Source organism: Jaculus jaculus, chromosome 8 (assembly GCF_020740685.1).
Source record: "Jaculus jaculus isolate mJacJac1 chromosome 8, mJacJac1.mat.Y.cur, whole genome shotgun sequence".
In the NCBI taxonomy this organism is placed as follows: Eukaryota; Metazoa; Chordata; class Mammalia; order Rodentia; family Dipodidae; genus Jaculus; species Jaculus jaculus.
In genome coordinates this window covers 118,323,323-118,465,310 of record NC_059109.1, presented here as the reverse complement: position 1 = coordinate 118,465,310, position 141,988 = coordinate 118,323,323, and the positions used below count along the sequence as shown (strand labels likewise).

At 48.9% G+C, this 141,988-nt stretch overlaps 2 protein-coding genes, 1 long non-coding RNA gene and 1 other non-coding gene across 5 annotated transcripts in view; 2 read left to right on the top strand and 2 right to left on the bottom strand.

Moving 5' to 3' along the window:
- LOC123462693 overlaps positions 1–2,572 on the top strand; it is a 10,451-nt gene extending 7,879 nt beyond the window's left edge. For both annotated transcript variants that reach the window (XR_006638465.1, XR_006638464.1), the window contains exon 6: positions 2,025–2,572. This is a non-coding gene — a long non-coding RNA (uncharacterized LOC123462693). The remainder of the gene's footprint in view (positions 1–2,024) is intronic.
- LOC123463181 lies at positions 121–252 on the top strand. Its single transcript, XR_006638777.1, has one exon. It is a non-coding gene; the product is annotated as a small nucleolar RNA SNORA71 (small nucleolar RNA).
- A 38,463-nt stretch (positions 2,573–41,035) lies between the features above and the next one.
- On the bottom strand, positions 41,036–73,889 carry LOC101601357 (lipopolysaccharide binding protein). The gene is made up of 15 exons (XM_004666634.3): positions 73,753–73,889; positions 70,913–71,027; positions 68,720–68,848; positions 63,141–63,296; positions 62,622–62,685; positions 58,841–58,904; positions 56,257–56,348; positions 55,424–55,600; positions 52,339–52,398; positions 50,093–50,260; positions 47,606–47,673; positions 46,468–46,510; positions 45,785–45,848; positions 43,599–43,675; positions 41,036–41,282 (listed from the first exon to the last, which is right to left on the bottom strand). Exons 1-15 carry the CDS (start codon positions 73,874–73,876, stop codon positions 41,238–41,240), a joined length of 1,446 nt encoding a protein of 481 aa, XP_004666691.3. The 5' UTR covers positions 73,877–73,889; the 3' UTR covers positions 41,036–41,237.
- A 7,654-nt stretch (positions 73,890–81,543) lies between these two features.
- Bpi (bactericidal permeability increasing protein) lies at positions 81,544–128,440 on the bottom strand. The gene is made up of 15 exons (XM_045157319.1): positions 128,299–128,440; positions 124,274–124,388; positions 122,756–122,884; positions 121,483–121,644; positions 120,051–120,114; positions 107,874–107,937; positions 105,900–105,991; positions 103,545–103,721; positions 102,534–102,593; positions 93,663–93,830; positions 92,348–92,415; positions 88,549–88,591; positions 85,693–85,756; positions 84,211–84,287; positions 81,544–81,876 (listed from the first exon to the last, which is right to left on the bottom strand). Exons 1-15 carry the CDS (start codon positions 128,438–128,440, stop codon positions 81,838–81,840), a joined length of 1,464 nt encoding a protein of 487 aa, XP_045013254.1. The 3' UTR covers positions 81,544–81,837.
- Between the last annotated feature and the right edge of the window lie 13,548 nt (positions 128,441–141,988).

Sequence of the window (141,988 nt, the reverse complement as noted above, 5' to 3'; positions counted from 1 at the left end):
GAGAATTGTTAGATTGGGCAGCTGCTAACTTCATTTAGAGGCCAGATCTGGTCCCTGTCTATAGCTTGGCTGTTCCCTAAGCTGCTGGCAAGGACCTTCCTTTCTTGGCCCTGGTACCGCCCCTGTATGCGAAAGTGATCGTGGGCTGTCTGTGCCCTGGTCATTGATACTGCAGGGAGAGGATTCCGAAAGCCTTTCCCCGTGTTTGGAAGGTCCACTCCCGTCCTTGCCAGACCCTGGTGCTTTCCTACATATCTTCACAGCAGCCTGCTGCCTGGTGTGCTGGGCGGTGTTCCTGGAGTCTTGTGGGAGGGAGGTGGAAGCAGGACTTTGCCTCTGAGCTTTTTGGAGTGTTAGTTTTGCAACCACAGTAAAGGTCACCTTCCTTGGTTGCCCTCTGGGAGCTTCTCTGCCACTCCTTCCTGTATCTGAGCTGAGTTGCTGTCTTACTGAGTCCCATCCTTTGATGTGAGGGCAGTGCGCATGCCTCATTTCACAGTGGCCTGGCCCCTGGTGAGGAGCAGCTGTATTAGAAGACACGTCCACAGGCTGTGTGTGTAGTCATTCACAGCTCCCCATGCTGGTCCAGCTTGCTCTCTGATGCTTGTGAGACACCTGGGTGCTTAATCTACCAGAAGCTGACAGGCTTCCTTGTTGCCTGCTGTCCTGTCCTCCAGGTGGGTCCTGTGAGATCAGAGACCCTGCGAACAGTGCCTCGCTGCAGCTGTAGTAGTGTGGCCTGGTGCTGCGGGGGGGGGGTGGGGTGGGGGGGTGGGGTGGGTGGTGAGGTACAGTCAGGGTTTCTGGCCCCATTGTCTTCGCTCTTGGTTCAAGGGCTCCTGGGCACTTCCAGTCCTCTTCTCCCTTCAAGCCTCAGCCTGGCGTCCTTGTTCTGTGTTCTAGTCCTGTGTTGCAATGATTGGAGGTGACGAGGCTGAGACATAGAAATACCTGGTATCTAGTTGCTCTGTATTAAGCCAAACCTTTCCCTTGACCTTCAAGCCTGCCCCTTTGGCATTAGTACTTCCTGCTCCCGGTACTGGAGCTGCTCAGCTCAGTCAGGTGTGGGAAGTAAGTGGACCGCAGAGACCCTTTGGGAAAGACACTTGTTTTCTATACCCCAGACCTGGTCATTGAAAGCTCTGAGTGTGGACTAGAGAGATGGAACAGCCAGTAAAGTCTTGCAAACCCTGACAGCCTGGGCTCAGTCCCCTAATCACATAAAGCCAGGTGCACAAAGTGGCAGGAGGCCCTGGCACACTATTCTCTTACATAGATCAATATTTATAAGTAAGTAAGTAAAAGCTCTGGGTTTGGGGTACTGTGGATCAGTAGGGTTCTCTGGCTGTGAGATCCTCCAGATGGATCCTGAAGTTTTGACTAAATGCTTGCTGGAGGATTGAGCTGCATTTGTGCTTGGCTGGGCAGACAGATGACAGCTGGTGGATTGGGGCTGGGAAGGGTGATGCACACAGGTCCTTTTGATAAAGTTGCTGTGTAGTCTGTCACAGTGGCTGGCAGTAAGCTCCTGCCCCGATTGCAAACTGCTGGGAAGGACTGCACCTGAGGTGTTTGCTTACCTTGCTCCTGGGGTCTCTGATTTGGTATGTATAACCAGCAGCACAAGTTTATTGGTTGGGGCTGTTGGGTGACCCTTTCTCCTGTGGCATCAGCTTGCCAGAAGATGGCACCAGAGACTCAAAATAGGCATTGGCTTCCTCCCCCTCCCAGGTTTACTTGTGGACCCAGAGTTGGTTGAAAGAAGATCTGAGTTTGGAGTCTGCCCCTGTTGGGAAGGCATAGGGTTTGGAATTTCCCCTAACCTGCAGAGCCCATATCCAGTCAACACGCATGGTTCCTAAAGCAGGTTCCCCAACAGCACCTGGGAGCTTGTACTGGGTGCAGGTTCTCAGGCCCGACCTTCCATGTGCTGAGTGAGAAGTTGTGGCAAGAAGCTCAGCCACAGGTTTTGTGTTTCTGCAGGCGGAGCACCAAACACTGATCTCACCCTCCTCTTATTTTAGATTGTCTGGATATCATGGGCACCACGGGACAGAGTGGACAGTGAGGTCACCATGTGAAGCATCGCTGGAGCTGCTGCCTGCCCGGAGCACTCTGTCAAGGAATTGGGGTCCCATGTGGAGACTACCACCTGTTGACACTCCATCTCCCTTCCCCCCAGGCCAAGAGGGCTATGCCCTGGGAGGGGCCCCGTAGTAATAGCAAAAGTGCCCTTGAATTTATACATTTATAGCAGCTTTCCTTACTACCACTTACTCGCTGTGGCCCCGCGACCTCACTGTGGACTAGTTTTGTCTCATGGTAGAGTCTCATGCTCTACCAACTGAGCGAGCCAGGCACTCCTTGTCTGCCTTTTAAACCAGTAGTAGTAACCTACGAGTCCTGGGAAAAGAGTCCTGGGAAAAGAGATTAAGGGTCAAAACTTGTTACTGGGCTGCAGAGATGGCAGATGCAGAGATGGTGTTAAGGTGCTTGCTTGCGAAGCCTAAGGATCCAGGTTCAATCCCCCAGACCCATGTAAGCCAGATAGTGGAGCATGCATCTGCAGTTTCTTGCAGTGGCTAGAAGCCCTGGCGTATCCATTCTCTCTCCTCTCTCCCTCTTTCTAATAAATTAATTAAAAAAAACAAAACTTGTTATACCTTGAGCTTGTCCTGTTAACAACACTCAGAGGCTGGGCCTATTTATTGTTGGGGGTATGGTGAAGACTGGTAATCAGCGCATGTTTGGGACTCTGGATAGTTGAGGGCTTTACCAAATATGCCAGGGCTTTGGGAGGGTGGTGGTTCCAGGAGTATGGAATAAGGTTGGTACAGTATCAGGAAGGCTGAGGAGTTCGCCAGAAAGTGGGAGTCAATGGATAAACTGGGTCTGGTCAGCCATAGCCTTTCTGGGATGTAGCATGCGTGGTGTCTGCTACAATGTGAAGGTTGTAGCCACCATCAGAACTGGAGGTGTCCTCAGTCAGGCTTCCTAATGGTCCAGGCTTGTGTGCATCGTATGAACTTTGTTCCTTGGTGGCATACTCATTTGCAATCTGACCCACTGTTTGGTTTTGTAAATAAGGCCAAATTCAAGCCAGGCGTGTTGGCGCACGCCTTTAATCCCAGCACTCGGGAGGCAGAGGTAGGAGGATCGTGTGAGTTCGAGGCCACCCTGAGACTCCATAGTGAATCCCAGGTCAGCCTGGGCTAGAGTGAGACCCTACCTTGAAAAAACAAAGCAAAAAGCCAAATTCTTGTTATTTATTTTATTTCTAAAGCACGATTCTGAAGTGTCTGGTCATTTTCTGTTGTAATGGCAGAGTAATTTGCAACAAAGACATGGTTCTCACACACATAGATTTGTATGTTCATGTTACTTTCAGGTCCACTAGTCTACCCTATTTGAGTCAGGATTTCTTGCTCTGCTGTTCCTTGCTGTGCTTGCCATCAGCTTCTGGGGGAATTCTCTCATGTTCTCTTCAGTCATCCTGGGACGACAGAAGCCTGTTACAGCTTCTGGCTTTTCATGGGGGCTCTGAGGATCAAGCTCTGGTGCCACATCTTGAGTGGAAAGCATTCTTGTTCTCTGAGCCCTGATTTTTTTTTTTTTTTCCTTGAGTTAGGGTCTTGCTGTAGCCCAGTCTGACCTGGAATTCACTATGTAGTCTCAGGGTGGCCTTGAATTCACAGTGATCCTCCTACTTCTGCTTCTAGAGTTCTGGGATTAAAGTTGTACATGGACTGGAGAGGTGGCTGAGCAGTTAAGGCGCTTGCCTGCCAAGTGCCTAGGTTCAATTCCCTAGTACCACATAAGCTGAATGAACAAAATGGTGCATACATCTGAGTTAGTAGCTAGAGAGTCTGGCACACCCATTTTCTGTATCTTTCTACTTTTTAAGAAAATACCTATTTTTTATTTGAGAGAAAGGTAGAATGGGCACACCAGGTCCTCCAGCCACTGCAAATGAACTCCAGATGCATGCGCCCCTTGTGCATCTGGCTTACATGGGTCATGGAGAATTGAACAGGGATCCTTTGGCGTGGCAGGCAAATCCCTTAACTACTAAGCCCTCTACTTAAAATTAAAAAATAGGGTTGGGGAGATGGCATAGCCGTTAAGGTACTTGTCTGAAGCCCAAGGACCCAGGATCACCTCCCCAGGACCCATATAAACATAGCATGGGCCAGATCCTATTTTGACAATCCTTTTACACTACCTCTTGTCCCCTCTCCCATTTTCCTTCTGAACTGAACTTTCCAACTATTCCCTCTTCTATTTTTTAAGTTTTACTTATTTTACATATACATATTTATGAGTAGAGAGGGAGGGAATAGAAAGTATGTGTACGCCAGGGCCTCTGCTGAAAACAAATTCCAGGTACATGCACCACTTTGTGCATCTGGCTTTACATGCGTACTGGGGAATGAAACATGGACCAGCAGGCTTTGCAAACAAGCACCTTCAACGGCTGAGCTATCCCTCTTCTATTTTGATGTCATGGCAGAGCTTTGATGAGCCCAGTATTACGTAGGTCATGAACAGGTTATAGTAGCCACTGTGAGGTCATGAATGCAGCGATCTTTGCTATGTGTGTGTGTGTGTGTGTGTTTATGTGTGTTTCTCTGAACAAACAGCTTAATGGCTGCAGTCTTCTGTATAGTCCCTCAAGGCAGTTTCTTAACCTCTTTCCCTAGCTGTTGTCCCTTCCTGATACCTGTTCATTCCAACCATCTTTAGGGTCCAGGGCAGACCAGCCTTGCAGCTTTAGCCTGCTCTTGCTTATTCTACTTTGCATGAAGTTTCAACCCAAGATGACATCAAAATGTTTTCCTGCTCACCAGGCTTCTGTCAGACATTTAGCTGGGAGAATGCCCAACGGACTACAGATTAACAATCATACACCCTTGGCCATCAGAGAAAGCCATGTAAACACCTACCTGTCCCATAGTTTTTAAAAAATATTTTTTTATTCACTTATTTGAGAGAAAGAAAAAGGGAGAGAGAATGGGTTCACCAGTGCCTCTAGCCAATGCAAACAAATTCCAGATGCATGTACCACCAAGTGCATCTGGCTTTACATGGGTACTAGGGAATTGAACCTGGGTCCTTTGGCTTTGCAGGCAAGTGCCTTAACAACTAAACCATCTCCCCAGTCTTGTTACATGGTTGAGTGCTGAGAAAGCAGATGAAATAGATGAAGGAAGATGGGCAGGCAGGGGCATGCCCCTTTAGGTCAGGCAGGCAAGTAAGGTCATTGTGGGTAAGGTGATATTCTAGACACTTGAAAGAAATAGTGTAGTATAAATGGCTCATATAGCTAGAGGGAGGTGTTAGGCAGAGGTAACAACGCAAGGTCTTTGAGACAGGTCTCACCACACACTTGGGGCATGGTGGTGGATCATACTGTCAACTTGGCAGGATCTAGAATCAGCTAGGAGACCTACCTCTGGGCATGAAGCATTTTCTAGATCGGATTAGTTGAGATGAGAAGACCCACCCTAACTGCAGGTGGTACTATTTCACGCACTGGAGTTTGAGACTGAATAGAAAGGACAAAGTAGGCTGCAGAGATGGCTTAGCAGTTAAGTACAAGGCAGTTCATGTGTCTGGAGTTCCATTTGTAGTGGCTAGAGGCCCTGGCATGCCCATTCTCTCTAAATATGTATCTGCCTTTTAATTTTTTTTTTAAGGAGAAAGTGGGTCTGAGCAATTAAGTCTCTTGCCTGCAAAGCCTGAGGACCCAGGTTCGATTCTCCAGGTCCCATGTAAGCCAGATGCACATGGTGGCGCATGCATCTGGAGTTCGTTTGCAATGGCTAGAGGCCCTGGCGTGCCCATTCTCGCTCTTCCCCTCTCTCTGTCTCTATAATAAATAAAAGTAAATCTTAAAAAAAAAGTGGCAGGCATGGTGGTGTAACCCTTGAATCCCAGCACCGAGGCTGAGGTAGGATTGCGAGGCCATCCTGAGACTACATAGTGAATCCCAGGTCAGCCTGGGCTAGAGCGAGACCCTAGCTCTAAAAATAAAAGGGAAAAGGAAAGTGAGCCCCAAGTTCTTGCTATAATCATGTGAACTGTATCTCAAGCTCTGAGCTAAATAAGCCCTTGCTCCCTTTAATTGTTTCTTGCTAGCTATTTAGTCACTGCAACAAGAAAAGTAAGTAATACACTTAAATCGAATTTTAAGAACCCTCAGGGGTTCTGAGGAGGTATTGCTCTGTGGGGGAGGAAGGGTGGGCAAGGACGGGGAGGCAGAGAGCATGCTGGGAATGCTGGGAAGTGAAAGTGAAGACAGTCATTACAACTTAACTGAAGTGAGGTTTGCACCTGATCACGTGGAAGGTGTTGGAGTACGGCGGAGCCCAGTGTTTCAGCGTCTGCCCGTGTGGGCTGGGGAGCGAGAGTTCTCATTTCTCCTAAGTTCCCAGATGCAGCTGCGGCTGTTCAGGAACGACAGCGTGAGAACCCTGACCTCCCTCCAAACTGTCTTGGAGATGGCACTTCCCGCTCTGATTGATTATGTCACCCTCCGTGATGACAGGTGGGTCTGCTCCTGTCAGGATAGTCCCTCTCCATCTGCTTGCGTGCACAGTGGCAAGACGTCTGCAGCTCCCCCAGGAAGCTGGTGGGCCACCTGCATCCAGCCTTCCATTATCTGTCAGACGAAAGGCACCCGTGCTCGTTAACAAGCCTCTGGCCCTCCACCAGGACCTTCGGTTTGGCACTGACCTGTCAAGGAACTTATGGCACCAGGCAGAAAGCCTAATGGAGTTCCATTCTCTCAAACAGTGCCCAAGACACCCACTATGGAGGAGCAGTGACGTGGCCTTGCCACTCTCAGAAAGCCATCTTATTTCCATCATGGTGGTATGCGGGACAGCGGAGACTGCACATTGTGCAAAGGACTGGGAGGTGACGGTGACTTCTCGCACCTGTATCCCGTCAGCGTGCTGTAGACCCGTGCGCACCCGGTATCTGGCATTCTAAGTGGGAATGGGGATAGGTGCGGGGGGGGGGGGCGGGAGGGACAGTGACAGATGTGCCCTGTTTCAAGGCTGGGCCCGCTATAGCCGGGGCCATAGTGAAGGCTCGAGACATGTCAGCTGTGATTATTGTGAGGATGATTTAGAAGAGTGTCCCCACCCGGGTCTGGGCTGGAATTCTCTCCTCATACAGTTCACAGCTGCCTCCTCCTGGGAGGATATGTTTAGCATTCCTGGTAAGTGCAGGCGCAATTTTCTGATAAACTTTAACAAGATTAAAACCTCTTTAGGGAAATCAACTACCCAAACACTCAGCCGATTATCAGACGTTCTTTGTCTTGTATTAGGTCTAATAATGATCATCCAACCATCCTCTTTCTCCGAGAGACGTTCTTGACAAAACAAAGCTGTTCGCTTATTTTCATGGCAGGCTTGAAATAAAGCCTGGACATGTGCTCGTAACAAATTTAACCAACAAGAATTTCAAGCAGTCATTCCGGAGATAGGACGTGAGAGTAGTTGCTAACATTAAGTGACTTGCTGCCTGCCAGACATTATATTGGCTGCTTATCAACTCTATCGTAGCTTGGTTTTGCTTCTGAAGTGCTCAGAGAAAACGAAGGGACTTGCCCAAGATCAACACAGCCAGTAGGTGGAAAATCCAACTTTAGAATCAAGGCCTCCCCGTGTCTAGAGGTGGAGCCTGTTATGGAGACACCCTTCTGCCTATCTAGAAGTTGTTTTTTTTTTTTTTTTTTTAATTTTTTTGTTTATTTTTATTTATTTGAGAGCCACAGACAAAGAGGCAGAGAGACAGACAGAATGGGTGCACCAGGGCCTCCAGCCACTGCAAGTGAACTCCACATGTGTGCACCACCTTGTGCATCTATCTGGTTTATGTGGGTACTGGGGAGTTGAGCCTTGAACCAGGGTCCTTAGGCTTCACAAGCAAGTGCTTAACTACTAAGCCATCTTTCCAACCCCTATCCAAAAGTTTTATAGAAAGACAGTTGGACAGTCCATGGGGTGTGTGGGGGGGAATACAGAAGATTTGGGAAGGTGCTATGGGAAGATGGCCTGTCCCAAAAGAGGGGAGGGAGTCATGCAGACTGTGAACAAGGTGTGTTTGGAGGAGGCCGTGGAGAGCCATGTACAGTCAGGAGCACAGACTGCACAGAGCCCTTAGATTTTTTTTTTTTTTTTTTTTTTAGGAAGTGTTTCACTCTAGCTCAGGCTGACTTGGAATTCACTGTGTAGTCTCAAGGTGGCCTTGAACTCATGGTGATCCTCCTACCCCTGCCTCCTGAGTGCTGGGATTAAAGGTATGCGCCACCACTCCCGGCTGGACTTTATTCCTTTGCATTCAAAGACCCTATCCTGGTCCCAGCACTTACTATGGGGTGACCTTGGGCACCCCTCTCTGAAATCAAGGTTTTCTCACTGAAAATGAAGGGTAATAATAGCAACCCATAGTATTGCTGTGAGGATTCAATGAGCTAACCCTTGAAGATCAGTTAGCATCTGTCTGGCACCTACTAAAAGGGCTCCACAAAAGGTAAGGTATTACTGCTCCAGTTGTGACAGAATCTGGGATGGCATTAGACTTTTCTGTTTCAGGTTTGAGAAAAAAATTTTTCCATTTTTGCCTAATTTCAGATTTTTAGAAAAGTTGTAAAATAGGATAAAGAATTTCCATGCAATGATGATATAATCTATCTCTATCTATATACTTGTAAGTTAATTACAGACATGTTGGCTTGAAAAACTTTTAAAAAATATTTTATTTGGGGGTTGGAGAGATGGCTTAGCAGTTAAGGCACTTGCTTGTGAAGCCTAAGAACCCATGTTCGAATCTCCATGTCCCATGTAGGCCAGATGCATAGTAACGGAAGCACACAATGTTGCACACATGCACAAGGGGCGCATGCGTCCAGAGTTCATTTGCAATGGCTGCGGGCCCTGGCATGCCCATTCTCCTTCTCAAATAAATAGAAAACATTTTATTTCTACTTGAGAGAGAGACTCGACATGCTAGGGCCTCTAGTCACTGCAAATGAACTCCAGATATAGGCATTGTCTTGTGCATCTGGCTTTATGTGGGTACTGAGGAATCAAACCTGGGTCCTTAGGCTTTGTAGGCAAGTGCCTTAACCCCTAAGCCATCTCTCCAGCCCCATGTTAGCTTTTAATCCTCAAGTACTTCAGTATGTCCTTCCCTAAAAGAAAGGCATTCTCCTATATAGCCATGGTACAATGATCGGAATCATGACATTAACATTGAAACAATGTGATCATCTATCCAGAAGACCATATTGGGATTTTATCTAATTGTCTCATAACATCCTATACAAGAAATAACTCTGAAGCTGGGTGTGGTGGCACACGCTTTTAATCTCAGTAGTTGGGAGACAGAGGTAGGACGCTTGCTGTGAGTTCAAGGCCAGCCTGGGATGACATAGTGAATTCTAGGCCAGCCTTGGCTAGAGCAAGACCCTACCTCAAAAACAAACAAAAAAACCCAGAAAGAAAAAACTGACCATATATTATCTTCATTTGTCCCAATATTTCAGTCTCCCTGTTTTGTTTATGGTGTTCAGCTTTTCTGTGTCTCACATGATCTTGAGATTTTTTTTTTTTTCAAGGTAGGGTCTCACTCTAGCTCAGGCTAACCTGGAATTCACTATGTACTCTCAGGGTGGCCTTAAATTCATGGTAATTCTCTGCCTCCTGAGTGCTGAGATTAAAGGTGTGCGCCACCATGCCCGGCATGGTCTTGACGTCTCTCTAAAAGTTATTTGTAGTTATTTATAAGCCAGAGAGAGAGGAGGAGGAAGAATAGGCATGTCAGAGCCTCTTGCCACTGAAAATGAACTCTAGACATATGCACTACTTTGTGCATCTGGCTTTAGGTGGGTACTGGGGAATCCAACCTCTGCTGTCAGGCTTTACAAGTAAGTGTCTTTAACGGCTGAGCCATCTCCCCAGCCCTGATCTTGACATTGCTGAAGAGTGCTGACCAGTCACCTTACGGAACATTTCTCTCTTTGGGTATGCCCATGTTTCCTTACGATTAGTTCCCACTTACGTTTGGAGGCAGGAGTACCACCCTACCCAGGGTGTCACAGCCTTGTGAATGTTTTGTTGATAACATTAAAACAGGGTCCCAGAATGGGAAGAGGTGGGGAAACATTGGACCACTTGCAGGAGGGTCATCATAATATGCAGGCTGAGCCGGAACCTCTCTGAAAGTGGCCTGGGAAGCTTGCAGGCTAACCAGCATTCTGTAATCCCTATCTACCATATTCCTTCCAGTGAGGGTATTCCAGGACACTGCCAGCAGATGGCGCTGCAGCCCGTGCTTTCAACTTGTCTCAGTCTGAACGCAGCTACAGTGGGCTTTTGGGAGATTCAAGCAAACATGGTCCAGGAGCCCTGGAAAGAAGGTTTCTCTCTTGTTGACCTCTCCACATGTTCTGAGACTTCACAGGGGTCAGCGCTCACTTGGGGTCTCCTAGGCTAGAGTTGATCCAGTCCTCTTGCCAGTGTTCGGAAAAGCAAGTTGCAGGCTGGTCTAGTGCCCTAGTGCCGCAAGCTAACAATGTACTGGACTCTCCCTGTGTGTCACACAAGATGACACATGTTTCCAGTGCACTTTCTCCTGTCCTGAGGAAGTGACCTGTCCAGGTTCACAGAGCCTTTCAGTGCCACTTCCTTGGCTGGAACTTGCTTGGAATTGAGCAGAGGTGGGGACAATCTGCCTCACTGGTTTGTACTCCGAGGACTCTGGGGAATCTTTAGATCCTTAGATGTGAGGATTCAATGAGCTAACACTTGCAGATCAGTTAGCATCTGTCTGGCAACTACTAAAGGGCTCCACAAAAGGTGAGGTATTGAATGTGGGGCTGGGGTGGCTGTCGGGGACTGGCCGGGGATAGGCAGTGTTACAGTCAGGCTCACATTGCGTGCAGGAAACACCTGGGCAAGAGCAGCTTGTAGGGAAAAAAGGTTTATTTTGGCTTACAGACTTGAGGGAAAGCTCCATGATGGCAGGGGAAAACGAAGGCATGAGCAAAAGGTGGACATCACCCCTTGGCCAACATCAGGTGGACAACAGCAATAGGAAAGTGTGCCAAACACTGGCAAGGGGAAACTGGCTACAACACCCATAAGCCCGCTCCAACAGTGCACCGCCTCCAGGAGGTGTTATTTCCGAAATTGCCGTCAGCTGGGAACTTAGCATTCAGAACACCTAAGTTTACAGGGGACACCTGAATAAAATGACCGCAGACACCGGGCCAGGTTCCCTGTACCAGGGGGGCTCATGTGGTCAGGGAGGCAGCGACAGCATGATGGCAGTGTGCACAGGGAGAACAGGTGGCAGCAACTTCAGAGCCTAGAGGGAGCGGGCAGGGTGGCTGTGGGAGACGGGGCCAGGGTCTGTTGTGGGACCTTCAGCCTGTGCTGACCACAGGGCATCCTTGTTGAGTTTGTTTAAACCTTCCTAGTAGATTACAGATGCTGAGGGGTTTTTCACAGGAAGGGATGGGGTGTCTAGAAAGGTAGCGTGGCATGAGCCTGGAGAAGAGGGATCTTTCATCAGTGGGCTGGGCCAAGAGAAGTTCCCAGAGAACAAGATGCTGAAATTGGATCTGGAATGTTCTTCAATGGTCATGTGTTAAAGGCTTGTTCCCCAGCCTGTGGCCCTGGCTGCCATCCAAGGAGGTGGTGGAATCAGAGGTGTAGGGGGTCAGTGGGAGGGCCCATGAAGGGGACCGTGGGTTCTAGACTCTTTCTTTTTCCTCTCCAGCCTTGAGGTGAACTGGCTGCTCAGCCACCCAACTCCCCTCTGTGATGAGTTGCTACTTCACAGTCCCCAAAGCAACAGAGCCATCACGGACAGAAACCACCAAAACCATGAGCCCAAACAATTAACATTTCTTTTTATAAAATATATTTTATTTTTACTTATTTATTTATATATTTTAATTTTATTTATTTGAGAGAGAGAAGCAGATAGAGACAGAGAAAGAGAATGGGCACACCAGGGCCTCTAGCCACCGCAAACAAACTCCAGATGCATGTGCCACCTTGAGCATCTGTCTTACATGGGTCCTGGGGAATCGAACCTGAGTTCTTTGTCTTTGTAGGCAGAGAGAGGGAGAAAGAGCATGAATGGGTGTGCCAGGGCTTCCAGCCACTGCAAGCGAACTCCAGATGCATGTGCCCCTCCATGCATCTGGTTTATGAGGGTACTGGGGAATCAAACTGAGGTCCAGCCCCTGGCACACTTATTAACTGTAGTGGGGGATTGCAGTAACAGTGATTCCTAGTATGTAGTAAAGTGCTGGGGAGGCGAGATGGCTTAGCAGTGAAGGTGTTTGCCTGCAAAGCCAAAGGACCCCAGTTTGAGTCTCCAGGACCTACATAAGCCAGATGCACAAGGTGGCACATGCATCTGGAGTCCATTTGCAGTGGCTAGAGGCCCTGGTGTGCCATTCTCTCTCTCTCTTCCATCTTCTCTCTCTCAAATGAAAAAGTGCTGAGACAGACCTCTGCTCCAGGGTTCTCTCACCCAGGCCTAAGATCTAGGCTTTGCTGGAGAGAAGGGGAATGGCAGAGAGTAACTGGCCTGTGTGGATGGGATCTGCTGGAATCTGTCTCTGGAACTTGCCCCAGAACTTCCCTCTCTGGTAGCCTGGTTGTAAATGCAGTGGGTTAAAATTTTAAAAAAATCAAAAAAAATATTTTATTTGCACACAGAGAGAGGGAGAGAGAGCATGGGTGCACCAGGGACTCCAGCCACCGCAAATGAACTCCAGATGCATGCGTGTACCAGTTTGTCCATCTGGCTTTACGTGGGTCCTGGGGAATCAAACCTGGGTTATTAGGCCTTGCAGGCAATCGCCTTAACTGCTGAGCCATCTCCCCAGCCCAAATCTTTTCTTCAAAAAACTTTTTTGTTAGCAATTTTCATGATGTAAACAATATCCCATAGTAATACCCTCCCTCCCCCCACTTTCCCCTTTGAAACTCCATTCTCCCTTATATTCCCTCCCCATCTCAATCAGTCTCTCTTATTTTGATGTCATGATCTTTTCCTCCTATTATGATGGTCTTGTGAGGGTAGTGTCAGGCACTGTGAGGTCATGGATACCCAGGATATTTTGTTTCTGGGGGAGCACATTGTAAGGAGTTCTACCCTTTTGCTCTTACATTCTTTCTGCCACCTCTTCTGCAATAGACCCTGAGTCTTGGAAGGTGTAATAGAGATATTGCAGTGCTGAGCACTCCTGTCACTTCTTTCCAGCACCATGATGCCTTCTGAGTCATCCCAAGGTCACTGCCATCTGAAAAGAGAAGGTTCACTACCAAAAGTGAGAGTAGCATTAATATAAGGGTATGAACATTAAGAGAAGTGCTTACTGGGCAGTTTGATAAGCATAATATATACATTTAGGCAGACAGCAGCAGACGTTATACCCGTAGGGCTCATGACTACACCTGTTTTAAGTTTTCAGTATCAGGGATGTATTCCCTCCCATGGAGTGTGCCTCCAGTCCAATTAGAGGGCAGTTGGTTTCCTCCATGACAGATGTGCCACTGTTGCACCTGTTGGCTCATTTGGCCTGGCTGGCAAAATTTAAGACTTGCAGTGTCCTCAGTTGAGTATCTTCACTGGTGATTTCTCTGTCTCCCATTGAACTGCATGCAGAATGGCTTCTTCCAGCTTTCTGTCAGCTGGTCTACATGGAGGAGGTTTTCAGCTCAGTTCCAGCAGGATTTCTCAGTGGCCTTGCAGCCCAAGTGTGTGGAGTCTTCAGCAATAGGGTCTTACCATCTATTCCTGGTGGGAAACCAAGGGCCTCAGTAATGGCCTGTAATGTTTTGGGGGCATCATGTACCTCCCTGGCCAACATCTCAGTGGAAGGTATCCCATCCCTGGCACTGAAAAATTTTCTAGGAACAATCTATGGCTCCTGAGTGTTCCGTTGTCCAAAAAGGTAGGTTTCCATATGATTTATTTATATCCTCTTATATTTTGATTAGCCCTCCCTCTATCTTCCCTTTACTCAATCTCTCTCCTGATCTTACTTGGGTCTTTTCACCTCCATTAATCTATTCTTCTATTTACATATATACAATACCATCCTACTGAGTACCCCCCTCCCTTCCTTTCTCTTCCCTTTATATCTCTTTTCTAGCTTACTGGCCTTTGCTACTGAGTTTTCTTCCTCCTCACACAGAAGTCCAGTCATCTGTAGCTAGGATCCACATATAAGAAAGAACATGGGCTGGAGAGATGGCTTAGCGGTTAAGCGCTTGCCTGTGAAGCCTAAGGACCCCGGTTCGAGGCTCGGTTCCCAAGGTCCCATGTTAGCCAGATGCACAAGGGGGTGCACGCGTCTGGAGTTTGTTTGCAGAGGCTGGAAGCCCTGGCACGCCCATTCTCTCTTCCTCTATCTGTCTTTCTCTCTGTGTCTATCGCTCTCAAATAAATAAATAAGTATTTAAAAAAAAAACGAAAGAAAGAACATCTGAGAGAGAGGATGGGCATGTCAGGGCCTCCAGCTGCTGCAAATGAACTCCAGACACACGCACCACCTTGTGCATCTGGCTTTCGTGGATCCTGGGGAATTGAACAGAGGTCCTTTGGCTTTGCAGGCAAACACCTTAACCACTAAGGCATCTCTCCAGCCCTAAAGTCACTTTTTCTAATATATGTATGTTGACTTTCTTAGGTGACAGGTACATGATGATTACAAGAGTGATAAGTGTTTCTGTGTGGTTGTTTACCTAATATTTTTAAAACATCGTCTAACATATAAAACGCGCTTGTACTTTTGCACAGTTGGAGGACTGTAGATCACAGTAATGTACTGCATATCTTGAAAAGCTACAAGAAAGATGTGGAATATTTTCCCATAAAGAAATGATGGATGTCTGAGAAGACAGACACATCTATCCTGATCTGCATATCACATAATACACACATGTATTACAACAGCTTACAGCACCCTTCAAGTATTTACAATTTTGTGTTTGTGTATCAGTTTAAAAAAAATGTTTAAACTGGACTCGAGTGTAATTGAAAAGGAGGAAGGACATGGGGATCTTTTGTCTAAGGTCAGGAGAACTTCAAAACCGTGTAGGTGAATGGAAGGAGACCAGCTTGGGAAGCTAAGGCCGGACTCAAAAAATATGCAGCAATTTTAGGGCTGAGGAGATAGCCTGTGGATTGAGTGTTAGCCGCAGAAGCCCGGGGACTCCAGCGTCCATGCAAATGTCAAGTAGGCATGTGGCCCATCTATAATCCCTGTGCTGGGGTGGCCAGCTAGACTAGCGGTGAGTCCTGGGTTCACGTGCAAGACAATGCCTCAGTAAATAAAGTGCAGATGGGGCTGGAGAGATGGCTTAGCGGTTAAGCACTTGCCTGTGAAGCCTAAGGACCCCGGTTCGAGGCTCGATTCCCCAGGACCCACATTAGCCGGATGCACAAGGGGGCGCATGTGTCTGGAGTTTGTTTGCAGTGGCTGGAGGCCCTGGTGTGCCCATTCTCTCCTCTCTTTCTCTCTCTCTCTCTATCTGCCCCTTTCTCTCTCCGTCTGTCACTCTCAAATAAATAAATGAAAATAAAGTAAAAACAAAAAAAATTCAAGTGGGGATGATGGAGGAAATCACGTGACATCAACCTCTAGCTCTCACATGCACATGCATGCAGGTGCACATGTACCTGCACACACAGGTAGGCATTCACATTTAAACATGCATTCACACACACACACACACAGGCAAAAAAAAAAAAAAAAAAAAAGGCATCGATCCTAAGTTGTACAGCACAAAGAATTCCCACAAAGTGGACACACACACACACACACACACAGCCATCTGGAAGGAGAACTGAGGCATGATTTGTACTGTGGAAGCCCCCCACCCACCTTAATCTCACCTTCAGTCATCAGGCCCACGAAAGTGCTGTCTTGATTTCTAACCTCGTAGACCGCTTGGTCTGCTTTTGTTTTTTTCTAATATTTTATTTATGAGAGAGGGAGGGAGAGAGAATGGCCATGCCAGGGAATCTAGCCACTGCAAACGAACTCCAGACGCATGTGTCACTTTGTGCATCTGGTTTTATGCGGGTCCTGGGGAAACGAACCCATGTCCTTAGGCTTTGCAGGCAAGTGCCTTAACCATTGAGCTGTTTTTGTAGCCCAGCTTTGTCCATGAACATTACATAAATGGCGTCGTACGGCATGTGGTCTTTGTGTCTGGCTTCTTTCTCTCAACACTGTCTTGGTGAATTCATCTGGTCTTGCTGCCCTGGGACCATTCATACTGATCTCAGATGCCAAAGAGCAGCTGCAGGGAAATGGTGTATGAGAGGGTCAGGCATTGCTTGCCAGCGGTGCATGCTGGGACGGAGCCTAACTGAAAGATGCTCTGGGTGCAGGTGTCATGGCCAGACTGAGTAGCCGCTAGCTTATCACATTCATCAGGAAGCCTGTCTGCAATTCCAACACACAGGAGCCAGGTCCAGGGAGGCAGATGGATGGCTAGGAATCCTCAGACAGCCATCATTTGGACTTGCAGATATCTTCTTTTATTTTTAGAGACAGAGACAGAGAGAGAGAGATAGAGACAGACAGAGAATTGGCACATCAGGGCCTCAGCCACAGCAATGGAACTCCAGACACTTGTGCCACCTAGTGTGCGTGCGTGACCTTGTGCTTGCCTCAGCTTTGTGTGTCTGGCTTATGTGGGATCTGGAGGGTTGAATATGGGTCCTTAGGGTTCGCAGGCAAGCGCTTTAACCAGTAAGCCATCTCTCCAGCCCAAAGACTCACAGATATCTTGAGTCATCTAACAGTCGTTTCCCTGTGTACTTGCCTCCTACTGCTATTGAGTGTCAGACTGTTGGAGCCTCCTTTGGCTTCGGATGGATAGAGCTTAGGGGTTAGAGAACCCTGGACACTCAGTGGTCAATATAAGTCCCCAGGCCAGTTTGTTTCAGGTTTGTTGTCTTGCAAAGAATTGACAAGTGCAGATGCAGCAGAAGGGCAAGCTAAACAAGATTTATTTTAGGAAAGAAAGTAAAGCAGAAATCTCCGAGGTTGGGAGGGGTCCCGGGTGGATAATCCCCACAGTGACTTGAATCAGGGGAGGTTTCTTATAACCTTGGGCATGCAAATTAGACATGAAATTGATGAGTTTAACTGGTCACGTTTACATGGACATAGGGGATCTTGATTGGTGGGTGGGTGTAGACTCAGTATAAGCTCACCTGTGTGTGTGGGGGGAGGGGCGGGGGAGGGCGGAGGGACAAGCCCATGAAAAGATTCCTAGTAGGAGGAAGAACCAGGAAGCTGCCACTTGTTACCACCTTGATGAGTCAGGTTTGGACTGAAGTGGCCTTCTTGTCTCCCCAGAGCAGGCTGATGTCTGTATTCTACAGGACCTGGTCCCTAGCTAACTACCAACAGAAGAAGGCTCCCTGGATCTTAATCTGCATCACTGCTACATACCTTTAAGCCTTAAAGTGCTCACAAACAGGTAGACATCTTTCCTTTAATATTTATATATATATGTATGTATGTATATATAAATATAAATAAATATATATATATATATACATATATATATGTATACATATTTGTTTGTTTGTTTGTTTTTTGAGGTAGGATCTCATTCTAGTTCAGGCTGACCTGGAATTCACTATGTAGTCTTAGGGTGGCCTTGAACTCATGGTGATCCTCCTACCTCTACCACCTGACTGCTGGGATTAAAGGTGTGCGCCACCATGCCTGCCTGTAAAACACACACACACACACATATATTTATTCCTTTTTTTTAGGTAGGGTCTCACTCTGACCCAGGCTGACCTGGAGTTAACTATGTAGTCTCAGGGTGGCCTCGAACTCATGGCGTTCCTCCTACCTGTGCCTCCTGAGTGCTGGGATTAAAGACGTATGCCACCATGCCCAGCTCTAAAATATATTTTTTTAAAGGCCTCCATGAGCCACAAGCCTACAATTTAAACCACTCCAGCAGCTGAGAATGTTTGAGTAAGTCTTTTCTAAATCCTTTTTTTTTTTTTTTTTTTTGGTTTTTCAAGGTAGGGTCTCACTGTAGCCCAGGCTGACCTGGAATTCACTACATAGCCTCAGGCTAGCCTAGAGCTCACAGTGATCCTCCTACCTCTGCCTCCTGAGTGCTGGGATTAAAGGTGTGCGCCACCACACCTGGCTTTATGTCACAACTCTCTTAATCAAACTAACCCGCTCAGTCTCTAAATCCTCCCTCCTAGTGGGAGAATGTGAGGTAGGAACTGCTGCCACCATCCTGTCACCACAATGGAAGAGACTGTTTGAGATGGAAGCCATCCCGGGAGTGTGGGGGTAAAGGCCAAGGGGACTTCCTCTGAACTGAAGCTGAGCCCGAGGTCTGAGCTGTTCTTGGCCCTCCATGAGCTGCAAGGCCCCTTCCATGCTGCAGCGGTTGTGCTGGCTTTCTGTTGCTTAGGAACCCATCCTCACAGAATGCAATGGGTGAAGAGATCAAGAAATGTAAGAGAAGAGCTGGAGAGACGGCTCAGCAGTTAGGGCACCTGCCTGCAAAGTCTAAGGACCCAGGTTCAGTTCCCCAGTATCCACGTAAGCCAGATACACTAGGTGGTACATGCATCTGGAGTTGGTTTAAAATATTTTTAAAATCTTTTTTAAAAGCTGGGTATGGTGGTGCACGCCTTTAATCCCAGCACTTGGGAGGCAGAGGTAGGAGGATCGCCATGAGTTGGAGGCCACCCTGAGGCTACGTAGTGAATTCCAGGTCAGCCTGGGCTACAGTGAGACCCTACCTTGAAAAAAAAAAAAAACACAAACAGAAACCTAAGACAAGCATCAACCCCCTAAATTTTAAGGAGCCCCAGATCTGGTCTTGATATCTGACTGGTCTTTTACAAGTAATCATGTCTAGGTCTCATTTGTACTTGTAAAGATCAGCCCCAGTGTGTTAGTTACTTCCCTTGTTGCTGTGACAACATGGCTAACAAGAAACAGCTGAAGGCAGGAAGGGGCTGCTTTGGCTTACAGTTAGCGGGAATACAGTCCATCAAGCTGGGGAGGCGTCAGGCAGGAGCAGAAGGTGATTGGTTCAAATAATGTCCATAGTCGCAAGGCAGAGAGAGGAGAATGCTAACATCTCTCTCTCTCTTGGTTTTTCTTTCTTTTTTTTTCTTTTTTTTCAAATTTTCATTAACAACTTCCATGATTATAAAAAATATTCTATGGTAATACCTTCCCTCCCCCCCCCCCACTTTCCACTTTGAAACTCCATTCTTCATCATATCCCCTCCCCCTTTCAATCAGTCCCTCTTTTATTTTGATGTCATGATCTTTTCCTCCTCTTATGATGGTCTTGTGTAGGTAGTGTCGGGCACTGTGAGGTCATGGATATCCAGGCCATTTTATGTCTTTTGGTTTTTCAAGGGAGGGTCTCACTCTAGCTCAGGCTGACCTGGAAGTCACTATGTAGTCTCAGGGTGGCCTTGAACTCATGGTGATCTTCCTACCTCTGCCTCCTTAGCCATTGCAATTAAACTCCAGATGCTTGTACAACCTAGTGGGCATGTGCAACCTTGTGCTTGCCTCACCTTTTTGCATCTGGCTTATCTGAAGAGTTGAACATGTGTCCTTAGGCTTCGTAGGCAAGTGCCTTAACCACTAAGCCATCTCTCCAGCCCTTCATCTCTCTCTCTTTTTTTTTTAAATATTTTATTTTTTTATTTGACAGAGAAGGGGGGGAGAAAGAATGTGTGCTCCAGGGTTTCCAGCCACTGCAAATGAATGATGCGTGCATCCCCTTGTGCATCTGGCTAACATGGGTCCTGGGGAATCAAACCTGGGTCCTTTGGCTTTGTAGGCAAATGCCTTAACCACTAAGCAATCCCTCCAGCCCCCTCATCTCTCTTTTTAAAAATATTATTTATTTATTTATTTGAGAGAGAAAGCTGCACATAGAGAGAAAGAGAAAAAGAGAGAGCATGGGTGCACAAGGGTCTCCAGCTACCACAAATGAACTCCAGACACATGCACTACTTTGTGTATCTGGCTTTATGTGGGTCCTGGAGAATCAAACCTGGGTCCTTTGGCTTTGCAGGCAAGTACCTTCACCACTAAGCCATTTCTCCAGCCTCATTTCTCTTTTTTAATACTGTATTTTATATATATATAGAAACCTGGGTCTTTAGGCTTCACAGGCAAGCACCTTAACCTCTAAGCCATTTTTCTAGCCCCTCATCTCTCTCTCTCTCTCTTTTAAATATTTATTATTATTATTTTGGTTTTCTGATTTTTCGAGGTAGGGTCTTCACCATGTAGTCTCAGGCTGGCCTCAAACTCACCGCAATCCTAACTCTGCCTCCCAAGTGCTGGGATTAAAGGCATGTGCCACCAAGCCTGGCCTATTTTTTTTATTTTTATTTTTATTTTTGGTTTTTCAAGGTAGGGTTGCACTCTAGCTCAGACTGATCTGAATTCACTATGTAGTCTCAGGGTGGCCTTGAACTCATGCGATCCTCCTACCTCTGCCTCCCAAGTGCTGGGATTAAAGGTGTGTGCCACCACACCCGGCTTATTTATTTATTTATTTATTAAAGATGGAGAGGGAGAGAAAAAGGGAAAGGGAGAGAATGGGTGCACTAGGGTCTCTAGCTTCTGCAAATGAAGTCCAGAGGCATGTGCCACCTTGTGCATCTGACTTACATAGAACCTGGAGGACTGGAACTGGGTCCGTAGGCTTCACAGGCAAATACCTTAGCCACTAAGCCATCTCTCCAGCTGCTCATTTCTCTTTTTGATTACGTCTGGGACCCCAGCCCATAGAATGATGGTACACACAGTTAGGGTGGCTCTTCCCACAGCAATTAACCTAGCCTAGAACCTTCTTCACAGACATACCCAGAGTTTTGTCTCCTAGGTGATTCCAGATCCAGTCAAATTGACAGTAGAGATTTACCACCACATTTAGGACACCCAAGTCAGGGCTGAAATGCTGTGAATTTCACCATAATGCCCAGCCAGTTACAAGGGTCTCATTGGATGAACACAATTGCAAGGAGGGGCTCATACACATACATGTTTGGATGATCAAGGTGTCTGTGCAGCCTTTTCGGAAATGGTTACGAGACACCAGAATAAAGGGATGGGCAGTGACAGGCGGAGGGTGTTGAGACACCAGAGAAAGAGGTGGGCAACTTCAAGATCGCAGAGCATATGATTTATTAGAGACTGTGGACAGGAGCATGTATTGGGTTCTCTCTTCTCCCCAAGGTAGGAAAAAGACTGAGTTTGCATTCTAAAGTAGACAGAGGCCAGCCACAGCCAGCCAGAATGGAGCTGGATTTTCTCAAAAACCATAAATATGGGGCTGGAGAGATGGCTTAGCGTTTAAGGTGCTTGCCTGCAAAGCCTAAGGACCCATGTTTGATTCCCTAGATCCCACGTAAGCCAGATACACAAGGTGGTGCACACATCAGGAGTTTGATTGCAGTGGCTGGAGGCCTTGGTGGCTCCAGTTCTCTTTCTCTTTCTAAAAAAAAAAAGTCATGAATAGATCAAAACATCAGTTAGAAATAGGCAGTGGCTGGCATAAATGTCCCAGCTGACTTACTTAATGACTTTGCTGGTTTTAAGGATTGGGATATGTCCAGGGTTACCTGGCAGGCAAAATGGCAGTTAGGGCCAAGAAGGCCATAGTCATGTCTAGCTGAATTGCTATCACAATACCCCTTTACTTTGAGGACCTGCTCTTCCACAAGTCCATGGACCTCCAGTGAACAACCATTCCAGGGCCTCTTCTGGGGCTTTACTTCAAGGAGAATTGTCATGTCATCTAAGAGAGACCAATCAAGGTATCTCCTATGAATTGGAGTCTTGGTTAAAGTTTTAACCAAAGGGCTGGAGAGATTGCTCAGTGGTTAAGGCACTGGCCTGCAAAGCTTAACGAGCTAAGTTTGATTGCCCAGTACCCATGTAAAGCCAGATGCACAAAGTGGCACATGTATATGCCCATTCTTTGTCTGTCTGTCTCTCTCTCTGCTTGCAAATAAATTATATATATATATTATATATATGTATATTTATTTATATATATGTAGTTTTTATTTTATTATTATTATTATTAGTTTTTTTGAGGTAAGGTCTCACTCTGGCCCAGGCTGACTTGGAATTAGCTATGTAGTCTCAGAGTGTACTTGAACTCACGGTGATCCTCCTATCTCTGCCTCCCAAGTGCTGGGATTAAAGACATGAGCCACTAGCCTACCTAGATTATTTTATTATTGCATTTCTCTTTCTCCTTTTTCTTTCTTTCTCTTTGTCTTTCTTCTTTCTTCTTTCTTTTTTTTTTTTTTTTTCAAGGTAGGGTCTCACTCTAGCCCAGGCTGACCTGAAATTCACTATGTAGTCTCAGGGTGGTCTTGAACTCATAATGATCCTCTTACTTTTGCCTCCCAAATGCTGGGATTAAAGGTCTTCTTTTCTTTTCTTTTCTTTTTTTTTTATGAGAAAGAACAAGAGAGAGAGAGAGAGAGGGAGAATTGACATGCCAGGGTCTCTGGCCACTGCAGTTGAATTCTAGACATGTGTTCCACCTTGTGCCCATGCGTGACCTTGTGCCCATGCGTGACCTTGTGCCCATGCGTGACCTTGTGCCCATGCGTGACCTTGTGCCCATGCGTGGCCTTGCACATGTATCACCTTGCATGTCTGGCTTATGTGGGATCTGGAGAGTTGAACATGGGTCCTAGGGCTTCGCAAGGAAAGTGCCTTAACTGCTAAGCCATCTCTTCAGCCCTATTATTTTATTTTTTATACATTTTTGTGTATATGTGTGTGGTGCATGCAAATGTCTGTACGTATGTGGGTACATGTATTTGCAGGCATGGGTACACATGTGTACTTGTATGTGTAGAGAACAGAGGTCCAAACTCAGGAGTTTTCCTCAACCACTCTCCATCTATTTATTCAGACAGGATCTCTCACTCAGTCCAGAGCTCACTGATTCTGCCTCTTCCTGAGCTCTAGGATCACAGGCAGACACCACCATGCCTGGCATTGACGTAATGCTGGGAAGCTGGACTCAGGTCCTCATGCTTGCCCGGCAAGCGCTTTACCAGCCCAACTGATTATTTAATCTTTAAACTTTTATTTATTTATTTGACAGAGAGAGAGAGGCAAATAGTTGGATAGATAGACAGATATGTGATAGAGTGGGTGCACCAGGGCCTCCAGCCATTGCAAACAATGCGCCACTTTGTGCATCTGGCTTACATGGGTCCTGGGAAATCAAGCCTGGGTCCTCTGGCTTTGCAAGCAAGTTCCTTAACTGCCAAGCCATCTCTCCAGGCCTCCTTTTTAATTTTTATTTATTTATTTATTTGAGAGAGGGCCAGAGAGAGAGAGAGAGAGAGAGAGAATGTATATTATTTAATATTTTATTTATTTGAGAGAGATATAGAGAGAATGGGCATGCCAGGGCCTCTAGCCACTGCAAATGAACTCCAGACGCATGCGCCCCCTTGTGCATCTGGCTTATGTGGGTCCTGGGGAACCGAACCCGGGTCCTTAGGTTCGCAGGCAAATGCCTTAACCACTCAGCCATTTCTCCAGCCCTATATTGGATTTTTGATGTAGGGTTTTGCTCTAGCCCATCTGATCTGGAATTCACTATGTAGTCTCAGACTGGGCTTGAACTCACAGTGATCCTCCTACCTTGGCCTCCTGAGTGCTAGTATTAAAGGCATGCACTACCATGCCCAGCCTTTCCACCTGTTTCTTCTTATTATTTATTTTATGAGAGAGAGAGCAAGAGAGAGTGAGGGAGCGAGTGTGTGCAAGAGAAAATTGGTGTATCAGGGCCTCTAGCCAGTGCAATTGAACTACAGACCACCGTGTGTGAAGACATGGCCTTGTGTGCATGCATCACCTTGTGCACCTGCCTTATGTGGGTTCTGGAGAGTTGAGCCTGAGTCTTTAAGCTTTGCAGGCAAGCGCCTTAACTGTCAAGCCATCTCTCCAGTCTCCACCTGTTTTTTTTTTTTTTTCTTTCTTTCTTTCTTTTTTTTTTTTGAGACAGGGGTTTCTAGCTGGTCTTGGACCTCATCAATAATCTAGCTGGCCAGTGAGCCCTAGGGATCCTCCTTGTGTGGCACCTGTGGTGGTTTGATTCAGGTGTCCCCCATAGACTTAGCTGGTCTGAAGGCTAGGCTCCCAGCTGATGGATATTTGGGAATTAATGCCTCCTGGAGGGAGTGTATTGTCAGGGGCAGGCTTATGGGTGTTATAGCCAGTTTCCCCTTGCCAGTGTTTGTCACACCCTCCTGTTGCTATTGTCCACCTGATGTTGGCCAGGGGGTGATGTCCACCCTCTGCTCATGCCATTGTTTTCCCTGCCATCATGGAGCTTCCCCTCGAGCCTGTAAGCCAAAATAAACCTCTTTTTCCCAGAAGCTGCTCTTGGTTGGGCGATTTCTACCAGCAATGCGAACCTCACTGCAACACCCAACACTGGGTTTGCAGCCGTGAGCCACCAGGCATTCTCAGGTGGGTGTTGGGGATTGAACTCAGGTCCTCAAGCTTGCAAGGAAATTCCCAACTGTGCTATCTCCCTTGCCTTTTTTTGGTGCTTTTTTGAATGTGATACTTCGCTTAAAAACATAGGCTCCCAGGAGAAGGTTTGAAAAAAGGTTATAAGGTCTTGTCCGGAGGAAAGTGTTGTCATAAAACATGAGCCATGAGACATGCCAGTGCTTACACATTTGATTTAGTGTCAGGAGAAATTAAAAACAAACAAAGGGGGAAAGGAAGAGAAATCATTTAAAGCAAGGAAAACGTGTGCCACACAATGTCAAGGATTCCTAGAAGTGGCACAGGAAAACAAAAGGCCTATTGTTAAAAAAAAAAAAAAATTATACGGGGCTGGGAAGATGGCTCAGTGGTTGATGACTTGCTTGCAAAGTCTGCTGGTTCAGGTTCAGTTCTCAAGCTCCCCATGTACCCATGTAAGACAGACACGGGGGGGGGGGGAGGGACAAGCATCTAGTGTTCATTTGTAGCAGAAGGAGGCCCTGGAGTGTCTCCACACACACACACATGAATAAAAATTAAAATGTTTGTGTGTGTGTGTATGGGTGTGCCTGTGCCAACATGCGTGTGGAGGTCCTAGGACAATCTTGAGGCATCTATGTTCCACCTTTTCAGTCTGGGCCTCTTGCTGCTGCAAACAAATGTGCAAATGTCTGTGAGATTCCGATTCTCCTGGCTCCACCTCCTTGCCCAGGTGGGATCACAGGTGCATGTGCCACCTTACACCTGGCTTTTACCTAGGTGCTGGGGAATTGATCCTGGGCCCGAATGCTTGGCAAGGAAGCACTTTTAACTGCCGAGCCATCTCCGCGTAAGCTCCCAAAGGCCCATCTGTAAACTGTAAAGCCGGATGGCAGCTCACTTAGAGTGGCCCATGAGGCTCAGCTGGGAGCCTCTCTCCCTCTCCAGGGGACGTATCACTTGAAGCCACTGTCAGTGACACATCTTACCTGTTCTCATCAGTGACACAACCTTGTGAGGATTCCAGTTTCAGAATGACTTTGAAGGTGTCCCGGGGATAAGATGTAATAGCTTTCATTTTGGTTCAGGCAATTCAACAGTCTCTCAGTTTGGTGAGGATCCAGCTGTCAGCTTCCATAGAACGCGGCAATGGACAGAGGCCGTCAGCATAAGTAGGTATATGCTGAAGACATGAAGGCAACGTAAAGGGCACTGAGCTCTTCCAACACCTTCCACGTGAACAAGCAGTGGTAAAATGATGGAACGACTTCCAAAAGGACAGGCCCTCTGCTATGAATCTGGCAGATGAGAGCAGACGCAGAGATATTTGCAGCAGATTTAAAGATGACCTCAACAGTGGAAACCAACTGCCCTCTGATTGGACTGGAGGCCGGCTCCATGGGAGGGAATACATCCCTGATACTGAAAACCTAAATCAAGGGTAGTCATGAGCCCTAGGGGTGTAACGTCTGCTGCTGCCTGGCTAAATGTACATACTATGCTTATCAAACTGCCCAGTAAGCACTTCTCTTAATGTTCATACCCTTATATTAATGCTACTCTCATTTTTGGTAGAGAACTTTCTCTTTTCAGATGGCAGTGACCTTGGGATGACTCAGAAGGCATCATGGTACTGGAAAAAAGTGACAAGAGTACTCAGCACTGCAATATCTCTATCACACCTTCCAAGGTTCAGGGTCTATTGTAGAAGAGGTGGCAGAAAGAATGTAAGAGCCAAAGGAAGGGTAGGATTCCTTACAATGTGCTCCCCCCAGACACAAAATGGCCTGGATATTCATGACCTCACAGTGCCTGACACTACCTACACAAGACCATCATGATAGGAGGAAAAGATCATGACATCAAAATAAGAGACTGATTGAGATGGGGAGGGGATATGATGGAGAGTGGAGTTTCAAAGGGGAAAGTGGGGGGAGGGAGGGCATTACCATGGGATATTGTTTATAATCATGGAAGGTGCTAATAAAAAAATAAATTAAAACAGATGGCCTCAACAGCCTCTCCCATCCTCCAACCCCCTCCATAAATAAATAAATATATTTGTATTTATTTTTTTCAAGTATCACAATGTTTATTGATAAATCCAAGTATATAAAACAGGGCATGAATATGACTTGATAAATTAGACTTAATTTCAATACTATAATAAGAGTGACCAATTCAAATTCTCACCATTTGTTTCACACCCTATTTGTATTTATTCATTTGTATATATGTGTGTGTGTGTGTGTGTGTGTGTGTGTATCTCCAGATGCATGGACCACTTTGTGCATCTGGCTTCATGTGGGCAGCAGACAGCTCCATGATGCTGGGGTGAAATCCAACCAAACACAGTTTATGGGAGGAACAGCATTTATTTCAGGCTTATTGATCTCAGGGAAGTTCCATCAGTGGCAGAAGAAGCTGTGTCCCTTTCATAGATCCAAGCACAGGGAAAAACCACCCCCCAGCTAGCAAACACCACAAAGCGACAAGCTAGACCTGGCAGCAAGCAGAGCCCCCAGAGCCCAAACCTCTCTGCAGACCTTTGGGCTGGAATTCAGATCGGCCCCCAGTGATACCTTAGGGCTGGATCCCAGGATCTGCCCTCAGTGACACCTCCTCCAGTCAGGTGGCTGGAGACCCAAGTTGCAAGCTTTAACATGACGCCTGAGTGTATGTGGAATATACATTCACATTCAAACACAGGTTTCTTAAAAGTTAGAGACTAACCAATATCTTTACTTGAAAACATGAAGACTCAGGGCAGAGGCGGACTCAGGAGAATTCAGGGTGGTCACTCCAGGGCTGGTCATCAAGACCCAGGATGATGAGAACCTGGGCTGCTGCCAGGACCCCAAAACCCTGCCACCATGCTTTCTCTAGTGCTGACCACCTAACCTGCAACCAGAGAGGGAGCGAGGCGGCTTTGTTAAGTAGTTTAGAGTACTGGGCCCTTTGAAAATAAAAAGCAGGCATGTCTTTGGGTCTCTCCTTGCAGTCTTTGTATCTCATCCCTAGATCTGTTTTTCCACAAACAATCTGAGCCCCTCCTGGGAGAAAGGTGCCCTTTTCTAGAATTTAAATTTAATATTGACATTGTGGTTGGTCAAGATCAGCCTAGACCAATCAACTCTCCCTTTGGCTCACCTGAGCCAGAAGGCGGGCCGCCACCATAAAGTTATAAATACATCTACCAGGGAGGGCAGGCCTCTCTGGGCCAGTTCCTGAACTTCGAGGTAAGCTTACTTCCCCATGAGACCACTCCCTTACTCCCCCATGGGCTCTCTATCCCTTCCTGCCCTCCACATGGAGGTATCTCTCTGTACTTTTTCTCCTTTTCTCTCTAAATCTCTTTTCATATTTCTTTTAGGCCCACATGGGCTCTCAGACCACATAGGTGTATTCATTTTCCTTCCCTTGGTTTTGTACTTTCCTAAATAAATGTAATCTAATAATTATCTTTCTTAGTTTATCCAGTTCTTTGGTTAAAAGTAGGCACCAACTAAGGGTTTGGGGGTTCAAGGACTCTATTCCTGAATTCCTAACACTCTGTATCAAACCCCATGTGAAACAGGGGGGTCAGCGCTGCAATGAAACAAGGCCACCCTTGTGTAAGGCCAGGAGTAGAGATGAATAAGCCTGACTATGCTGAAGAAAGGAGGGGCCAGGTGAGCTGAGAGTCTTAACAGAATAAGTAGCCAGGTATTGCACCTAGTGCTCTGCACACGGAAACCACGCCTTCTGGGCTGGAGAGCCAGCTTAGCACTTAAGGAACTGGCCTGGAAGCCAAGCAACCCAGGTCTGATTCCCCAGGACCCACCTAAGCCAGATGCACAAGGTGCCTCCCAAGCGCTGGGATTGAAGGTGTGTGCCACCAACCCCAGCATAGCTACCCGCTTTATGTAAATACAATAAAATGCCCTGTCCTTGTAGCTAGACCAGCGTACTGTCATAGAAAGCTGGCAGGGCTGTAGGCATGGATTTAGCCTGTGCTCCCTAGAGTGGCACTGAGTCCTCCCTGCGGCTCCCTGACCAGCCCTGTCTGCATGATGAAGGCTTCATGCGCACGCGTATGACGTCACTCTGCACATCCCGGGTCTGGCCGAGGTCACACAGGGGTGTACTCCCCACTCCAGAGGAGGTAGCGGTGGTGGGGTCCTCACCGGCTCTGGGGACTGTCAGGGTTCAAGGCACAGGAAACCTGGTCTGGAGGAGGGCTCAGTCTTGCAAGGGGCGTGTCTCTGGTCATCTGCATGCCTGTGACCCCAGAGCTGAGGGGAGAGGGAGGCAGGAAGATTGCTAGGGCTCCCTGATCAGCCAGGCTAGTGAAAACAAAGCAAAGCAAAAAAAAAAAAAAAAAAAAAAAAGGGAAGGGGGGCGGAGCATTTAGAGTCATTTCTAGGCTAAGGCTTGGACCATGCCATTGCAAAATAAAAATAAGATTAAGGGCTGGAGAACTGGCTCAGTGGTTAAGGTGCTTTCCTGCAAAGCCTAACTACCTGGGTTCGAGTCCCCAGTACGCATGTTAAGCCAGTTGCACAAAGTGGCGCATGCATCTGGAGTTCGTTTGCAATGGCTGGAGGCCCTCGTGCCGTCATACTCTGTCTGTCTCGCCCTCTCTCTCTCTCTCTCTCTCTCTCTGCTTACAAATAAATACATAACATATTAAAAAAAAAAGATGGGGTTATAACACTGCTGTATTTTCTCCTATAATCATTGAACATCTCTACTCTGTAATGGACATTTGTGTCTATTGTCCACACCGAATTATAAAGTTTGTAAAGGAGGGGAATTGGGGGTCTATTTTGATTACTTATATATCCCCAAGCAAGTGCTGCCTTATGCTCTCAACAGCATCTGGCCCACAGTGCCCGCGCAATACAAATTCATGAATGAGCGCATTTCTCTTCCCCCACCAGAACACCAATGTGGGAAATGAATGTTCCAACGGAAACAGTAACTTGTCCAGACCATTGAGCACCAAGCGTCAGCACCGCCACCCTCTGATCCTCTACCCCAGCGCATCTGGGACTTACATGGGTGGGCAGGGAGAGTCCTGGGGGAGCTGAGCAGCCAGGAAACATGCTGTGGTTTTCTTTGTACGAGGATCTTCAGAGCAGCTGCGGTTACCGTGGAAACTCTGAAAAAAGTTGACTTTTGAGTGGCTAGCTGAAACCCAGTGGCTAAAAAAAAAAAAAAAAAATTATTACTATTTCTTAAATCTCAGTGGAAACCTTCCACTCTGTGACGGCGCTATCCTGTGCCTGCTTCTCTAGTGGCTCAGCCACAGAAATACGGGGCTGGGGAGATGGTTCGGTGGGTAAGGATGCCTGCCGCACAAGCATGAAGCCCTGAGAGAGCCAGATTTACTCTAAGTTCAGTTCCCCAGCACCCACCTAAATAGCTGGGGCATGGCAACACCCACCTGTAACCCCAGTCCTGAGTGGGTGCAGAGACAGGAGACTCACTGGCCAGTCCATCTATCTGACAGTGAGACTCAGCTTCTCAAGGAAACTGGGAGAGTGAGACAGGGTCAGCCAGTGTTCTCCTCTGGGCACGTGCACACATAGGCAGGGCCGTGATTTGGGATAATTAACAGCTTGCTGCAAACTGGACGAGTAGCAGCTGAGGGACCAGGGCGCCCCGTTACCAGGAGAGGATGGGAGTGTGGGATTGTTAAACCACGGGAGATTTGAGCCAAGTCATCAACTGAGGAGCCCATCAGTCCTGCACTGAGCTGCAGGTGACACAAAGACACACGGCCTGGGTTTCCTGCCCTTGAGGTCATTCTAATCTATTTAGGAAGGTAAGCCATAAAATGCAGAAGTGAGAGAACAAAATATTTAAATAGCAACTCGCAATCCTATCGCCCGGTTAGTCACGAAATGAACTGGAGAGCCAGTAACAAGGGGCAGTGGAATATTCTGCACAAGGAGAGATTGCTTGGTTATGCATGGTGTAGGTAGCTGCCTGTTTTCCTGGGGGAGGAAAGAAAAAGTCAAGGGAATGTGGAAAATTAGAAGAGCCCTGAGCATGTGAGGTGTGAGTGATTGTAATGGCTCTCATTTGTTGAGTATTTATTTATTTATTTTGGTTTTTTTGAGGTAGGGTCTCACTCTAGCCCAGGCTGACCTGGAATTCACTATGTAGACTCAGGGTGGCCTCGAACTCACAGCGATCCTCCTACGAGACAGAGAGGGAGAGAGAACCAGAGACAGTGGGTGCGCCAGGGCCTATCAGCCGGTGTGAACGAACTCCAGACGCGTGCGCCCCCTTGTGCACATTTGCGATACTGCATGCTTGCATCACTTGGCATACTTGGGGCCTGGAGATTCGAACAAGTGTTCTTAGGCTTCGCAGGCAAGTGCCTTAACTGCTAAGCCATCTCTCCAGCACTTGTTGAGCACTTATGACAGGATGCAGCAATTCACAGAAAATAGGTCTGTCTGTAGTGTCGTAGATGGTGAGTGCTGTCTTCTATATCAGATAAAGCCAGTGCTAGCTCCCATAAGAGATCAGTTCCCACATTTCAGAGGCTAACTATGTCATTTCTGTTTGTTATAATGAAGTCCGAATGATGGTTGGAGTGGAAAAAGCTCTGCGCCACACAGTTGTTCAGAGACCCAGGCTGCTGGGCTCAGCCATCCCTAGTACATCTATTCCTAGTCACCATGGGTCAACATCCAGCAGATGGTGAGAGGGGAGCTGGAGGGTGAGCGTCAAGGGGCTCCTATGCAAAGCTGGAAGTGGAAGTCAGGGAAGAGAGAAGATGTTGGCTGCACACATGGAAGACGGGGAGTGGCTACTGTGAGGGGTACGGCCACCTCTGGGGGCCTGGGAGCCTGGGGACAGGTTCTCCCTCTTCACCTTCTTAGCAGTATTAAAAAATCTTTTCACTGCCAGGCATGGTGGCACACACCTTTAATCCCAGAACTCGGGAGGCAGAGGTAGGAGGAGCACCATGAGTTTGAAGCCACCATGAGACTACATAGTGAATTGCAGTCAGCCTGAGTTAGAGTGAAACCTTACCTCAGGGGAAAAAATATATATTTACAAGAGTGGCCTCCAGCCACTGCAAATGAACTCCAGATGCATGCACCATCTTGTGCATCTTGCTTACATGGGTACTGGGGAATTGAACCTGGGTCCTTTGGCTTCACAGACAAGTGCCTTCACCACTAAGCAACCTCTCCAGCCCCAGTACTAATTTTTATTTATTTACTTGAGAGCGACAGACAGAGAGAGAGAGAGAGAGGCAGATAGATAGAGAATGGGCATGCCAGGGCCTCTAGCCACTGCATAGGAACTCCAGACACGTGTGCCCCTTGGGCATCTGGCTAACGTGGGTCCTGGGGAATTGAGCCTCGAACCGAGGTCCTTAGGCTTGACAGGTGCTGCAGTCTGGTTCGCATTGCTGGTAGAAATCACCCAACCAAGAGCAGCTTTTGGGAAAAAGAGGTTTAGTTTGGCTTACAGGCTCGAGGGGAAGCTCCACAATGGCAGGGGAAAACGATGGCATGAGCAGAGGGTGGACATCACCCCCTGGCCAACATAAGGTGGACCACAGCAACAGGAGGGTGTGCCAAACACTGGCGTGGGGAAACTGGCTATAAAGCCCATAAGCCCGCCCCCAACAATACACTCCCTCCAGGAGGCTGTCCGGAGAGGGGTGGCCAGCTGGTTCTGATGGAGCCTGGGGGATGCCGGTGAGTGACGGCTGTGAGCCTGCTCTTCTCCCCAGGCCGAGGCAGGATGAGGCGAGAGCATCTTGTTGCTGCAGCGCACCTGCGCCTGGGATTTCTGCCGCTGCGGCTATGCCCAGGGCCCCATGAGAGCATCGGAGAGAAGGCAAAGCCTTCTCGAAGGGAAAGAAAGATCGGAGTCCTGGATTCTTTAGAGGCCCCAGGTGGGAAGTCGTCTTCTTCTGGCTCATAAGGCAGCCTTCTGCTGTGCCGTGTTTTACAACCTGCGTCCCTCCGCGGGCTGCAGAGGGAGGCGCGGGCGGACGCTCTGTGGGGATTTGCGCTCCAGGCTCCAGCAGGAATGCCGGGCCAAGTCCGGCCAGCCCTGGGGGACCTCAAGCTGCCAGTCAGGGGACAGATCAGCACCTCAGCATCTTGCCTTGGCTGGGCCAAAACGGTCTTCAGAGTCGGTGACCTCCCCCCCCCCCCACCAAGGGAAGAGGCAGAGGAGGAGAGGGCCCCGGGGTGGGGTCCTGGAGGGACCTCCACGGAGGACAGAAGCACAGAAGCCAGGGGGAGGGCAGGGAGCATGGTGGGACGGCGCGGGGGCAGGGGCAGCTGGGGACTATAGTGGGCAGAGTCTGGGCTGGAGATGTCACTCTGACGGAATTTGTGCTTGCCAGCTGGCGTTCTGACGCTTCCCATTAGCCAGTGGTGAGCAGAGAAGTCAGGTTCCAGGGAAGGTGCAGTAGGGTGCACCCCCGCATCTGGTCGCTGAAAGGCAGCCCAGCCCCGTTATGTAGCGCCGGGGATGTGGCTCAGTTGGCAGAGAGCCTGTCTAACCAGCATGCATTCCCTGAGCTCAGACCAGTGTGTGGCACTGCATGCTGGTAATCCTGACAGTGAGGAAATGAAGGCAGGAGAGTCAGAAGTTCGAGATCATCCTCTGCTTCTGTCACATAGTGAGTTGTAGGGCAGCCTAGGCTACATGAGACCCTACCTTGAAAGAAAGCAAGCAAGCAAGCAAGCAAGCAAGCAAGCAAGAAAGGCAGGCAGGCCTGGAGAGATGGCTTAGCGGCTAAGGCGCTTGCGTGCAAAACCTAAGGATCCAGGTTTGATTCTCCAGGTCCCACATAAGCCAGATGCACAAGGTGACCCATACATCTGGAGTTCGTTTGCAGTGGCTGAAGGCCTTAGTGCACCCATTCTCTCTAATAAATAAAAAAAAAATATTAAAGAAAGAAAGAAAGATGGATGGAGAGATTGCTCAGTGATTAAGATGCTTTCTTGAAAAGCCCAAGGACACAGGTTCAGTTCCCCAGTACCCACATAAAGCCAGAGGCACAAAGAGGCACATACATCTGGAGTTCACTTGCAGAGGCTGGAGGCCCTGGCACACCTATTCTCTTTGTCACTCTCTTCTCTCTGATTATAAATAAATTTTTTTAATTAAAAAAAGAGGAAAGGAGGGAAGATAGGCAACACCCCCCCCCCAATCTCATGTAGATTCTGTTGATTCTGGAGTGGAAAAAACCCAACTGGTCAATCAACTGCCACCCATGGGTGGAGAGCGTGGCTGGAGCTGAACTGCAGCTTCTCCTGTCCACCTGTCCCTCTATCGACAACCGATGGCTTCTGTGACTGCGTGTGCTGCTACTTGGGAAAATTTGTCATTTTTTAAAAATTAAAAGTTTAGTGCCAGGTGTGGTGACTAGCACCATCTCATCTAAGAGCATGGGGCAAGAGGCTTTTTATATTTACAAAAAAAAGATTGAATAATTTTATATTTTAAAAACAAATAAGCTGGGCATGGTGGTGCCTGCCTTTAATCCCAGCACTCAGGAGGTAGAGGTATGAGGATCGCCAATGGTTTGAGGTCACCCTGAAACTACGTAGTGAATTCCAAGTCAGCCTGAGCTAGAGTGAGACTCTCTGCCTTGTGGAGATGGGGCTGGGGCGGGACGGTAGGCACATTTGAAAGAACAAATAATTGTACTGGGTGTGGTGGCTCACACCTTGAATCCCAGCGCTCCAGAGGCTAAGGTGGAAGGATCTCTGTGAGTTTGAGGCCAGCATGGGCCAACAGAGTGAGTTCCAGGTCAGCTTGTGCAAAAGTGAGAGACACTGGCTGGAAAAAGAAAAAAAATAGCCGGGTTTGGTGGCGCATATCTTTAATCCCAGCATCCTCAGGAGGTTGAGGTAAGATGATCGCTGTGAATCTGAGGCCAGCCTGAGACTAATTCCAGGTCAGCCTGGGCTAGAGTAAGGCCCTATTTTGAAAACCTGCGCCCCCCCAAAAAAAATCAGATTTAGGTTCCTTTACAAAAGAAATTTATACCAGGTGTGGTAATGCATGCCTTTAGTCCCAGCACTGGGGAGGCAGAAGTAGATGGACTGCTGTGAGTTCAAGGCCACCCTGAAACTACATGGTGAATTCCAGGTCAGCCTGGGCTAGAGCAAGACCCTATCTCAAAAAACCAAAAACAAAAAAAAACATTTTAAAGATCTCTTTAAAGTATTAAAATAGTTTTAGATTTGAAGTTAGTCTAGTTTCCATATGTTCTGTCTCCAGTTTCTCCTGTTACGTCTTGTGTCAATATTACATCTACTATAACTAATGACTCTAGCTCAGGCTGACCTGGAATTCACCATGTAGTCTCAGGGTAGCGTCGAATTCATGGTGATCTTCCTAACTCTCTGCCTCCCAAGTGCTGGTATTAAAGGTGTGTGCCACCATTGCCAGCCTAAAAAATTTTTAAAAAGACTCATACTGTGAGGCACCTAAAGTTCATGCCCCCTGAAATTTATATGCAGAAACCTAATCCCCAAAATGGAGGCATTGAGAGGTGCGGTTTGTGTCAGGACGGTGGGTCCTTTATGCTGGGATAAGTGACCCTAGAAGAAGACACCAGGGGCTGCCTTTCCCTCCCTGGTCTCCCCTCCGTGAGGTCCTTGGCATGGAAGTTATCAGCTGCATCCCAAAGCGTGCCCTTGCCCTCGCCTGACCTTGCTGGCATCCTAACTTCAGATTTAGCAGCTCCAGAACTGAGGACAACATAAGCATTTTTTTTTTTTGGTTTATTTTTTTATTTATTTATTTGAGAGCAACAGACAGAGAAGGAGGCAGAGAGAGAGAGAGAGAGAGAGAGAGAGAGAGAGAGAGAGACAGACAATGGGCACGCCAGGGCTACCAGCCACTGCAAACGAACTCCAGACGCATGCGCCCCCTTGTGCGTCTGGCTAACGTGGGACCTGGGGAACCGAGCCTCGAACCGGGGTCCTTAGGCTTCACAGGCAAGCGCTTAACCGCTAAGCCATCTCTCCAGCCCAACATAAGCATTTGCTGTGAAAGCCACCTGGTCCATGGTAGCTCATCCCAGCAGCCCGTGCGCGCTAAGCACGGTCTATCAGCATGGCTTCTCGCGCAAGCTGCTGGCTGAGTCAGACCCACCTCCTTCCTCTTACTCTTCAGAAGCAAGTTGGCAGGGAGTGGCACTGTTTGAGGCGAGGTTACTTAACTTGTTTAGAATTCTTTCTAAAAAACATTTTTTAAAAAAATTTTATCTTAAAGAGAGAGAGAGGAGAATCGGCACCCTAGAGCCTCAGTCACTGCAATCGAACTCCAGACGCTTGCGCCACCTAGTGGGCGTGCATGACCTTGCACTTGCCTCACCTTTGTGTGTCTGGATTATGTGGGAACTGGAGAGTGGAACAATGGTCCTTAGGCTTTCCAGGCAAGTGCCTGAACTGCTAAGGCATCTCTCCAGCCCTAGAATTCTTTCATATGAGAGATAATTCATCTGTCTCCAAAGATATTTTCATTGAGACCCTGGCCTAGCAATGCCTCTTAAAACTGACCACGTGGCTAGGAAGATGGCTCAGTGGTTAAAGGTGCTTTTTTTGTGGAAGTGGCACATGCACAAGGCATTCCATTTGCAGTGGCAAGAGGCTCTGGCATGCCCACGCACATGCATGTGCACATACACATGCGCACACACAAATAAATAATATATATTTTTGGAGGTAGGGTCTCACTCTAGCCCAGGCTGACCTGGAACTCATTCTGGAGTCCCAGACTGGCATTGTGCTCACAGGCTCCTACTGATCCTCCTACCTCTGCCTCCAGATTGCTGGGATTAAAGGTATGTGCCACCATGCTGGGCTCAAATAAATAACTTTTTTTTTTTTGTGGTAGGGTTTCATTCTAGCCCAGGCTAACCTGGAATTCACTATGTCATCTCAGGGTGGCCTTGAACTCACAGTGATTCTCCTATGTCTGCTTCCCTCTGCTGGGATTAAAGGCGTCACCATGCTGGACTCAAGTAAATAATTTTTTCTTTTTTTTTTTGAGGTAGGGTTTCACTCTTGTCTAGGCTGACCTGGAATTCACTATGTATTCTCAGGTGGCCTTGAACTCATGGAGATCCTCCTACCTCTGCCTCCTGAGTGCTGGGATTAAAGGCGTGCACCATCACACCCGGCTCTTTAACTAATTTTTAAAAGTATATTTTATTTATTTATTTGCAAGGAGAGAGAGAGAGAGAGAGAGAATGAGAAGAAGAGCAGCAGACAGAAACGGGCACACCAGGGCATCCAGCCACTGCAAACGAACTCCAGATGCATGTGCCACCTTATGCATCTGGCTTATATGGGTTCTGGAGAATTGAATCCAGGTCCTTAGGTTTCACAGACAAATGCCTTAACCGCTAAGCCATCTCTCCAGCCCATAATAATTTTTGTTTTAATAAAACTGGTCACTTAGCTGGGTTTTGTGACATACACCTTTAATCCCAGCACTTGGGAGGCAGAAGTAGGAGGATTGTGGTGAGTTTGAGGCCACCTTGAGACTACATAGTGACTTCCAGGTCAGCCTGGGCTAGAGTGAGACCCTACCTTGAAAAACACAGGGCTGGAGAGATGGCTTAGTGGTTAAGGTGTTTGCCTGCAAAGCCAAAGAACATAGGTTCAATTCCCCAGGACCCACATAAGACAGATGCAAAAGGGGCACAGGTGTCTGGAGTTGGTTTGTAGTGGCTAGAGGCCCTGGGGTGCCCATTCTCTCTATCTGCCTCTTTTTCTCTCTTCCTCTCTCTCTCAAATAAAACAGTAAAAAAAGAAAATATATGTGAGCCTATGAAGGACAGGCATTCATATTCCAACCACCACAGCTGTCATTCTCAGAGCCACAGTTGTCACAGTGAAAAGTCCTGACTAAAAGGCAAAAGATTTATGTGATGTGAAGAGAAACTGGGCTGGAGACATGGCTTAGCAGTTAAGCGCTTGCCCGTGAAGCCTAAGGTCCCCAGTTCGAGGCTCGATTCCCCAGGACCCACGTTAGCCAGACGCACAAGGGGGCGCACGCGTCTGGAGTTCGTTTGCAGTGGCTGGAGGCCCTGGCTCGCCCATTCTCTCTCTCTATCTCTCTATCTGTCTCTTTCTCTCTCTGTCACTCTCAAATAAATAAATAAAAATGAACAACAACAAAAAGTCCTGAGTAAAATCGGCTGAGGGAAGAGATGTAGGTCTGAGCTTAGGAAAGATCCAAATCCCATGGCATCTTGAACGCCGTAGCGTTGAAGCGTGATGCTGCTCATGGAATACAGGCAACCAGAGGAGCTCACTGAGCCTGGTGTTGCATAGACTTTATTAGGGCTTCATTTTGTCAAGCTGACTGGCTGCTCACGTGGCTGGCTTAAGTCCTTGACATGCGCAGAGGCTGAGCTGACATCACGTGACCAAAAGTCCCCACCGCACATCCCGCTGCTGGATTGTCTGGAGTGGTCCAATGTCACCAGGTATGGTGGTTTGATTCAGTGTCAGGGTGGCCTGGAACTCACGGCAATCCTCCTATCTTTGCCTCTTGAATGCTGGGATTAAAGGCGTGAGCCACCACACCCGGCAGTGACTTTTTTTTGTTGTTGTTTGCTTGATTTTCAGACAGGGTCTCACTCTAGCCTTGGTTGACCTAGAATTTGCTCTCTAGCCCAGGTTGGCCTTGAATTTATAGCAATCTTTCTACGTTAGCCTCCCGAATGCTGGGAGTTAAGGCTTGAGCCACCATGCTCAGATTGCTTGCAAGATTTTTTTATTTTTATTTTTATTTTGTGACTCCCGGAAGAAAAAGAAACAGAAAACTAAAGGCCCCTGGGAGGCCGCGCAGCCAAGGCTGATGGGAGCTGGCGTCTGCTACCTCAGCGTGCCGGCCAGTGGAGGGACCTGCTCTACAGGGCTCAGGGTTTTCCCAGGGACGAAAGCCACAGTCACTGTGGAGGGAACGGGCTTCTTCGGGACCTCCGTGCCTGCTCTCTGCTCTTCTTCCTCCCCCTGCCCACTCCCCAGTGTGCCCCCCACCCCAATCTTCCAGATATGCTACCCAGACTCTCCTTTGCTCGGCGTCTGCTTCTGGGGAGCCCAATGTAAAACCGGTGATGACCAGACCTGCCATCTCCAGGACCTAGCTATGCCCTGGACACTCACGGGAACTTGACATGAACCCTTGAGGCCCCTTGTCACCTGCCAGGGGAACACGCTATGTGCAGTGTTACTTGACAGACAAGGACACAGAGGCTCAGAGAAGTTTTGCCCAGGATCCCTGAGCTGGCAGGTTAGAATCAATACGGGCTCTTTCCCACAGACCCGATGCAGCGTGCTCTCAGAAGGAAGGACTGGAGCTGGACTGGTGCTCGCTGATTCTCCCCAGCCAGGACCAGGGACTCCCTCATTGTGGCTAGACAGTCCCTATAATAGGAGACTGTAGGCACTTTTACATTTTAATTTAAAAAAACTTTTTTGAGGGCTGGAGAGATGGCTTAGCGGTTAAGCGCTTGCCTGTGAAGCCTAAGGACCCCGGTTCGAGGCTCGGTTCCCCAGGTCCCACGTTAGCCAGATGCACAAGGGGGCGCACGCGTCTGGAGTTCGTTTGCAGAGGCTGGAAGCCCTGGCACGCCCATTCTCTCTCTCTCCCTCTATCTGTCTTTCTCTCTGTGTCTGTCGCTCTCAAATAAATAAATAAATAATTAAAAAAAAAAAAAAACTTTTTTGAGAGAGAGAGACAGAGAATTGTAGTGCCAGGGCCTCTAGCCCCTGCAATCCAATTCCAGATGTGTGTGTGCCACCTAGTGGGCATGTGTGACCTTGCATACTTGGCATCACCTTGTGTGTCTGGCTTACCTGGGACCTGGAGGGTTGAACATGGGTCCTTAGGCGTCACAGGTAAGTGCCTTAACCACCAAGCTCTCTCTCCAGCCCTACATTTTTATTTTTATTTGTGTGAGAGGGAAAGAAGCACATAGAAAGATAGAGAGAATGGGTGCCCCAGGACCTTCAAATAAACTCCAGACATATGCACCACCTTGTGCATCTGGCTTATGTGGGTCCTGGGGAATGGAACCTGGGTCCTTTGGCTTTGTAGGCAAGCACCTTAATGGCTAAGCGATCTCTCTAACCTCACTTTTACATTGTATAAGGATACATTTGTGCTCTGTATTTAAGAAAGCAATCTTCACATACACGTAGCAAGTAGCTCAAAACTGTTACTGGCTGGGGTGGTGGTTTGAACGTGAAATGTTCCCCATGAACTCATGAGTTTGACACTTTAATTCAACCTCAGTTGCTGGTGCTTTTTGTGGGGAGGCCATGGAACCTTTAGGAGGTATAGCCTTGCTGAAGAAAGTGTGTGATTGAGAGGTGGCCCTTGAGGTGTTACAGGCTGTCCCCTGCCCCTCTTTAAGTCCTCTCTGCAGATGTGATGATAGGACCCAAGTTTCCTCTCCTCCCATGATGGTGGACAGCACCCTCTGTAGTTCAAAGTGGCTTCTGGTCAGGTATTTTGTCCCAGCAGTAAGACAGTAACGGAAGCAGTTTTTATTCTGAGTTAATCCCCGGCCCAGGGGCCACTGGGAGGGGCTGAGCATTGATACGGCAGACACTGACCACACAAAACATCCACAGGAGAGTCCGGACAGCAATGAGGGAGAAGTACAGGAGACATAAGGAGTGGGGCCCTGACACCAGGGCCCTCAGGGACGCTAAGCACCTGGCCGGAGGTGTGAGAATGGTTAAATGCCTTTGCTTCTCCCTTCCCTGCATAACCTCCTGGGGTGGTTTGTTTATACTAGGGTATGAACCTGCCACCTTTTCAGGTCACCAGCCCTCTGAATAAAGAGCCGGTTAAGGATTCAACTTTCGTTGGCCTTTGTAGTGGCAGGCTCTCGTATTCCGGTTACATTTGTACAGGTGTGACCCAATAATGTCCTTACAGCAACCCTACGATGTGACTGGCCTTTCCATCACCCTTATAGCCAAGGACAGTAGGGAGAAGTGACCCATCCTGGGCCACATGGGTGAAGCCTGAGTGGGGTGTAGAGGCCCCAGCTTGGGTCTGAGCAGCCAAAGTCCCCTGAGGGCAGTAAAGAGGTTTAGCCAGAGTACTAGTGACCCGTCATCGTGTCATTCCGTAAATATTTATTAAGGATGTGCTGAACACTAAGCACTCAGCTAGACGTGAGGTTCAGGTGATGAATAAAAACCGCGTCATGTGCTCTTAAAGGCAACAAAGGTCAGTGGGGGTGGGGGTCCATCCTGGACGAGAAAGGCAAGTCCAGGGTCTGGGGGTGCACCTGCTGAAGAGGAGTGTGGGGGAGGGCCCCCAGAGTCGAGACAGAAACACAAAAACATCTTTTCTATTTATTTATTCATGAGAGAGAGAGAGAGAGGGAGAAAGAGGAGAGAATGGGCATGCCAGGGCCTCCAGTCACTGCAAATGAACTAAAGACATCTGGCTTACATGGGTCCTGGGAGTTGAAACCTAGGTTCTTAGGCTTCACAGGCAAGTGCCTTAACTGCTGAGCCATCTCTCCAGCCTGAGACAGAAACGACTTTTCTTCTGAGAAGCTCTGGAGCTATGCTGCACATCTGGAATTTGCGACTGGCAGATCCAGCTGCGGCCGCCATTCTTCTTGTTCTCAAAGTCTCCTGTAGTGGACATTGGCGCCCAAGTACAGGAAGTCCTACGGGAAAAACGAGGTGGGAGGGGATGGGAAACACCTCCCTTCAAGCCTCTAGCCCCAGTGCTTGGGAGGATTTGGGGTTTGAGGACAGCCTAGGGTACCTAATGAGACAGAGAGAGGAAGAAAGGGAGAGAGGAAGGAGGAGAGGAAGAGGGAGAATCCTTTCTTCCAAAAAGATGCATCAGCCATGTGAAGCCTGCCTCACCTCGGGAAACACATTCTCTGCAGGAAACCAGGCCAGTGCATAAATCCCTAGTGTGTCTTGGTCCCCAAGGTCTCCGTAAAGCACAGCTCCCTTCTCCAAGGCGGTGATCTATCTCTCATTTTCCAAACTGCAGCTTCCCAGCAGTCCTCATAAATGTGTTTTGTGTCACCTAAATTTTCTCTCCTTGGCAACCCTGCCCCCCCGAATTTGTGAGCTTCTGGGTTTTTAGTCTCCTTCTTCTTACGTGCCCATCACCCAGAGGGCTGGGAACCTGGACTCAAGGCGCAGCTCAAGTCTTTCTATAGCGATCCAACCCCAGTCTTTGATGCTCAAACAAATGGCCACAGTTAACCCGAAAATTCTGATGACTGTGGTAACATTTAATAAATCTTCCAAGCATTTCCCAGGTGCAAACATCGAGCTAAATGTTTCCATACTGTCCTCTAACTTCCATAGAATCTTTATGAGGTTTGGGCAACACCCCCCCCTTTTTTTTTCAAGGTAGGGTTTTGCTCTAGCCCAGGCTGATCAGAAATTCACTGTGTATTCTCAGGGTGGCCTTGAACTCTTGCTGATCCTCCTATCTCTGCCTCCCAAGTGTGGGGAATAAAGGCGTATGCCACCATGCCCAACCATTTAAAAAAAATTTAAAGATTAGTTTATTATTTAGTGTTTATTTATGTTATTTATGCTTGGGGAAGGGTGGGTTCTTCTTTAATTCTGCTGCCTCAGCCTTCCATGTGCTGGGTTAAAGAAGTGAGGCACCATGCCCTGTTCTTATTTCATTTTCTGAGACAAGGTCTCACTCTGTAGCTTAGGTTGGCCAGGAACTCACTATGTATTCCAAGGTGGCCTTAAACTCCGAGCAAGTGTCCTGCCTCTCTTTCGTTCTCTCTCGCTCTCCTCTCTCTCCCTTTATATATGTATGTGCTGAACCCCATTTAACAGACGGGAGAACTGAGGCCAGCTGTGGTCATTCAGTCTCTGAGGTCCACTTGCGAGCATTCAGCAGTGGCTGTGTTCTCAGTCTTCAGAGGCCCCACCAGGCTTTGGGGGTTTACCTGTCAAATCTAGCAGCTGGCAGTGTTTCCCTGTTGCCAACTACTTGCCCCACCCCGCCCTCCTTTCATAGTTATTACTTCCTGTATTCTGGCCACTGACCAGGCAAGAGACAGCATCTCCAGTGATGCTATTCCAGAAAGACAGCTGAAACCCAGGGTGCAGCTAGACCATAGAAGTGTGTAGCTAGAGCAGTAGTTAGGAGAGCTAAAATAATAATAATAATAACAACAACAACAACAACAAGGCAGATTTCTTGGTAACTACGGTTTCCTCTGCCGAAGCGAACTCTTCATCACTATCATTGGGAAGTGGAAGGTATATAGCTAAAGAATAATGTTTTTTTTTTTTTTTTTAAACAGGGGGAAAAAAAAAACAGACCTTAAATGAATGTTAGCAATGCAAGTGTCCAAAACTTTTAAGAAAAACTTAGGGAAGGAAAAACTCAAAACCAAACACCAAACAAAGCAAACCTAAAATCCCCAAAGGACTGGAGAGAAGTCTATCAAAATCCAACGAGGCTTTTTGTACAGCAATGAGCCTACAGACACTTTCCAGAGATGTGTATAAGACATAGAACTCGTTTAAGATGAGGGGCCCCCAAACATGCATCTGAGGTACTGCTCTTCCATCTAAGAATGAAGGAAAGCAGGGTTGTAGCTCAGGGGTAGCTCGTGTGAAGCCTGAGATTACACACACACACACACACACACACACACACACACACACACACACACACGGGGGGGGGGGGGACTTTCCAACAGCTTTCAGAACCTGACCTGTTGGCCAGGCCAAGACATGAAGCATTTTCATAATGAGATGGCCTTAAGGTCCCCAAACACTCTACTGTGAAGCCCACGCTGTGTCAAATACTTCCTGCCCCTAGTGATGTCCCTTGTAAAGGACACACAGAGGGCTTCCTGGCATATTGTAATGAGCTTTCCCAGCTGCAGGGCTGGCCCGGGCCCATCCACTGAGTAAGGGCCTCCAAACCTGGCGGGCTGACCAATTCCCACTCCCCTGACCCCCAGAGCCCCTCTGAACCCACTGACCTTGTGGAACTGGAGAACAAGGTCGTAGAGCTCAATCCGCTTTGGCAGAGGGAGGGGGAAGCCTTTGGCCAGGTCATCTGTAGGGTGAAAGCATCACAGAAGACGTGTTAACTCGTAGTGGCAGATGCGTTTTCACCGAAGGACCTGCTCTCTGCAAACTATGAATGACGTCCCCCTCCTCAGTGATTGCCAAAGACTGTGAGGTGGGTGTGATGACCATCCCCATGTTGCGGAGAAGAAAACCATGGCATTAATGGCCAAGTAAGTTGTCCTGTGTCTCACAGCCAGTATGTGGCATGGCTGGGATTTGAACCCAGGAAGTCTGATAGCCTACGCCATCAGCCATGGAATGGAGAATGAAGTGTGTGCAGGTGTGGTAGCAGAGACGCATGATGAGGGGTGGTGAGTGCCTACTCTCTGCATTCTACCTGCTGTCTGTTGCAGTCCCATGAAGCAGCATGCCACGGGACCAGGCTTATGCTTTATTTATTTATTTATTTTTCTTTTGAGGCAGGGTCTCACTTTAGCCCAGGCTGACCTGGAATTCACTCCAGTCTCAGGGTGGCCTCAACCTCACAGCGATCCTCCTACCTCTGCCTCCCGAGTGCTGGGATTAAAGGCGTGTGCCACCATGCCCGGCCTTTATGCTTTAATTTTTTTTGCATGTGTGTGTGAATGTGTTTGTGCACGTGTGTGCACAGGTGCATGTGAAGGCCAGAGGACAACCTCAGGGATCATCCTCAGGACCACCAACCCCCTCCTTTGACAGGTTTTTATTTATTTATTTATTTTGGTTTTTCAAGGTAGGGTCTTGCTCTAGTCCAGGCTGACCTGGAATTCACTATGTAGTCTCAGGATGACCTCACACTCATGAAGATCCTTCTACCTCTGCCCCCCCCCCCCGAGTACTGGGATTAAAGGCGTGTGCCACCACTGGGCTTGACAGGTTCTTTAGAAATTTTTTTTTTTCAGTTTTAAGAGAGAGAATTAGTGCACCAGGGCCTCAGCTGCTGAAATCGAACTCCTGATGCTTGCGCCACCTAATGGCCATGTGTGGCCTTGCTCTTGCCTCACCTTTGTGCGCCTGGCTGGGTGGGATCTGGAGAGTTGAACATGGATCCTTAGGCTTCACAGGCATGCACCTTAACTAGTAAGTCATCTCTCCAGCTCCTTGACAGGTTCTTTCACTGGCTTGGAGCTCAACAATGCTAGACTGGCTGGCCTGCGTGCCCCAGGGATCCTCCTCTCTCCATCTCCTTAGTACTGGGATTACAGGTGCACACCTCCACACCCAGCATTTTTGGCATCTTTATGTGGACACTGGGGATCAAACTCAGCTCTTCATGCTTGACATCTCCCAGCTCCTGGGCTTTTGTTTATTTATTTATTATTATTATTTTTTAAAAATATTTTTGTTCATTATTTATTTATTTATTTGAGAGCGGCAGACACAGAGAGAAAGACAGATACAGAGAGAGAGAGAGAATGGGCGCGCCACGGCTTCCAGCCACTGCAAACAAACTCCAGACGCGTGCGCCCCCTTGTGCATCTGGCTAACGTGGGACCTGAGGAACCAAGCCTCAAGCCGGGGTCCTTAGGCTTCACAGGCAAGTGCTTAACCGCTAAGCCATCTCACCAGCCCCTATTTATTATTATTTTTATTTGAGAGTGACAGAGAGAGAGAGAGGTGGGAGCTGGAGGGGGGGCTCCAGCCACTGGAAACGAACTCCACATGCAGGAGCCACCATGTGCATCTGGCTTATGTGGGGCCTGAAGAATCGAACCTGGGTCCTTAGGCTTCACAGGCAAGCACTTTAACTGCTAAGGTATCCCTCCAGCCCTGGGCTTTTGCTTTTGATGAGAGCTGGGCGGCTGACTGGGAAATGGGCAGTCAAGGTGGCTTTCTGGTACCCTCTGCCACTCCGTGGTTCTTGGTCTTTCACCTGTCCCTTCGGGAAGTGGGGTTACTACGTTTGTGAGTCTCTATGTGCCCCTTACAAAGAGGCTTACTGTGTATCCAAGAGCTGTACAAGTCCCAGCCACCACTGGAGCCTTGAGGGACCTGAGCCCAGCTTCAACATCCCATCCCACAGAAAGGCCACCGAGAAGTGAGTTGTCCACAGTCACTCCGTCCCCAGGAGAGCCGTGGCCACTCCTGACCTGGGCATCTCCAGAGCCATTCTTACCGTTGACTTCCGGGTAGACAGTGTTGAGAAGGAAGTGGTTGAGGAACGCTTGAAATAGCTCCACCTGGTGGAGAGAAGGAGAGTTGCACCACGACCATGCAGCCAATTTGTCCCCCCCAATAAAGTCACCTGGTGGTGGGGGGGCACTTCTGCATATTGACATGGAAAAAGCTTGAGAAAAGTGAAGTATACACAGATACCTGCATTTTACTATTATTTTAAGAGCTAAGATCATTTTGAGGGATGTATGCAAACCTTTTGAAGGTCACACACCCAAGAAATGTGCAAGAAACATCAAGGTTTGACTTAGCCCTCAACTGCATTGCTGGTGCTTACTTTTTCCCACAGGGAAAATGTTTTCCTAACTTGTGTAATTTTCCAAAAACAGAGGAGGGCAGATTTCGACCCTAGCAATACCATGAACCTCTCAAGAGTATAAGACAGGGCTGGAGGGATGGCTTAGCACTTAAGGTGTTTTCCTGCAAAGCCAAAGGACACAGGTTCGATTCCCCAGGACCCATGTAAGCCAGATACACAAGATGGCCCTCCTCTGTTTCCAGTTCCTATCATAGATGCCATGGTACCTAATTCTTAGTTAACTGGTACCCTAATCCCATCATAAATACAAACATCCTTAATTCACTGGCACCCCAATCATGTCACAAATACAAACAATAACTTACATTGAATGTTCCGACTTTGGATTCTATCATTTCCAATTGTACCCTGTAAGAAATCAGAGATTCACAGGGGTGGGCATTATACCTGGGGTTGGGGGAAGCCTAAGCACAGGGGGGGTCCCCAGGAAGGAAGAGGAACTGGCACAATGGGGGCAATGGAGGATTGAAAAGATGAGCAATGAGAGGCTGGAGAGATGGCTCAGTGGTTAAGGTGCTTGTCTGCAAACTCTCAGGGTCCAGTACCCATGTAACAGCCAGATGCACAAGGTGTCACATGCATCTGGAGTTCGTTTACAGTGGCTGGAGGCCCTGGCATGTCTGTATTCTCTCTCTCTCATAAATACATAACAAGTTTAAAAAAATAAGCAATGAAAAACAATGACATCAGAAGACTGACCAGAGGGTTAGTGGGGAGTTATAAGAGCTCAATTTTTAGGAACTGGGGAGATGGCTTAGTGGTTAGAGTTACGCTTAATTCCTCAGCACCCATGTAAAGCCAGATGCAAAACGTGGCACCTGTATCTGCGTTCCTTTGCAGCAGCAAGGCACCCTGGCACGTGCATACAACATGCAGGGCGAATAAATGAAAAAGTAAGAAAGAGTTCATTCTTTAACTTTTCATGATGTTAATACAGCTGATATATAAAATTTGTGAATTAAGAAAAAGCAGTGTTGGTGTATTATTTAGAATTTAGAAATATGTAGGGCAATCGAACAAAAGAATTAAGCAAAAAAAAAAAAAAAGAATTAAGCCAACTGGGGTGACATTTACAATTCCTTCCCAAGTGGTGGGCTTTTTTTTTAAAAAAATTGTTTATTTTTACTTATTTATTTATTTAAGAGCAACAGACAGAGAGAGAAAGAGGCAGAGAGAGAGAGAGAGAGAGAGAGAGAGAGAGAGAGAGAGAGAGAGAGAGAATGGGTGCGCCAGGGCCTCCAGCCACTGCAAACGAACTCCAGACTCCAGACACACGTGCCCCCTTGTGCATCTGGCTAACGTGGGACCTGGGGAACCGAGCCTCGAACCGGGGTCCTTAGGCTTCACAGGCAAGCGCTTAACCGCTAAGCCATCTCTCCAGGCCCAAGTGGTGGACTCTTGACCCCAGGTACACAGTCCCACAAGGGCAGGAGGCTGACTTACTTTTCTGGGTTCAGGAAGCCGGTAATCTTGCTGTTATTGAAGTTTAACGTGATAGATACAGTAGTGTTCTGGAAAAGACAGTAGAAAGAAACAGGCTTAAATGACAGTAATTGCCTTGACAGGGGTGGAGACGAGTTGTATCCATGGGCTCCCACCGATCAGCTCAGTGAGTTAGTGCAAGAAATTTCCCCATTGGATTGCAGATTCCCACAACACTCACTGTAGGTTGTAGAGTAAATGTCTGCACCTGGACTGGGACGTTTCTGCTTGAAATTGCTGACTGCCACAGCAGCTAAAACTCTGAACAGACTACCAAGAGGTGGCCTAGGGTGCGAAGCCCCGGACAGCTCTTAAAAGGCCTCATCGCTAGCTATCTCGAAACCCAATTCAGTGCTAGTAATAATAATAAATTATACTTTATTTTTAAAAAGAAGTGTGATATTAACAGTCACACTCTGAAATTGGCAGATATGCCCTTCCAGAGCCTGAAACAAGACAGTAAATTCTCCACACAGTGCCCAGGGCCCCCAAAGGACTCTGAAACCTGTCCCCATTAGACGGAGGCCATCACAAAGGAAAAACACTGTCAGTACGCCGTGCAGAGGGTGTTGAGAGCAGGAAATGGTTCTGCAGGGGAGCCGTGAGAACAAGAAAAGAAGGGAGGAGGTTCTCAGGGGTTAGGAGGAGAAATGGAGAAGAGAAGTTTCTTTCTCCCTCTCGCCCTCCATTGTCCTGATGGTGCCTCCCGTTGGCTGATGAAGCTGGAAGTCGTGGAGCAAAGGAACCTGGGAAATGTAGTCTCCATGGGTCAGCTACCAAGCCGCACTAACCGGACAAAGACCCTTGGGCTTTCTTCCCCACGGCAGCCCTGACAGAGAGGGAGATACGTACGTTAATCAAATCTGTAAAACAGCTACATAAATCCTGTGAACTAAAGTTCCTGAAAAGGAGCTGACCCTACTCTGGTAGAGAGATGGAATATTACAGGTTCAAGTTTGGTGCTATTATTATTATTTTTACCCCACCTTTAATAGCCATTCATTGCTCACCTGTGTTCAACATCACATCCTTATGATTATCAGGTGAAACCTTCTGCACTGTACTAATAAATCACTAGCTCCCACCAACCCAAGGCTAAGAATGCCATCATCAGAACATCTGAGGCCTGTGACAGAGATGTCCCTGCTTTGCTGTAACTTGCCTACCTGATGTTTACCAAGTGTGTGTATGTGTACACACACACACACACACACACACACACACACACACACACACATTTGTTGTTGTTGTATCGAGGTAGAATCTCATTCTAGTCCAGTCTGACCTGGAACTCACTGTGTAGTCTCAGGGTGGTCTTGAACTTGTGGAGATCCACCTACCTCTGACTCCCAAGTGCTGGAATTAAAGGCGTGCACCACCATGCCTGGCTATTTTGATTTTATTGAGGTAGGGTCTCACACTGGCCCAGGCTGACCTGGAATTCACTATGTAGTCTCAGGCTGGCCTTGAACTCATGGCGATCCTCCTACCTCTGTCTCCCGAGTGCTGGGATTAAAGATGTGTGCTGTCACGCCCAGCTCAACCACCAGTACACACACACACACACACACACACACATATTTTTGGTTTTTCGAGATAGGGTCTCACTCTGGCCCAGGCTGACCTGGAATTCACTATGTAGTCTCAGGGTGGCCTCGAACTCATGGAGATTCTCCTACCTCTAGCCACCAGTATATTTGAACAGTGTTTTGACTTATGACTTTCTTTGTTCTGTTACTGAGAAACCACCATGAGACTGTTAGTTACCATGTCAGAACATGGAGTTCAAATCTGTGTTTCCAGGCTACTATCAGTCATATTTGGCTCTAGAACAATCTATATCTTATTCCCTTTGAGGTGAGAGCTGTGTTTTTCCTATTAATAATACCTGAGTAATAAACACAGCGAAGAAAAATAAGAGTGTGTTACAAATTAAAAAAATATATATCAAAAGGTACGATAGTGTGTTGATTTGAATTAGGTGTCCCCCATAAACTCATGTGTCCTGAATGCCTTGTCCCCTGCTGATGGTTAACCTGGGAGGTGGAGCCCTGCTGGAGGAGGTGTGGTGTTGGGGGCCAGCTTTAGGATGTTACAGCCAGCTCCCTGTCGCCAGAGCTCTGCTCACTGTCCTGCTGCTGTTGTCCACCTGCTGTGGCAGAGGTGACGTCCAGCCTCTGCTCATGCCACGCTCTCCCCTGCCACCACGGCACTTCCCCTGAAGACTGTGAGCCCACATAGACAACTTTCCTCCATCCGCTGCTCTTAGGTCAGGTGCTTTGTCCCAGCCACAAGAAGGCAACCACAGCAGAGAGACTGGTGATACGAATAATCAAGAAGGGCCTCTTTGAGGCTGCGACATTTCAGTTGAGACCGAGGAGCTGGCCAGTGGAGAGCGGGGAGAGAGCGCGCAGGAAGAGGAAGGGCATATGCACAACTCAGGTTTACCACAGCAAGCCGGAAGATGGACTCGCGGTCGGAGTCAGACAGGAGCACAAAGCCCTCGATTTCCATCTTGGGGGCCAAGGACAGACTTCCAGGACTGACATCCAGGAGGGGGGCGTAGACCACTTTTCCCTGGAGCTCCAGGTTCATGTTGGGGTACAGTCTGGCTATCTAAGGGCAGAATGTGGAGATCATGTCAGAAGAAGAAAATAGCCATACCCGGCTCTCTCTCTCTTAACAGCGGAGCTGGCCCTCTGTGTGGACAGCCTGCATCACCCGCGTTGTGGCTGCGTTCTATTCCGCTGTGCATGGGAGGGGTGCCGAAACAGATCCGGCTTAGTGCACATTAACTTGTCCCCAAGGTTTTTGCCACGACAGTGGCCACCCTCAGCAGCCTTGATTATTTTTGGAAAAGCTTTCTAAGAGGTGAATTGCTGGCTCAAGGGCAAGTGAATTTTAAAGAATTTTTTTTTTTTTTTTTTGGTTTTCTGATGTAGGGTCTCAGTCTGGCCCCCAGGTTGACCTGGAATTCACTATGTAGTCTTAGGGTGGCCTCGAACTCACAGCGATCCTCCTACCTCTCCTTTCTAAAATATTTTATTTTTTGTTTACTTGAGAGGGAGAGAGAGAGAGAGAGGGAGGGAGAATAGGCACATCAGGGCCTCCAACCACTGCAAATGAACTCCAGATGGGTGCGCCCCCTTGTGCTTCTGGCTTACGTGGGTCCTGGGGAATTGAACCTGGGCCCTTTGACTTTGCAGGCAAGCGCCTTAACCACCAAGCCATTTCTCCATCCCAGAGGATTTTTTTTTTCTTGTCTTCAGATATTCACTAAGTCATTCTCTAGAAGTGTTTTGTTTCTTGGCCCAGCCCTCCAGATGGATGGGAGCTATCATGTCTGGGATGTGTGTGTGTGTTCCCAGAAATCATGCCTGTGATGTGTGCTCCCAGAAATCGTGTCTGTGATGTGTGTTCCCAGAAATTGTGCCTGGGATGTGTGCTCCCAGAAATCGTGTCTGTGATGTGTGTTCCCAGAAATCGTGCCTGGGATGTGTGCTCCCAGAAATCGTGCCTGGGATGTGTGCTCCTGCCACAAGCCAGTGCTGTGGAAACCAGACACAAACACGTCTCACTCTTTCGAAAAGGGTTCACATCTTTGTTAACTAAGGCAGGCACAGAAGTTAACTTGGGGCAAGATTGTTCCTCTCTCAGGGGAAGGAAGTTGGGAGAACATACTCCCACGACCCTTTGGTTCTATGAATCTGAGGAGGAGGAGGAAGACTACTTTTCTGAGAAGGGAACAGTGGAGGCTTTGCAGGGAGGTCCTGATGCAGGCAGGAAGGACGGGGAAGTTTCTTCTCTTTCAGGAACAAAAGGATGTTGGCGCCAGGGTGTGGCCAAGGGCACTTCAAAACCAGCTGGGACAACATGGTGGCTGCCAGCTGGGCCTATACAGGAGGCGCCTATAGCACAGACGTGAACTTTAAATTCTTTCTCACCCTTCTAATCCCTGCCAGTCACCACCACCTGGCTGAGCTGCATGACGGAGGACCCAGTGGGTTGGGAGAGGACTGAGGGGCGGTGGGGGGGGGTGTCAAATGAGATGACACACATGAAGGGTAGGTGATGGTGGCGACAGAGCTACCAGGTTAAGTCACTGTGACGCTGATATTGCAAGTGAGCTGGGGTCTTGGCTCAGTGGTTAAAGCATTTGCCCAGAAGCCATTGCCCCAGCCCCGGCTATTGGCCCCCGGCATTAATGTTTATACTTATTTATTTTTTAAAAATTTTATTCATTTATTTATTAGAGAGAGAGAGAAGGGACATGCCAGGGTCTTTATTGCTGCAAATAAATTCCAGACACATGCGCCGCCTCTTGCCTCTGGCTTATGTGGGTCCTGAGGAATCGAACCCGTATCCTTTTGGCTTTGCAGGCAGGCGCCTTAGCTGCTTAGCCATCTCTCCAGCCCTTAATTTGGTCATGTTCATGGGCGTTATACCATCATCACTGCTTAGGATTCACCAAAACCAGACTGGACAACCTGGAGGGCCCCTTAGATGTGGGGCTCAGGCCTCTGCTGCTAGAGACTTGAAGGGACCCCCCCTCAACCACCTCCACTACCAAGCCTGCAGATCTGTGGCCTGCCTTGGGTCTCGCCACTAGTCTTGAACTCTGGGTCGAGCGGACAGGGTTTCAGGTTAACCCTTGCCACGCTGGAGGCTTGTTCTGCACCCCGGGAGGGCCTTACCTTGGGGGCGAACGTGCGGAAGGCCTTGGTGTTCAGGCGGATGTTAGAGTCAGGCGGCATCTGCGGCAGAGAGACACAGAGGCTTCAGGGAGCTCCCACCCGAGCTCTACGGGGAAGGGGGAGCGCAGAGGTCAGGACTCTAGCTTCCTACCACTAGGTTACCTTGGCAACTATGATACTTGTGGTGGTTTGATCCAGGCGTCCCCCATAAACTTAGGTGTTCGGAATGCTAGGCTTCCAGCTGATGGAGATTTGGGAATTAACTTCTCTAGGAGGCAGTGTATTGTTGGGGCTGGCTTATGGGTGTTATGGCCAGTGTCCCCTTGCCAGTGTGTGGCACACACCCCTGTTGCTGTTGTCCACCTTACGTTGGCCGGGGGGCGATGTCCACCCTCTGCTCGTGCCATCGTTTTCCCCTGCCATCATGGAGCTTCCCCTCAAGTCTGTAAGCCAAAATAAACCTTCCTCCAACCCCCAAAACTGCTCTTGGTCGGGTGATTTCTGCCAGTAATGCGAACCTCACTACAACACTACTTTGTCCTGTACTGATTCCAAGCAGAGCCTTGAGCCCCCTCACCCAGGGTTTGGCTGTGATCCTGAGGGTGTCCAAGGCTGAGATTTTCAGTTGCCCAAAGTTCCAGAATTGTCACTGTGAACTCAGGCCAGCCCTCCCACCCGCTCCCTCAGGGCCCATCACACTGGCAGTGCTGGCTGAGAAGGGGCGGGGGATGCACAGGTGCCCACACGGGGAAAAGGCCTGTGGGGACACGATGGGAATGAGCCCTAGGACAAATCTGTCACCAGATGGACCCTGATTTATGCCAAGGTGATCACGCTGTGTCCACCATCTTGACATTGTTCGTGGACCTCAGCGTTCATGAAGTGCAGATGAGGAACGATCCTTTGAACTCCAGAAACCCTGAAGGAACTGGAGAGAGTGTGGAGGTGTGATTCACCATGACGTCTGCAGAACCCCACTGGAGGCAGTTCACGTCTGGGAGATCCTCGATCCTTCCTTTCTCTTGGAACCACTACATTCTGCACCTGTTTCACGTTGGCTATAGGGAAGCTTCCAGACAGACTTGTGATTTAAAAAGAAATGAGTTGGGCTGGAGAGATAGCTTAGCGGTTAAGCGCTTGCCTGTGAAGCCTAAGGACCCCGGTTCGAGGCTCAGTTCCCCAGGTCCCACGTTAGCCAGATGTACAAGGGGGCGCACGCGTCTGGAGTTCGTTTGCAGAGGCTGGAAGCCCTGGCGCGCCCATTCTCTCTCTTTCCCTCTATCTGTCTTTCTCTCTGTGTCTGTCGCTCTCAAATTAAAAAAAAAAAAAAAATGAGTTTACAAGCCTAGTGTACTCATAATTGTTTTTTTTTTTGTTTGTTTGTTTTTGTTTTTAGTTTTTTGAGATAGGGTCTCACTCTAGCCCAGGCTGACCTGTAATTCACTATGTAGTCTCAGGATGGCTTTGAACTCATGGTGATCCTCCTACCTCTGCCTCCCATGTGCTGGGATTAAAGGTGTGTATGGCCACGTCTGGCTCTGAGCTTTACTTTTAAAGTATTTTATTTATTTCTATATGAGAGAAAGGGAAAGAGAGAGAGAGAGAATGGGCATGGCAATGAACCCAGGCTGGCAGACGTTGCAAAAAACCAAACCAAAACAAAACAAAAATCACCTTTAACCACTTAGCCATCTCCCCAGTCTGGGATTTACTTTTCACTTGGTCTTTATTTCCTTTTCTTTATTTTTATTTATTTATCAGAGAAAGGGGGAGAGGGAGAGGTAGAGAGAGAGAGACAGAATGGATGCACCAGGGCCTCCAGCTACTGCAAATGAACTCCAGACATGTGCGCCCCCTTGTGCATCTGGCTAACGTGGGTCTGGGGAATCTAACCTGGGTCCTTTGGCTTTGCAGGCAAGTGCCTTAATTGCTAAGCCATCCTTCCAGCCCTTTTCTTCCTTTTCTATGTAACTTTATATATATTTATCAGAGTAGCTTAGTATCTTGTCTCATTCACTAAACTTCTTTTGATAGGCCTGTATTTGTTATTAAGATTGGAGGAAAATATTAATTAAATCAATAGACTAGGGAAAAGTGGAAGAGATAGGCAAACTGTGAGGTCTTTGATAATTGTTATAATGGGTAAAGAACTTTGGTCTTGAGCTTCCTGGCAGCCCCCACACAATGGGAAACAATCCCAACATGTTTTCCTGGTCTTGATGTTTTTGTTAGTTGTAACTTACTATTTTAATAGTAAATAGGGCGGAAAGGAAAGGAAGAAAGATAAGTTGTCACTGGAGAGCAGTGTTCAGGTCCTGGGGTGGTTTGGATCAGCTGTCTCCCGTAAACTCCTATGTCTTCTGTGTTTTTAATTTTTTTTGGTTTATTTATTTATTTTGAGAGCAACAGACATAGAGAGAAAGAGAGAGAGAGAGAGAGAGAGAAGAGAGAGAGAGTGGGCGTGCCAGGGCCTCCAGCCATTACAAACGAACTCCAGACGCGTGCGCCCCCTTGTGCATCTGGCTAACGTGGGTCCTGGGGAGTCGAGCCTCAAACCAGGGTCCTTAGGCTTCACAGGCAAGTGCTTAAGCGCTAAGCCATCTCTCCAGCCCAACTCCTATGTCTCCCCCACCCCCCGAGGTAGGGTCTCACTCTAGCTCAGGCTGATCTGGAAGTCACTATGTAGTCTCAGGGTGGCCTCAAACTCACGGTGATCCTCCTACTTCTGCCTCCCAGGCTGCTGGGATTAACGGCGTGCACAACCACGCCCGGCAATTCCTATGTGTTGAATCCTTGATTCCCAGCTGATTGCATCTTGGGAGGTGGAGCCTTGGTGGAGGAGGGGACAGCTCTGTTTGCTAGAGAGTTTGGTTCACTGTCCTGCTGCTGTTGTCCACTTGCTGTGGCGGAGGCGAGGTCCAGCCTCTGCTCGTGCCCTGCTTTCCCCTGCCACCATGAAGATTCCCCACCCCCCTCCCCCAAGACCACAAGCCAAAAACTAAACCCTTTCCTCCCATCAGCTGCCTTGGGCTGGGTGTTTTGTCCCAGCAGCATGAAGGTGACTACAACAGGCCTCCTTTCTCACCATGTCATCTGTGATGGAGAAGCCCAGGTACCCTGCCTGATGATAGATCTGGCTGGCTACATTGAAGACGTGACTCGAGATGGCGAAGTAGACCATCTGCTTGTGCTCTTCCGGCAGGCTCATGACCTGATCAAGGACCGCTACTGGCGAGCGGCGATTCTGGTTAAAAATTTCACCCTGGAGAGAGAAACAGGGACACTTGGACTTTTGAAGGTCTATTCAAATGTTGGTCACTGAGTTCAGGGGTCATCCAGCTGGCGAAGGGTATTGGCTGAAGACCCAGACTCTACCACTAATGACCAGGTCCTTTGCGCCACCCCCCCCACCTTTATTTTTTTTTTCCAAGGTAGGGTCTCACTTTAGTTCAGGGTGACCTGGAATTCACTCTGTATTCTCAGGGTAGCCTCGAACTCATGGTGATCCCTCTCACCTCTGCCTCCTAAGCGTTGGGATTAAAGGCATGAGCCACCACGCCCAGCCTGAGGTCACATTCTTGTGTCTCTTACTGCACAAGGCCCCCCTGAAGCTTTGATTTAGAAACATGCAGGATGTGCTGGCTGGTTCTCTCTGTCCCATCTGCCTCTGACCCCCTCCCCGACCAGGGCAGGCAAGGGGCAGGAGGAGAAGGAAGAGAACCGAGGTACCTGTCTGTGAGTCTCAGCTCTGGGAGCTCCCCACCACTTAATCATCCTGCCCTGGACACAGTAGGAAGCCCCAGGAGATGAGGTCAGGTGACAGGTGGTCCAGGAGTGGAGCTGACCATGACAGGATGCTGTCTTGAGGCTGACCACCACCCCCTCCCTGCAGCCGGGCGCCCGCTGCGGTGCGCTCACCTTAAACATCACGTCCAGCGTCTGCGCTGAGGCTCGAGGGGCCTCCACCAAACTGTAGTCAATGCTCAGGACGTTATCGATCTCTGCCGTGACTGGGAATCAGAGGAGGCACAGAGTGAGGGGCCGACATGGGGAAGGGTGCGGCCTGCCTCTGACGGAGAAGCAGGGGGTGTGGATGGAGAAGTGGCAGGGCTGCTTGTGGCTCACACCCCCTGTGGTTGTCTTCCAAGCCCTTACTGATCCTCCAAGGAACCTCCATCCCCTCAGCCCAGCCCTGAGACACACAGCGGATTCTCCCAGAAAGGGACAGCGTGGAGGGCTGGGGAGGTGACTCAGTCGGTAAAGTGCTTGCCTGGCAAGCATGAGGCCCCGAGTTCGAGCCCCAGAACCCACATAAAAAAATGCTGGGTGTGGGCTGGAGAGATGGCTTAGCGGTTAAGCGCTTACCTGTGAAGCCTAAGGACCCCGGTTCGAGGCTTGGTTCCCCAGGACCCACGTTAGCCAGATGCACAAGGGGGCGCACGCGTCTGAAGTTCGTTTGTGGTGGCTAGAGGCCCTGGAGCACCCATTCTTTCTCTCTCTCTCCTTCCCTCCCTCTTTCTGTCTGTCACTCCCAAATAAATAAATAAAATAAATCTTTTTTAAAAAAAAAAAAGCTAGGTGTGGGCCAGAGAGATGGCTCAGCAGTTAAGTGCTCTTTCTGCACAAGCATGAGAGCCTGAGGGGGTGAGACTACTTGAGTTCAAATCTCCAGAATCCACATAAAACAGCTGGGTACAGCCATGCTCCTGTGACCCCAGTCCCACAGCGGAGCAGAGACCAGAGCATCATTAGAGCCCAACAGGTGGGACACCTGATGTTCCACTCTGGCCACTGCAGGCCAATGACCCCTGCCACAGGCGAGCTTAAGAGATGCCACAAGGGCCCTTACACGTATATCCACACTACATACATCACATTATACACATGCACATGTCATGCCACATCTCTCACACACACTATACATGCAAAAGGAAAAAAAAAAGAATTGAAATAAAAAGATGTCTAGAGCTGGGTGTGGTGGGGCAAGCCTTAAATGAGTTCATGGCCAGCATGGGATTACAAAGTGAGTTCCAGGCCCACCTGGAACTGGGCTACAGTGAGATCCTACCTTGAAAAAAAAAAAAAAACCCCAAACCATATATATATAATGCCAGGTCCATGCTTTTAGTCCTAGTTCTGGGGAGGTGGAGACAGAGGGATCCCTGAGGCTTACTGACCAGCCAATCTAGCCTAATTGGTGAGTTCCAGGTCAATGAGAGACCTTTGTTTCATAAAGAGGTGAGTGTTGTTCCTGAGTAACAACACCCAAGGTTTTCCTCTAGCTTCCACATATATGCACACCTGCACACACACTACACACACACACAGACACACACACACTAAGAGAAAGAGACAGCATGGATTTTCGAGTTCCATGGTAGGTAAACAATGTCAAACAGGACAAATAGGGGCTGGAGAGACGGCTTAGCAGTTAAGGCACTTGCCTGCAAAGCCAAAGGACCTCGGTTCAATTCCCCAGGACCCACGTAAGCCAGATGCACAAGGTGGCACATGTGTGTGGAGTTTGTTTGCAGCGGCTGGAAGCCTTGGCGTGCCCATTCTCTCTCTCTCTCTGCCTCTTTCTCTCTCACTCTCTCAAATAAATAAAAATAAAAAATTACAAAAAAACAGGACAAATACCATCTATCTTGTGTGGTGGGGTGTGGTTAACTGAACTGGTACAGTATAGCCCATAGTATATATGTTCATTGGCGGCAGCCTTGTATTATAATCTTTGGTTGCTAATACTCTTTTTAAAAAATTACTTATTTACTTGCAAGGAGAGAGAGAGACAGAGAAAGAGAGAGAGAGACAGAGAGAGACAGAGAAAGAGAGAGAAGAGAGACAGAGATAATGAGCACACTAGGATCTCTGGACACTGCAAATGAGCTCCAGATGCATGTGCCACTTTGTGCATCTGGCTTTATGTGGGTACTGGAGAATTTAACCTGGGTCATTAGGCTTTGCAGGCAAGTGCCTTAACCACTTAGCAATCTTTCCAACCCCTAAATATTTACTTGCAAGCAGAGAGAGAGAGAGAGAGAGAGAGAAAGAGAGAGACAGAAGAGAGTCAGAGAGAATGGGCACACCAGTGCCTCCAGCCACCACAGATGAACTCCAGATGCTGCTCTACTTTGTACATCTGGCTTTATGTGGGTACCGGGGAATTGAACCTGGGTCTTCAGGCTTTGCAGGAAAGTGCCTAAACTACTGAGCCATCTGCCCAGTCCTGGTTGTTAATACTCTGAACTTCAGGTTGGGGTCGTAGCTCATGAGTAGATTCTCCTGGCTCTGCTTCCCATGGCTACAGGTGCGTTGCGATCACAGATCCACATGCCACTTTGCATCCAGCTTTAGGTGGGTGCTGGGGAGGACTGATTTCCAGTCATCAGGCCTGCAAGCAAGTGCCTTTAACCACTGAGCCATCTCCTCAGCCCCCACACATATGCTCTTATAAAAATGAATGGAAATAAAGAGCCCTAGGTGTGTCTGGGCATCCTACCTGGCAGAGTTTGGAGGTAAGGCTGTAGGTCAGAGGTCACTGAGTCCTGGACCATCTTGCAAATCTGAAAGGGAGGGAGAGAGGAAGTCTGGTGAGTTTCCAGTCTTGGCAGGCACCTGTTGTTCTCTTTGAGAATCTGTTTCATGTGTTTGCCATGTGCTCACTGTTCCTACAAATAATTGTAAGTGCTGACCACTGGCCAAATACCAAGAAAACAGAAACGATAAATAATAATAATAATAACAATGATACAATGTTGGCCCCTATGTGGACTCCAACAGGGTCCAAGTGGACACTTCAAAGTCTGTCCCAAGACTGGGCATCTGGGAGAGAAAGGTGCAGACCAGAGATGGTGCTGGAAACTCTACTGTTAAAGACTGTCTTTTGGGAGCTGGAGGGATGGGTTAGCGGTTAAGGTGTTTGCCTGCAAAGCCAAGGGACCCAGATTTGATTCCCTAGGACCCACGTTAGCCAGATGCACAAGGGGGTGCACGCATCTGGAGTTCGTTTGCAGTGACTGGAGGCCCTGGCGCGCCCATTCTCTCTCTCTCTCTCTTTTTCTCTCCTTCGTTCTCTGTCAAATAAATAGATAAATAAAAATAAAATATTTTTTAAAAGACTGCCTTTTGGGAAGCTTTGGCCGCCCCAATTCAGTTCGGTCACATTGGGGTCTAACCAGAAAGAGCATCAGACAGCATGCGCACGCCCCCTACAGGTCGTCACGGGTAGGGCGGCTGGGTACAGGATCGCTCTCCCCAGTCCTGTCTACAGGCCATTCTCAGGCAATTTATTGCCAAGAATTGAGCTGCTTGTTCTCAAGAGAAGGAAATATATGTCCCCAAACTGGCTTGCTGTGCTTGCTGCTGTAATCACCTGAGTTATTTATTACGTAAACTGATGAAATATGACAAAGCAAAGAGCTGCTTCCGAGCAAAGTGGAGATAAATACTCTGGAAAGGCAAGGTGCTAACATGTGGTTACATTTAGAAAAAGTTAGGAGGCAAAAGCTTAAAAATCTAGACGGGGCTGGAGAGATGGCTTAGCGGTTAAGGGGCTTGTCTGCAAACCCTGAGGACCCAGGTTCGACTCTCCAGGTGTCACGTAAGCCAGACGCACAAGGCCACACATGTGCACAGGGTGGCACACGCTTCTGGAGTTTGGTTGCAATGGCTGGAGGCCCTGGTGTGCCTTTCTCTCTCTATCTCTCACAAAATAAAAATATTAAAAATAAGTTAATTAATTGAAAAAAATCGAATCAGGGTCTGCACAAGGATGGCTTTACCTTCTCATTATGGTCAAAGAAATGGAGTTTATAGGACATCAATATTATGTGCAAGAAAGGCCAGGCACAAAATATCTGATCCAGACATAACATAAATAAACAGAAGGAAAAGAGGAAAAAAAATGTAAAGAAAAGCTATTTATTTAGGTAGTCTCTATGTAGTCTAGGTTGACTTTAAACTCTAAATCCTCTTGCCTCAGAGTCCAAGTGCTGGCTAGAGGCCCTGGCATACCCATCCTCTCTCTCTCTCTCTTCTTCCCTCTCCAGCCTTCTCTCTGTGTTTGCAAGTGAGTAAATAATTTATTTATTTATTTATTTGGTTTTTTTGAGGTAAGGTCTCACTCTAGCCCAGGCTGACCTGGAATTCACTATGGAGTCTTAGGGTGGCCTTGAGCTCATGGCAATCCTCTTACCTCTGCCTCCAGAGTGCTGGGATTAAAGGTGTGTGCCACCATGCCCAACTAAATAAATATTTTTTAAAAATGGCATATTTTCTTCAAAGTTTGAGATCCAACCTGGGACGCTGAGACACACCTGTAACTCCAGCACTTAGAAAGATGAGGTGAAGGGATCTTGAAACCAGTTAGGGCAAAAGAAAAAAATACAGTTCTCCAAGACTGTACAAAGTGTTCACTTCGATCATTATTCCTGACCAGATAACAGTCTCAAGGAACATTAGTCATTATTCTGTAAATGAGGATGGTTATGGAGTTGCAGGTTAGCCCTGGCTGGAGTGAAACCCTGCTTCAAAAACAAGAAAAGAATATTTATCCAAATATATATTCTGCACTAACTATATTAACTAGGTGAAACAATAATTATCACACTTTATTTTATGATCATTAGTTGCCACATATTACCATGGCTATATGATAGTATTGCTAATTTTCATTCCCTCCACAAGCAATGGGAGAGTGTAAGTCACTACAGCAATATTGAAATAGGGTGCCTTACAGTATGGTGCTGAGAAGAAGTGACAGAGGAGTGCTCAACACTGAAACATCTCTATCACACCTTCCAAGTCTATTGTGGGAGAGGTGGCGGAAAGAATGTAAGAGCCAAAGGAAGGGGAGGACTCCTTACAACGTGCTCCCCCAGACACAAAATGGCCTGGATATCCATGACCTCACAGTGCCTGACACTACCTACACAAGGCCATCATAAGAGGAGGAAAAGTTGATGACATCAAAATAAAAGAGGGACTGAATGAGAGGGAGAGGGGATATGATGGAGAATGAGGTTTTAAAGGGGCAAGTGGGGGTGGGAGGGAATTGCCATGGGATATTGTTTACAATTATGGAAGTTGCCAATTAAAAAAAACACCAGAAACAGAAGGTGCTGGAAAGAAGTGACAGGAGTGCTCAGTACTGCAATATCTCTATCACACCTTCCAAGGCTCAGGGTCTAATGCGGAAAAGATGGCAGAACGAATGTAAGAGCCAAAGGAAGGGTAGGACTCCTTACAATGTGCTCCCTCCAGACACAAAATGGCCTGGATTTCCATGACCTCACAGTGCCTGACACTACCTACATAAGACCATCATAATAGGAGGGAAAAAATCATGATATCAAAATAAAAGAGAGACTGATTGAGAAGGGGAGGGGATATGATGGAGAGTGGAGTTTCAAAGGGGAAAGTGGGGGGAGGGAAGGTATTACCAAGGGATATTTTTTATAATCATGGAAGTTGTTCATAAAAATTTGTGGAAAAAAAAAACAGAAAGAAAAAAAATAGGGTGTCTTAGACACCAGGACCTCAGAACCAGAAAAGAGACAACAATTTGCTACATACACCGTGTGTGTGTGTGTGTGTGTGTGTGTGTGTGTGTGTGTTGGGGGGGTGTCGTGTCTTCCTTCTATTCCTGCTTCAACCACGAGGGGGCGCACAAAGCCAAAACAGAGGGGTGTGTGTGTATTTTCTGCCATCACGTTGGCCCTTCCCACCCAGCCATTGTTACAGACACAGCTTCAAGAGCAGTACTTCACAGAAGGGACCTTGGAGGGAAAGCAAATTCGGAGGGACTAGACGCCAACACGAACTTGAATGTCTCTGTTTAGACAGATGCTTTGACTTTTCTCCAAGTCAGGAAAATGGGACGCTGTGTGACTCCCTCTAGATCCAGGGCAAGTGCTCATGACTTTCCCAGTTCCCTCCTGGCCAGGAACCTGCCAGATCTTTGCGGGCACCCGGGTGATAATTTCCTTCTGGACTTGGGGACACAGGACACTCTAAGGATAGCGAGCAAGGCCAGGTGGGGAGGGCTGGAGTCTCTCCCCCTCCCTCCACCAATCCCCGCCCCCACTTTCACATAGGCTAAACACCAGGTTGCTTTCTGCCTTACTGGATAGACCCAGAGTCCAGAGATCAGCTCTGACACACATGGACTCTGCTACCTGGACAAGTGGCTTGTCACCTCTGCGTCTGTGAGCCCATGATGTCTCTCTGGCTCCCCAGGCCCACCGAGGGCAAGAGCCCTGTGATGATGTCCACGTTCTCACCTGGCTCTCCAGCTCTCTTCGGAACTTGGACTCGATCTGGTTATGGAAGAGATTCAGTAGCCACCTGTCAGGGGATACAGCACACAACAGGTTACCTGTCACCCGTTGCAGGGAAAACGGGCATGGGAGAGTCAGGCCCAGCCCGCCCTGTGTTTTGCAGCAGAGTCACAGCACCCTGAGGTGACCCAGAAAGGCTGGCTCCAGCCTCCTGCCGTGCCTGCCAAGTTCAGTGGGTCTAGGGCTTTTCTGAGCAGGGGAACTGAGTCTCAAAGGCAGAATGACCAGATCCAAAGGCTGTGCGTTTCTCCACCAGCCAAACTGCATTCCCCTGCACAGGTCCCCTAAACCTGTTTGCTTCATGCAAATGACACCTCAGCACCTGTCCAACCTATCAATGTCCCCCTCCCCTTCCCAAAAATAATCTCCAGGTGCCGGTGGTGTGCCCAGAGCTCCACTTGGATTTGCACACTCATCAGAGCCTGGCTGAGGGCGGCCCCCAGGGTTCTGAAGGTGACTTACCCCAGATCTCCGGATATCTCCACCTCCACGTCGCAGATGCGGCTGCTGCACGCAGAGACGGTGACGGTGGGCCTCCCCGAGGGCTCACTGCCCAGGAGAAGGTCACCTGAGATGCTGATGCCCTTGACGTTCAAGTCAAAGGAGCCCTGAAGCTTCCTGGAGATCAGAGAAGCAGAAATGATCCCTCTCCCAGGCTCTGCCACCATTTGGAGAGAATAGAGAAAGCTCTTTTTTTTTTTGGTTTTTCGAGGTAGGGTCTCACTCTAGTCCAGGCTGACCTGGAATTCACTAGTCTCAGAATGGCCTTGAACTCACTGTGATCCTCCTACCTTTGCCTCCTGAGTGCTGGGATTAAAGGTGTGTGCAACTACGCCCGACTTCAATTCTTTTTTTAAAAATTAAAAAAAATTTATTTATTTATTTGAAAGGGGGGAGAGAGAGAGAGAGAGAGAGAGAGAGAGAATAGGCATGCCAGGTCCTCCAGCCATTGCAAATGAACTCCAGATGCATGTGGCACTTTGTGCATCTGGCTTGTGTGGGTCCTGGGGGAATCAAGCTTGGGTCCTTTGGCTTCGCAGGCAAATGCCTTAACCTCTAAGTTGTCTCTTCAGCCTGAAAGCTCAATTCTTAAATTAAATGGGCCCCAGCAAAGAGTTAAGATCTAATATCGTTAAAAGATCTAGTAGAAAGCCTGGGGTTTATAGTCAGGGGTGGGCAGGAGCACTAACAGCTAGGCTTGCCTCTCATAAGCCAAACAAGGAAACAGCTGGTGATCTTACAAACCTGTGAAAAACAAGAAAAGTCCAATGGGCTGGAGAGGTGGGTTAGTGGTTAAAGTGCTTGCTGCAAAGCCTAAGGCCGCAGATTCCATTCCCCAGGACCCACATACGCCAGATGCATGAGGTGGTGCATGTGACTGGAGTTCTTTTGCAGTGGCTAGAGGCCCTGGTGCATCCACTCTCTTTTTCTCTATCTACACCCCCTCTCTCAAGTAAATAAATAAATATATTTTTTCTTTTTCGAGGTAGGTCTCACTCTAGCTAAGGCTGACCTAGAAATCACTTTGTAGTCTAAGTGTGGCCTCAAACTCATGGCAATCCTCCTACCTCTACCTCCCAAGTGCTGGAATTATTTATTGCCACCATGCCCGGCAATAAATAAGTTTTAAAACTCCAATATGTACAATAAAAACTACACCCTAGGCTGGGGAGATGGCTTGGCTGTTAAAGGCACTTGCTCGCAAAACCTGAAAGCCTGGGTTCAATTCCCCAATACCCAATAAAAGTTAGATGCACAAGGCTGTGCATGCATTTGTGGAGTTCATTTGCAGCAAAAGAAAGGTCCTGCCATGCCTATTCTCTCTTTCTTTTCATTGCTTTCCTCACAGATAAATAAATAAATAAAAATATTTTGAGCCGGGTGTGGTGGCGCACACCTTTAATCCCAGCACTCAGGAGGCAGAGGTAGGAGGATCACTGTGAGTTCGAGGGCACCCTGAGGCTACACAGTTAATTCCAGGCCAGCCTGGGCCAAAGTGAAACCCTACCTCAAAACAAAACAAAACAAAAAAACAACAACAACAAAAATATTTTAAATCAGGCGTGGTAGTGCACACCTTTAATCCCAGCACTCGGGAGGCAGAGCTAGGAGGATTGCTGTGAGTTCAAGGCCACCCTGAGAGACTACAAAGTGAATTCCAGGTCAGCCTGAGCTAGAGTGAGACCCTACCTTGAAAAACAAACAAAAAAATTAGAACTTGCAGCCTAATCCAGAGAGCTCTTTTCTGGAATACATGAACAGACATGGGAGCTAATTTCATTAACATACAAATACATAAACAAGGAAAGGACAAAATAACTCAACAGAAGTGTCCCCCCCCCTACCCCGCCCCGGGGTAGCATCTCACTCTACTCCAGGCTGACCTCCTGGAATTCACTATGTAGTCTTAGGCTGGCCTCAAACTCATGGCAATCCTTCTACCTCTGCCTCCCAAGTGCTGGCATTAAAGGAGTGTGCCCAGCTAAAAGAAGTTTTTAAAATGAAAGATTCCAGGCTGGAGGGATGGCTTAGTGGTTAAGGTGCTTGCCTGCAAAGGCAAAGAACCCAGGTTTGGTACTCATTCTCTTTCTCTCTCAAGTAAATAAAAAATAAAATATAAGATCTGGACTGGAGGGATGGCTCAGTGATTACAGGTGCTTGCGTACATAGCCTGACTGCCAGGGTTGATTCCCCAGTCCCCTAGTAAAACCAGACTCACAAAGTGGCACATGTGTCTGGAGTTCATCTTCAATGGCAAGAGGCCTTGGCATGCCCATACTCACCCTTTTCTTCCTCCCTTAAATAAATATGTAAATGTTAAAAATGAAGGATCTGGAACTAGCAGGTCATGGTGGTGCATGCCTTTAGTACCAGCACCCAGGAGGCTGAGATAGATAGCTTACGGCCAGCTTGTGGCTTTAGAGTGAGTTCCAGGTCAGACCGGGCTACAGTGAGACCCTGCTTTGAAAGCACAAAAGATCTGAATGGTAAGTTCAATGGCCAATAAGCATATGAACAGGTCTAAGAAAAATGAATGCACAGTGATGCTGGCTTTCCCCTTTGACGTCCTGTCACCAGTGCTGATGAGGATGAGTTCCAGGGGCCTCAGGGGTCACTGGGACCACTTTCTGACAATCCGCCCTGACTACAGAACACACACTGTCATGCCCAGTTGTCTGACTTCTAAGCCTTTTTCTTTTTTCTTTTTTTAATTTTTAAATTTATTTGAAAGAGAGAAATAGGCAGGGAGAGAGAGAGAGAGAGAGAGAGAGAGAGAGAGAAAGAGAGAGAGAACAGGCATTATGCCAGGGCCTCCAGCCACTGCAAAACAACTCCAGATGCATGCGTCCCCTTGTACAACTGGCTTATGTGGGTCCTGGGGAATTGAACCTGGGTCCTTTGGCTTTGCAGGAAAGCGTCTGAACCTCTAAGCCATCTCTCCAGCCCTTTTAATGTTTAAAAAAAAATTTCTTTATTTATGAGAGATAAATGGGCAGGGAGAGAGGAAGAAGGAGGAGAGAGAGAGAAGAGGCAGGTTTGTTTTTTTCTTTCTTTTAGCTAGGGTCTCACTGTAGGCCAGGCTGACCTGAATTCACTATGGAGTCTCAGGTTGGCCTCGAACTCACAGCCATCCTCCTACCTCTGCCTCCCAAGTGGTGGGATTAAAGGTGTGGACCACCATGCCCAGCCTAAATCTTTTTCTCTGTAGTTCTTTCTGCCCAAATGTGTGTGTGCAGTGGTTCTCTGAAGCATAAAGGGTAACACAGAAAGACAATGACGAAGCAACCTAGGAAACAGTGTGAAGAAGCTTGGGCGCCTGTTCTTCGAGCACCCTCTGAAAACACTGCAGGATGTGGCGTACTGCGCGCTGGAGCTCGAGGAAGGAAGGAAGGCTCAGGGTGACGGGGTGAAGTGCAGGCTAAGTGAGGGATGAGGGATGTCATCATGTATGGGAGACCCAGGGACAAGGACCCGCACAAACAGCACGCAGGTTGGTGAGCACCTGGTCTGGGGACAGGGAGGTGAGAACGACTGTTTTTCTTGGGGTGATGAAAATGTTTGGGAACTGCCGAGAGCATGTGGCTATACAATCCTGTGAACGCACCAACTGCTGCTGACCCCTACACTTAAAATCCATTCAATTGCGGGCTGGAGAGACGGCTCAGCAGTTAAGCGCTTGCCTGTGAAGCCTAAGGACCCCGGTTCGAGGCTCAGTTCCCCAGGACCCACGTTAGCCAGATGCACAAGGGGGTGCACGTGTCTTGAGTTCCTTTGCAGTGGTTGGAAGCCCTGGTGTGCCCATTTTCTCTCTCTCTCTCTCTCTCTCTCTCTCTTTCTGCCTCTTTCTCTGTCTGTCGCTCTCAAATAAATAAATAAAAATAAACAAAAAAAATTTAAAAAATTCCATTCAATTTCACCTCAATAGAAAACCAACCAACAACAACAACAAAAAAAAACACATTAAAAAGGCAACATTGCCGGGTGCGGTGGCGCACGCCTTTAATCCCAGCACTCGGGAGGCAGAGGTAGGAGGATCGCCGTGAGTTCAAGGCCACCCTGAGACTACAGAGTTAATTCCAGGTCAGCCTGGACCAGAGTGAGACCCTACCTCGAAAAGAAAAAAAAAAAAAAAAGAATGTGTGGCTAGAGGCGACTATACAGGATTCTGTGCATCTCACGTGTAAACATGACCAGGCCTCCCAGTTGGGATCGGTCAGAACCTTCTGTCATGGGCTGAATTGTGTCCCCACATGAATATGTTGAAGCCCAAACCTAGTACCTCTGAATGTGACTCTACTTGGAGAAAGGTCCTTTGAAGAAGTGATTGAAGGCCGGCGAGATGGCTTAGCGGGTAAGGGGCTTGCCTGCAAAGCCATAGGACTCAGGTTCAATTCCCCAGGACCCACGTAAATTTAGCCAGATGCACAAGGGGGCGCATGCATCTGGAGTTCACTTGCAGTGGCTAGAGGCCCTGGTGTGACCATTCTCTCTCTCTGCCTCTTTCTCTTAACTAACTAACTAACTAAATAAAATATATTTTAAGAAAAAGTGACTGAGGGGCTGGGGAGATGGTTCATTGGTCAAAGGTACCTGCTTGCAAAGTCTGCCAGCCTGGGCTCGATTCCTCAGGACCCGCATAAAGCCAGATTCACAAACTGGTACATGAGTATGAAGTTCATGTGCAGAGGCAAGAGGCTCTGGAAACCCATTCTCTCTCTCCAACAAGAAAGAAAGGAAGGAAAAGGGAAAGAATGGAAAAAAGAAAGAAGAGATTGAGTTAGCAGAAACCAATAGGTTGGGTCCTGAGCCAATCTGCCTGAGCCCCGTTAGAAAAGGTGAGGAGGCAGGAAAGGAGACATGCTTTCAAGAGTTCACACAAGGACTCAGTGAGCGCGCACCAGCTGCAAGCCAAGGAGGAGGCCCAGGAGAAACCAGGCCTGCGGCCAAGCTGCCTCCGAACTTCCAGCCTGCAGAACATGCGAGCCCCCCAGGGTGTGCAGCCGCCCCAGCGTTCGTACATCCCTTCACTCCAAGCTCAGCTCCTCTGGGCTCTGAGAAGCTTTCTGAGTGCTGGACGGTGAGCCTCAGCTGCCCTTGATCCAGGGCAGAGGAAGCAGGGGTGACCTGGCTGGGCTGGGTGACTTGGAGGGGTGTCTCACACAGTCTCTAGCAGTCCCACTTGCAGGAGCTCTGTCTGCCTCAAGCTGACCCCTCCCCTTCTGTGCCTCTCTCCTCCACACTTGCTGTGGGGTTCTGGTCTCCCCATCTGTGCTTGTGGGGACAAATCAGTAAAATGGCATGTGGTCAAATTTGGTTCGCCCCAGGACCCTCAGGGAAGCAGGCCTGTCCTTTCAGGAGATAACCAAATGGAGCCCAGAGAGGGAGAGACTCCTCTGAGGCCCAGGACATGAACCGTGGGGTTTGGGTTCCTTCTATCCCTTGTGTGGACTTTCTGATGGGCAAGGAAGCCTTTGGGCCCAGGAAGATGGGCTGAAGGCCACGGCTAAGGGCTCCGGGGCCTAGGAGCAGAGCCAACTTACAGGAAGGATTTCCGCACCTTCCACTTGCCCTTGGCCTGGATGAAGGTGTCGGAAATGGAGAGACTCAGGCCCTTGCCGGGGAGGGGCTTCAGGCTGGCACCATGCAGCTCACAACTGTAGATCTCCAGGCTGTGGGGAGAGACGGAGGAGGTGTCAGGCTTGGGCCTGGATCCAGCTGTTCCAGGAACCTTGCTCCCACCTTTGACCCCCAGCTTGCCATGAGGGGCACTGGGCCAGCACAGGCTTCCCCACTTTCCTAGGGAGTGGAGCCAGATCCAGGGAAGCCTGGGGCGACCTTCAGAGGAGATCCAGAAGGGCTGGCCAGAGGCTGGCCATGGGAAAGAAACACTAGCCAGATTCCATGTTCTTTGCTTGGCACACAGCAAACACTCTGTAAATGTATGCCAACAAACGGAAGAAACGGAAGAAACGGGTATGGCAGTGCCCACCTTTAATCCAAGCACTGGGGAGGCTGAAGTAGGGGGATCACCATGATTTTGAGGCAAGCTTAGGGCTATAGAGGGAATTCCAGGCTCAGCCTGGGCTAGAATGAGACCTTACCATGAAAAGAAACAACAACAAGGGCTGGAGAGATGGCTTAGCAGTTAAGCACTTGCCTGTGAAGCCTAAGAATCCCAGTTCGAGGCTCGATTCCCCAGGACCTACATTAGCCTGATGCACAAGGGGGTGCACCCGTCTGGAGTTTGTTTGCAGTGGTTGGAGGCCCTGGTGCGCCCATTCTCTCTCTCTCTCACTCTCTGCCTCTTTCTCTGTCTCTCACTCTCAAATAAATAAATAAAAATAAAAATTTTTAAAAGAAACTACAACAAAATATTAAAAAGCCAAAAGAAGGAAGCCTTGAACAGGGAAGGTTACTGCAAGCTGGAGGCCTGACTGCCCTCCCTCCACTGGCCATCCTTCAAAAAGGGTGTCGCAGAGCTGGAGAGATGCATCAGCAGTTCAAGGTGCTTGGTCACTCTGGATTTGATTCTCCCGTACCCGCATAAAGCCAGATGACAAAGTGGTGCATGTGTGTGGAGTTTGTGTGCAGTGGCCGTCATGCATCCCGTCTTAATGCATAATTTTTTTTATTATTTTTTTTAGGTAGGGTCTCGCGCTAGCCCAGGCTGACCTGGAAGTCACTATATAGTCTCAGGCTGGCCTTGACCTCACAGTGATCCTCTTCCCTCTGCCTCCCGAGTGCTGGGATTAAAGGTGTGCGCCACTGTGCCAGGCAAAAGCTGTTTTTTGTTTTTTTTTTAATAAAAGTGTATCATACCTTTAAATAGGTGTGTATATAAATGTGTGTAATGATGTGTGCATGTGGGTATGTGCATGCCCTGGTGACACCTGAGGGTCTGAGGACAATCTTGGGCCATTTATCTTCTCCTGCGTTGCCTGTGGCAGGGTCTCTCATGTGGTTTTCACTGCAGCGTGTGCACCAGCGTAACCTTCACGGCAGCGCGTGCACCAGTCCAGCTTTCACTGCAGCGCGTGCACCAGTCTAACTGGCCTTCAAGCTTTTGGGTCCTGCTGGCTCTGGCTCCCATTGCTATTGATGCATTGGGATTATAGACGTGTGAACCACTTTGCATCTGGCCTTTTTGTTGTTGTTTGTTTGAGGTAGGGTCTCACTCTAGCCCAGACTGACCTGAAATACATTATGTACTCTCAGGCTAGCCTTGAACTCACAGCGATCCTCCTACCTCATCCTCCCAAGCGCTGGGATTAAAGGTGTGTGCCACCACGTCCGGCATCTCTGGCTTTTATGTGGGTACTGGGGAATCAAACTTGGGCCAGCAGCCTTGCCAGCAAGCAACTTTAACTGCTGAGCCATCTCCTCAACCCTCTCATACATTTTTTAAAAGTAGGAGCTGCTCATGTCCAGTGTGACCTTAAAGACGAGGCTCCTCTGGAAAGCCTTCCCTGATGACCCCACCCATGAAACAGTACCCATAGTTGGGCTAGTGTATTTCAAGTTCAAGGTCTACCTCCTCTTCCAGGCTACATGCAGTGGCCAGATGGTATCCTGGGTTATCCTCTGAGGGGAAGAGTGGCAGGAACCCTATTGTACAGATGAAGAAACTGAGGCTGAGGTCACCTTCAGCAGGCTCTGTTGAATGGAGGGGCTCATCGCCCTCCTGGACGTCCCTTCTGCACTCCCACCTTTTGCGCCGGCAGGTCCCCAGTCACCTGTGGAACTCATAGTGCCCACGGCCAAAGCTGCTGATCTTGAAGTCCCCGCTGAAATCAGGCAACGTGATCTTCTGCAATTCCCTCTGCAGAGCCTGCAGCCCCTCCTTAGCCGCTGCATACAAGGAAAAGCTGGGGGTCAGTGGGCAGGCCTGCCTGCCTCTCTCCTCTTCTGGGGCTCCCACCCCACTTTCCTTAGCACAAGTTACAGTTGTAGGCTGTTGAGTCCAGCCGTGTGCTGGGGGGCCATGGGGAGCCCTCCTGACTGTCCCTACATGTCATACAGAGGTGTCATACTCACACCCATTTTACAGAAGAGAACAGAACACTTTACTAACAACGCCTCCAGGGAAGGAGAGCCATGCACATGAGTGTGTGACCCTCTTTTCTGTCATCCCTGGTGCTTGGCTTGAGTGGAAGAAACCAGAAGGATCTTAGCACTAGCTTTAAGCAAGTCTCCACACTTTGTCAAAAAGCAATGACAGGAGCTGGGCTTGGTGGCGCACACCTTCAGTCCCAGCACTGGGGAGGCAGAGCTAATAGGATCACTGTGAGTTTGAGGCTACCGTGAGACTACATAGTGAATTCCAGGTCAGCCTGGGCCAGAGTGAGACCTTACCTTGAAAAAAAAAAAAAATGACAGGCTGGAGAGAAGCCTTAGTGGTTACAGCACTTGCCTGCAAAGCCTAAGGACTAATGTCCCCACTCTCCAGATCCCACTTAAGCCAGACACACAAAGTGACACAAGCACACAAGGTCGCCTAGGCGCACAAGATCGCGCATGTGTCTGGAACTTGACTGCAGCGGCCCAATTCTCTCTCTCTCACATTAAAAAAAAGCAATCTGTTGGGCTTGGCCACAATTTTTTTTTTTTGGTTTTTCAAGGCAGGGTCTCACTCTAGCCCAGGCTGACCTGGAATTCACTATGGAGTCTCAGGGTGGCCTTGAACTCACGGGGATCCTCCTACCTCTGCCTCCCGAGTGCTGGGATTAAAGGCGTGCACCACCATGCCTGGCTTCACAATTTTTTTTTTTTTTAAAGCAATGACAATATCTGCTTCACTGGGGTGGCAGAGCATTCCAGGGAACTCTACCTGCAAAGTCCGGGGCAGCTGGAAGGAGGGCAAGCGCTTACAGCTTGAGATTGGCATGCAGTAGGCTCAGTAAATGTCCAGAACAACAAAGGAAGGTTTTAGTTATTAGAAGTGTGAAAGGACAGGCTGGAGAGATGGCTTAGTGGTTAAGCGCTTGCCTGTGAAGCCTAAGGACCCCTGTTCAAGGCTCAACTCCTCAGGACCCATGTTAGCCAGATGCACAAGGGGGCGCATGCGGCTGGAGTTCGTTTGCAGCGGCTGGAGGCCCTGGCACGACCATTCTCTCTCTCTCCTTTCTGTCACTCTCTACTTGCAAATAAAATAAATAACTTTTTTAAAAAAATGAGTAACGGCTGGGGAGATGGCTCAGGAGTTAAAGGTGCCTACTTGCAAAGCCTGTGATCTAGGTTCAATTCCCCAGCGCCCATGTAAAGCCAGATGTAGCACATGCATCTGGAGTCTGTGCTGGCAGAAAGCACCGGCACATCCATATATACTCTGTCTGCCCCTCTCTCTCTTTCAAACACATAAATAGAAATATGATAAAAAATGATTAATGGACGGTGGATGTAGCTCAGTGGAGAAATTCCTGCCCAGCATGCATGCGGTCTGAGGCTCCGTGAATTAGTGCCACATTAACTAGATAATGTAAATAAATGCTTAGAAAATAAAGCTGGTGGGTGTGTGTGTGTGGGGGGGGGTAGGTTGCTGGAGAGATGGCTCAGGGGTTAAAGGCACTTTGTAAAGCTTGACGGCCTGGGTTTAGTTTTTCAGTACCCACATAAAGCCAGAATCACAAACTGGCCCATGTGTCTGTAGTTTGTTTGCAATGGCAGGAGGCCCTGGCACACCCATACTCACTTTCTCTCTGTCTGTCCCTTTCTCTGTCTCAAATAAATGAATAAAGTTATTTTTTAAAAATAGGCCAAGTATGGCAGCGTACATCTTTAATCCCAGCACTTGGGAGGTAGAGGTAGGAGGATCCCTGTGAGTTTGAGGCCCGTCTAGGACTAGAGAGTGAGCTCCAGGTCAGTCTGGGCTAGAGTGAGACTGTACCTTAGAAAAGCCAAGAGAAAGAAAAGAAAGTTGGGAAGTAACATGCCCATGAGCAATTATCTTAAAGGCACTGGGACTGCTCAGTGACTCTGAGTTTTTTGTTTGTTTGTTTCTTTTGTGGCAAGCTTTCACTCTAGCCCAGGCTGACCTGGAATTCGCTATGCAGTCTCAGGCTGGCCTTGAACTCAGGGCGCTCCTCCTACCTCTGACTCCCTCCTCCCCCCACCCAAGTGCTGGGATAAAAGGAGTTCACCGCCACGCCCAGTTAATTTTGAATGTTTGATACACCATAACCCACCACCCAGATCCCAGTCCAGCACATTCTACTATCCTGTGGGCTCCCCGAGATCCCAGCGGGGTTCCACCTACCTCCAAAGGCAACCTCCTCAAACTCCAGTAAGACTCTTCCCAGGGGAACTGTCCCCAACACCCGGTGGTGGAGGTTTAGCAAGTGTCCTGTGTGGCTGCGGTCTCTTCCCCAGCTCCCCTGCCACCTCGGCTGGCTGTCTTTCCCTGAACCGAACCCTTGTTAAGACTCTGAGCTCAGATAATGCAAGCCATGCGAGCAGGCCGGAATCCCAGCCAGAGCCACCTGGCCCCGCCGACTTTCCACCGCAGGGAGCGTGCTAGCTGAGCCCTGAGCAGCCTCATGTCACATGCGTGACGTCAGCCCACAGCGTGGCTTCTTACCATACTCCAGGCCCTTGTCAGTGATCCTGGCCACCACGCCGGGGTTGGCACCCAGGACCCCTGAAGTGGACATGAGCAGCAGTCCCAGCAGTGCGCATAGAAGGGTCCTGATGGTGCCCTCCATCCTGAATCCTCCTTGCAGAAGTGGGGACTGTCACACTGTGGGCTGGACCTGGCTCTCTTAAGCAGCCTGGCTGGGGGAGGTCCCTGAGGGAGGGCGGGCTCCTGGAAGCGGGAAGGGGCGGTTCAGGCCTGGAATTTACTTGCAACACCGTTGGGGTCACAGATCATGCCCAGAGCCTGTAGAATAATACTTTACAGGTTAGTGGGGTGGGCCTGGTCCCCAGTGGGAATCCCTGTCCATCCCCCCGCCCACATTGGAAGTTCTGTCCACCTCAGCCAGTCTCTTAACTGCTCTGCTAGGAAGCTCCGGTGTTACAGAAGGGGAAACTGAGGCTCAGAGCATCCACAAGGCTCACTCAGCTCACCGTCACATGTCCAGCACACATGGAGCAGGAAGGAAAAGCAGGCGTGGCATTTTCCAGGCTCCTGTTTATTTGTTCTCCACTCTCTGATTACTTAAAAAAATGAAACCTGTTTTGCTCCCAGGGGAAGGCAAGCCTTGTGGGGTGGCATTGTTTCTCAGGAGGCAGCTTGGCAGATCTTTAAAACACAAATCCCCGGGGCTGGAGAAATGGCTTAGTGGTTAAGTCACTTGCCTGCAAAGCCAAAGGATCCAGGTTCAATTCTCCAGGACCCATGTAAACCAGATGCACAAGGGGGCGCATGCATCTGGAATTCGTTGTCTCCCTCCCTCTCTCTCTCTCTCTCTCTCTACCTATTTCTCTCTCTCTTTCTCAAATAAATAAAAATCAATAAAATATTAAACACACACACACAAATCCCCCAGAACCCAAAACCAATCCTCCTCCACCAAAAACCTCTTTAAACAGCTGTGTGGCCTGTGCCCCAGCAATGCCACTTCTGAAATGTGTCCCACCGTACACAAGTCAGCCACCGTGCAAATATGTCCCTGTACTAAGAGGCCCATTTGCTGGCTTGTGTGACACCGACCGACAGGGAGGAGGAAGAGCCAGCCAAGTGTGGGGGAAGGGGCGTTGGTTACCCGGACTGTCACTGTGGCTCTCCTTTGGGAGCTGTGCTTGGCTGGGTCATGCTGGCCTCCCCTCTCTTTGTCGTTTTGCAAGGCTTCCCTCGTGTCCAGCGTTCTAGATAAGCTCTTATTTATTTATTTGCACACGTGGGTGGGTGCGCCTGGGCCTCTTGCTACTGCAAACAAATGCCAGACACACTTGCCACTTTTTGTGCCTGGATTTTCGTGGGTGCTGGGGAGTTGACTCTGAGCCAGCAGTCTTTTACCACGGAGCCATCTTTCCAGCCAGCCCTATTTTTTTCTCCAATTTATTTATTTATTATTATTATTATTTAAAGAGACAGAGCCTTCTATGTAACCCAGATTGGTATCAAACTCTTTTTTTTCCTCTTTTTTTTTTAAAATATTTTTTGTTCATTTTTTATTTATTTGAGAGCGACAGACACAGAGAGAAAGACAGATAGAGGGAGAGAGAGAGAATGGGCGCGCCAGGGCTTCCAGCCTCTGTAAACGAACTCCAGACGCGTGCGCCCCCTTGTGCATCTGGCTAATGTGGGACCTGGGGAACCGAGCCTCGAACCGGGGTCCTTAGGCTTCACAGGCAAGCGCTTAACCGCTAAGTCATCTCTCCAGCCCTGGTATCAAACTCTTAATCCTCCTCAATCCCCCACCCAACGCCAACGATCCCCCCACCCTCTGTGTGTGTGTGTGTGTGTGTGTGTGTGTGTGTATAGACCAGAATTTGACATGGCATGCCTCGATTGTTCCCCACCTCCCCAGTGCTAGGGCCGGTAGGATGACAGGTCACACCATCTGGCACTTTTCTGTAGGTGCTGGGGATCCAAACTCAGGTCCTCAAACTTTTGTGGGTAGTCACTTTACCAGCTGAGCCATCCTTCCTGCCTCCAACATCGTAAACTTAATGACTGCTTAATTAACTGCTAAGTAATCTCTCAGAGTTACCCAGGAAGGGAACATCTGGTGACTTCAGATAACATCAGAATACAAAATGCAGACTGCTGTGAGGGCTAACTTGCAAAAAAGTCACATGTCAGTCTAAAGGGAATGCAGGAGGGAATGTTGTTCAGTTGCAGAACATTGGCTCAGCAAGCACAGAGCCCCGGGTCTGAGAGAGAGAGAGAGAGAGAGAGAGAGAAACTGACAATGAATGAGTGAGTGAGCGAGCTAGCGAGAGTGAGCTAGAGACAGAGACCAGCTCCGTGAGGCTGCAGATTGGATGTCCCAGTCTGAGAGCAGGTGACCACTTTGGCTAAGGTCCCTGTTGATGACTCAGGACCCAGCAGAGACTTCAGGGAGCCGTGTGACCTCGAAGCCAGTCAGACTGTAGAGTCTCTCTTGGGCCAGCCAACCATGTCCACAGCCACGACAGCCGCAGTGCTGGTCCTCTTATTGTGAAAGGTCTCTGTCACATTTTCCCCACCCATTGGTCACGTTACTGCATTCTGGTTCCTAATATTACTATATTCTGTATTCTGAGTCCAAACATATTGATTGGAAATCTCAGGAGTTGAAAGTTATGGTAGCTGCGCTTCTAAGATGCTAACAGTAGGTAACCATTGAAGGATCAATTTTATTTATTTTTATTTTAAGAATTAGTTTTATTTATTTATTTGCAAGGAGAGAAAGAGAGAGAGAGAGAGAGAGAGAGAGAGGGAGGGGGAGGGAGAGAAGAGAGAGAATGGGCACACCAAGGCCTCCAGCCACTGCAAACGGACTACAGACGCATGCGCCCCTTGTGCAGCTGGTTTATGTGGGTCCTGGGGAACCAAACCTGGGTCCTTTGGCTTTGCAGGCAAACGCCTTAACCACTAAGACATCTCTCCAGCCCCAAGGATCAATTCTACATGTAACTGTATGGACGCTGGGACTAATGGCCTGGCTTTGGGCGTTCTATGACTCACATGTGGTCGGGCTCAGCCAGAGGGCAGCAGGTCAGAGGTCAGGGCACTTTTCTCAGCCCCCTTCTCTTAGATCCCTTCTGGCAGTGGACATGTCTCTCCTGATCACCCGTCTGTGCCTACCTTCCCTGTGCTTGGACACCTGGCTGCGTGCTCTGCTGCTTCAAGCCAAGGATGCCCATCCCAGCTTGGATTCCTGAGCCTATCGCCAGCTCTGTGCACGGCACCTTCATTCAAACCCTGGCCCCTGCTGGAGCTGGATTCCGGTTTCCTGCCTGGACTCTGGCTGACAAGACAGCTTGGTGGTGCAGATCTTCGCTCCTGAACCCAGGGACTCTTGGCAACAGGACTCTGAATCCTCTCCAAGAGGCTGTGCAGGTCTCGTTGGGGACGGGAGTCCTAGGAGCTACTGAGGGGGGCTTGGCAGAGGTGACGAATCTGCAGGTCTCGCGGGGTTTGCTGAGGCGGGAGAGGAAGGCAGTGTGCTCAGATGCAAACCTGAACAGGACTGGGGTAAACAGGCAGGGCCGGGAGGTGTGCTGCAGTTCCTCTCTGTCTTCTCAGTCGTGGGGAAGGAGCCCTGGACAGTGACTGGAACTTGAGACGTGCAGGCTCAGATGCAGAGCGTGGCTGCTCCTTGGGGGGGGGGGGCCCGATGCTGCTTCCAGAGCAGGGACACAAATGAGCTCCTGGGTCTCCCCCTGGTCTGCAACTCCAGCCAGTCCAGACCCTGTCATGATCAATGCTGCTCACCCAGTGCCTACACTGTGGGAACTCGGTGACATCAAGAAGGCCCACATTCCGCCTCTGGGTGAGGTGTTTTGGGGTGGGGACTATTTGTGGTAGACCCTCTCCTGCCCCATCACCCACAGATTGACACGCCTGTGTACATATGCATGCTCTCTCTCTGACACCACACACGCAGGCAGACCTTATGACATGGAGAATTACAAATATCACAACACAAGAGATGAACGGTGTGGATTGCAGACCAATCACCATGTTGTTTTCAAGGGACTCTGGGAAGCTCTGTTGCAGGACTGGCCACGGGAACACATAGCCCTCAGCCTGAGGAACCCCTCTCCTCTACCCTCTCTCGGTGCTTACAGGGGACAGCATCTAAACCCCAGCAGTGGGCTCGCTTTCTTTGGTTTTCTTCACCAAGACCCCTGAAGAAACTTCTTGGTGCATCTGGCTTCACGTGGATCCTGGGGAATTGGATCCAGGTCATCAGGCTTTGCAGATAAGCACCTTTAACTGCTGAGCCATCTTTCCAGCCCACTTTTTTTTTTTTTTCATTGAAGCTTGTAACTTGGGTCTCTAGCTACCTGGCTGGGAGAGGTCCAGCCCAAAGGTGTGCTTAAGGGCAGATCTGAATTCTGGCCTGCAGGTGTTCAGAGCAGTCTGGGCTCTGGCGGGTTTTGCGGGTGCTGGTGCTGGTCCTTGCTGGAGGTGCCGGCTGCGTGGTGGCGTCTCTCCGCTCGGATTTACGGACAGGAGCAGCTTCTGCCATTGATGGGACTTGCCCCGGATCTGTCAGCCTGAAATAAACGCCTTCCTCCCCCAAACTGTGCCTGTTGCAAGTGCATCCCAGCACCATGGAAATGACTACAACATAGTTTTTCCGTCTTTCGTGTTTTCTAAGCTCACTTCACTAAAGTCAGAGACTCCTCGCTTTTACAGCTGGGGAAACTGAGCCTGGAGTGGGAGAAGGGCCGCCCCGTCACACAGCGAGCGTCACTGATCACGCCGGGAAGAACGTGACTCGGGGCTGACTCCTGGTTAGGACCGTCCAGCCACAGCTCCAGTCACACCTGAGAAGCCTTGATATGGTGGTTTAGGATTGCACAGATGTGAGGATTGACTCCTAGGTCACCTAAAAAGAACCATTTCTTAGGCATCCGCTATAGGGCAGGCTCTGGGAATACAGCTCTGAGGGTTGAAAGGTAGAAATCAACTCCCAGTTTTGCCACCTGCAGGCGATGTGATCAAGGAGAACAACTTCATCTAACACGACCGAGCAAGCTTCACTAAGGAGATGGAGCTCGTGTTGAGGACTCAGTGAGACCCCCTTGGGCTGGGCTGGCCCCATGTGTGTGTGATCAGTGGCTCTAAAGTCCCCGCCTCCAGGTCACAGGGAATGATGTAGCACATGTGTGAATTTTTCCTTAAAAAAGACCTGTTACTGGGCTGGAAAGATGGCTTAGCGGTGAAGGCAGTTTCCTAATAGCCACGTAAAGCCAGATGCACAAAGTGTCACATGCATCTGGTGTTCATTTGCAGTGCCAGGAGGGCCTGGTGCACCCATTCATTCTCTCTCTGTCTCCCTTTCTCTCTGTCTCTCTCAAATAAATAAAAATGTATTTAAAAGAAATGGGCTGGAGGGCTGGAGAAATGGCTTAGCAGTTAAGGCACTTGCTTGCTAAGCCAAGGAACCAGGTTCAATTCCCCAGGACCCACATAAAACCAGATGCACAATGTGGAGTCTGGAGTTTGTTTGCAGTGGCTAAAGGCTCTGGCACACCCATTTCTCTACATATCTTCCCTTTCTCTCTCTCTCTCTTTCAAATAAACATATAAAATATTTTTTAAAATTATTTAAAAATGGGCTGGAGAGATGGCTTAGCAGTTAAGCGCTTGCCTGTGAAGCCTAAGGACCCCTGGTTCGAGGCTCAGTTCCCCAGGTCCCATGTTAGCCAGATGTACAAGGGGGCACACGCGTCTGGAGTTCGTTTGCAGTGGCTGGAAGCCCTGGCGCACCCATTCTCTCTCTCTCCCTCTGTCTGTCTTTCTCTCTGTGTCTGTCGCTCTCAAATAAATAAATTAAAAAAATTATTTAAAAATGGGCTAGAGAGATGGCTCAGCAGCTAAGGCTCTTGCCTGCAAAGCCTCACAACCTTGGTTCGATTCCCCAGTACCCACCTAAATCCAGTTGCACATGCATCTGGAGTTCATTTGTACACCCATTCTCTCTGTCTCACTTTGCTTGCAAATATATATATTTAAAAAGACCCGTTACCTATTTTCCCCACCACTAACACTTCTGTCTTTATCATTACTGAGGTCTGATTGGCAAATTCTTTTAAAATTTATTTATTTATTTATTTGCAAGTAGAGAAAGATAGAGAGGAGAGAGACAGAGGAATGGGCGTGCTAGGGCCTCCAGCCACTGCAAACGAACTCCAGATACATGTGCCTCTTTGTGCATCTGGCTTTTTGTGGGTATTGGGGAATCAAATCCAGTTTGTTAGGCTTTGCAGGCAAGTGCCTTAATCACTGAGCCATCTCTCCAGCCCGTGAAAATGCCAAATTCTTTCTTTGAGGCACCCCTTTACACTCCCATCTTGCCAAAGCTTTCAGACGTCACCAAAACCAGAGGCTTGGGCGATGGCTCAGTGGGTAAAAAATGGTTGTCATCCAAGCGTGAGGGCCTGAGGTTGGAATCTCAGCACTCACATAAAAACCAGGCATGGTGGTGTGCACCATGGATCCTTAGGACTTGACAGCTAACTAGGCTAGCCAAATTTTTGAGTCCTGGGCTTAGCGAGAGACCTGACTCTAAAATACATGGTGAAGGGCTTGGGAGATGGCTCAGTGGTTAAAGTGCTTGGCAGATGAGAGTGGTACCTGAGTTTGGACAACCAGAACACACATAAAGCTGGATGCTGCAGTGTGAGCATCTGTAATGCCAGTGTGTCTGTGTTGAGAAGAGAAGCGGAGACAGGAGAATTATCTGGAAGGTCATAGGCCCGTCAGGCTGGTGAATACAGCCATGAACGTGAGACCCTGTCTCAAACATGGGGGGAGGTGAGGACCAACGCCGTAGCTTGTCCTCTGACCTCCACATGCTCATTTTGGCACACTCACACCTACTCTTGCATACATGAACTTGTATACACACATACGCCACACATGTAAAAATAAAATAACACACGTTCAAAATACCATGGTGGGGAGTGACTGAAGTCTTGAGTGATTGAAGAAGACATGTTAACCACTGGCCTCCACACACACGCACAGGCACTCACACACAAAGTCCCTGAAACACACTGCATATGACACATACACGCATGAGGAAAAATCTTCAGATGTGTTCTTCCTCATCCTGGTCTCAGACCGAAGGTCGCCAGCTCAAAGAAGCCTCCAGGTGGCTTCACCAATTTGAAATGCCTCTAATGACCTGAGACGGGCCCACCACAGGTCGGAAATGGCTGGAAGTCTCCAAGAGCTCCACTGCTGGTCCCAGCTGGCGGCCTAGCTTCCATGCCAGTCCTGGAAGTCATGGTAACTTGCTCATTGCACTAAGGACAAGCTCTGTTCCCTGCCCTAGTGGCTGAGCTGGAGGAAGGACAATGTGTCATCCTGGAGTCTGTGTGGCTCAGGGACCACAGGCTTGCAGGACTCAACAGCACCACTGTTGGGGCAGTTATGGTAGCAACAGCCCCAGCACTGATCACTGAAAGGCAATGGGCTCTGCTGAATCTCTGTGCACACCGTCCCCTTGCGGTAATGATAGGAATAACACCCCCATTTCCTCTGTCCCATACCTGCCTGACATGAGGAAGCATTATTCAGCTCTTCTAAGAAAACCCCCAAGGGCAACTGGGGCAGTGGGACTTCCTGCTCATACAGGTGTGTGTGTGTGTGTGTGTGGAGGGGGCGGTGGCTACAGAATACAGTGGTGCCGCAGCCCATGCTGGCTCCACCCAGGGAATGAATAAATGAATGGACTATATATATCAGCACACAGACTCCACAGAAAATATACAGCTATTTTTGTGAAGCACAAAGAGACATGGCGTGGTTCCAGGTGAAATACAATCTCTGGAGGGACCGCACATTGCGAGAGTTTGGCCCTGGCACATGAACCTCCTACTTTCCCAGTGAGCAACTTAACTTCCTCATGTTTGGGTTATTTCTGGAGCCAAGCTCAAGGAAGTGTGCTAGGGGCTCTGGGTCAAGGTCTGGCGAGGACTCCTCGAGCAAGGCAACATGGCGGCTGCTGAGTGCCACGGTCCCTCGGGAGCAAGTGCCCCTGGCAGCGTGCAGACCTCAGTCTCGGTGAACATCTGCTCCGAGCAGCAGGAAATCCTAAGGAGAGATGGGTTGGCATCAGACCGAAGTATGCCCTTGCTGGGGGAGGGTTAATATAGAAACCTGAGGCCCTGCTTAGGATGGAGTGGGGGGGAGGCCAAGCCTGTCTACTCCAGAAAGGTGGAAGCCCATGGGATCCTGGGGTGTTGGCAGTGGGTTTGCCAGTCAGTGGTGGCAGCTTCCCCGACAGCTGTTCCTTTTGCCACCGCAGAGGCCCGGCTGCTTCATGTCATCCCTGCCTTGTGGCTGCTCAGGGGAGCCAGGATCCAGTCAAAGCTGCAAAACCACTTCTTACCCCCGTGTTGCCCTTGACTCAGCTTCCACACGTGCACAAATTAAATCGTGCCACAGGAGCCTTTTTAAAAAAAGGATGATCTTGACCTTGAAGAAATGCAAACACGAGGGCTTCTCTCATCTGTTCACCATTTGCCAAGTCTCAGCCCCAGCAGCTGGTTTAAGGAACGGGGTGGTGGTGGGGGCGTGGATTGACACTGGGCAGTTTAGGGAGAGTATGGTCTCTTGGTGACATGACACTTTCCTTGAGGACTACACGTCAGGGAAGCAAGCTGTGGAACAGTGGTACCTGGGGTCAGAACTCAGCACTAGGTGAAGATTTTGTTTGGTTTGCCAACTGGCTGGTTGACTTAGTGTACATGTATGTGTGAGCATGCTCGTGTGTGTGAGTATGGGTGTACCTGTGCCATGGCACACATATAGAAGTCAAAAGAGAACTTTGGGGAGGGGATCAACCCTTCTTGTTTGAGGCAGGGTCTCCCATTGTTCCCTTAAATTTTTTTTTTAACTTATTTGAGAGTGACAGAGAGAGAAAAAGAAAGAGAGGACAGAGAGAGAGAGAGAGAGAGAATGGGTGTGCCAGGGCCTCCAGCCACTCCCAACAGACTCCAGATGCGTGCGCCCCCTTGTGATTCTGCTAATGTGGGTTCTGGGGAATCGAGCCTCGAACCAGGGTCCTTAGGCTTCACAGGCAAGCGCTTAACCGCTAAACGATCTCTCCAGCTCCTCCCATTGCTCACTTTTGCAAACACCACCGGGCTACCTGGCTTTAGAGTTCTGGGCAAGTCTGTCTCCACCCTCTTCTCACACAGGTGTGCTGGGGATTTTGTGTGCCAGCCCTGCGTCTCCATGGTTCTGGGATCTGAGGCCACGGCCTCTCGCTTGCACAGCAAGTGCCACATCCGGAGGTTTTCCCCAGCTTCCCCCCCCGCCCCCCCCCCCCCCCCCCCCCGCCGCACCATTAGGATCTCACTGCGGAGATTGGGCATTGTTGGGATATGCTGGGATGAGAGAACCTTGGGGTGCAGACACCAAGGTAGGTGGTCCACGTATCCAGATCCGAGGCTGGGATGCTGGGTGGCACAGCGGTGGCCATGTGAGAAGGGGACCGGAGAACATGCAAAGGAGATAGATTGTGACAGCTGAGAGGGGCAGTCAGGGGCCACGGGCAGCGGGGGCCTGAAAGCTGACAGCAAGCAGAGCCAAAACGTGGGGTGTCACACCTAACTGCAGCACAGGCTGGGGCAGAACTCAGCACCTGACTCTGCCAGGTCCCAGGCCCCGTTTTCAGCCAGGTGCCCTGCATGGTACTGGGTGCATAAGAGGCACCCACATGTGCCGAAGTGCTTAAATACACCCACCTCGTAAAACAAGGGGTGTGGCCTCTCACAGCTCCACGTTTATGGGAACAAGGTGGGGATGCTTTGTTAAAAACTGGGAGCCTAGCTGGGTGTGGTGGCACATGCCTTTTAGCCCAGCACTCGGGTGGGGGGGTGGGGGGGAGGAGGCAGAGGTAGGAGGATCTCCGTGAGTTCGAGGCCACCCTGAGACTATATAGTGAATTCCAGGTCAGCCTGAACTAGAGTGAAACCCTACCTCAAAAAACAACAAAAACAAAACAAAACAACAACAACAAAAAAACTGGGGAGCTAGCTGGATGTGGAGGCACATGTCTTTAATCCCAGCACTTGGGAGGCAGAAGTAGGATTGCCACAAATTCGAGGCCACCCTGAAACTACATAGTGAATTCCAAGTCAGCCTGGACTAGAGTAAGACCCTACCTCAAACAAACACACACACACACACACACACACACACACACACACACACACACACACACCGGGGAGCCTAGCATTGACTCTAGACTTCACTCACTCCTGCGTGGCTTTTGTGAGCCCCAGTGCTGCGTGCAGACAGTACCCATACCCCCAAATTGTTGGGAGGGAACAAAGTGCTTGCTGCAGGGCATGACACAGAGGACACGCTGGGTCTCTGTTGTGACAGGCTATTTCACAACACGAGACCCTGGCTACTCACCTGATAAGACTGAATCACCATGTTGTAGAGATAGGCCCCAGCGGGCAGGGGAAGAGGGACACCTCGCAGTAGCCTCTCTGTGGGGTGAGACAGCAGGGGAGGGAGAGAAGCGGGGGTGGGGGGCGCCCAGTTGGGGCCGGTGTGGATTTGCACACCCAGGAGTCTGCACCCTCCACCTCTTGTCCTCCATGGATCCTGAGCCCACTTCTGCGACAGAGCTGGCTCTCTCCTCCACGCCTCCCTCCCAAAGCAGCACACTGCTAATGTATTCCGCATGGGAATGTGGCCAGAGGCACTTGGACAGCGAGTGGACCTAGACTGGGCCATCTCTGTGTGTGTGCCCGCGCAAAGCCCCAGGGAGCTGAGTATGAAGCTAGAGATGGACAGCAGCTAGGGCCAGCTCCCCACCCTGTACCCCACACCCCGACCTGGAAACTCTGCAAAATTCTCCTTTTGCGCCCCACACTTAAGCCGTGCTGAGGCAGGAGGATGGATCATGTTCTGGATGATGATCTCCAAAGCTTAGTCACACATTATGTGGGCTGCTGTTGGGCCCCTGACTCTCAAACCCCTGAAGCCCTTACCAGTCAGCCAACCTCAGTGGGAGAGGGCACCCGGCCCTCAGTCCTTCTCCCTGAGTTGAACAAGGACCGTGGGCTTCTGTTTAGGACCTGGGATCAGGCCCAAGCTGTGCTGGTCACTTGCTCTGTGGCCTGAAGTAAGTCACTTAACCACTCTGATCTTTCTTTTCCTCCCATGGAAACCCGGGGGAGCCCATCATGCCTGCAGTGAGACCGGCCCCCTCCCAAGCCCTGCCCCAGTAACTCTTTCTCGATCGCAGCAAGCCGCCAGTCAGCTCTTCTGAGTTCCAAAAACCACAGCAAAACAAGCTGCCCTTTCCAGGTTGGATGGCATTTGCCAAGGCTAGCGGACTAGATAAGGACAGAGCCACATGAACACGCCTTTCGGCAAGTCTGGCTGTCACCTGAGCCTGGAGTCGTCTCTCCTGCCTTAGCACTGGACAGCGCTGGGACGCCAGGTCCACAGCAGTTGTACTGCAGACTTAGAGCAATGGCAAGTTGGAACTCTGTGGCAACGGATGTGTGTGTGTGTGTGTGGGGGGGGGGTTGCAACAGTCTGGGATCATTCACTGTGTCACAAGGAGCCTGTAATAAACTCATTTTTCTCTTCAAGATGAACTTGACTGAGCCATTTTGGGCGGGGAGAGGGAAGCTGTGTTAGTCCCAGTGGGGGCGGGCGTCAGTGTTAACATCTCCCTGACTTTCCCCTGCCTCGTGGGGCTCATGTAAGGGCTGGCTGAAATAAAACAGCGGGTGGGTGCCTCGTTTGCCTGATCCCCTCTCTGTGTCAGATGCCATTTGAAGGGAGCTCCCAACTTGGGCCAACTAAATGGCTGTAGGCAGTTAGGCCCACCCTCCTGATCTATGATGAAACACCGTTCGCTTCTTCAAAGCTCCTTACCATTGACCTTGGGCAGAACCACTGTGGGCACGAGGTAGTCCATGAACTTCTGCAATAACTGCACCTGGAGAAGGGACAGTGGACTCAGGCCGTCAGGGCGGCGGCCCCGCGTAGCCTCCCGGCCCAGAGGGGACGGACCCAAGACCACATGGGAACTCGGCAGCGGGTTGAGGGAACATCGATTTCCTATGCGGTCCACTTTCTAGGTGTAAAGTTCGCTCTGAAAGTTAAGGTGCCAGGTCTTTTAACCTCGGCAGTAGCAGGTATGTCAGGGAGAGTGCTGAAATGGGGGGGGGGGCAAGCTGGATCCGCCCCCTCTGAGGGCTCGTTGGCAGTGTGCCCCAAAAGTCTTACAAATGAGCTGCACGTGGTGCATGCCTGTGATCTTGTGCTCAGGAGGCAGAGGCACGAGGATTAAGAGTTTGAGGTCAATCTGGGTTCAAAAAAAAAAACCAAAAACAAAAACAGAGAAAGCCTTTCAAATGTGTGAGGCTTTGGGCTTAGCAAACATGCCACTAAGGCATTTATCCTGGAAAACAAATAGGGCAAAGACAAAAATGGAGGCACAAGAATACTCACATTGTACCCGGGCGTGGTGGCACACGCCTTTAATTCCAGCACTCGGGAGGCAGAGGTAGGAGGATCGCTGTGAGTTCAAGGCCACCCTGAGACTAATAGTGAATTCCAGGTCAGCCTGGAGTAGGGTGAGACCCTACCTCGAAAAGCAAAACAAAACAAACAAAAAGAATACTCACATTTAACACAGTGCTAAATTAAAGGTAACACAGGACTCTCTTGGGGAGCAGAGGCATTCTGAGACCAGGAAATAGTTAAGTGGCTGGTAAAAATGATGCTGTAGAAATGTACTGATCAGCAGTGACATTTCTCATACAGGAGCGAGGAAAAGAGCTCAAAAAACTGCCTCTCTTTCTCTCTACACATATGTATTTATTTGAGAGCAAGAATGAGGCAGGGACAGGAGAGAGAGACAGAGAGAGAGAGAGAGAGAGAATGGGTGCACCAGGGCCTCTAGCCACTGCAAACAAACTCCAGATGCATGTACCACCTTGTGCGTCTGGCTACACACACACACACTTTTTTTGAGATAGGATCCCCCTTTGGCCCAGGCTGATCTGGAGTTCATTATGTAGTCTTAGGGGTGACCTCAAACTCATAGTGATCCTCCCTACCTCAGCCTCCCGAGTACTGGGATTAAAGGCGTGTGCCACCACACCCAGCTATAACTCTTTATTTTAATTAGACAGCCATCACAAAAGGTCAGAAGGGATTCATTTCAAATCATGAACTAAGTGGAGGAATATGAATGAGCTGTGTTCCTTGGGTTGGCACATGTGCAGGGTCCGAATGTTCAGTTGCACATATGCTTGGCTCTGGCAATAAGAAAACATTTCAGAAATAATGTGGAACCAGCTATCAAGATGCCTGCCTGCAGTGGTGACATTTACAACGTGTAAATATGTACATTTTCATTTCTGGACTGATTGTGTTCCCTGCTCCAGGCTGTAATCCCCTGGGCCCTTCAGTTCTGAGCCTCTGCATCCAGCCTGTAAAACTCACATTTTCATTTTGTACGGGAGCAGAGTTAGTTACTGACAGGAGCCCCTGGGCCAGCCTGGGCACTGGGGACCCTTGGAAGTGGCGGGTGAACCTGGGGTTGGTTGTGACTCAGCAGATGGGGGCTCAGATTTGGGGGCCGAGTGTTGGGGCCCTGTGACTTTGGGGCTGAGTGACTACAGGATCCAGTGGGGAGCTTGGGGGTGTTTCAGAGCAGCAAAAAGAAAAAAAAGAAAAGCAGGTTATAGCCAGACACCTTCCCAAGAGCCTCAGCACTAGGCAGAGACACCACGTGGGCTTCAGAGGGGGCGTCTGAGTGACGGGTGCGGAAAAGCATGCGCGGCTACTTCTGTGGTCCCTTCCCTCCTGTCAGGATGTGGCTCTGCTTGTCACGCAGCCGCTCAGCCACGACCGGAGGTGTCATCGTGTCAGTTCTTTCCCTGTCACTCACATCAAAACCTACCTCCACAACCCACTTCAGCCCACCCCCTGTCTCCTCCTTCCTGGCTGGCTGGCTCCCAGACCCAACCTCCCACACAAACAAATAGGTGGCCTCTTCACGGGTCCCTGTGGTCCCCCCTCCGTGCCGCAATCCGTCCCTAGCCCAGCCACCAGGCTCTAATAATGGCAAAACTCAGAGTTGCTCCATGCAAGGACAGACAGATGGACTCGCTACCCTTGAATTTAATCTTCCCAGAAGCCTCTGGGTGAGCTGGCTCCAACCGTCTTCTGCACCACATCTCCTCCTGTCCTGCTTGCTACCTCCACTCCAGCCTCACGGGCTTTTTCTGTCCCCTGCACAAGCCAAGCTGTTTCTGCCACGGGGCCTTTGCTGTTCTCTGCCCGCTTCTTCTCACCCAGCGGCAGAAATGTCACCTCCTTAGAGTGGCCTTCCTGGTTCTCACCTAACACCCCATTCCCTCCCACCCTGGTTTTCATGGTTCTGATCGTAGTGGAAACAGTTTTCTACTGTTCTGTCTCCTCCGTACCAGGCAACACTCGACACACCCCACACCCGAAACAGTCCCTGGCATGTAACAGGTGCTCCATGATTAACTTGTCCATTCAGCAAACATGCTGAGCATTTTACACGCGCATGCATGCTGTCCCACACTAACTGGGATGCTTAAAGCCCAAGTTCAGAGAGGGCACGGGACTGGCCCTAGGCTGCCCAGTTACTAAGCGCGCTAGGGTAGGGACCTCAGCTCTGGTCTCCCTGCCCCCGAAGCAAGTTCTCCAACCTGAGCGAGGGCCTCTCCCCCGGCCAGGCCTTCTACTCACCCGGAAGGTGCCGATATCCGAGTGCTTGAGCTCCAGGAGCAGTCTGCAGAGAGGACAGAGGTGAGGCTACTCCCTAGAGCCGCCCTGAGAGGCCGGGTGCCAGGACGTACTCCTGAACGCCAGCCTGTCTCCCACCCAGTGTCCGTCCACCTTCTCCACACAGCCCTTATGTCCCCAGTAGAGCATCTACCTCGCTTGCCTGTCACTGCTCCAAGGAGGTACTATGACACTTCTTGCTGCCCAGTGAGAGCTGGTCCCAGGACTTCTGCTAGAAATATTGTGAGGTCTCTTCTCCAGCTAGATAGGAAGCCACTATTTGGTGGCGGCATGCTGGGTGGCAAAGCCAAGAGACAGCAAGAATCAGATTCCTAAGGACGGGGTTAGGGTGTCTGGCTCCACTCCTCTGAAAGCCTTGGGTTTCTTAGTCACCTAAATCAATCACTCTAACCCTCACTTGGTGGCCTGATGACTTTTTGTTGTTGTTGTTGTTTTTCCAAGGGAGGGTCAATCTCTAGCTCAAGCTGACCTGGAATTTGCTATGTAGTCTCAGTGTGGCCTTGAACTCATGGTGATACTCCTAAAGGAGTGCTGGGATTAAAGGCGTGCACTACCATGCCCAGCTGCCTGATGATTTTTTTTTTAAGATTATTTTTTTGTTTATTCTTATTTATTTGAGAGTGACAGACAGGGAGAGAAAGAGGCAGAGAGAAAGAGAGAGAGAATGGACAGGCCAGGGACTCCAGCCACTGCAAACGAACTCCAGATGTGTGCGCCCCCTTGTACATCTGGCTAACGTGGGTCCTGGGGAGTCGAGCCTTGAACTGGGGTCCTTAGACTTCACAGGCAAGCACTTAACCACTAAGCCATCTCTTTAGCCCCTGACATTTTAACAGTGATCCGAAGGAGGGTCCCACAGGACTGTTCGCTGAACCTACTATAATGGGTGCTTTATTCCATGGGATTCCTGTTAACCCCAAAGGCCATCACACTCCAATTTTACAGATGAGAAAACTGAAACTTGGGGGTTGGAGAGATGGCTTAGTGGTTAAGGCTCTTGCCTGCAATGCCTAATGACTCAGGTTTGATTCCCCAGTACCCATGTAAGCTAAATGCACAAGGTGGCGCATGCGTTTGGAGTTTGCAATGGCTGGAGGCCCTGGCACTCCCATTCTCTCTCTATCTGCCTTTTTCTCACTCCCTCTCTCAAATAAATAAAATTAAAATTAAAATATATTAAAAAAAACCCTGACAAAGAGGTCAAGCAATCTGCCCAGGGTCTCAAACAGCTAATGACTAGCAAAGCAGGATTTTGTACAATTTCCTAGAACCCAAAGCCATGTTGTCTCCAACTCTTCAACATCTGAAGAGTGACTTTTGTTCACTAAGCTCCTGCTCGATGGGGTCCCACCCCCCCACCCTATCACCACATGCGAGTTGCTGCTCAGCCAACGGGCATCTGCTCTTCCTCTTGGGAGGCCCCAGGGGTTCTCAGACAGATCGAATCCACATGTTTCTAAGGCAGTGACAGTTATTAAAATGATGCCAGGAGAAATGAGAACATGGAAACCCTGGGGGCTGACCTTGGGAGAAACTCAGGGACGGTGGGATTGGGGATCAGCATGCCAGGAAGAGGCAGAGGCCAGTATTAGTGTTGGGGTCGGCTCCCCATCCTCATTCCCTTTTTGTCTCCCATGCTTCCCTCTTAGTGTCTCTCTCTATCTGTCTCTGCCTTGCTCTCTTTAAAAAAAATTTTTTTTAAGCCAGGTGTGGTGGCGCATGCATTTAATCCTAGCACTTGGGAGGCAGAGGTAGGAGGATCACCATGAGTTCAAGGCCATCCTGAGACTACATAGTGAATTCCAGGTCAGCCTGGACTAGAGTGAGACCCTATCTCGAACCCCTTTGCCAAAATTATTTGTTTGCAAGCAGAGAAAGAGAGAAGAGACAGACAAAAAAACAAACAAACAAACAAAAAAAAAAAACCCCAAAACTGGGCACACCAGTGCCTCCAGCTGCTACAAAGAAGCTCCAGATGCACGCACCTCTTTGTGCATCTGGCTTTACATGTGTACTGGGGAATCAAACCCAGGCTATTAGGTTTTGCAAGCACGTGCCTTTAACTGCAGAGCCATCTCTCCAGCCCTGCTCTTTCTCTCTTGCTTGCTGAGCTATCCTAAAGACTTCCATATGTGGGGCTGGAGGGATGGCTTAGCAGTTAAGGCATTTACCTGCAAAGCCAAAGGACCCTAATTTGAATCTCCAGGACTCACGTTAGCCAGATGCACAAGATGCAAGCATCTGGAATTCATTTACAGTGGCTGGAGGCCCTGGTGTGCCTATTCCCTCTCTCTCTCTCTCTCTCTCTCTCGCTTGCTGTTTTTCTGTCAAATAAATAAATAAAAATAAACATTTTTTTAAAATTCAAAACAAGAAAAGACCTCCATATGTGAATATACTGTTGGCAAAGACCTTCTGGGATCATTCTATAGTTGGGCAAACTAAGGTCCAGAGTGTGTTGCATCCCAGGGGTGAGGTAAAAGTCAAAGTGGGTTTTCCAAGTGCCAAGAAAGGCCAGGGACACGGGAGCTGGATGTTGCTGTGGGTCAGTGTGGAAGGGCTCCTCAGCGGGTGTCTCCCAGCCCTGAGGCCACGTGGGACTCAGCTGGCACAGGGCACAAGACTGGAGTCTGGGGGCACTCCTGGGCGAAAGGGGCGGATGTTGTGATGGCTTATGTTGATTGTCAACTTGGTGGGATCTAGAACCACCTGAGAGGAGAGCCCTGTGAGGGCACTCAGTCTAGATTAGGTGAGCCTCTGGGCATGCCTGTGAGGAATTTCTAGAATGGGTAAATTGAGGTGGGAGAACCCACCCTGAGTGTGGGTGGCACCGTGCTACTGGCTGGGGTCCTGGGCTGAATAAAAAGGAGAATACAAGCTGGGCAACGGCATTGGTCATGCTCGGCCTTCTCACTGGGGACTGAACATGACCAGCTGCCTCAAGCTTCTGCCCTCACGCCCTTCCTGCCATGACGCGTGTCACCTGTAACCGCAGGCCAAAGTGAACCTCCCCTCCCTTAAGCTGCTCTTTGTCAAGCGTTCAGTCACAGCAAGAAGAAAACCTCTAGTACACGTGGTCACCCTATGGCTACGTGATGTTGGGCACGTCCCGTCACCCCTGGGCACCCGTGTGTTTTGTTGTACATTGCAGAGGGTGGAGCCAGGGCCTCACAGAAACACGCCAGGCAAGCACTCTGCCACCTCCAGGCTGAGCTACATCCTCAGTCATTCTGAATTTTGTTTAAGAGGTTGGGTCTCACTACATTGCCTAGGCAGGCCTTGAAATTTCTATTCTCCTGCCTCAGTTTCCCTAATAGCTCTGTTATAGGCATGGGCCACTGAACCTGGCTTTGAACATCAGGCTCACTGTCTGCAGACAGGCAGACTGCAACTGTTGGGTGCTTAAATATGACAACTGGGCCAAAGCAAGAAGGAGGTGATGATGGGGCTGGAGAGATGACTTAGCGGTTAAGGTGTTTGTCAGTGAAGCCTAAGGACCCAGGTTCAATTCCCCAGGACCCATGTAAGCCATATGCACAAGGCAGCACATGCATCTGGAGTTTGTTTGCAGTGGCTGGAGGCCCTGGTGTGCCCATTCTCTCTCTCAAATAAATAATAATAATAATAATAATAATGATGATAATAATAATAATAATAAATGAGGTGATGAAGCCATTGCTTTCACATGGACCCCAGAAATGGATGGGTGGCCATCAGCTGCTGTCCCCATGTACCCACTCACCTGTCCAGCTTCAGCTCTCCAATAAGCCTGTTAGACTTGGTGCCAACTTCTAGTGAGGCATTGGTCCTCTGCAAAGCAATGACCCAGGTGACCCCAAGAAAGAGGTCAGTCAGCTTCTCTGAGGCCTGGTAGCATGGCCACATGTCTGGTCAGGTCTACGGAACCTTGAGGGCAGAGAAACTAACCTAGTGGCTCTGAGACACACCCAAGGCTGGATTCCAGGCTGGCCTAAAATTCTGGCAGCAGCCATCCATTGGTTCATTCAGAATCTACTAAGGAAGAAAACTGGAGTCCCCTCATCTCAGCTTCCTCCAGCCTATGCTCTTGGGTGACCCCCCCTGGAACCCATTTCGTCTGCAAAGGGGAGAGATGGGTTTCAGTTTGACATTGGGCAGTTTCTAGTGCTCTCCAGTGATGGTTGTGGGGGGTGGGGAAGAGTATGGCCTGTGCAAGGGGCTACACAGACCTCTAGCGCCCCCTGCTGAGGGGAGAGTTCAGATCCATGCAGGCACCATCAAATGCCTGTGTATTACGGGGGTGACCCAATGAATGAATGTGCAAATGAAAACTTGAACCAAATAGGAAGTAATCAAGTGCTCAGCTGAAGGAATAAGCAAAGACATTCATGGATGAATGCAAGACAGATGAATAAATGCCCAGGTGAACCAGTATAAGCCAGTGAATCCATAAGTGGTCACATAGATAGTGCATGTCCCAGCCAGAAAAGGTCCAGCGTATTTCAAACCAGTGAGCTAATGAGTTGTTGAGCAAACGAATAACTGGATGAATGAATGAATGAGTGCATGGAAAGACACATCACAGTCCACATATCCTAATCCCACGAAGAAGTGAATACGGGGCTGGAGAGATGGCTTAGCGGTTAAGCGCTTGCCTGTGAAGCCTAAGGACCCCAGTTTGAGGCTCAATTCCCCAGGACCCACGTCAGCCAGATGCATAAGGGTGCGCACGTCTGGAGTTCGTTTGCAGTGGCTGGAGGCCCTGGCGCGCCCATTCTCTCTCTATCTGCCTCTTTCTCTCTCTGTCGCTCTCAAATAAATAAATAAAAATAAAAATAAATTTTAAAAAGGAGAAAGAAGTGAATGAAGGGTGAATGAGGGGTGGAGGCATGATAGTGGAGGGGCGCAGAGTGGGGTGCATAATTAAGAAGATGCACAGTGAATGGCTGTTTGACGGATGCCTGCGGGAGCCGTGAGCAGAGCAGGTGAGGATGGTGGCTCTGAGCTTGGGCTTAAATCTGGGTCCACTGATTCGCAGGATGGTGCTCCCCCACCTTCCTACACCCCACCCAGCTTACCACGCCAAGCAGGAAGAGGGGGGCCAGAGAGGAGTTGTGGAGAACAGCAAAGGCCTGCGCCTCCAGGATGGGGGCGAGTGCAAGGCCGGAGGGCTGGACGGTCAGGAGCAGAGGCGAGGAGACCGACATCAGGAGATGCACCTTCATGTTGGGGAACCTCTGGGCCACCTGCAGCCACCAGTGGGGACAGCCAACAGGAGAGTTAGTCTTTATAAAAACCGGGTTGTTTGTGCATGTATATGTGTGTGTGCTCATGTGCATACAGGTATGGGTGTACTATGTGCAGGTGTGATGCACATGTGTGTGTGTGTGCGTGTGTGCGTGTGGAAGCCAGGGGTCAATGATGTCAAGCGTCTTCCTCAGTCAACTCTCCACCTTGTTTACGTTCTTTCTTTCTGGTTTTTTTTTTCTTTCTTTCTTTTTTTTTTTTTTTTTAGGACATAATTGTACATTTATTTTTTTTTTTAAATTTTTATTAACATTTTCCATGATTATAAAATATATCCCATGGTAGTTCCCTCCCTCCCCACCCCCACACTTTCCCGTTTGAAATTCCATTCTCAATCATATTACCTCCCCATTACAATCATTGTAATTACATATATACAATATCAACCTATTAAGTATCCTCCTCCCTTCCTTTCTCCACCCTTTATGTCTCCTTTTCAACTTACTGGCCTCTGCTACTAAGTATTTTCATTCTCACACAGAAGCCCAGTCATCTGTAGCTAGGATCCCCATATGAGGGAGAACATGTGGCGCTTGGCTTTCTGGGCCTGGGTTACCTGACTTAGTATAATACTTTCCAGGTCCATCCATTTTTCTGCAAATTTCATAACTTCATTTTTCTTTACCGCTGAGTAGAACTCCATTGTATAAATGTACCACATCTTCATTATCCACTCATCTGTTGAGGGACATCTAGGCTGGTTCCATTTCCCAGCTATTATAAATTGAGCAGCAATAAACATGGTTGAGCATGTACTTCTAAGGAAATGAGATGAGTCCTTTGGATATATGCCTAGGAGTGCTATAGCTGGGTCATATGGTAGATCAATCTCTAGCTGCTTTAGGAACCTCCACACTGTTTTCCACAATGGCTGGACCAGATTGCATTCCCACCAGCAGTGCAGAAGGGTTCCTTTTTTTCCACATCCCCGCCAACATTTATGATCATTTGTTTTCATGATGGTGGCCAATCTGACAGGAGTGAGATGGAATCTCAATGTAGTTTTAATCTGCATTTCCCTGATGACTAGTGACGTAGAACATTTTTTTAGGTGCTTATATGCCATTCGTATTTCTTCCTTTGAGAACTCTCTATTTAGCTCCTTAGCCCATTTTTTGATTGGCCTGTTTGATTCCTTATTAGTTAACTTTTTGAGTTCTTTGTATATCCTAGATATTAATCCTCTATCAGATATATAGCTGGCGAAGATTTTTTCCCATTCTGTAGGTTGCCTCTTTGCTTTTTTCACTGTGTCCTTTGCGGTGCAAAATCTTTGTAATTTCATTAGGTCCCAGTGGTTAATCTGTGGTTTTATTGCCTGAGCAATTGGGGTTGTATTCAGAAAGTCTTTGCCAAGACCAATATGTTGAAGGGTTTCCCCTACTTTTTCCTCTAGCAGTTTCAAAGTTTCCGGTCTGATGTTAAGGTCTTTAATCCATTTGGACTTAATTCTTGTGCATGGCGAGAGAGAAGAATCTATTTTCATCCTTCTGCAGATATTTATCCAGTTTTCAAAACACCATTTGCTGAAGAGGCTGTCTCTTCTCCAATGAGTATTTTTGGCATTTTTATCGAATATCAGGTGGCTATAGCTACTTGGGCTTACATCTGGGTCCTCTATTCTGTTCCACTGATCTACATGTCTGTTTTTGTGCCAGTACCATGCTGTTTTTGTTACTATGGCTCTGTAGTATAGGTTAAAATCAGGTATGGTGATACCACCAGCCTCTTTTTTGTTGCTCAGTATTATTTTAGATATTCGAGGTTTTTTATGATTCCAAATGAATTTTTGGATTGTTTTTTCTATTTCCATGAAGAAAGCCTTTGGAATTTTGATAGGGATTGCATTAAATGTGTAGATTGCTTTAGGTAAGATTGCCATTTTCACGATATTGATTCTTCCAATCCAGGAACAAGGGATGTTTCTCCACTTTCTAGTGTCTTCTGCAATTTCTCGCTTGAGTGTCTTAAAGTTCTCATTGTATAGATTCTTTACTTCCTTAGTTAGGTTTATTCCAAGGTATTTTATTTTTTTTGATGCAATTGTGAATGGGAGTGATTCTCTGATTTCATCCTCTGTGTGTTTGTTGTTAGCATATATGAAGGCTACTGATTTCTGTGTATTTATTTTGTATCCTGCTACATTGCTGTAGGTTTTGATCAGCTCTAACAGCTTGCTAGTAGAGTCTTTAGGGTCCTTTATGTATAGAATCATGTCATCTGCAAATAATGATAACTTGATTTCTTCCTTTCCAATTTGTATCCCTTTTATGTGTGTCTCTTGCCTTATTGCTATGGCTAAGACTTCCAAAACTATATTAAATAGAAGTGGAGACAGTGGACACCCTTGTCTTGTTCCTGATTTTAGTGGAAAAGCTTCCAGTTTTTCCCCATTTAGTAATATGTTGGCTGTAGGCTTGTCATAAATAGCCTTTATTATATTGAGATATGTTCCTTCTATTCCCAGTCTCTGTAGGACTTTTATCATGAAGGGATGTTGGATTTTGTCAAATGCTTTCTCTGCATCTAATGAGATGATCATGTGATTTTTGTCCTTCAACCCATTTATGTAATGTATTACATTTATAGATTTGCGTATGTTGAACCATCCCTGCATCTCTGGGATAAAGCCTACTTGGTCAGGGTGAATGATCTTTTTGATATACTCTTGTATTCTGTTTGCCAATATTTTGTTGAGAATTTTTGCATCTATGTTCATGAGGGAAATTGGTCTGTAATTTTCTTTTTTTGTTCTATCTTTGCCTGGTTTTGGTATCAGGGTGATGCTGGCCTCATAGAAGGAGTTTGGTAGGATTCCTTCTTTTTCTATTTCCTGGAAAAGCTTAAGAAGCAATGGTGTTAGCTCTTCCTTAAAAGTCTGGTAAAATTCAGCAGTGAATCCATCCGGGCCTGGGCTTTTTTTAGTTGGGAGATTATTGATAACTGCTCGGATCTCCATGTTTGTTATAGGTCTATTTAAGTGATTAATGTCATTTTGATTTAATTTAGGTAGGTCATATAGATCAAGGAAATCATCCATTTCTTTCAGATTTTCATACTTTGTGGAGTATATGCTTTTATAGTATGTCCCTATAATTTTTTGAATTTCTCTGGAATCTGTTGTGATGTTACCTTGTTCATCTCTGATTTTATTAATTTGTGTCTCTTCTCTCTTTCTTTTGGTCAGATTTGCTAAGGGTTTATCAATCTTGTTTATCCTTTCAAAGAACCAACTCTTTGTTTCATTAATTCTTTGGATTGTTCTTTTTGTTTCTATTTCATTAATTTCTGCCCTAATCTTTATTATTTCTTCCCGTCTACTACTTTTTGGTTTGCCTTGTTCTTCTTTTTCCAAGGCTTTAAGGCGAAGCATTAGGTCGTTTACTTGCGACCTTTCTAATTTCTTAATATAGGCACTTAAGGCTATACATTTACCTCTTAGAACTGCCTTCATTGTGTCCCAGAGATTTTGGTATGTTGTGTTCTCATTATCATTTGACTCTATAAATTTTTTGATTTCCTTTTTGATTTCTTCATTGACCCACTCATCATTTAGTAGTGTATTGTTTAGTTTCCATGATTTTGTGTATGCTCTATAGCCTTTCTTGCTACTGATTTGTAGTTTAATTCCATTGTGGTCAGATAGAATGCAAAGAATTATTTCAATTTTCCTGAATTTGTTAAGATTTGCTTTGTGTCCTAATATATGGTCTATTTTAGAGAATGTTCCATGTGCTGCTGAAAAGAATGTATATTCTGCAGCCTTTGGATGAAATGTCCTGTATATATCTGTTAGGTCCATTCCTTCTATGACCTCATTTAGTCCAGATGCCTCTCTGTTTATTCTTTCCCTGGATGACCTGTCAATTGATGAGAGTGGGGTGTTAAAGTCACCCACCACCACCGTGTTTGGTGTTATCTGTGACCTTAGTTCTAATAGTGTTTGTTTGACGAATTTGGGAGCCCCCATGTTAGGTGCATATATGTTTAGGATTGTAATGTCCTCCTGTTGTAGTGTGCCCTTAATCAATATAAAGTGACCTTCCTTATCTTTTTTGACTAACTTCGGACTAAAGTCCACCCTGTCTGATATTAGGATAGCAACCCCTGCTTGTTTTCTAGGCCCATTTGCTTGAAACACCGTCTTCCAACCTTTCACCCTAAGATAATGTCTATCCTTTGTAGAAAGGTGAGTTTCTTGAAGACAACAAATTGTAGGATCCTGCTTTTTAACCCAGTCTGCAAATCTATGTCTTTTCGTTGGGGCATTGAGACCGTTGATATTAAGAGATATTATTGAAAGGTGTGTATTTATGTTTGCCATTTGTGTGTGTGTGTGTGTGTGTTACTTGTTCTACCTGTGCTCTCTTCTGTTAACTGGTATTTGAGTATGGTTGGTTTTTTCTAGGTTCCTTATATGTGTGCTTTTCCTTTTGTTCAGCATGGAGGATTCTATCAAGTATTTTCTGTAGAGCTGGTTTTGTCTTCAGATATTCCTTTAACCTGCTTTTGTCATGGAATGTCTTTATTTCTCCATCTATTTGGAGGATAACTTTGCAGGATAAAGTAACCTTGGTTGACAGTTGTTATCTTTCAGAACTTGGAATATATCACTCCAGGCCCTTCTGGCTTTAAAAGTTTGTGTTGAATAATCTGCTGTAATCCTGATGGGCTTGCTTTTGTAGGTAACTTGATTTTTCTCTCTAACTGCTTTCAATATTTTTTCTTTGGTTTGTGTGTTTGGAAGTTTGAGTATAATGTGGCGAGGAGAGTTTCTTTCTGGGTTTTGTCTGGCTGGGGTTCTAAAGGCTTCCTGTATCTGTATTGGCACCTCTTTCCCAATTTGGGGAAAATTTTCCTCTATGATTTTGTTGAAGATGCCTACTATGCCTCTGGAGTGGAATTCTTCTCCTTCTACTATGCCCTGAATTCTTATATTGGATCTTTTCATAGTGTCCCGAATATCTTGAAATTCCCACTCATACTTTTCTATAAGTTTGTCTTTCTCTTTGTTGGACTGCATTAGGTCTGCCACCTGATCTTCTAGCTTAGATATTCTGTCCTCTCCCTCATCCATCCTACTGGTGAGATTTTCTACAGAGTTTTTTATTTCATTAACTGTGTTCTTCATTGCTAGTAATTCTGACTGGTTTTTCTTTATTATTTCTATTTCTCTATTTATGTCTTGTATTGCCTTCTTTATTTCATTAAATTGGTGTCCTGCCTCTTCTTTGATTCCTTTGATTTCCTCTTTGATTTCTTCTTTGATTGTTTTCATGTGTTCTTTGACCTCTTTGAACATATTTATAATTATTCTTTTGAACTCTTTCTCAGGCATTTCCTCTAACTCTTTCTCACTGGAGGACATTTCTGATGCATTAATACTTTTAGGTGGATTTATATCGTCTTGCTTTTTAGTGTTTCTTGTGTTATAATGTATATATTTTTGCATCTTGGATTAAGTTAATGCTTGGATTTTCTAGCTAGCTGTGTATTCTTAGCTGTATCAATTGATTTGATGTAATATATTTTCAGGGTAGGACCTTAAGGTATTAGGTGTGGCTCTTAAGACTCTCAGAGTATCTACAAAGATGTTCTTAGGGGTTGAGTTTCCCTGCTATAGGAGTATTCAAGCAGGCTGAGTGGAATAATATACTGGTAGATTCTAAAATTTAGCTAAACACTGTACCCATTCCATCAAAACCAGCCCCGAGTATGTATGCAAGAGTAGTTATTATAATGACCAGATCCTCTATCAACAAAGAGGTTTAGATTTCTGGTCTGTTGAGGTATCCAAGTCAGCTTGTGACCAAGTGAGACCCTTCCCTGGTGCAATCCCAGTTACCTTGGGTGATTGTGGTCTCAGTCAAGTTGCTGCCTGGGTCGTCGGGCTGCTGTTCTGATTTCTGGAGCTGGGCACTTGCTTTTCCTACGGGGCAAACTGAGCCGCTGCTGCCGCCTCTGCAGCTGTTGTAGGTGCCACCCCCGGAGCCCCCACCGCTGCTGAAGCTGCCGTTGCCGTGTCCACCGCCGCTGCTCACCCCGAAGCCGCTGCTGCAGGATCTGCCACCGCTGCCGCTCCTGGGTCCGCTGCTGCTGGGGCCACTGGTACCGGTGCTGGAGCCGCTGAAGTTGCTGCCGAATTCTGCTCCTGCTTGGGTCCCGCCGTCAGCCCAAGTTGGCGTGGCCGGGTCCCGGGCCGCTGCTGTGTTCGCTGGAGCTGGGTTCAGGCGGCGGCGGGGGAGGGGAGAGAGCCGCGGCTGCTCTGGTTGTATCGCTTCTCCACGTGTGCTTTTACCTCGCGGTCTGCTCCTCCCTCCGTTGCTCGCTGCCGCTCTCCCCTCACGTTTCCCGAGTTGCGGAGAGCGCGGTGTGAGGGGAAAATCCCGCACCTGGCTTGTCCTGCGGCTCGAGCCGAGAGTCCGGCGGTTTTCTGCTGCTCCGCGGTTGCGGCGGGTAGCCGAGCCGCCCCGGAGCCGCTGTTCCCGCCTGTGCAGGCTCTGGATGCTCTATAACTCTTCCACTTCTCCGCTGCCGCCTCAACTTCCTATACACCTCACTTTTTAGTAAAAGTGTGTATTTTGCTGAGTTTTTTTTTGGTCTTCCCCCCCCCAGGCTGCTTTGGCGTGGTACCTACGCCGCCATCTTAACCGGAAACCTTTTTTTTTTTTTTGAGGTAGGGTCTTACTCTAGCCCAGGCTGACCAGGCATTCACTATGTAGTCTCAAGGTGGCCTCGAACTCTCGGCAATCCTCCTACCTCTGTCTCCCGAGTGCTGGGATTAAAGGCGTGCGCCACCAAGCCTGGCTCCCACCTTCTTTTCTGAGACAGCGTCTCTCACTGAACCTAGAGCTTGCTGATTCCTCTAGACTAGCTGGCCAGCAAGCCTTGGGGACTCTCCTGTCTCCACCTGCCCAGTGCAGGGACTACAGGCGCAGCTCTTACTTGGGTTTTAGGGGATCCAAACTGGTCCTCATGCTTGTACAGCAGGCACTTTACCCACTGTGCAATTTCACCGTCCCTATTGAAATATTTCTAAAGCAGACTGCAGAGACGGCTTAGTGGTTAAGGTGCTTGCCTGCAAAGCCTAAGGACCCATGTTCCACTCTCCAGATTCCATGTAAGCCAGACACACAAAAGTGAGGCATGCTCAAAGTTACACATGCCCACTAGGTGGCGCAAGTGTCAGGAGTTTGATTGAAGTGGCTGAGGCTCTGGCGCTCCAATCTTCTCTCTGTCTCTAAAATTATATATATATATTTCTTTCTTTCTTTCTTTCTTTCTTTCTTTCTTTCTTTCTTTTTTTTTTTTTTTTGGTTTTTCGAGGTAGGGTCTCACTCTGGTCCAGGCTGACCTGGAATTAACTCTGTAGTCTAAGGGTGGCCTCGAACTCATGGCGATCCTCCTACCTCTGCCTCCCGAATGCTGGGATTAAAGGCATGCGCCACCACGCCCGGCTTATATATATTTCTAAAGCCCATCTTGCTCCAGCCATGCACAAACCCCTCCACTGCTCTTCAGTGACCTCCAGGCTGGCTCTGATCCCCTATCGACCTTTCTGGGCCTGTACTTACCCTTGTCCTCCAGGCACGCCATGCCCTTCCAGCTCCTCAGTGTACAGCACGCTCCCTTGCTGTGGAAAGCCCTCTGCGCTCTCTGTTCCCTGTCTGTGAATGCCTGCCCGTCCATTCTTCCCCAGCCTGGCTTTCCCTGCCTCAGCTCAGATGTCACCTTGTCACAGAGCAGTGCTGCCTTCAAGAGGAACTAAGGAGTACCTTGGAGGACTCTCCTCTCAGCCAGCCTCCCATCCTCCCTCAGGGAACCCCAGCCTGGATAAAAAATAAGGGCAACATGACCTTAGGGTAATGCCAACAATAGAGAGACTGTTGTAAATGGAATGACCTTCCCCTTCACTTCCTGTGTTAAAGCTCTCACTCTGAGTGAGGCTGACCTTGGACATGGGCCTCTGAAGAAGGGAGGATGAATGACGTGGTATGTGTGGGGCCCCAAGCTAACAGAATTAGTGCCCTTCTAAGAGGAGACACCCGTGTTTCTCCCTCCCCCTCTCCCCCATGCATTGAGGAAAAGCCATGTGAAGACACGGGGAGAAGGTATTTGGCTACCAGATAGGCCCACAGCATGTGCCCACCCCGACCCAGTGCTGGTCTTTCATTCTCCAAAACTGCCAGTGGTTTAAGCCACTTGCATGTGACAGAGGCCTGTCTTGTTCACCTCATTGCAAGTTGCCCATTTACCAGTTGATACCACCTGTCACCACCGTGTGGGTTTTGTGACTGTTTTGTGCACTGGAATGATATATTTTCTCTCTCTCTCTACAGGAGAAGGGCAGGCTCATCTGGAAGTTTCCCAGTCCTCCAGGCAGGAGGTGAGCACTCAGTGGAGAGTGGATGGATGGATGTATGGATGGATGGATGGATGGATGGATGGATGGATGGATGGATGGATGGATAAGCCCCAAACCTAACCTCACCCTCAGTCAGTGGGGCACTGGCAGTGTCTCTGGGCTGGGGCTGAAGCCACTTTCACTCCTTTTGGCTTGAAGGGGTCCTAATCCTCCAAGCAGGGCCCAGTTCCCCCCAGACCATCTCATGAATGGGCAGAGGAGACAAGTCCTTTCCTACCTCAGGCAGAAAGGTCCCGAGGAATTTGGTCGTCAGTCGGAATTTGGATCTGCTTGGCATCTGTCGTTGAGAGGAGAAAGAGATCTTGAGGGATTATGTTACAGGCTTGGGGAAGGCGCTCAGGCTGTGCAGGGCTGAGACACTGAATGCAACCACACAATGGCCAGGCCATGGTAGCACTGGTTCTTGGAGCCTGGACAGCAATGGGCCAGATGGTAGGCGTGGTCAGTGCAGGATGCCTCACCTCACTTAGCCCGCCTCCATGCCAATACCGTCCAATCAGAGCGGCCTGATGCTTTCCTCTCCTTAACAGCTCCCCACTCCCTGCAGCCCTTGAATCCTGAAGGACTCCAGCCATGAGGTGACTCCCCACTCTGAATAAGTGGGCGGCCCTTGGGTGGTCGTGTTTGTTTGCCCAGGGGGCACTCTGCATGCCTTCTACGGAGGTCAGAATTTGCTGGTCTTGAGGGGTGGTGTGTGCAAGGTTGGGATAGGGTGCAGCTAGTTGTGGACAGAAGGGTCACTTTGCCTCGCTCCTCAGTTCTGGCTGCAGCAAGCTGGCAGACAGACTCACCTGCCAGGGGAATTGAGGCCCAGAGTGGGACTCCACCATGGCACCATGACAGAGCCAGTGTGGATGAGGTGACAACGGGGAGGCCTAACCTGCTCTGTCTACGGTAAGGGTGACACACTCTCCTCAGGGGCCATGAGCTGTCTCCATTACCCTTGAAAGCAACTACGCCCTGTGCCCTGGGCTCTGGGCCTCTCGCATGGCTATTTGAGTTAATACTCAGGACAGATGCTGGTTATTGGTGGCTTCCTGATGTGTGTCCCAAGAGGTTGACTGCCTGAACTACTGACCTAGGGTCCCCCAGGTGAATACAGCCTCCCCCTCCCCCGACTCCTGACCCTCACAGCATCTTGAACCCATCCCAGCCCGGGCACCGGGTTCATACCCGCTGCACTTGGAGCCCAGTGCTCCTGGGTGCTGCCCACTGTCAGCCGGCTCACCATGTGGTCTCTGACGTCCATGTTCAGGACTCCGGCCTGGAGGTAGACACGCCCAGCTGTGTTGAAGTAGTAGTCGGAGATGCCCAGGTACACCATGCTGCTGCGGTTGGAGGGAAACGCCATGGCCGGCGGGGAGAAGGGAGGTGGACTTCGCTCGGCCAGACTGAAGAACTCCCCCTGGTGGCGGAGAGAAACCCGTGAGCCCAAGCCAACAGCTCCACCTCTCCATCCCGGGAGCAAAGATGGGGAGAGACAGCCACAGAGCACAAAGTGACAGCAGCTTCCAAGGGCACCTGGGTGCCTCACCACTGGCACCAGCTGGAGGGTGTGACTCCACTCACTGTACAAGGGAGGATCGTTTGGACACAGGCAAGGGACGTACCTTGCCCGAGGTCACAGAGCTGACAAGTGGCTGAGCCAGGACATCGAAACCCCTGGGGACTCAGCATCTAGCACACACTCCCCTTGCCACCGACCCGGCTCTGCCCTCCTTGTCAATCATCACAGCAGCCCTCAAAGGAACAACGAGGGCTGGAGAGATGGCCCAGCGGTTAAGACGCTTGCCTGCAAAGCCTAACGAGCGACCCCGGTTTGATTCCTCAATACCCGCATAAAAGCCACATGCAGAGTGGCACATGCATCTGGAGTTTGTTTGCAGTGGTAGGAGGCCCTGGTGCGCCCATTCTCTCTCTTCCCTCTAGCTTTCTCTGTCTGTCTCTCTCAAATAAATACCTGAATAATATATATTATATAAATTAATTAAAAATAAAATAAATATGTAAGCATATTTTTTAAAATAATTTTTTGTTCATTATTTATTTATTTATTTGACAGTGACAGACACAGAGAAAGGCAGAGAGAGAGAGAGAATGGGCACACCAGGGCCTCCAGCCACTGCACTGGACTTCCATGCAACATTTAAAGACAACAGGTGCCAGCTTTGATACAGACTATTAGGTAACAGAAATGGCGCAGTACCTATCCACCATGTGAAACGCCATCAGTGGGATCCAAATACTCTTTCCTCTGTGTGCGTGTGTGTGTGTGTGTGTGTGTGTGTGTGTGTCCCTCAGAACTAGGGACCTTGGAGGTCAACACGTTCCTATGATTGTCAGATCATTACTTCCAGAAGGTAAACAGACCTTGCCATTCACTGGGGACACTGTGGGTTGTTTAATCACTTAGGGAGCTGAGTGTGTGCATGTGTGTGCATGTGTGTGTGTGAGCGTTATGCGTGGTATACTGAGGCTAGTCCTGTGCATCCTAGCCAGTGTGACTGCTTCTTGCAGCAGGCTGCCATCAGCTGCTCTGTGTGGCAGAAGACAGCCAAAGAAGCCAGGGACGCTGCTTGCCGAGACCAGCGGCATCCCTGGCGTGGGCCAGGGCGGAGCACGCGTAATCATCTAACGTCCTCGGAGCCGGGTTTGCCGTCTGTTGTCGTCTGACCTGCACTTGTCCCTTCTGCTTTAAGGCTAGGCAGCGCTCACAACGGGCCATTATGAGTAGGAGCCATACACAACAGGAGCTTGGTGACGGTGAGGGGGTGTCCTCTGTCCATCCACCCATCCGTCCACCAAATACATGATGAGCATCAACTGTGCGCCAAACGTGATTCCAAGTGCTGCACAAATAGTAGTGAACAAAGCCGTCCCGGCCCAGCCCCTCCCGCTACAGTGTGTGTGCGCGCATGCTTGTGCGTGTGCACGTGTGTGTTGGTACTTAGTGTTTTTGTGAGAAATAAAGCCAGTGTAGAGGGAAGTAAGTGGAAGGAGCTATCTTAGCTAGAGTGGTCCGAGAAGGCGAGTAGAGAGAGGAAGGGCTGGGCTGGAGGGATGGCTCAGCGGTTAAGGCGTTTGCCTGCAAAGCCAAAGGATCCTGGTTTGATTCTCCAGGACCCATGTAAGCCAGATACACATGGTGGCACATGCGTCTGGAGTTCATTTACAGTGGCTGGAGGCCCTGGCGCACCCATTCTCTCTCTCTCTGTGTCTCCTCCAATCTCTCTCAAATAAATAAATAAATAAATATATATATATGTGTGTGTGTGTGTGTGTGTGTGTGTGTGTGTATATGTATATATTTTAAAAAAGAGAGGAAGGATGCAGGGCAGAGCTGTGTGCACAACCAGGGGACAGCACCCTGGGCAGAGACAACAGCAAGAGTGTGAAGGCCCTGGGCGGGGCCAGACACGGGCTCAGTGGTACGAGGGGCAGCATGCATGGCTGGAGCAAGGGCGAGGGGGCAGGTGGAGTGGAGTGGGACAGGTAGGGAAAGGTACAAGTCACCGTGAGACTGGTTGCCAAGGGTTACAAGGCGGCAGTGTGAGCGTACATGACTCTCGGGTGTAAGCCTCACCTTCATCTGGCCATCCACACCCTCTTCCGTGACTGTGACAGGCGCCACCAGATGATAGTCGATCCCGGCCACAGCGTCAACTTTGGCTGTCACTAGAGACAGAGACAATGGGCTGTGAGCTGGCTCCCATGGCAGCAGCCTCCAGTTATCCGAGGCTATTCCATTCCAACTCTACCTTTAGAAGAAGCGAGGGCACAGAATGCCTGCCTAGCATGTGCGAGGAGGCCCTGGGTTCCATCTGCAGCCACACACACACACACACACACACACACACACACACACACACACAGGGTTGGGCATAGAGGCAACATGCCTATAATCCCAGTATGTGGGCGATGGAGGATTGCTATGAATTATAGGCCATCCTAGGCTACAGAGTGAGACCCTTCCTGAGAAAAGAAAGAAGGGCTGGAGAGATGGCTTAGTGGTTAAGGCACTTGTCTGGGAAGCCTAAGGACCCAGGTTCGATTCCCCAGTATCCACGTAAGCCAGATGCACATGGTGGTGCATGCAACTGGAGTTCGTTTGCAGTGACCATTCTCTCTCCAATAAATATAAAAAATTATTTAAAAAAGAAACAAAAAGAAAAGGAAGGAAGGAATAAAGAAAGATGAAACTCATAGCCCACACTCATGGGCCATCTTACGTCCTTTCCCAGCAGTCCCTAACTCAACACTAACTCAAGGGGACAGAAAGCTGGCCTTGAATCCAACTCCGCAGCCTCAGACAAGCCCTTGCTCTCCTTCCTCCAAGCAGCTGCTGCTTGTCACGCGTGGAGGACGGAGGGGCAGGCGCATGGCCAATGCCCCGCACAACACAGACCAGAGAGTGGCCAGCAGCTGGGGTCCTGGCTCCGGCAGGCCGGGCAAGCGCTGGGCTGTGTGGTCTCTGTGCCAAGTGGAAGGCAGTGACAACTGAATGAACACTGGCCCCTTGTCAAGTCCTTCCTGCCCAAGTGGGAGGGGAGAGAAACTGAGGCCGCTCCATCCCACAGTCCCGGACAGCACAGGTGTCTTGCTCCTTCCTCTGAGTGGCTTTGGCACCTCAGACAAGTGTCTGCTCCTTTCCGAGCCTGTGGGGGTTTGGGGGTAACAAGTCTCCCATGGGCTCACGTGTTTGGATACTTACTCCCCAGTTAGTATGGCTGTTTGGGACAGCTGTGGGATCCTTAGGAGGTGGAGCCTTGCTGGAAGAAGTGGGTCGCTGGGGGCGGGTCTTGAGGGGTCACAGCCCAGCCCTGCTTGTCCCACTTCCTCCCTGATGATGTGACCCCCCCCCCCACCGTCAGCTCCTGCTGTGCATTCCCCACCGCGATGGACACATCCTCTGAGAAGTGTGAGCTGAAACAAACCCTTTCCTTCTGCACGCTGTTTCCGGTCAGGTATTCTGTTCCCACAGGGAGAAGCTGACTGACACAGAACCTCAGTTTCTTCAGGTGTAAAGTGGGCACAAGTCCAATGAAAGCCCACTCACAGCTGCTACCACTTTTGGCAGTTAATGGACCACCTGCGGGTGTTGTCCCTCCTTTTATTTTATTTTATTATTTATTTGTTTGTTTGCTTTTAGGTAGGGTCTCGCTCTAGCCCAGGCTGGCTTAGAATTCACTCTGTCTCAGGGTGGCCTCGAACTCACGGCGATCCTCCTACCTCTGCCTTCCCAGCGCTGGGATTAAAGGCATGCGCCACCATGCCCGGGTTGCCCTTCATTTTAAAGACGTGAAAAATGGAGGTCTAGAGGGGAGTGAGTGGCATCAGATCCCAGGCTGTGTGTGTCTCTGGCCTCGGAGGGTTGGGCTGTTGGCCCCGGCCTGGTTAGAGCAGAGTGGCCATGGGCTGCTTTTCCACTTCATGTCTGACTTACCACAAGTTCCTGGCCCACTGTCAGGGGAGTGGAACACTGTGCTCTGCCTCTCCCCTTCCCCATAACCTCTTCCATCCCTAGCCACGTGCCACTGGCTCCACGCCCAGCCCTCACCTGGCAGAGTCTGGACATAAGGCTGCAGCTTAGAGGACACAGACTTGGTCACAATCTTGCAGATCTAGAGGGAACCAAAGAAGTGATCAGTGAGGGCTTCCACAGTGAGAAATGTCCTCTGCGCATGATGGTCCAGACATGCTATTTTGGACTCTTTTCTGTGGCTACAGAAAAAATGTCCAAGAGCAAGAAAGTTACAGAGAACAGGTTTATTGAGCTTACAGTTCTGAAAAGCCCAAGGGCAGGGAGCCATCACGTGACATAAGGGCCTTCCTGGAGCATCACAGCAAGGTGTAGGACAGCCTTTGGCCAGACAGAGGTGTGTGCTCGCTTGGGTCTCTCTTCCTCTGCTTATCAAGCTACTGAGGCCTCATGGAGACTCATCTTCATTTCATTCATTCACTTGTTTCGCCGTTGTTACCTCCCAGAGGTCCCACCACTAAATACCATGAACATGTGGATTTGGGGATTAAGTTTCCAAAACATGTACCTATGGGAGAAGGCCACATTCAGTGCTTTTCTTTTTGTCAAGGTAGGGTTTTGCTCTAGCCCAGGCTGTCCTGGAATTCACTAGGTAGTCTCAGGTGGCCTTGAATTCACAGTGATCCTCCTACCTCAGTCTCCCATTTTTTAAAAAATATTTATTTATTTGCAAGCAGAGAGAGATAGAAAGAGAATGGGCACACCAGGGACTCTAGCCATTGCAAACGAACTCCAGACACATGTGCCCCTTGTGCAACTGGCTTACGTGGGTCCTGGGGAATTGAACCTGGGTCCTTTGTGCAGGCAAATGCCTTAACTGCTGAGCCATCTCTCTAGCCCTCAACCTCCCATTTTTTAAAAAAAATATTTTTATTAAGCTGGGTGTGGTGGCACACACCTTTAATCCCAGCACTTGGGAGGCAGAGGTAGGAGGATCACCATGAGTTCGAGGCCATCCTGAGACTACATAGTGAGTTCCAGGTCAGCTTGGGCTAGAGTGAGATCCTACCTCATAAAAACAAAAAAAGTATTTATTTATAAGAGAGAGACAGAGAGAATGGACATGCCTGTGGCCTCTGCAAATGAACTCCAGATGAATGTGCCACTCTGTGCATCTGGCTTTTACCTGGGAACTGAACCTAGGTTATTAGGCTTTGCAGGCAAGCGCCTAAACTGCTAAGTCATCTCTCCAGCCCAGTGCCGTTTTTTTAGTTGAAGTTTTTCTTCAAAATCATGTAGCTCATTAAGTGTTCATGCATATCTGTGTCCTGTATTTTTCCCTGATGTGGCACTTCCCTAATGGGTATTGATTTTAATTGTATTATAATGTTTTGTTCTTGTTGTAGTTAGTAGCCATCCCCTTCCCCTGCTTACCCATAAGCTCTTGTGTCTCAGACCCTTCCTAGGATGAGGTATGGCGGTCAGTGTCACTTTCCCTTCTCTGTGCTTTTGGGAGCAGAGGACAGACTCCAGACTCAAGTGTAGGTGGGCACCCTCGCCATTGCCTGTGGCTGGTGAAACCACTTCTGGTAGCTTCCCCATCCTGTGGCTCTCTGGGGAATAAACACTGGTCTGAGAACGGGGTGGAGCCCCATGCTGACTTTGTTTCTGGGACAATGACTCCATTTCCTTACCTGGGACATGGTGCATGTCAGACTACGGTGGCCCTTATAACTGACCAAAATTTTGCTTTCTGTAGAAATTTAGTTACCCTCTATCAACCATGGTCCAAAAACATTAAATGGAAAGTTTTAGAAGTGAACAATTTGCAAGTTTTAAATAACGCACCATTCTGAGAAGCGTGATGAGATCCCGCACATCTCACTGGAGCCTCAGATCTCTCCTGTGCCCTGTGTACCCAGCAGTGCACGCTGCCTGCCTGTTCGTCATTCTGGTCATCTGATTCCCGCCCAAGTACCTCAGCACCTGTGTTCTACTAACCCAGATTTTACTTAGTAATGAGCCCAGGGCACAAGAGTAGTGATGCTGGCAATTTTATAACAATGCATGTGCTTCTGCCACAGGCCATACTCATTTAAGATGTGTTTTTTTTTGAGGGGGGTGGGCTGGAGAGATGACTCAGTGGTTAAGGTGTTTGCCTGCAGAGCCTAAAGACCTGGGTTCAATTCCCTAGTGCCCATGTAAAGCCAGATAAACAAGGTGGCTCATGTGCCTGGAGTTTGTTTGCAGTGGCTAGAGGCCCTGGTGTGCTTATCCTCTTTCTCTCTCTCAACTAACTAAATAAATAAATAAAATATTTAAAACTATGTGCTTCTGGGCAGGTACAGGAACTGAGGTTTGTCCTTAAAGGCTGGAAAAGGCTTGAATGTGGATCCCGTGGAAAAATCCAGGGACAAATACAGGACACAGATATGCATGAACACTTAATGAGCTACATGATTTTGAAGAAAAACTTCAACTAAAAAAAGGCACTGGGCTGGAGAGATGACTTAGCAGTTTAGGCGCTTGCCTGCAAAGCCTAATAACCTAGGTTCAGTTCCCAGGTAAAATGTGGATCCTGGTTTTTAACAAAGGAGAATGTGAGGGACTAAGTAAGAAGAGGAATGCTAGCTGAGTATCAGCTTTCATCTTTCTCTGCTTCCTGACAAGAGATTCAATGTGACTAGCTGCCTCATGTTTCTGCTGCTCCACCTTCCCCGCCATGCTGGGCTGCACCCTCAAAACAGGAGCTAAACCCTTCCTTCAAGTTGTTTTTGTCAGGTATTCTGTTGTAGCAATGAGAAAATAACTAATACAATCCCAATAGACCAGACAGGGGAAGGAAGCGAGGGATGTTAGGAATTAAAGACACACGGACATCAATAAGGAAAGAACAAATGTAGTCATGGCTACAAGACCCAAGACCTCTGGGTCATAATTAAGAGATAGGCCGGGGCGGGGGGCTGGGGCGGTGGCTTAGTGGCTTAGGTGCCTGCCTGCAAAGCCTAAGAACTCAGGTTTGAATCTCCAGGTCCTACGTAAGCCAGATGCAGGGACGCCAGCATACAGTGTTGCACATGCACATGTACACAAGGGGGTTTGTCTGCAGTGGCTGAAGGCCCTGGCGTGCCTCTGTTCTCTCTCTGCCTCTTTCTCTTTCTCCCTCTCAAAATAAACTTAAAAACAATAAAAAAAAATATAAAAGAGATAAGCCTAGGAAACTATAGGGTAGAAAAGGGAGCGGAGGAGATACAGAGTAAAGGCACAGGAAAACTGCTCAATGAAATAATAGTAGAAACTCCCCAAGTCTAGGGGAAGGAATGGGTATCTAAGTGCATGAGGCAATTAAAATCCAAACAAGGGGCTTGAGAGATTGCTTAGTGATTAAGGCACTCGCCTGTGAAGCCTAAGGACCTAGGTTCGATTCCCTAATACCCAGGTAAGCCAGATGCAGAAGGTGGCACATGTGTCCGGAGTTCATTTGTGGTGGCTGGAAGCCCTGGCACACTCATTCTCATTCTCTGTCTCTCTCTCTCCCTCTCTCAAATAAATAAATTTTAAAAAACATTAAAAAAATCCCAAATATATATAACCAGCAAAGAACCTTCTCAAGTAATATTATAACTCATGTCAAGAATACAGAACAAAGACAGGAGAGTGAAAGCTATAAGAGAGAAGTTTCAAGCTAATTACAAAGGCAAGTTCACCAGAATAAAATCAGACCCTCAGCTGAGACCCCAAGGGCAAGGAGAATATGGACTGATGTATTTCATGCTCTGAACAAAGTTACTGCCAACCAAGAATATTATATGAAGCAATTTCATCCTTTAAAATCAAAAGTGAAATAAACACCTTCCAAGAGAAACACAAACTAAAGAAATTCTTGACCACAGAGCCACAAGATATGTTGAGGGGTGCTACACAGAGAAGAACAATAACGATCTATACAGGCATAAGAGCTCAGGGACGAGTAAATCTCACTAAGAGAATAGATAAACAAATGAGAAGTAGAAAAGAATCAAACATTATTAACTCAGTAAGCCAGATACTCTCTAAGATTAAAAACAAAAGAAGGGGGATGGAGAGGTGGCTTAGCGGTTAAGCACTTGCCTGTGAAGCCTAAGGATCCCGGTTCGAGGCTTGTTTCCCCAGGACCCACGTTAGCCAGATGCACATGGGGGCACACGCGTCTGGAGTTTGTTTGCAGTGGCTGGTGGCCCTGGCATGCCCATTCTCTCTCTCTCTCTCTCTGCCTCTTTCTTTCTGTCTGTTGCTCTCAAATAAATAAATAAAAATAAACAAAACAATTAAAAAACAAAAGGAGGGCAGGGAGATGACTCTCCAGTCAAAGGCAATTGCTTGCAAAGCCTGATGGCCTGAGTTCAATTCCCTGGTACCCACATATAAAACCAGATGCATAAAGTGGTGCATGCATCTGGAGTTTGCTTGCAGTGGCAGGAGGCCATGGTGCACCCCTCCACACTCTCTGCTTGCAAATAAATAAAAAATTTTTTAGGCACAAAAACAGACATGTAGATCAGTGGAACAGATTAGAGGACCCAGATGTAAGCCCAAGTAGCTATAGCCACCTGATATTCGATAAAAATGCCAAAAATACTCATTGGAGAAGAGACAGCCTCTTCAGCAAATGGTGTTTTGAAAACTGGATAAATATCTGCAGAAGGATGAAAATAGATTCTTCTCTCTCGCCATGCACAAGTATTAAGTCCAAATGGATTAAAGAACTTAACATCAGACCGGAAACTCTGAAACTGCTAGAGGAAAAAGTAGGGGAAACCCTTCAACATATTGGTCTTGGCAAAGACTTTCTGAATACAACCCCAATTGCTCAGGCAATAAAACCACAGATTAACCACTGGGACCTAATGAAATTACAAAGATTTTGCACCGCAAAGGACACAGTGAAAAAGCAAAGAGGCAACCTACAGAATGGGAAAAAATCTTCGCCAGCTATATATCTGATAGAGGATTAATATCTAGGATATACAAAGAACTCAAAAAGTTAAATAATAAGGAATCAAACAAGCCAATCAAAAAATGGGCTATGGAGCTAAATAGAGAGTTCTCAAAGGAAGAAATACAAATGGCATATAAGCATCTAAAAAAATGTTCTACATCACTAGTCATCAGGGAAATGCAGATTAAAACTACACTGAGATTCCATCTCACCCCTGTCAGATTGGCCACCATCATGAAAACAAATGATCATAAATGTTGGCGGGGATGTGGAAAAAAAGGAACCCTTCTGCACTGCTGGTGGGAATGCAATCTGGTCCAGCCATTGTGGAAAACAGTGTGGAGGTTCCTAAAACAGCTAGAGATTGATCTACCATATGACCCAGCTATAGCACTCCTAGGCATATATCCAAAGGACTCATCTCATTTCCTTAGAAGTACATGCTCAACTATGTTTATTGCTGCTCAATTTATAATAGCTGGGAAATGGAACCAGCCTAGATGTCCCTCAACAGATGAGTGGATAATGAAGATGTGGTACATTTATACAATGGAGTTCTACTCAGCGGTAAAGAAAAATGAAGTTATGAAATTTGCAGAAAAATGGATGGACCTGGAAAGTATTATACTAAGTCAGGTAACCCAGGCCCAGAAAGCCAAGCGCCACATGTTCTCTCTCATATGTGGATCCTAGCTACAGATGACTGGGCTTCTGTGTGAGAATGAAAATACTTAGTAGCAGAGGCCAGTAAGTTGAAAAGGAGACATAAAGGGTGGAGAAAGGAAGGGAGGAGGATACTTAATAGGTTGATATTGTATATATGTAATTACAATGATTGTAATGGGGAGGTAATATGATGGAGAATGGAATTTCAAATGGGAAAGTGTGGGGGTGGGGAGGGAGGGAATTACCATGGGATATATTTAATAATCATGGAAAATGTTAATAAAAATTAAAAAAAAATAAATAAAAATTTTTAATGAAAGGAGAAGTTCATATATACTTCTCAGTAATTACCCTAGATATAAATGGACTTAACTCTTCAATTAAAAGACATGGACTGGCTGAGTGGATTAAAAAATAAGATCCAAGTATTTGCTGTTAACAAGAAACTCATTTCACTGGCAAAGAAACATAAATTAAAGGATGGAAATGGTATCCCAGCAGACAGAATCTCAGGGCAAACAGAAGCAGCTGGAGCCGTAGCTGATCACACAGACTTCACACTAAAGTTAGTTAGAAGACATAAAGACGGCTGCTGCACAGATGACGGTCCAGCAGGGAGTTGTAATGATTATACACACACATGCACGGAATGGGTGGTTCTCCCAATCATATAAGACAAACACTACCGGACATGAAGGGACAGGTTGAGTCCAGAAAACAGTGTGAGCGGGTGACTTCAATGTCCCGTTCTCATCAATAGATAGATTATCCAGAGGGTGCCTCCACCTCCACATAAAGACAGAAACTCAGAGTTAACCCGCATGACAGATTAAATTGGATTTAGTAGGCATCTGCATAGCATTTCATTAATTTCAACAACTGTGGGGTACACAGTCTTCTGAACAGCCCACAGGCTTTCTCTAAAATATATCACATGTTAGCAAACACACACACACACACACACACACACACACACACACACACACACACACCAGAGCTAGAGAGATGGCTCAGCACTTAAAGGTGCTTGGTTGAAAGGCCTGATAGCCTAGATTCTTTTCCCTAGTACCCATGTAAAGCCAGATGCACTATGTGGCACATGCATCTGAAATTTATTTGCAGTGGCACACAGCCCTGGCATGCCCATACTCACTCTCTCTGTCTGCCTGTTATTCTCTGTCTTGCTCTTTCAAATAAACAAATAAAATTAAAAACAACAAATAACTTCGTTTTCTTATTAGATCATAGTGCAATAAAACTATGACTCCATTGCAGGAGAAACGACACAGACACATGAAGATTGAACAATCTGGATGACTGAAGAAATCAGCAAGGAGATTTAAAAATTTTGAGGCTCGATGGAAAGCACAGTTTACCAGAACCTTTGAGATATGACAAAGAGTTCTAGGAGGGAAGCTTACCACTGTGAACGATCACTTTAACAAAGCAGAGAGATTTCAAATGAATAATCAAATATTCCACCCCCTGCCCGGGAGAAGCGCTGTGGGAGCTCCTCTTGGAAAGGGGCTGGGGCATGCAGCAGTGAATCCCTCAGGTCCTGGGCTTTTCCTCATGGGGAGAGTCCTTACTACTAGTGCGGTCTCAGTGCCTGTTACAGATCTATTGAGGTTCATCTGAGAGGAGATAGCATCTATAAAGAACTTGAAAAAAATCAAAAGAATAGATCATTCAAACAAGAAAGGGGAAAATGAACTGAACAGACATTTTTCAAAAGAAGTAGAAATTGGCAATAAACACATGAAAAAGTGTCTGGCATCCTTAGCATCAGGGAAATGCAAATCCAAACTACGCTAAGGGGAAGGGGACCAACGACAATGGAAAACCACCACAAGATCCGTTCCCACCCCGTCAGAATGGCCATCAGCGAGAAGACGAATGAGGACTTCTGGGTAAGGTGGCGGCATAGGAGTCACACCGAGCCAGCCTAGGGAGGGATTTAAGCAAAACCACAGCAAAATACACTTTCCTTCCAAAAAGTGAAGGGGTATAGGATTTGACTGGCCACAGTAGAGCAGCAGGAGAGACCAAGATCTACCAGAAAGAAGGAAACTGGCCAGAACCCCACAGAAGTGCTTGTGTGTCTGCCTGGCCCAGCGCCGAGCTGCAGGAGCAAAGACCGAACAGGGGGATTTTGCAGCCTCATCAAACCTCGTGGGGAGACAGCAGAGATCAGCTAAGGAGCTGCTGGAAGGGCCAGGTGGGACCAGCTGAGCAGTTCCAGTACAACTCCAGGCAACTCTAGGCTTCCTGCACTCTCCCATCCCCCAACCATGAACTCCAGAGGACGCCTTCAAGACCCCAGGGGCAGGGCATCCAGCACAGGTGATCAGAACAGCAGCCCCGCAGCAAAACACGGAGGGATCGAGGTGGGCACTCAGCATTGGTGAGATTGTTGGAAGCCACTCCAAAAGAAGGTGTTGACTACTGGGATGACCCAAAAGTCAACATAGTGCTGAGAAGAAGTGATGGAGGAGTGTCCAACACTGAAACATCTCTATTACACCCTCCAAGACTCAGGGTCCATTGTGGAAGAGGTGGTGGAAAGAATGTAAGAGTCAAAGGAAGGGTAGGACTCCTTACAATACAACTGTCCAGACAGAAACTGGCGTTGACATCCACCTTGCAGTGCCTAGCAATACCTTCACCTCATAATAGGAGAAAAAGACAATGACATCAAAGTAAAAGAGAGACCAACAGAGAGAGGGAGGGTATATGATGGAGAGTGGAGTTGTGAAGGGGAAAGTGGGGGAAGGGGAGGAAATTATCATGGCTTATTTAAGTATAGAAGTTGCCAATAATAAAATTATACCTTACAAAAAGAAGAAAACAATGACAACCAATGAGGGAGAGGATGGAGGACAAAGAGGAACTCTTTTTTTTTATAAAGTTGTTTTTTTTTAACTTTATTTTTATTTGTTTATTTGAGAGAGAGACAGAGAAAGAGGCAGAGAGAGGGAGAGAGAGAATGGGAGCGCCAGGGCCTCCAGCCATTGCCAACAAACTCCAGACATGTATGCCCCCTTGTGCATGTGGCTTACGTAGGACCTGGAGAATTGAACCTGGGTTCTTAGGCTTCACAGGCATGTGCCTTAACCGCTAAGCCATCCCTCCAGCCCCAAAGAGGAACTCTTCTATACTGCTGGTGGGGATGTGAACTAGTACAGCCACTATGGAAGCCAGTGTGTAGGTTTCTTGAAGATCTAAAAACAGGGGCTGAAGAGAGATGGCTTAGCAGTTAAGGTGCTTGCCTGCAAAGCCTAAAGATCCAGGTTCAATTCCCCAGTGCCTACATAAGCCAGATGCACAAGGTGGTGCATGTGTCTGAAGTTAGTTTGCAGTGGCTGGAGGCCTTGGTGTGCCCATTCTCTCTCTCTGCTTGCAAATAAAAAACACACCCACAAGGTCAGGAGAGATGGCTTAGCGGCTAAATGCTTGCCTGTGAAGCCTAAGGACCCTGGTTCGAGGCTTGATTCTCCAGGACCCACGTTAGCCAGATGCACAAGGGGGTGCACGCGTCTGGAGTTCGTTTGCAGTGGCTGGAGGCCCTGGTGCGCCCATTCTCTCGCTCTCTCTCTATCTGCCTCTTTCTCTCTCTGTCGCTCTCAAATAAATAAATAAAAATGAACAAAAAAAAAAACACCCACATATGAAAATGTGGCATTTATACACAATAGCATTTTACTCAGCTATAAAGAATAACATTATGTCACTTGTAGGAAAGTGGATGGGACTAGAGATTATGCTAAGTGAAATAAACCAGACTCGGAGACCAAACATTCCAAGTTCTCTCTCATATGTAGAATCTAGGATGTAGAAAAAGTCATGAGAACAAAAGTGGGATTGTTTGGGAAGAGGAAGAGGACTAGGGGAGGGGGAAGTAAGACGGCAATAGGGTGCTGAATACAATTGAAGTATGATACATACATGGATGAAAATCTCATCATGAAACCCATCATTTTATATAATTATTATATGCTTATAAGAAGAGCTCATCATGTTGGGACCGTTTGTTTGTGAGCAACAAGACGGACGGAACGTAGGCCACAGCTTCCTCCAACTGGCAGGGACTGGACTGACACATTTCTCCCCTCGTCTCCTGGCTGCCCATGGCTGCAGGAGACCTTGTGGCCTCCGCTCTCCCTGTCCTTTGAGGGAGGACTCGCTCCTCCACTTTCCCCGAGCCGCTGAGCCTTGGGCATGGGCTCCTGGCTGCCCCTTTTCTGGGCGCTCTCCTCAAGCCCACCACAGGCCACATTCCTCAGGAGAAGCTGCACCCCGTCCCACATCCAAGAAGGGATGAGCCCAGCTGCCCCCAGTACTGACTACTCTTTAAGACACCCTTTCTGGCCCCTCCCTCTTGCTTTGCTGCCGAGGACTACCCCCCTCCCCATAGACTGCCTGCCCCAATCTGGTTCCCACACTTGCAAGGGATGGAGGGAAGCCCCAAGAAGTCATCTCCACTCTTCCTAGAATATGGCTCTCACCAGCTTTCAGCCCAAAGGAGGAAGGAGGGAGGGAAAGAGGGGAGGAGAGGGGAAGAAGGGAGAGAGGAGGACGCTGGCTTCCCCTGCGCGCCTCTGTCACGTGGCACTCTGGAGGTCCCGAGAGCACATGGAATGTCCCCCTCCAGGGCCCCTATGCGGCCTCTCCCGGTAGCCCAGGCTGAGAGGGGACAAGAGAACAATGGGACACTCACTAGTACTGTCCTGATCACCCACTGGTCAAAAGCTGCAAGTCTGGCATGGAGCCTGGCTCACTGCTACCAGCTCCCTTCCTCATCTGCCCTGCCCCGCGCCTGCCCGCTGCCTTGGCCAATCTCCAGCTGACGCTCGAGCTCCAGGCCACTTCCTGCCCTGCTGGTGGCCATGCCTCACTCCTGGGCCCTCAGTCCAGGCCTCCTGCCAGGCAGGCGCACAGCTCGGCTCTGCTGATACTCCCTAAGGTCACTCTGCAGGAAAATGGGGGAAATGGTGTCACCTCCCTCTTGAGGACTCAGGGCTAGAAAGCATATAGAGGGCATCTTGCCAAGGTACACCAGTGTGTGTGGGGGGGCACCTCTTCACTCTCACCATCATCTCCACACTTTCTAGTGGGCCCCTCCTAATGGCAGCAAGAAATAATCTGGGTTGGAGAGATGGCTTAGTGGTTAAGGCATTTGCCTGCAAAGCCAAAGGACCCAGGTTCAATTCCCCAGGGCCAGAGGCATGCATCTGGAGTCTATTTGCAGTGGTTGGAGGCCCTGATACACCTATTCTCTCTCTCTCTCAAATAAAAAAAAAAATGTTAAAAGGAAGAAATAATTGTTGGTGGAGCTAAGTTTATCTCAACCTACCTCTTAGACTTAGTGACACAGGATGCTGCTATGGTGCCCAGTCCAGGGGGACATGTGTTCTACATCATCTTATGGCCCCACCTTAATGAAGGAAGTGTTTGGGACCCCACTTTACAGACAGGGATACTGAGGCTCAGAAAGGTCAAGTCACTTGTTCAAGGGGACCTAGCTCCTCATCCAGGGATTCTGACCCTAACCAGTTCTATTTATTTATGAGAGAGAGAGAGGGAGAGAGATAGAGAGAGGCAGATAGATAGAGAGAGAATGGGCACATCAGGACCTCTAGTTGCTGCAAATGAGCTCCAGATGCATGCATCACTTTATGCATCTGGCTTATGAGGGTACTGGGGAATTGAACCTGGGTCCTTTGGCTTTGCCAACAAGTGCCTTAGCCACTGAGTCATCTCTCTGGCCCACTAACCAGTTCTATTATAGGCTGTTAGGCTTCTTGATAGCCATGTATGAATTTCTCTCTCTTTCTTTCTCTCCCCCCCACCCCCGAGAAAGTCTTGCTATATCACCCTAGCTGCTCTGGAACTTAGTGTATAGACTAGGCTGGCCTCCAACTTGCACTGACGCTGACCCCCCACACATCTGCCTCTGCAGTGCTGGAATTACAGACATACACTGCTGCCACACCCAGATGAATTTCCTTTCTGTAAAGTTTTAACAGTTTTTTTGTTCCCCAGTAGATTGCCCCTTTTGGTGGATATTTCCTACCTGTAACAAGAAAGCCCACCAGGCTGCACCCTCCCGTGGTCTCCTGCCCCAACTCTTGGCCTCCCCAGTCATCCACACGACAGTGCGGATCTCATCACATCACCCACCTGTCTAAAACCCTCAACGGCTGCCCACTGGAAGCTCACTGGCCTCTGACACAGACCCGGGTGACCCTGAGGATTGGTTGTTAAGGGAAAACTAGCTCAACGGTGGAAGAAGGTGGTGTGGAGAGGCTGAGACGGGAGTGGCAGCGCGGCCAGCGTGCAGCACCCTGCTCCACGTCCTCAGTGGTGTGTGCTGTGAGGCGGAGGGAGGCCAGTGCGGTGGACAAGCAGGTCAGCGGGGAGAAGCCGGAGGCCAGCAGGCGGTACGGGAAGGGTCACTGCGGGCGGGAGGCGGCCCTCTCCTGTGATCTCTGCGGGCTCCTCCGTAATGCACACAGTGCCCCGTGGGTCTCTGGGGCTGGGCTTGTGGTTTCAGAATTGAAGGTGGATGGCTCTTGGCCATGGGGGTGGGGGAAGCCTCTGAGCCCTCTTACCTTGTTATGGATGATGTTTCGCAGTGAAGACTCGATTTTATTGTGGAAGAGACGGATCAGCCACCTGAAGGTTGACATGTGGGGACAGTGACCTACTTCTTTTTTTTTTTTTAATTTTTTTGCTGTATGTTATTATTTCCTTAATAGCTGCAGGCCAGCTCCTGCCCAAACCCTATACCCATCTCCCTGCACACCATCCAGGATGGTCTGCCTCGTCCCCTGGAACCTCTGCTCCCTCCCACACTGCCTCGGTACCTGTTGTTCCCATTGCCCAAACACCCCCTGTCCCCACGTCTATCTAATGACCGCCACCTACTGAGTCTTCCCATCTCAGTTCAAATGTCATTTCCTCCAGCCCCCAGATGGGACCAGAGCCTCCTGTTCTGTGTTCACAGCGTCCTGTACCTTCTCTTAGTATTTATGCCCTTTTACACTTTATAAGTAAACTGTTCATTGACTCGTTGAAGTGACTGTGGCCCCCACTGGGCCAGGGCCTTTAAGAGAATGGGGCTGAGAGTCTGAGTTCACACTAGAACAGAGCTGATCACTCAGTAGCTATGGAAACATTATTTTCTCTCCATTCTGGGCCTTGGAAAGTAGGATTAATAGACCAACTTCACTGTGTGCGTCGCATGAGATGGGTCTAGTTGCTATAGCTTGCTGCTGAGATTTTTTTTTTTTTTGGCTTTCTAAGGTAGGGTTTCACTCTAGCCCAGGCGGACCTGGAACTTACTATGTAGTCCCAGGGTTGCCTCGAACTCACAGTGATCCTTCTACCTCTGCCTCCCAAGTGCTGGGATTAAAGGTGTGCACCACACTTAGCTGCTGCTGAGTTGTTTTTTTTAAGAGCAAGAGAGAGTGGCAGAAACACACACACACACACACACACACACAGGTGCACCAGGGCCTCGGCCACTGCAATCACATGCCAGACACTTGCGCCACCTAGTGGGCATGTGTAATTTTGCACTTGTCTCACCTTTATGTGTCTGGCTTATGTGGGATCTGGAGAGTGATCAAACATGGGTCCTTAGGCTTTGCAGGCAAGTGCCGTAACTGCTAAGCCATTTCTCTAGCCTTGCTGCTGAATTTTTATTGGTGCCTGTGGGTTTCCTGCCCAGGTTGCCTGGGCCTGGCACAGAGTGGACTTTCATTAGGTGATTGTGGGATGCGTGGATGAATGCTTACAGGTTTAGGGTGTGAATTCTATAATGGAGTGCTCTGCATGAGCCTGGGGTACAGAACGTGCTCAGGGCTAAGTGAATATTGAGTGACCTGTACCTTGATGCAGGGACAATAATGTCTACCCTTTGTGGCCCTGCCCCATCCCCACTGAGCACTGATAAGGCCTCACTGAGTTTCTTGATGGCAGGGATTCGGGGGACAACCTCCTCCAGGACCCCTTCTCCCACCACAGTCCCAGGAGACATACCCCAGTTTGCTGCCTGAGATGCGCAGGTGGACACTGTCGATGTGGTTGATGCAGCGCGAGCAGGTGACTGTGATGTAGCCTGTGGAGGGCTTCCTGCCCAGCTTCAGCTCCGCTGAGATGGAGACACCTTCAATGTTCAGGCCAAACATGCCACCAGCTTTGCTGAAGAAAGACACAGAGGAGGTAACCTGGAGGAGTGCTTTCGTCCCAGTACCTCACATCAGTGCTGGACAGCAGGTTCCCTGTTGTTTCCCACTCCAGGGGGCTGGTGGAGGCCAGAAAGAAGAGGCAGCTTGTTCAAGGCCACACAGAACTGAATGGTAGTTATTGTAACCTGAAGTCTGGGCCTGTGTCTGCCTGGCCCTTGCTGTGTGGCTTTGTGCATGCTTCCTAAACTTTCTGGGCTTCTGTTTCCTGTCCAGACCCTGGACAGGCAGTGGAACCCCATCGTGTGTGTCTCGGTTTGTGTCACTCTAAATGTGAGTGTTTGGAGCCAATGACTTTTAAGCAATTTCCACCCCATTAATTAATGATGTTAATTAACTGACCCCTCTTGGCAGGAGACATCCACTCTTTGCCACTGTTGTGGCTTGAATGTGAAATGTCCCCCTACAGGTTCTTGTGTTTGAACACTTGATTCCCAGCAGGTGGCACTGTTTGGGGAGGCTGTGGAACTTTTAAAAGGCAGAGCCTTGCTGGAAGAAGTAGGTCACTGAGGGCAGGTTGGACAGTTTTACAGCCCCCACCTTATTTTCTGTTCACTCTCTCTGCTTCCTGACTGTGGATACAATGTGAACAGCTGGCATCCTGTTCCTGCCACCATGATGGACTGTATTCCCTGAAACTGAGAACCCAAATAAACCCTTCTTCCCTTAAACTGCTTTTGTCTGATATTTGGACCTTAGAGAAGGATCTGCCTTTCAGAGCTGACATTCAAATACAGATAATGCAGCAGGGTGGTTGTTTTGAGTCACTGAGCTTGGGATGTTTGTTATGCAACAGTAGCTGGCTGCTACAGGGAATAAACAAAAGGTCCCACTCAGCTCTCTCTTCTGAGCTACACACACCAAGTTGGCCTGGGACAAGAAAAAGCACTCAACTGTCCACCCAGGCTTCTGTCAGAGTATTCTCAAGTGGGAAATCAACCCCCTAAAGAAACCCGGTGGCGGCACCTGACAATGGGCAAGGCAGAAAGTGGGGCATTCCAAACCACCCTGACTCTGATGCCCCTAGAGGCCACTGCTTCACCCATCAGTCCCCCAGGCAGACGCACAGGAAGTTCTTCTTCGCCTTCCATTTCCCACTGATCCTGATGCTGGCATTGTGGATGGACATCTGGAGGCCATTGTTGGGCTGCAGTTTGACCTGGGGACGGGGAAGCTGGAATCTATCCACAGTGATACTGTAGAAGAGAAAAGTCGGGTCAGCTTCCTGGTCTTTGCCTGCCTGTTCCGGGGAAAGTAGCATGGCAAACGTAGGGGTGGTGGCAATGGGGAGGCTGGCTTTCAACGAGTGAACTCCACTTCTCAACCCATGGTTGTGTGACCCTGGGTGGGTCAGTCACCCCGAGCTGCAATCTCTTCAGGTGTACAATGGACACCATTATTTCATGGGGTGCACAATCAGTGCAGGTGAAAGATGCTGAGCCCTTGACTGTGGCTTCCGTATTAAGGGTGGGATGTATCTATCCATTCTCACTGTAGGTGCTCACAGTGTTTGTTGAATGGGTCAGGGTGTTCAATTCTGTAGGTGACAATTGTGAGTTTCTTTCCTAACAGCCTCATCTCCTTCTCAGGATAGCAGAACTGCCAGTTTGCTTTGGGGATTCCCCTCTCTCCACCTAGTCCATGCTACACAAGAAAACCCACCTTACTTCTGTCTTTAGGGGTAGAGCTTGGGGACAGGCTCGGCCAATTGTGTTTTCTATTTTACTCTCCCCGGTGATTGGTTCAGGGCATGCATGTGGTCTAAGCCAGGCCAATCAGAGTATATGGGACTGTGTGCTGGGGAGATTGTAACAGGGTTACAGGTGGCACTCTTGTCTCTAGATGGGACACTAAGAACTAGGACTCTCAGTCAGACCCTGAGCCTAGTCTAATGACATTTGAGCCTGGATCAACTGGGACCTAAAGCTGGTCTCCTCAGTTGTATGAGCCAAATACATTCTGGCTTGGGCCACTGGGATGAGGTGTTCTGTCCTGAAACCCCCAACCCATGTCCTAACAGATACATGTGCCTAACACACAGTTTTAGGTTTTACTCTGTCTCCCTTGGGAATCATGGTAAATGCTGGAAAGAAAATTTTGGTGGCTTCCTTCAGGCTCAGGTTGGGGTGGAGGGTCCCCTTGAGATGGCTTTGGAATCTAAACTTTGTGATGCAAGGATTTTGTGGCTGTGGGACTCTAGGTATTTGTAGTGGTGTGAATGAAATGTCACCCATAGACTCATGTATTCTGAGAACTTGGCCCCCAGCTGGTGGCAATTTGGAAAGGTTGTGGGGCCTTGAGAGGCAGAGCCTTGCTGGAGGAGGCGTGTTACCGGGGATGGGCTCTGGAGGGATCTAGCTCAGCTCAAAGCCCAGTCAGTACTCAGGCTGCTTCCTCCCAGCTGACATAACAAGATGTGAGGCCTTGCTGTCCGCTCTGCCATGGTGAGACTTCCCCTCAAGCCACAATGAACCCGCTCCTTCCATTAACTGCTCGTGGTTGGGCGTTTTGTCTCGGCCATGGGAGGGTAACTGCGACAGTCTTGGTGTCCCGCATCCTGAGGCCAAAGCCACAGTGAGCCCCACCTGTAGAAGTTGTACTGGCCTTTGCCAAGATGCTTGACCTTAAAGATTCCAGAGAAGTTGGGAATGTGGATGTCCTCCAGTGCCTTCTGCAGCACGGCCACTCCCTGAATGCAGGCTGGGGGACAGAGTGGAGAGGGACACCGTCACGCTCAGCACAGCAGCAGGGATGGAAGCCCCGGACTCTCTAAACGCTTGGGCCTGTCTCAGCCAGGACAGTGGAACTGGCAGGGATCACAGCAAGGGCCCCTGAGGAGGTTCCATAAAGAGCCAGACAGTAAACCCTTCTAGCCCTGTAGCCCATTGGCCTCTGTCCACACTATGTCACTCTGACGTCACTGGGTAAAAGCAGTCCTGGACAACAGGCAAAGAAACAAAGGTGACTGTATCCCAGCCCTGGATTGTGAACACTGTAACTGGTATTTAAAATGCAAAACTGTCCTTTGTGTGTGTGTGTGTGTGTGTGTGTGTGTCTATGCTTGTGGTGTACTTATGTGTGTGTCTGTGTAGGTCAAAGGTTGAGGTCAGGTGTCTTCCTCCACCTTATTTACTGAGACAGAAAATTTACTGAGACTTGAGCCCAGAGCTCACTGATTCAGCTAGTCTAACCAGCCAGCTTGCCCTAGGAGTCCCCTGCCTCTTGAGTGATGGGACTATAGGTCAGTAGCCATGGCCACCAGGCACTTATGTGAGCACTGGGACTCCTAACTCCAGTGCTCACAGTTCTTCAGTGTGGTGATGTGTACCGCTAATCCCAGCAAGGGGAGGCTGAGGCAGGAGGATCTTGAGTTCAAGGCTCCATAGAGAGAACCTGACTAAAAAAAAAAAAAAAAAAGAAAACAAGAACCTTCTTAGCTCACACAGCAGGACACATTGAGTCTGTGGGCTGTAATGTGTGTGCGTGTGCGTGTGTGTGCGTGTGTGTGTCCTGGTATTTTTTTTTTTTAATTTATTTGAGAGCGACAGACACAGAGAGAAAGACAGAGGGAGAGAGAGAGAATGGGCGCGCCAGAGCTTCCAGCCTCTGCAAACGAACTCCAGACGCGTGCGCCCCCTTGTGCATCTGGCTAACGTGGGACCTGGGGAACCGAGCCTCGAACCGGGGTCCTTAGGCTTCACAGGCAAGCGCTTAACCACTAAGCCATCTCTCCAGCCCTGTCCTGGTATTTTTAACAGTCGCCACCCCACAGCCAGTCAAACTTTCTACTCCATGCCTTGCTCAGGACGGTGCTTGCACTGATACCCCACTTCTCTGGCCTTTGGGATTTCTCCACAGGACCATTTTTGTATTTTTAAGAATTATTTTCATTTTAAGAGACAGAAAGAGGCAGAGAAAGTGAGGGTGAGAGCGAGAGCGAGAGAGAGAGAGAGAGAGAGAGACAGAATGGGTGCGCCATGAACTCCAGCCTGCTGTGAACTCCAGATGTGTGTGTCCCCTTGTTTGCATGTGTGACATTGCCTGCTTGCATCACTGTGTGTCTGGCTATGTGGGACCTGGAGATTTGAATATGAGTTCTTAGGCGTCACAGACAAGCACCTCAACCACTGGACCATCTCTCCAGCCCTTTTGGTATTTTTTTTTAAAGTATTTCATTTGTTTATTTACAAGGAGGGAGAAAGAGTGCGCCAGGGCCTCTAGCCACTGCAAACAAACTCCAGATGAATGTGCCACTTTCTGCATCTGGCTTTATGTGGGTCCTGGGGAATAGAACATGGGTCAAGTGGCTTAACTGTTGAGCCATCTCCCCAGCCCTCTCCGCAGGACCTTTGCACACTTCTGCTGCTTGGGAAACTCTTCTTCAATGCTGCCCTGTTCAGCTCCTACTCAGTTCCATCACCATTTCTTCAGGAAGCTTCGCTGGCACAGTAAACTAGAGAATTCCCCCCCCCCCTTTTGCTAACATGCTCACAATGCCATGGAAGGTTCTGCTTGAAATTCTGCATCTGCTCACGTGACTGATTAATGTCACCCTCCCAAGCTAGATGGCAATCCCTGGAGGCTGGCAGCAATGTCAGTTTTATGTATTAATGTGTCTCAGGCATTTACCACAGTGCCTGGCATTGACTATTTGTTGGATAAACAAATGACTGTCCCAAAGGCAGAATTCCTGCTATCAGCCGGTATGCAGCTGAGAGCATCGAGAAACCAGTCAACAAACACACAGGTCACACAAGAAGAGAGGAGCAAAATGAGAGAGGAGAAGGAGGCGGGCATGATGTTTTCCAAGATGGAGCTTGCAAACAATCGCAGCCTACAACCCCAGTGACGAAACGTATCTGCTCTTCCTCTGGGTCTACCACTGTTCTTGGCTCTGCTGAGCAACCTCTCACTGCCACTACCCCCATGCCACAGATCAGGAGACTGAGACTCACGAAGGCCAAGGGCTTTGCTCAAGAGTCCACAGCTGACACGTGATGGAGGCAGGACTGCAACTCGGGCCTCCTGGCCCAGGAGCTTATGTCCAGCGGTTGCCCTTCTGGGGCCTTAAAAGGGCTGGAGAGATGATTCAGGGCTTGAAGGGATTGCTTGCAAAAACTCATACCTGGGTTCAGTTCCCCAGTACCCACATAAAGCCAGATGCACAAAGTGGCACGTGCACCTGGAGTTCATTTGCAGTGGCAAGATGCCCTGGTGCACCCATTCTCTCTCTTATCTGCCTCTTTCTCCGTTTTCCGTCTCAAATATATATATATATATATATATATATATTTGATTTTTCGAGATAGGGTCTCACTCTAGCCCAGGCTGACCCGGAATTCACTATGTAGTCTCAGGGTGGCCTTGAACTCATGGTGATCCTCCTACTTCTGCCTCCCGAGTGCTGGGATTAAAGCATGCGCCACCACGCCTGGCTCAAATATATACATACTTTTTAAAAGCTATTCTCCAGGAGCCAGGCTACGAAGAGGCTCAAAGGGCACACAGAAAGGTCACAGTGGAGGTGCTAGGAAGCTTCCCGAGTGTGAGAACCCGGTGGGAGGCATGACTGCATTTCAGTAATTCCTCTGGTTACACACGGTTCGTGAGAGGGAAACTGAGGCAGCTATGAAAGCATAGGGAGGGACTTGTGGGCTTAAAGTCTGTGGCTAAGCCTGTGTTCGCAGAAGCTTTCACACATGCACAGGCGTGCGCGTGCATACACACACACACACACACACACACACACACACACACCAGCTGTGGGTGTGAGTGACATCATACTCTTTCCTGGTAGTTTTTGGTGGAAGGAGCTCTGTCTGCATCTCTACGGTTCTGAGATGTCCTGCCTGGTCTGGAAAAGGACTAGGAGGTGGGGTGGGAGGCGGGAGTGGGACAGCAGGTCCCTTGAGTCTTGTCCTGGGAAACCAAAAACCCCCCAGCAGAGCCGCTGCCTCCCCAGAGTTTGTATCCCTGGGGCTGGGAACACCCACTGCTCTGCAGTTCCTCTGTCTGCCACCGGAGGCAGCACTGAGAAGCCCCAAACTGGGTCCCAGGGAGGCTTGCGCTGAGCTCGAATGCAAGAGCGCACCACTTCCCTCTGCAAGGGTCCCCAGGAGCGCTGCGTCCCACTCAGGCCTGCAGTGGGAGCCTGGCAGCAAAGCAGGTCAGTCAGGGCTATGTCCTGTCCCTCTCCCCTCTGCCTGGGCTGGACGAGTGGCCCGGAGGGAGGGACCCTGCCTGGGTCACCCAGTAGGGTGTTGTACACAGTATGGCTGCCACTTCCCCGAGTCTCCTCATTCTACAGGAAAACGAGGCAGAGAACAGACACTGGAAAGAAAGAGAAGTTTCTAGAAGCCAGACTTGGGGAAGGGGACCATGAGGACCGTCAGGGGCCTGGCACTTGGAACCCTTCAGACCTATGGCACTCTCCCAGCTCTCGCACTTCTCAGCCCTGTGATCTGCTGCCTCAGTTCCTTCCTATGTAAAACAGGAGCACAGAGCTGTGGGCATGCCAGGCGCTGGATTTAAAGGGCTGCACACAGTGGGTGCTCAATAAACGCTCGGGTGGGCGGGGGTGGGGGAGCCGAGAAGGAAGGCATCCAATTACCGAAGTCCAGGCCCTTCTGAGAGATCCTGGCCATGAAGCCAGGGTTGGTGGCCACTGTCACGGCTGTGCCCATGAGAGCCAGCAGTACCAGGGTTGACCATTTCGGTGCGTTGTCAGGGCGCCAGGCCACGTCCGCCCTCATCCTCCAGAGCTGTCAAAACCTCGAGGCCTTGGCGGAGAAACTGAGGACTAGAAAAGGGCGAGCTGAGGCAACGCAACTCGGTAGAAGGCGGGGAGGAGGAAGGCACCGTGGGGGCGGGAGGAGGAGAGCGGCTGCGGTTCCCCCGCCAACGTTGGGGACCAGCCCAAAGGCTGCCCCATTGCAGGCAGGACCCTGCGCGCAGGAACATGTGCGCATGTGCGGCGTACGTACTCACGCACGCGCGTGCGTGCATGCGTAGGCAGGTAGGGTACCCCTGGTTTCTCTCCTGACCCCCCCCCTCCCCTTTGAAAGAGTTCCTTGAAGCTAGGTAGTAGACACATCAAGGTTTATTGCATTTTTCCTTTCTGGCTTCTTTTTGTCAAAAATATTTTTATTTATTTACTTGAGAAAGAGGCAGATACAGAGAGATAGAAAATGGACCTGCCAGGTCCCCTAGTCACTGCAAACGAATTCCAGACAAACGCACCAGCATGTGTATCTGGCTTTATGTACGTACTGGGGAGTGGAACTTGGGTCCTCAGGCTTCGCAAGCAAGCGCCTTAACCGCTAAGCCATCTCTCCATCTGTCCTCTGTGGTTTCTTATGAAGACAGAGCTTTCTGAGCCAGCTTGTCCTGAGAGGCAGGCGTGGGCCGATGAGATGCTGCGAATTTGGAGGCTGATCTTTGGCTGGTGTTGTCCAGTTTAGCTCTGCTACTCTCTGAAGCTGGCCTTTGGCAGGTCACTTAGTGTCTCTGAACCCCGCTATTCCCTTCTGGAGAGCCCAGAGAATAACAGAACCTTTCCTTCCGGCTTACTCCGGGGACAAGAATAAGCCTCACGCAGTGTCCCAGGGAATGAAAACCCGACGCAGCAGCTGTGTGACTCCTACAGCAGAAGTCATCTGGGCTCATTAGCCAGAATTTCAGAAAGAAACAAGAGAATAAAGATGGCATAGAATCCTTTCCCAAGAAACAAGCAGAAACATATTTTAATTTTCTTTCTTTTTTTTTTCTCCTGGCAAGTATACATAAATATTCTTGTTTGCTTATTTTTCCTACAGTCAAAAATGGGGCGGTACTGGTTGGCTCTATAAAGTTCCCTTTTGCCAATAACATGCAGCGAGCCTTCTGCCCCAGCATTCACTAGTCTGTTGTTTCCTTGGCCCACAGATTTCTTCACCAAAATTCTGATTTCCCACGTTTCACTCCTCTGAGTGGTGGGGAACCTGAGGCTTCCGAGGAGACGGCGGGCGAGGTGGACACTGCACATCCTCAGCCAGCCTGGCATGTGGGGACGCTGAACTCGCCCCCCTCGTGGCTACAGCCTCAAGCTTTGTTTGTTTGTTTTTGTTTTTCGAGGCAGGGTCTCACTGTAGCTCAGGCTGACCTGGAATTCACTATGTAGTCTCAAGCTGGCCTTGAACTCATAGAGTTCCTCCTACCTCTGCCTCTTGAGTGCTGGGATTAAAGGCGTGCGCCACCACACCAGCTAGCTTCAGGTTCCCTAGTCTCTATGGTGACAGAGGGGCCAGGCCTGCAGAAGGGGCGCTGCTTCTCTCCTGCTGGGTCACCACTGGCACAATTTTAGGAAAGTCTAATGAAGCTTGTCAACACCCTGAGACATGAGGTGTCTCCCCCACCCCTTTTATTTAGAGAGAGAGAGACAGAGAAAGAGAAATAAGTGTGCCAGGACCTCAGCCAATGCAATCGAACTCCAGACGCTTGCGCCACCTAGTGGGCACGTGCGACCTTGCACTTGCCTCACCTTTGTGCATCTGGGTAAGGTGGGATCTGGAGACTCAAACATGGGTCTTTAGGCTTCACAGGCAAGTGCCTTAACTGCTAAGCCATCTCTCCAGCCTGGTTTCTCCCTTTCCTGTTCTCCTGGTTCTAGTTGGTCTGCTCTAGTTAGAACCTTCCTGGCTGTCATGGAGGGAACCCCTGGCAGGTGCAAAGTGAAGGCCAGAAGTTTTATTAGCAAGGCTAAAGCTACCCACTGTGGAAGGCTGCTGCTACCCTTATGGAGATGAAGAAACTGAGTCCCAGTGAAGTTACTGTTTTTCAGGGAGATGTGATTCCTTCCCCCAGCCTGGAGCAGTTGCCAGGAGGACTTACTTGTCCCTGGGTCCTGTCCCAGCACTGTCCTTCTGTACCCATAGGGAGAGCTCTGAGAAGCAGTGTAATAGGGACATTGGATAGAAAAATCCATGTTAAAGGTAAAAGAAGCCAGTTGTCAGAGGACTGGAAACCCTTGGCCTGGGCTACACGGAACAACAGAGCATGGAGGGAGAGGTGGGTGCTATGTTAATGACCAGTAAAGGGTCATGAGGACTCTTGGCTGCTCACTGGAGTGTATGCCCTTTCCCAGCTCACTAGCTCACTCTCATTCTCCAGAGCACCTTTCTCTTTCTTCATATATGGTCTCTATTTCCATTCCCTGACCACATGTCCCTGGTGCAAACCTTTGACCTGGGAAATGAGAATGTACAGTTTCAGATCTGGGCCTAATAAGAGGCACCTAATAAGATGGGTTCCCTGTCATAAAATTAGATTTTTGGAAAATAATCTTGCACACCTCCAGCTCCTCACTGTCTAACGTCCCTGAACTCCCCCCCCCCCCCCGCTCCCAGTCAAGACAGCTAATATACCTGTGAGGGTGGCCCTTAGCAAAAAGGAGCATTTATCAAGGCAGAATTATGCTGGAGTGAGTTATAAGGCTAGAACTCAGAACCGTAAAGCCAAGAGGCTTCCCCCAGTGGCTCACACCCAGAGAAGCTCACTAGAGTTCCTGCCTTTACTGGCCTCCTTTTCAGCATGGCCATGGAGCTGTCCCACTGCTTCAGCTCCGCCCTCTATCAGTGGCAGCTTTTTTCAACCCAGATAGTGGGAGCCACCAACTCACATTGGTCTCCATGATACACATAGTGCTTATCTCAGAGAAGTCTAGAGGGAGGCCAAGTTTGAGATTCAGGTTGGCTTAGCCCCTAAGTGACATCTACAAGAGCACCTCTCTATCGTTGCTCTTCCATCCCAGGGTCTCAACTGTTCCCTCAAACTGGCTTCTTTCATGGCTATCCCATGGTTGCGACAGCTCTAGCCATTGCATTGAAATAGGCTCCTACCAAGTACATTAGTCAATTTCTCATTGCTGAGACAGAATACCTGATAAAAGTCAGTTTAAGGTAGGAAGGTTTACTTTAGCTTACACTCTCAGAGGGTAGAGTCCCTCGCAGTGGGGAAGGCATGGCAGGAGCAGACAGCTAAGGTCTCATTGTCACATCAGCAGGGAGGAAGCAGAGAGTGGATGAACGCAGGAGCTCAGCTAGCTTTCTCCTCTTTGTACAGTCCAGGACCTCAGCCCATGGAATGTGCCACTGCAGTTAGAGTGGGTCTTTTTTGTTTTTTTAAAGTTATTTTATTTATTTGAGAGAGAGAGGGAGAGAAATAGGCAGGTAGAGAGAAAGAGAATGGGCACACCAGGCCTTCCATCCTCTGCAAACGAACTCCAGAGGCATGTGCCACTTTGTGTATCTGTTTTACGTGGGTCCTGGGGAGTTGAACCTGGGTCCTTTGGCTTTGCAGGCAAGTGCCTTAACCACTAAGCCATCTCTCCAGCCCTAGAGTGGGTCTTCTGACCTCAGTTAATCTAATCCAGAAGATCTCTTACCAGATATGCCACGAGGTTTGTTTCCATGGTGGTTCTAAAGCCTGTCACACTGACAACCAGGGGTTAACCATCTCACCAAGTCTCTTCCTCCTTTTATTTTCTAAAACAATTAAACAATATTTCAAATATATACAAAGGAATAGGCTTCTTAAATTTATAATTTCTTTTTTATTATAATTTGTTTTATTTTGTTTACTTATTCACTTAACAGAGAGTGAGAAAGAGAGAAAATGGGCATGCCAAGGCCTGTACCTACTGCAAATGAACTCCAGATGCAGGTGCCTCTGTTGTACATTTGAATTATGTGGATTCTGGGGAATCAAACCTGGGTCCTTTGGCTTTGAAGACAAGTGCCTTAACCACTAAGCCATCTCTCCAGCCTATAATTTCTTTCTTTCTTTTTTTTTTTTTTTTCGAGGTAGGGTCTCTAGCCCAGGCTGGAGTCTCAGGGTGGCCTTGAACTCATGGTGATCCTCCTACCTCTGCCTCCCAAGTGCTGGAATTAAAGGCGTGCACCACCATGCCCGGCTCTAATTTCTTTTTTTTATGCATGTGTGTGTAACATGCACATGTGTGCCATTGTGTGTGTGTGTGTGTGAAGGCCAGGAACATCATCCACCTCCTTTGATACAGAGTCACTGGTTGGCCTGGTACTCACCAATTAGGCTAGACTGGCTGTCCAGCAAGCCCCAGAGCCTCTCTTGTCTCCATCTCCCCAGTACTGGGATTAAGGGTGCACACCACCATACCCAGCATGCTGTGGATAGAATTTAGGTCCTCTTTGCCATTGAGCAATCTCCCCATCCCCAGTTTATAAAATGTTAACGTTATGCCTGTTATAGGAAATAAGTGAGTCACTGAGAGTAATCAGGCAGAATTCACTTCAGAGAGAGGGAGAGAGCCTTTATTCACGCGTGGACCTCGATTAGCTAAAAGACAGAGGCCCTGAACTCCAACTGTGCTGGAGTTACATACCTTTTACAATCCTTTATCTGAACTCTCCTGTGCTTGGAGAGGGCAGAGATTTACATCCTTGAGCGTAGGGTTCTGTCAAATAAGATTAAGTATAGACAGCTGTCTCCTGAGATAAGATAGTTATATATTGTCCAAAGGGGTCATGCTCAGAGTCACAGAATTCTTCTTAGCTACCATCAGAAGAACCTTGCCTGCTACAGTTTCAGAGAAGGGAAGTGCAACATCTATCGCTTCACTGAAAGTGTTAGGAGCATTTACATTTCTTATAGATACATTGGCTGTGTCCCATCTAAACTAATATAAGCTAGGAACATTAGAAATATGATACTTTGGGCTGGAGGGATGGCTTAGTGGTTAAGACGCTTGCCTGTGAAGCCTAAGGAGCCATGTTAGACTCTCCAGATCCCATGTCAGCCAGACACACAAAGGTGAGGCAAGCGCCAGGCCACGCATGCCCACTAGGTGGCTTAAATCTCAAGGCAAATCCATGATCGCAGCAGGATTTCATGGGGGTACTGGGTCAAGTATGGGTCAGGGACTTGGGAGATGGTTTGGTGGTAAAGTGCTTCTTGTGCAAGTGCAAGCATCCAAGTCTGGGACTCCGGAACCCATGAGGAAGCTGGCTGCTGTTGCACTAGGGTCTGTAATCCCAGCACACCTAGGGCAAGACAGGAGGTGAAGACAGAAGAATCACCTGGAAGCTCACAGGCCGGCTCGCCCAGCGAGTGTGGCGGTGAACGAGAGAGACCCTGCCTCCAACAAGGTGGAAGGCAAGGACCCGCGCCTGAAAGCTGTCCTCTGACCTTCACACGTGTGTGCGAAGGCACCCGTGTCCTGCGCTTCAGCTCTCATCCCATGGCCCTTTCCCTCCTTCCTCACCCGGGATCCTTCTCCTCTGGGCGCCTGGCATCCAGCCTAGGCTGTGGTCCTTCCTGACCCTGGGTTGAGGGCGTACGTGTGGAGGAGTGCGCAGCAGATCTGAAGGGGAAGGGAGGAGAGGCACTTGCAGAGACCTGGGCTCGTGGTCCAGGACCTAAAAGATGGTGAGGGACTGAATACCCTGGCATAGTTGTGAAAGGAGCTCCTCTACCTTGTCATGCTGAAAGAATCTCTCCATACGTTCCAATCTCCCAAAGGTTATTTTTTTTTAGGTCACCTAGTCCTGCAGGACACCAGCTTCCAAGAGGGCCAGGAAGAGGTAGTTCTCATTACCATCATTGAGTTCATCACCATCATCATTACTGTCACCCCACCATCATCTCCACCATCATCATCATCACCACTGTTTCCACTACCATCATCATTACCATCACAACCACAATCACCATTGTCATCTCCACCACCACCACCACCACCACCATCACCACCATCATGGTGGTTTGAATCAGATGTCCCCATAGACACATGTTGGCAATTTGAGGGGGTGCCTTGTGTGTTGTTGAGGGTGGGCTTAGCTGGGTGTCATAGTCAGGTCCCCCATGCCTGAGCTTGGCTCATTCTCTTGCTGTATTTTCCACCTTCTGTGGCAGACTGTGATGTCTGACTTCTGCTCATGCCATGCTTTCCTCTGCCCTCGTGTAGATCCCTCCCGCCCCCCCCGCCCCAGACTGTAAGCCAAAAGAAACCCTTTCCTCCCATCAGCTGCTTTTGGTTGGGTGTTTTGCCCCAGCAATGGGAAGGTGACCACCACCATCATCACTGTACCCACCATCCCCAAAGGGTTAACAAAGCCCTGAAGTCACGTAAAGGGTTAATACAGTTCTAAAGTTGCTGAGACAAGCCAGCCCTAAAACAGGCTTGGGAATGAAGGTCAAATTCCTTAAAAAAAACACTTCCCCAGACCTTGTCCCCCCCCCCAAAAAAAAAAGAATGGGAAGCCACAGTTCTGGGAACACAATCGCATATTCATACCCTGAAGACAGTATAATCTGAAGAGTTGTGACTGTCTCCTCAGCAAGGGAAATGGCCTTGTTCCAACTTGTTTCCCCCCCAACCCACATCCTCGCTTACGTTCTTCTTGCCCCTCGTTTGGCGTAAACGTCTATTCAGCTGTAAATACGGAAGAGGCTTTTGCAGTCGCTCCACTGCTTGATTCTGATAAAAGCAGTCTATTGCTATTGGGGCGTGGTTTCATTTTCCATTCACGCCGCCCCAGTTGGTTCTGGTCCCGACTCATATCCAACAACAGTCACCATGGTGGTCTCACCATCACCACCACGGTTACCACCACCACCACCATCAGCGTTATTGCCTTTATCCTCCCCACCACTGTCACCACCGCCCTCTCCATCATTGTCCCTGCAGCTCCTGGAGCCCTGGGCCCAGATGAAAGTGGAGTCAGAGCCCCAGCACTGGAGCTCCTGTCCCTGAGTGGCTAGAGATCCCCACCCCCTCCCCAGGCTTCCTGGAGGAGGTGAGGGGAGCCAGGTCTCCAGGGCCTGAGGCTGGGGGAAGGAAGGGACTTCTGAGATGTTTGGGGAAAAGCCTCAGACCAAGGGAAGGGAAAAACTCCCTGGGGATGGTGGAAGGGCGGGACTCGCTCTTGCTATTCTCTGTAATCTGAAGGCCTGTCTGTCCCAGAGCTGGAATGCTGGCTCTCAGCAGCCAGGGAAGGAGCACAGGAGGAAAGCAGCTGGCAGGCAGTTGCCACTTATCCCAGGGCCTCTGACACCTGACACCACAGCTGTCACACACAGCCCACTGGGAAATCTGGGCTTGCTCAGTCCAGGAAGTGGTCTTCCCCAGGGGAGCTTTGGCTAGCAGAGCATGTCTGCCGGCCTGACTCGGCCCTGGGTGGTACACGTGAGCTCAGGCTGAGAGCTGGGAGGGAAGGGAGGGGAGGGAGGGGAGGGAGGGGAGGAGAGGGGAGGGAGGGGAGGGGAGGGGGGGAGGAGGGAAGGAGGGGGGGAAGGGGGGAGGGGAGGGGGGAGGGGAGGGGGGAAGGGGGGAAGGAGGGGGGAAGGGGGGGGAGGGGAGGGGGGGAAGGGGGGAGGGGAGGGGGGGAAGGGGAGGGGAGGGGGGAGGGGAGGGGAGGGGAGGTAGGGCCCCTGCGCTGAGTCCTGGGCTCCCCTCTGCGCACTTAGACCAGTCTCGGCTTTTCTCTGGACTCCAGGGTCCCTAAGACTAGCCACCTTCTTTGAAGGGTCAAATCCACGCCAGAGAACAGCCAGGCCCCTGGCTAACAATCTTTTAAGCTCCCCCCCCCCGCCCTGAAAGTAGCTATCTGGGGCTCCATTTCATAGATTAGAAAACTGGGGCTGGCTCACTCAGACAAGAGAAGTAACTCACCAAATGCCACCCAGCGCCCAGAGAAGCACAGAGAGATGCTGAGGGGAAGGAACCTCTTCCTGCCTCCCCAGGAGGTGTGGGAGGAGCACGCGAAGACAGCAAGAGGCAGTTAATTGCCAAATGTCCAATGGCCGCCAACTGCTTTGGCACACGCTGCCACATTAGGAAACTAAAGATGCCTGTGGAATGCTAGGACTCCTGGAGAGATGTGAAGACATTTTTCAGGCAGGAACCAAAAGCCAGTCTTTCTATCTACAGTTGACGAAGCCCAGAGAGACTCTAGGGACCATTCTTTCAAATTTCTGAAACACTGGCCTTGCCCTTTCTTCTACCCAGAGAACTTCCTTCCAGAAGCAAAGAACCTCTATCCATGCTTCAAGACCCAGTAGCAATATCAACTCCTGGGCTGGAGGGATGGCTTAGTGGTTAAGGCATTTGCCTGAAAAGCCAAAGGACCCAGGTTCAATTCCCCAGGACCCATGTTAGCCAGATGCACAAGGGGATGCACATGTCTGGAGTTCGTTTGTATTGGCTGGAGGCCCTGGCGCACCCATTCTCTCTCTCTCTCCTTATTTCTCTGTCAAATAAATAAATAAATAAATAAAGATAAAATATTAAAAAAGAAATATTACCTCCTGTGTGAAGCTTTCCAGGCAGCCTTGGCTCCCTTCAGAGCCCATCTCTTTAGTTACTCTGTGTAACTGTCATCTGTTCATTGAGCTCAAAGGGTAAAGAGATAGGTGGCAGAGAAAACGGAGGAGAACCAACACCCATCGATAAGACAAAAAGTTAGCTGACGGCTCACCATGAGATGTGCCACCTCTACCACACCTGCCACGGCCCAGGAGAAATTGCAAGGGAAGTGACGACATGAACACTGCTCTTACTGCTAGCCTGACGGTCACACTAACTCCTCTGACAATACTTTTTTTTTTTTTGCCGAATAGGAAGAATCGCATCTACCTTGTGTGGTGGGTACGATTAATGAGCTGGCCCAGTATAGCTCGTAGTAGATACTCAATGGTGGCAGCCATCTTATTGTAATCTTTGGTCGTTAATACCCTTAATTTAGAGCTGGGGCTGTATGTAGCCCAGTGGGTAGAGTGCTTGGCTGGTATGCACGAGGCCCTGGGCTTAACTCTTAGCGATGCATACATTGGGAGTGCTAGTACACACCTGCAACCCCAGTGTGGTGAGGATCTGAGGAAGTTCAAAGGTCATCCTTGGCCAAATAGTGAGTTGGAGGATAACCTGAGCTACATGAGATTTTGTCTCAAAGAAAACAAAAAAAATTTTTTTTTCAAGGTAGGGTCTTGCTCTAGTCCAGGCTGACTTGGAATTCACTATGTAGTCTCAGGCTGCCCTGGAACTCACAGTGATCTTCCTACCTCAGCCTCCCAAATGCTGGGGTTAAATGTGTGTGCCACCATGCCCAGCTATGTATTTATTTATTATTTGAGTGAGAGAGAGACACACAGAGAGAGATGAATGGTTGTACCAAGGCCTCTAGCCACTGCAAACAAACTTGAAATGCATCTTGCACCTTGCGCATCTGGCCGGTTTGGGTACTGAGGAATCAAACGTGGGTCCTTGGGCTTCACAGACAAGCTCCTTAACCACTAAGCCATCTCTCCAGCCCCTGGCTAATTTTTTTCTCTTTTCCAATTTTTTTATTAACAACTTCCATGATTATAAAAAATGTCCCATGGTAATGCCCTCTCTTCCCCCACTTTCCCCTTTGAAACTCCACTCTCCATCATATCCCCTCCCCCTCTCAATCAGTCTCTCTCTTATTTTGATGTCATGATCTTTCCCTCATATTATGATGGTCTTATGTAGGTAGTGTCAGGCACTGCGAGGTCATGGATATCCAGGCCATTTTGTGTCTGGGGGAAGCACGTTGTAAGGAATCCTACCCTTCCTTTGGCTCTTACATTCTTTCCATCACCTCTTCTGCAATAGACCCTGAGCCTTGGAAGGTGTGATAGAGATATTGCAGTACTGAGCACTCTGGTCACTTCTTTCTGGCACCATGATGCCTTCTGAGTCATCCCAAGGTCACTGCCATCTGAAAAGAGAAGGTTCTCTACCAAAAGTGAGAGTAGCATTAATATAAGGGTATGAACATTAAGAAAAGTGCTTACTGGACAGTTTGATAAGCATAGTATATACATTTCGCCAGACAGTAGCAGACGTTACACCCCTAGGGCTCATGGCTACCCCTGTTTTAGGTTTTTAGTATCAGGGAGGTATTCCCTCCCATGGAGTGGGCCTCCAGTCTAATTAGAGGGCAGTTGGTTTCCACCATGACAGATGTGCCACTATTGCACCCACTGGCTCATTTGGCCTGGCTTCTGGCTAATTAAAAAAAAAATCTTGGGCTGGAGAGATGGCTTAGTGGTTAAGCGCTTGCCTGTGAAGCCTAAGGACCCCGGTTCGAGGCTCGGCTCCCCAGGTCCCACGTTAGCCAGATGCACAAGGGGGTGCACGCGTCTGGAGTTCATTTACAGAGGCTGGAAGCCCTGGCGCGCCCATTCTCTCTCTCTCCCTCTGTCTTTCTCTCTGTGTCTGTCGCTCTCAAATAAATAAATAAATAATTAAAAAAAAAAGATTTAAAAAAAATCTTTATTTATTTGCAAGCAGAAAGAGATAGAAGAGAGAGACACAAGATGGCACACACATCAGGAGTGCAATTACAGTGGTTAGAGGCCCTGGTGTGCCAATTCTCTCTCTCTGTCTCATTAAAAATTACAAAAAGGGGGGCGGCTGGAGAGATGGCTTAGTGGTTAAGGTGCTTGCTTGTGAAACCTAAGGAACCAGGTTTCATTCCCCAGCACCTACATAAGCAGATGTACAAAGTGGTGCATGAGTCTGGAGTTCTTTTATTTATTTATTTGAGAGCGACAGACACAGAGAGAAAGACAGATAGAGGGGGAGAGAGAGAATGGGCGCGCCAGGGCTTCCAGCCTCTGCAAACGAACTCCAGATGCGTGCACCCCCTTGTGCATCTGGCTAATGTGGGACCTGGGGAACCGAGCCTCGAACCGGGGTCCTTAGGCCTCACAGGCAAGCGCTTAACCGCTAAGCCATCTCTCCAGCCCAAGTCTGGAGTTCTTTTGCAGTGGCTGGAGGCCCTGGCGTGTCCATTCTCTCTCTCTCTCTCCTTCTTTCTCTCTTTCTCAAAATAGAATAAATAATTAAAAATACTATGAGTTATTAATTTTTAGATTATATTTGTCTTCACACATGCAAATGTGAATATGTGTGTATATATTAAACATTTTCTCAGAATTACTTGAGCATAAATGCAGTGTGTATTTCTTAAACATTCTCTTGCATAACCATGGCACAACAGCCCACAGACCCCTTTGCTGTCTCACCCACGATGCTGATAGGAGCCTACAAGGGACCAGGGCCCATCTGGGACTTGCTGCTGACGTCACCCTGAACAGTTCCTCTGTGTTTCCACGTCTTTCATGACCCTGACTTTTTTTTTTTTTTTTTTGACTTGGCCATTTCTGGAGAACAAGCTAGCTCCTCTGTAGAATGCCTGTCAGTTTCCAGCGGGCTGTAAGTCGCCGGAGGTTGGATTCAGGTCACACATTTCAGCGGAGGACTGGAAGTGATGCTGCCTTCCAGGTACATCAGATCCTGCGACATCAGATTGCCTGGCCTTGGGGATGTCATTGTGGGAAGTGGTTCAGGCGGGAAGATACAGCCACAGGAAGTCTAGGCAGATGGGAGCAGCAGCCGCTGTCCTGTGTGGGGAACCCCCCAGGTCCACCAGCTCTGCAGCGGGCCCAGATGTCACTTCAAGAGATGACAGGAGCAAAATAGTTCCCTTGCGCTGGGCGTGGTGGCCTTTGATCCCAGCACTCCGGAAGCAGAGGTGGGAGGATCACTGTGAGTTCGAGGTCACCCTGAGACTACGCAGTGAATTCCAGGTCAGCCTGGGCTAGAGGGAGACCATAATGGGGTAAGACCCTTGGTAGGTGGCTGTAGTCTCTTTCTGGAGGGTCCCAAAATGCAGACCAAAGATGGCAAGAGCACCCCTCTAATGGGGGGTCCGTTTCTCTCTGCCTCTTTACTTTTGCTTCTGAATAATTGCTTACTGCCTACTAATACTTTGATTACTGGGGAAAACAAACCTGAGCCTAGCAGGTAAAAACACCCATAAAGTAAGAACCCCGGGTGACCCTCAAGCCCTCCTCTCTGTCTTTTCCACCCCCTCAAAGTTCAGATCACCACGTCCACCCTTTAGCCTCCTGATGGGGGCTTCAGTTTGTCACAGTGTGCAGGCTGTGGGCTGGACCCCCTCTTCTGCCACAGAGATCTCCCTTAAGTGTCCCCCCACCAGTCCCACTCCACCCCTCTTCTGACCCATGTCCCAGTGACAAGGCTATTTCCTCCCCAGCCCTGTCCTCCAAGTGCAGCTTTGGGACTCCCCCAGGTGAGGGTCAATGTACAGATCCCAAGCTGCACTTGTGGATTCAGCATGGGGCCAGATCAAGTTTTGTTTTTTTGGAACTTCTGGAATTTTTATTTTTAGATTTATTTATTTATGGTTTTTCGAGGTAGGGTGTCACTCTAGCTCAGGCTGACCTGGAATTCACTATGTAGTCTCAGGGTGGCCTCGAACTCACAGCGATCCTCCTACCTCTGTCTCCCGAGCACTGGAATTAAAGGTGTATGTCACCATGCCCGGCTTGGACTTTTTAAAAATATATTTTGTTTGTTTATTTATTTATAAGAGAGAGAGAGAGAGAATGGGCACGCCAGGGTCTCCAGCTACTGCAAATGAACTCCATATGCATGTGCCACCTTGTACATCTTGTGCATACGTGGGTACTGGGGGCAATAGAACCTGGATCCTTAGGCTTTGCAGCTAAGCCATCTCTCCAGCCCTCCCCCAGGCTTTTCGGGACCTGAACTCAGGCTAAACTCAAGATCTGTGGATTCGATGCAGGAAGGAATTCCAGGAAGAGCTGGTATGGAGCAGTTTTTTTTTTTTTTTAAAAAAAAACAACTTTATTTATTTATTTGAGAGAGAGGCAGAGAGTGGGGGAGAGAGACAGAGAGAACGGGCATGCCAGGGTCTCCAGCCACTACAAAATGAACGCTAGACGCCCCCTTGTGCATCTGGCGTATGTGGGTCCTGGAGAATTGAACCGAGGTCCTTTGGCTTTGCAGGCAAATGCTTTAACCGCTAAGCCATCTCTCCAGCCCTGGAGCTGTTTTTTTAAATTAATTAATTAATTAATTTGAGAGCAACAGACACAGGGAGAAAGACAGATAGAGGGAGAGAGAGAGAATGGGCGCACCAGGGCCTCCAGCCTCTGCAAACGAACTCCAGACGCGTGCGCCCCCTTGTGCATCTGGCTAACGTGGGACCTGGGGAGCCGAGCCTCGAACCGGGGTCCTTAGGCTTCACAGGCAAGTGCTTAACAGCTAAACCATCTCTCCAGCCCTTTTTTTTTTAAAGATATTTTAATACAGGCTTAAGCGCTAGGGCGAGAGGAAAGAAGAGGTGCTCAGACAATGAAAGCACACCTGACAGCATGGGTGTAGGCTAGTCTAAGAGAGTCGCAGCCAAGTGTCCTGCATACAGGCGTCTAGC

Bases quoted from the DNA above. Each gene is read 5' to 3' on its own strand.
- LOC101601357 (XM_004666634.3), bottom strand. From the start codon at position 73,876: ATGGAGGGCACCATCAGGACCCTTCTATGCGCACTGCTGGGACTGCTG. The intron at 55,601-56,256 runs GTGAGCGCACCG...TTCTCTCTCCAG, and splicing joins CGCTGGACGTGATGTTTAAG to GGTGAAATTTTTAACCAGAA. The intron at 52,399-55,423 runs GTGAGAAAGGAG...TCTCTGCCGCAG, and splicing joins TCTCCATCACAGATGACATG to ATGCCGCCTGACTCTAACAT.
- Bpi (XM_045157319.1), bottom strand. From the start codon at position 128,440: ATGAGGGCGGACGTGGCCTGGCGCCCTGACAACGCACCGAAATGGTCA. The intron at 102,594-103,544 runs GTGAGCCGGCTG...TCTCAACGACAG, and splicing joins TGGACGTCAGAGACCACATG to ATGCCAAGCAGATCCAAATT. The intron at 93,831-102,533 runs GTAGGAAAGGAC...TGGTGGCTGCAG, and splicing joins TCGGGACCTTTCTGCCTGAG to GTGGCCCAGAGGTTCCCCAA.